We start from the raw sequence: 117,077 nt of genomic DNA on the forward strand, positions 1-117,077 counted from the left end.
GCTGGTTCCTATGGATGTGAAGTCTACTTGGCCTGGGGTTCTACTTGTCACCGATACTGTGTTGAGACCGGTTCTGAAGGGTGATTGGAAGAAAAGATGGTGGTGCCTGTAGAACTCCACTTAGGTCTGCAAAGTACCGGCCTAGCTATCTCAAAGATTCTCTTACGATTTCTCAGTCTGATCCTATCTGGAGAGTGCTGTTCCCTGCCAGTACCTCACCATTGCTTCTCTCCTTTTGCAACCCCTCCAGGGACCTGCTGCTGCCTGAGTCCGTTTTGGCATAGGTTGGGACAGGGGTGCGTCTGAGTGCGACCTGGGCCCGGGGAACCCACCTCCCTCAGACGTGGGCGGTGCCAGGCCAGGCTGGTAGGAAGACACAAAAGGAATGGTGGGAAGGGAGGGCCTGGGTTCACAACTCCCCTCCCCCATAGCCCTGGATACAGAATCCCATCATGGCCTTTGGGGGCCTTGGTCTGGAGTCTGGGTTTCCCACTTGCCAGGGGCGTGATGTCTCTGGTGAGGCTTTGATGAGAGCTGGGCGCTCCGCCTCGGGTACCCTGCAAGGCTGTGAACGAGAAGCCCTTTAGAAGCCCCGCCCCTTCCTGCTGTTCGCGGTTTGGTTTTTCTTCCTTAGCTCTGGACCAAGAACACGTTCAGACGTTCCCAAGGGCCCCTTAGCCGCTCAAGGTCTTGGGTCTCCGACGCGCCCCGTCTGCACACAGGGGCGCATCCCCGGCGGCGTGCGTAATCGCGGCTTCCTGCCCGCGCCGCCAGCCGCCCCTGACCTTTCCAGCCGGGCAGCCCGGGCTCACGGCCCAGTTCTCTCCGAGCCCGCTGGTGACGTGAGCCGCCTCCCCGGCACTGGCCGCTTAGGTGCCAAGGGGCTTCCGGAAGACTCCGTCTTCCTGAGTTGGGTGTGAGGACAGCCCGGTTTTCCAGTTCTTCTTCCTGGTTGGTTTCAAGAAACCAGCCTCAACGCCCTGAACAAGAAGAGAAACCAAAAGTGCCGGCCTGGTTCCCACAAGTCGGCCTCCTTTCTGCCCTCCTGATGGTCTGTCTCCGGGGGCTGGCGCCCCCATCAGCTGACTGCTGCATGACCTGCAGCCTGTGGGCTACCCTAAGAGTAGGTGGTGAAGTGTAGGTGTTTCCCGTGGGCCGACCTTCTCCCTTTGGAGTTTGTTCCAGCTGTCAGGCCAGGGAGGCCCACACACCCAGGTGTGACTCAGCTTGGGGCCAGCCTGGATTGCCCTGTTGCTTCAACCTGGGGCCATGAGTCCATTTCAGGGAGCTGGAGCCAGTGGGCAGCTGTAAGCAGCAGCCCCCCAAGGTAGTGGTGGGCAGGAGGGCGACTCTAGCCTTCCTGTGTCAATCCTGCCTGCACACCCCTCAGCACTGATTCCTCCTCCACTGGGCCTCACCTACTGCTCCATCAGCACCTCCCCTGGAAGCCCTGCCCCAGCGGGCTGCCTCCCACTTCCTCCAGGCCAGCTTGATGGCAGGTGTCCTCCCCACCCATCCAGCTGGGCCCTGGGGTCTGCACGTCCTGGCCCATGTGTCCCTACCCGCCCATCACTGTCTCCGTGTCCTCTGGCCGCCCTCCGCGGACAAGGCTGCTTGGTCTGTGGGAGGTATGGGAGGTGGTCTGATGTCCACTCAGGCGGTCTCAACGACGGCAGCTGTTCACCATAACGGGAAGAGAGGCCTGGCTGGGGGTGGAGGAACTGGGGCCACAACCGCATCCCAGGCACTGGAGACTAAGCTGTGAATTAAACAGAGTCCCCCACCACAGGGACCCTTACCTTCCAGGAGGGTGAGTGGCAACAGACAGGCCAAATGCATAAATTCCAAGAAGAAAATGAGGGTGGGGAAGAGAGGTGGTCAGGGCAGGCCAGGGGTGACATTTGAGAAAAGGGCTCCAGGCAGAGGAGTCATACCCCTGGGGGGAAGAGTGTTCCCAGCCTGTGCAAAGGTCCTGTGCCAGGCGGTGACAGGAGCAGACTGAGAGGGCAGGAAGTGGGGCAGGCGCAGGCTCTGAGTGACAGAGGAAGCCACAGAGGGTTCCAGAACAGACTGAGGCAAGCGTGGAAGCCAAGAGACCAGGGGAAGCAGTGCTGGGGTGGGGGTGGGGTCAGCCCACAGGAGAGGCCACAGAGGTGGCGGGGGAAGGGGCCAGACTGGGTTGTTCTGCAAGCTCAGGATGCTGGGGTGGGAGCTTTCTGAAGACTAGAAGGGGGACATGGTCAAATCAGTTTCTGAAGGACATGAAGCCTCTGGTCAGGACTTTTCTGGAAGTCTAGTGCTTAAGCCTGCCTTCCAATGCATGGGGTGCAGGTTTGATCCCTGGTCAGGAAGCTAAGATTCCACATGCCTCTGGGCCACAAAACCAAAACATAAAACAGAAACAAGACTGTCCAAATTCAATTAAGACTTTAAAAATGGTCCATATCACAAAAGTCTTAAAAAAAAAAAAAAAAAAGAAGAAGCCTCTGACCTCGGGAAGAGAGCAGGGAGCAGTAAACACAAAGCCCCTGAGACTGTGGGGCCTGCTCAGGGAGGGAAGTGAGGACGGACAGACCCCGGGGCTTGGTCCCAGGAACGGCCGAGCAGGGCCCAGGCAGCGCCCATGTGCAAACACAGAGAGCGTGAGCCAGCCACCCCAGCACACACGCTGGGAGGTGTAACCCCACTGGGCCTCAGACATACAGCCAGTGCTCCATACTTGCTTTTATTTATTTATTTTTTTTTCCATACTTGCTTTTAAAAAAAAATTTTTGTTTTTTCATACTGGGAATTAACTCGTGCCCCCTGCAATGGAAGCGCAGAGTCTTAACCGCTGGACCTCTGGGGAAGTCTCTCATTCCTACTTGAAAACACAGGAGAAGCGCCTCACTGAGCACCTGTGGAATGTCTGAAACCTCAACTGGGACCCTCTTTATCTCCATAAGCTGTGGGGGGCAGCGTGACTGACTGGCCAGGGGGGACCCGGGCAGTGGTGCCACGCCACAGGGAGGGGCCAGGCTACTGTCCTCTGTGCCCCGGAGGCCGACACCAGATGCCTGGCCCCAGGTCCGAAAGCTGTCACCTTACAGGCCCTGGGTCCTGCCCTGAGACCCCCCTCCTGGTCTGGGCCCAGCCACCCAGGGATGACTCATCCCCACTCCGCCCCCGCTGGAACCAGGCACCAAAATAGTCACCCAGCTCACTCTTGGGAGTGGCCGTGGAAATATTTCAGGGCTGCATTCAGTGCCTAAAAATACTTGGGGAATACAGGCACGCATCTCTCCTCCCTCAGTCCCTTCTCTGTTCCTTGGAAAACCATCCCTATAAGCACCCCCGGGGCCCGTCCCTCCATGCTACACACCTCCAGCAGGTTATGCCTCTCTGGCCAGCAGGACTGCGGGAGGTCCCCAAGTGCCCACATCCCTGTCAAGTGTGGTGAGGTGGCCTTGCTTCCTCCCTGTTGCCATGGAGAGACTCCACAAGGTTCCCCAGAACTCTCTGGAAGGGCAAAGCCTTTTCCACAACCCTTAGACGTCTCGATTCCTGGAGAGGGAGGCCAGGGTGCAGCAACATTGATCAGGGAGATCTTCATTACTCAGCAGTTTTCCTTCAAAATTAGAAAATGGATCTTGCTGTTTGTGTTCATGAGACTGCTGGAAGCAGGCTCCTAGGACAGGGCCCCCAGCTGGATCCAATCCTGTTGCCTCCCCTGCCCACTTGTTTTGGGACCCCACATAGGTTATTGGTCCTTCTCCCTCCCCCAGGGAGCAGGCTGTCCCCCTCCAATGCACCCAAATATCTTTGATATCATCCTAACCACTCAGTCTCCCGGGCATACCCCATCCTAACCACCAAGCCCCCTGACCTTTCTTGTGGCCCCAGGAAAGTGAGGGGAATGATTCGAGTTGGAATGTGGCTTGGCCCACTGGGATCTAATCCGCTTCTCTATCCCCTGAAGCCTCCAGCTAGAGGGAATAGCAGGTGCAAAGGCCCTGGGGAAGGCGCATGCTGGGTGTCTTGGAGACACAGCAAGTTGAGCATTATTGCCTAAAGTCCACACTTGATGACTCAGAAGGTAAAGAGTCTCCCTGCAATGCAAGAGACCTGGGTTCAATCCCTTGAATTGGGAAGATCCCCTGGAGAAGGAAATGGCAACCCACTCCAGTATGCTTGCCTGGGACATCCCATGGACAGAGGAGCTTGGTGGGCTATAGTCCACGAGGTTGCAAAAAGTCGGACACGACCAAGCAGCTAACACAGAGACAGTTTTTACCTAAAATGCTTTAAAAACAATTGAAGTAACATTCAGTAACATAAAATCAACCTCTTTAAAGTGAGCAATTCAGGGACTTCCCTGGTGGTCCAGTGACTAAGACTCTGGGCTCCCAGTGCAGGGGGCCAGGGTTCCATCCCTGGTCAGGGGGACTAGATCCTACTTGCCTCAACCAAAGATCCTGCATGGCACATCTAAGATGTGGCACAGCCAAATTAAAAACAACAACAAAAAAAGGGAGCAATTCAGCGGTATTTAGTACATTCACGATGTTGTGTAACCACCACCTGTACCTAGTTCCAGAACATCACCCCAGAAAGAAGCCTCACACCCATTTCCTCCTCCTCAGCCCCTGACAACCACTAATCTGCTTGCCTGTTTATGAACTGACCTGTTCTGGACATTTCACATAAACGGAACCACATCCTACGCGGCCTTTGGCATCTGGCTTCTTTCACTCAGCATAGGATTTTTAAGGTTCACACATGTTGCGGTGTGTATCAGTGCTTCATTCCTCTCTTTGGCTGAATAATATGTCATATGACTGGATACATTGTTTATCCTTCATGAGCTCCTGGACTGTTGGTTGAGTGTTTACTCTGTGTTTACACCAAAGGAACAACAGGCCATCTCTTAGGTCTATATACTCTGAAGATGGGGGGAGAGAGAGATAATCAGGAAACTAAGAATTAAACAAGACGGATACTGGGTGAAGACCCTAAGGGTCTTCCAGGCAGAGAGAGCAGCATGTGCAAAGGCCCCGAGGTGGGAATGAGCTGATGTACTGGAGGAAAGGCACAAAGGCTGGTGTGGGCTAGAGCAGGATAAGTAAAGAGGGAGGTGGGCACAGCTGTGAAGCCTGAGGGGTGTGGGGAAGGGGCTGGGCTGGACTTTGAGATGGAGAGACAGAGAGAGAGACTGACAGCAGAAGGGAGAAAAGAGGGTCTCAGCATCTTGAGGCCTGGGCCCAAGTGGCCAAGGGTCTTCACCAGCATCCTCTCAGCCCAAACCCTTCACTGATACTCTGACTGCATGAGCAAGAACTAACTGCCCAGTGCTGAGAGAACAGTGTGGTCACACAGGAAGTGGTCCATGAACGTTAGGTGGCTGAATGAACAGAGGGATGGATGGATAGGTGGGTGGATGGATGGATGGCCAGACAGATGGACAGGATGACAGGTGGATGGAGGGAGGAAGAGCTGGTACCCAGTCACTGCAGTGAGAACATGATCTCCCACCTGCTAGTAGGTGATTGGATGGGGGTTGTGGAGGAGCTTAACCAGCTGCCAGAGGGCCTCACCCACCCTTCTCTAGTCTCAGAAGATGAGTGGAGTGGAGGCTGAAGGGTGGGGGTTGGGCAGGGTGCCTTGCGTGCAGAGGCGGCCGCCGGGTACCAGATGCCGCTACCTGCCTCTGCCTCTGAGTCAGCATCACCATGGCAACGCGGGCCCTGCCGGATGCTCCTCGGGGCACATCCCCCATCACTGCAGCCACCGTCACTGCCACCTCCTCACAGGGGGCTGGAGCAGAGGGGCAGCTATTTTTAACCAGGTTGCGGGCAGAGCTCAAAGACCCCGATGCCCACCTTCTCCCATCTGTCAGCCTCTCTGTCTCTTAAGTCACCCCCTCCCTGCAGAGCTTGCAGCCAAACATGGGGTGAGGGGGCTGAGTGAGGGGCCCAGTGGGGTTGGGGAGCCAGCCGAGGGAAAGTCTTCAGGCTCAGCTAGATAGGGGGGCTGCAGAGTGTTTCGTGGGCACTAGTGAGGGAACATCATGGGCAAAGGTTAGGTGGCTGGATGGCAGCAGTGGGCAGAGAGCTAGGGGGTGACAGGGAGATGGGCTGAGCAGGGAGCCACAGGGCATGTGAAGAGGCCAGGGGGGCACTCACAGAGAGCAGAAGATGGACCCCTGTGACCCTGGGCTGCCTCTATACCCACTGTCTCCCCTGCATCCTCTGGAACATGGGCACTGGTGGGGAAACGGAGGCAGGGAGGGTAGTCACAGGCTCTACCTGAGCTGGCAAGGACTCCACCTACCCCCACCTCAGCAGCTGACAACAGGGATGCCCCTGTGATTCGCCCCTGCCCTTACCTCCCCCCATCTCCCCTTTGCTCACCCCACTCCAGCCTCTTCCTTGATTGTCTTCCAACACATCCTATATCCCTACTTCAGGGCCTTTGCACCTGCTAACCCAGCGTTTAGGAACATCCTTCCCTGGTGCCTCCTTGCAGAGGTCATGGGCCCTCTGTATTCCCTACTCCCCTCCTCCTGGTGAGATTTATTCACAGCCCTTGCCAGATACTATATTACCTATGTTTTCAGATATTCCCACCCCAAGAATGCGGGCCCCTCTCAGAGTGTCGGTCTATCCAACGATGGCAGTAGCCAGTGAGCCGAGGGAAGGGGAAGCCAGGCAGTGAAATGCCAGTGTCTGGGTCCTCTCCACCTGACCCAAAGTTGCAGGGCCAGGCTGGGGACTTGGGAGCGAGAGCTACAGCTCCCTGGGTGGTTCAGGCCACAAAGCACTGTCAGAGGTCACTGAGCAGTGGGTGAGCCAGGCCGCGGCCAGAAGCCAGCATCAGGGATCTTGCCCTGTGAGCCTCCAGGGTAGCTGAGACCTCCAGCTCGCAAGGTGGCCTCCTGAATCCCTTGTCACCACACATACTGAGCACCGCTAGGGCCACCATGTCCTCACTAGCTCCAACTGGGCTGCCCTCTGACACTCACTTCAGATAGTATCTTCTTTGTACAGATTTATAATGTCACCTTCTCATCATGTCAAGACGGAAGACTGGTTCCAATCCCCAGCCAAGAACCAAGCATCCCAGTGAAAACTGGCTTGATTTTCTAACAATCAAGTGTCTCTTGCTGTGTCTTCTGCCTTCTATAACTGGTCTGTCTTCCCACCTCCTTTCTCTCTGGTCTCTGTCTCCACCAGACTTTGCCTCCTTCCCTCTCCTGCTGTCTTCCTCCATCTCTGCCTTTCTCCCTTTGTTTATTTCACAGTCACTATAATTCCTTTCCCCCTCCCAACTATTTGTCTGCTCCAGCCCTCCTGTTAGGAGGCCATGAAGAATCTGCCTTGTCCAGAATCTTGGGGCCAGCCCCTAAGCCTTTACTGATCCATTCATCAGTTTTTCCTGGTGGCTCAGTGATAAAGAACCCGCCTGCCAATGCAAGAGACTCGGGTTCCATCCCGGGATGGGAAAAAGATCCCCTAGAGAAGGAAAGGGCAACTCACTCTAGCATTCTTGCCTGGGAAATCCCATGGACAGAGGAGCCTGGGGTCGCAAGAGTCAGACGTGACTTGGCGACTAAACAACAGCAACCCATTCATCAGATGGGCTTGTCCTGGGGCCCGAAGTTCTGGACGCAGGGGAGTTTGGCAGCAGACATTCTCCCTCCTTCCCTGGCAGTAACAGCGCTCCAGGGCCCGGCATGGAAGGGGTTAAGGCGTGCGGTCCTCCCTTCCCCAGCCCTGCATTTAATTAGCGGCCCCGCGGGGAGGCCAAGCCTGCCCGGGGGTGGCGGGGCGATGGGAAGGAGGAGGGGAGGAGGGGGGAGAAGTGGAAGGGAGGAAGAGGACGGAGGGAGAGGGACCAGAGAGGGCTGGAGGTAAGGAGGGGGGCCGGGAGCCAGTGGGGGATTCGAATCTCGCCTGGCTAGAGTCCCCAACTCGTACCTCTGGGCTCTCGGTTCCCCTCCCCGCCCCTTGGGGTGGGAATCCCCTTCCAACCCCCTCCCTAAGGCCGAGCGGGCACTCGCAGTAAATGTCAGCTCTCTCCCATTGTCGGGTGGAGAAAACTGAGGACCACGTTGAAGCGGCGACTACGTACGGCAACGCTCGGGGCCGCCCAGCGAGTGTTTAGGCGCTTTTGTCCGCGTGCTGGAGAACGAAACTAAAATACCAGTCCGTGCCAGCCCGGCCACCCCGGGCGGGGGGCCGGAGGCGGGGGGAGTCCCGGTCTGGATGAGGGTGACCAGGGGGACTGGGGCGGGCTGGGGCCGAGGGGCGGGCGCCCGGAGCCCAGAGACCCGCGGCGCTTCCAGGCAGGCCACGCCCCTTCTCGTGCCTCAGTTGCCCGGTCCTTTTGCAAGGCGTGGGGGAAACTGCGGGGGCAGGCCTCCCCCCCACCAACCACACCCACAGTCTCCCGAGTGGCGGGGGCGCGGGCCGGGCGGCCGGAGCACCCGCGTCTACGCCGCTCCTCCTGGCCTTGACGTCGGTTCTGACGCCACCCACCCCCACGCCACACAGTCCGGTCGCCGCGCCGGGTTAACTCTTGCGCTGCCGCCCGCTGCGCCGAACCCCCCCACCCCCCAACCCCGCCGTAACCTTTCTCTACCCGATCCCCGCCAGAGGCGGGGCCAGGCTGCGGGGACCGACGTGAGATAGGTTTTGGGCAGCGCAGCCGCGAGGCGAGCCGAAGAGGCCCCAACGGGATCAGGTCTTTGCCTGCGCCGCGGAATGCGCCTCCCTCCTCCCTCCAAGTCCGTGTTTACTGCGACATCGCTCCCTCCGGCCCGGCCCTGACCCTTCCAAGGCTGGGCGTGTCCTTGTCCGGCTGGGTTTTCCCGCCCCGGGCCGGGGGTGGGGGTGGGGAATGGATAGGGTGGGGGGCTCGTCAGGCCCGGGACAGGGACCTCTCACCCAGCAATTCACTATTTCAAAGTCGAGCTTCTTACCCCCGTATTTAACATGAGAACCGTCAAAGCCTAGAGAACTTATGTTACCGGGGTTGGGTATGGGGATGGCGGGGCGTGCAACCCTAGCCTAGTCCCAGCTCTGGCAGCCCTCCTTGGCCCCCACCCCTGTGTGTGTGCGGGGATGGGGGGCCCTCTATTCCTGCTGCGGGGGAGGGAACCCTGCAGGCCCCGCCCTGCCCCAGGGGAAGTGAGAATGGGGGGCCCTCCCCCCGCATCCTCACCACTTCCTCCCTGGGAGAGGCGGCGGCGGCGGCGGGGCCTGGGGGGAGGGGTAGGAGGAGACGGGCGAGGGGGTTCGGAAGAACGTCCTCAGGTTCAGAGGAAGGGTCGTCCTGCCCCCTCGCCCATTAAGGGCAGGACTGGCGTTAATACGTACCCCATATGTAGGCCCTCGCCCCCAATCTGCTCCTTCCTTGGGGCCTCTTCCTAAGCGATGCGGACCCCGCCTGCTCCTCCCCACCCTGGGGGCCCCCACCGCCTCCTCCCTGCTACCTCACCCCCCGTTCGATCTACTCCCCTACAGGGGCCAGGATCCTGTAGAGCTGCCGACGTGGTGCCTTACCCCAAGGGCCCGCAGCCCCAAGTCCAGCCTCATCTCCCCGAGATGCCCAGCTCCCCGAGATTCACCTGGATTCCAGTCTTCCTCCAAAGTCTGGGCCTATGCTTTGCTCAGAGCCTCGATTTATTTATGTGAAAAACGGACAGGCGTCCCTCTTCGGGTGCTTCTGTGGGGCTTTTAAAGAACAATGTCAGGAGTGGGTTTCCCATCTTGGCCTCCTGGAAGCATCTGCTCATTACTTCACTAAGTTATACACTTATCCATTTAATTATTTGTTACTGTATTCATTGATTCCCAACTTCCCTGGTGGCTCAGATGGTAAAGAAGCCGCCTGGCATGCGAGAGACCTGGGTTCGACCCCTGGGTTGGGAAGATCCCCAGGGGCAGGGAATGGCTACCCACTCCAGTATTCTTGCCTGGAGAATTCCAAGGACGGGAGCCTGGTGGGTTACAGTCCATGGGGTCACAGAGTCAGACACGACTGACATCCCCCCACCCCCACCCAGGTAGTATGGGAAGGATGTCAGGGTCCCACAGTATTGTGGGTGGGGCAGCCCCAAGGTCTTTAGGCAGAAATGAGAGCTTAACCAATTTGAAGCCTCCTCAGAGAGACCCCTGGTGACGCATACCCAAGAGGCTTCTGCCTGCCACTGCCATCTGTCTCCCCTGCCCCCCAAACAGCTCAGTACCTCGAAGGACCTTGGGAGGATTCTGGCTGATGCAGGCAATCCCGACACATATTATAGTAGGTGCTTATCACCCAGGCTGGACACATTATTGAGCTCCTACTGTGTGCTGACCCCCCTCTTGGAGACTGGAGTGCTCTGTGGGTCCCTGCGGCCCTTCCTGCCCTGTGAACACACATGCCTGTCCTCTTGGTTTGGGGCTTCCCAGCCTTTAACATTTTTTGGATACTGGAAATTTGGGGTCTGGAATCGACCCAGAGGGTCCCCGAGGAGGGAATGCCTGAGTTTTGCTCTCATTTCTTCGTTTTTCAGTTTCCTTCTATTTATGGCAAGAGAAACTGGTTTTCCATTCCTGGTGGTGACTCGAAGCTTCCCTTTTGAAATGTATTTACCGAAGTAAAAGCTGAAAAGGGGTCGACTTAAAGGAAAAATAAATGGTGACACTGACCTAAGGTGGGCTTCTCTGTTATGGGGGTGGTTTCCCATCCGCCCTGAGATTCCAGTCAGCTTAGAGGTGGTAAGGGAAGGCCCTAAACCCTCCCCCAGCACACAGGCCTTGGCATACAGCAGGTGTTCAGTAGACGGTGGTAGATGAGTGATGATGCTTCAACTTGGCCAAAATCAAAAATCAACTTCTGAGGTTGGTCTTGTGACATCTGACCCTTAAATCTGTTTCTCCAGTGTCCACCTGTGAGTACACTGGACCTGGCCTGTGTATACAGCAAGTGTACGCACCTAGGCCTGTACTATGTGCTTAGTTTTGTCCAACTCTTAGTGACCCCATGGACTGTAGCCCGCCAGACTCCTCTGTCCATGGAATTTTCCAGGCAAGAATACTGGAGCAGGTTGCCATTTCCTACTCCAGGGGGATCTTCCCCACCCAGGGATCTAACCGGAATCTCTTTCTGTCTCCTGCATTGGCAGGTGGATTCTTTACACTTGAGCCACCTGGGAACCTGGGCATGGGTATTCAGCAAATGTACAGACAATGTGCACTGGGTGAATGCAGGAGGCCTTCCTGTCCTGGGAGGGTGGGGGTCAGCGTGGCCTAAGTTATTTTCTTCTTGTCCCGTAGTCCTTCTGGGCTCACTTGGTATGGTCAATCAATCACCATATATTGGACTTATTGGCTCTTCTGGGAGCCTAGGAATGTCACAGTCTCAGGGAACAGTCAACAGGGTCGCCGGTCGTAAAGCAGGCTCTGCCCGGTGTCATTCTGGTGCTGAAGGGGGCTGGCGGCGCATCAGTTTCCTCTCCTGTAAAATGGTCTTGTGAGACTGGAAACAGCCAGAGGGCTGGGGCTGGGCCCTCACCGGGAGACCGGGAGACCGGGAGACCGGACAAACACCTGCACTGGAGGAGGGAGGTGACTGCTGTTCCCGCTCCAGGCGAGGGCGGAAGCGGGGCTGGAGGGGAGGGGCCGGCGCCTGCGCCAGTAACCCGATCCTCTGGAATGCGCCGGGGCCAGACGCGCCCCCAGCCCGAGCCTGGCGCCCTTCCCCCGGCCGATCCCGGGGTTCTGTCACTGGGGACGATCTCCGCAAGCTCCACCCCACCGGCCCTTGGGTCCTAAGCGCCGGGGACTCTGTAGGCAGGAGCCCCACCCGCCCCACGGGGTCCCGAGCACCCGGGCACCGTCCTTGGCGAGACCCTCTGCCCCAGGACCCCTTCGCTTCATTACTTTCGGCTTCCTCCTCAACTCTCTTTGGGGCTTTGTGTTTTATTAAGTAGATTTTAGGTCTCGATCTTCAAATAAAAACTAAACATTAAATCGAATTGTAGGTTCCTTTAAACAAGAGAACAATCTCTTTGCGCTGGGGAGAGGCCAGAGCCGGGAGATTTGAAAACTGGTGAGGGGGCCCTTACGATCAGCCAGCCTCCCTTTGGAAGCCTAGGGTGGGGATGGGGCTTCAACTTTGGCTTTGTGACCCAGGGCAGGTCACACATCCTCTCTGGACCCTGCTGGGGGTGGGTGGGATAATCCCCAAGACTTAAGACGCTGCAGGGAGAATAAACAGGAAAATGAAGAGTCCCAGCCTAGCCCTTTTACTGTCTAGTCCCTCAATTCCATCTGCCACTTCTGCCCTTGAGACGGGCTCTCAGCGGTGTCCAAATCTTAGCGACCCCGTTCCCTATCCTTTACCACTTCCCAAACTTCAAATAGCACCTGGGTTTCAGTGGAAGCACATTCCCCGCCACCCTTACCTTCTCTCCCTCTGGCTTCCCCTGGCTCAGTGAATCCGGCCTCACTTCTCTCTCTACCCTGCACGGATGTGGCCAGCAGGTTTCTGCCCCTGGACCTTTGCACTTGCTGCTTTCCCTGGGACACTGCCCTCAAATGAATTATCTCATGATTGGCTCCAGCTCCTCCTGAATTCAGCATCATCTCCTAGGGTGACCCTCCCGTAGTACTCAACTCTAAAACCACTTCCCCTGCATCCTGCAGGAAGGAGGTACCATTTATTCTCCTTGAAGCTGTGCTTGCCAGGTTCCTACCTCAGACTGTGTGCCTGAGTGGTTGCTGGTGTTTGTGTCATTCATGTGTCCCCCCCATCTCTAGGCTCACAGTAAGTGCTCAGTCAATGTATGTGGAATGAATGAATGGGAGATAGCCCATGTTCACTGCCTGGGACTGGTTGATGGATTTCAGGCCCCCTTAGACCTGCCTGAGGAGCCCCCAGTCTGGGAAGACTAAGCTGGAAACAGCTGCGCCCCAGCTCTGGGGGGGTCAACCCCTGGCCCAAATGGAGGATCAGGACTGGGGTGTCCCAGAGGGAAAAGGGAGAGGATGAGGAAGGACATTGGGTCACAAGAAATGGCAAGTCACAGCACAGGAACCTAATGGGGTAGGTATTAGAGAATAGGGATAGCAGAGGCTGCCAAGGGCAGCCAAGACAGGTCTTCCCCATCTAGCCCCAAGGACCCTTCTGGGGTAGAGTAAATTAGACACAGAGAGTGGGCAGGGCTCAGTCAGATGGAAGGGTCTAGGGAAATCCCTGTAGGCATGGTAATGGAAGACTTCTTGGAGGAGGGGACACTGGAGGTGGGTTTTGAAGGATGAGTAGGAGTTTGCCAAGAGGCTAAGGAAAGGCAGTTCAGGCTGAGGGCACTCCAAAGAACTGCAGTTAAGTTTGGCCAAATGATAATAAAACGATTACAGAAAACATTTATTGAGCTCTTACTATTTGTTCAAATACTTCCAATAGAAGTCACAATACTCATCAAGTAGGTGGGATTATTTGCTCCATTTTCATAAGCAGTAAATACAATCAGAGAGGTAATACGCCTTGGCCTTCCTTTGCCTCCATTTTCCAAAGCCTGTCTGCTGGTCACCCTTTCAACTCTGGCTAGCCCTGCCTGCAGCTCACCAGACCATTCTTACCTATCAAAGTCAAGGCCCAAGGTCAGGGGGGAGCCTCCTAAGGCTGCCCACTCACCCTCCTGCCTTGGGGAGAAGCATGACCCCACCTCCTTCAATCTAGCCCCACTGCATAGTCCAGAGAAGGGTCCTAGGGCAGGGCGGGTTACAGGCTAGGGGCTGCATCCCCTTCATTTAGGGGTCCCTTTGGCCAGACTGGGACCCGAGAGGACACGACTGGGGGATACAGAAACCCACATGCCTGGAAACACATATACATACACACGCATACATACACATGGGTACACATGCAAGGATTCACACAAGCACAAACACCCACTCCTGTGTGTGAACACACCTGGGTACACTGACCCATACATGAACACATACAGGCACATGTAGGCACAGACAGACATGTGTGGGTACACAGACACACAGCCATACCCCCACCTCTCCACCAGCCAGGCCAGGCCTCTTGCTCATGGTGACAGCCTCCCTCAAGGCCTTCTTGCTCCACAGCCCAGTTAGGGGCACGGCCTGGTGAGGAAGGGAAACAGAAGACCAGGTGTTCATGTCCACAGGCCAGTCAGACAAACTGAGGCCAGAAAGTGCCACAGCAACCCACCGGTCCTCTCCTTTAACACTGGCTAAATGACACCCCACTCCAGTATTCTTGCCTGGAAAATCCCATGGACAGAGAAGCCTGGTAGGCTACAGGCCATGAGGTCCCAAAGAGTCGGACACGACCGAGCGATTTCACTTTCATTATTGGATGCTAGGCCCCATGCTGGAAGCTGGAGACCCAGCAGGCCCAAGATAGCCTGCCCTGCTGGGACTTATGGTCCGCCCTAGCGTAGTGGATGGTTCCAGGTATAATGGAAACAAGGTGAGTGGGAGGGGCCTCTCTGAGGACCAGCCATAGGCACTGGGGGAAGGGAGCCAGCTCCTGTTAAGGCCCTGAGGGCAGCAAGGAGTTGGGAAGATAAAGCTCAGACCGGGTGAGAGGGTGTCACCGGAAAGAACAAAGGAATGTATGGGCCCTCCACCAACTGGTGATGGACTGGGCGCCATCCAGTGTGTGATGAGAGCCATGGAGGGGTTCTGTGCAGGGTTCCTAGGTCGGACCCAGATGTCCCAAGGATCTCTTGGGAGTGTGGTGAAGGGCCCCTCCCACCTCCGTCATATTCCCATCCCCAGCCAGTCTTTATGGAGGCCCATTAAGCCTGACCTGACAATCATAGTAGTAATTAACAGGTAATAATTACCAACTGGGATTCCTGACTTAACAGCCGAGTCCGGGAGCCACCGGAGTACCCACAGGAGGCTCTGGCTGACGCAGGGGTAAAAATGTAAGCCGCTGCCCAGGGGCACGGACGCCCGAATTCTACTGGATGGATAAGAGCTCAGGCTTGGTCACGCTCTGGCCTCGAGGGCAGGTCACTCCACCTCGCAGAACCTCAATTTCCCCTCTGTAAAGTCAGGAAGTCGGGACTCCCGCGATTTAGACCCCACCCTATGAAAAGTAGCAGGAGCAAAGCATTTCCAACAACTTCTGGCTGGAGCCCCCTCTTCCCTCCCCAGTCTTTCTGGGGCAAACACACCGGGGTGGGGGTGAGCTGGAAACAGACCTGGCCCACACCAGCGGCGAGCCGCCGGGCACAGATCCCTTAGGCCCGCACAATGCTCAGTCTGAGGCGCGATAAAGGAGACACAGCATAGTGAAGCGGGAGGCGCCAGGGAGTTATTTATCCATCCAGAGCCCCATCCCCCTCCGGTCCCCGGAGGCCGGCACCGCCCCCGTCCCGCCCGGGGCCCCACGCGCGGACGTGGGGCGGGGCCTCTGAGAGGGCGGGCGCCGGGTGGCCGGGCCCATCACGCCACCCGGGACGTGCCTTGGCGGGAGGCGGCGCTGGGGGCATTGGTCGTACACAGCACTCCAGGGGCGGAGTGACCAGGCCCGGTGCTCGGCCCGCCCCCATGACGTCAACCCACAAGGCAGCGCGCTGTTGTGTCGTTTACCGCGCGTCACCCGGACAACGGCAGTCGGTGGGGGATGAGGGGGGTGTTATTGACTTGGCCCCACCCCATCATGCAAATGAGAGACGTCACTCGTGCCCAATGGCGAGCGGGGACGGTGAGCTCATCGCGCCGGGCCGAGGCTATAAGGGGGCGCACGGGTTGCGCGGCGCAGGAGCCGCCGCCAGCGGAGGGCCGGGCGCAGCGGCCGCGGCCGGGGCGGGCGCAGGGCCGAGCGGACGGGGGGGGCGCGGGCCCCCGGGCGGCCGCGGCCACTCCCCCCCCGGGCCGGCGCGGCGGGGGAGGCGGAGGATGGAAACACCCTTCTACGGCGATGAGGCGCTGAGCGGCCTGGGCGGCGGCGGCAGTAGCAGTGGCGGCGGTGGCAGCTTCGCGTCCCCGGGTCGTCTGTTCCCCGGGGCGCCCCCGACGGCGGCGGCCGGCAGCATGATGAAGAAGGACGCGCTGACGCTGAGCTTAAGTGAACAGGTGGCGGCAGCGCTTAAGCCCGCGGCCGCGCCGCCCCCGGGCCCCTTGCGCACCGACGGCGCCCCGGGCACGGCGCCCCCCGACGGTCTGCTTGCCTCGCCCGACTTGGGGCTGCTCAAGCTCGCCTCGCCCGAGCTCGAGCGCCTCATCATCCAGTCCAACGGGCTGGTTACCACCACGCCGACGAGCACGCAGTTCCTCTATCCCAAGGTGGCGGCCAGCGAGGAGCAGGAGTTCGCCGAGGGCTTCGTCAAGGCCCTAGAGGACTTACACAAGCAAAACCAGCTGGGCGCGGGCGCGGCCTCCGCTGCAGCCGCCGCCGGGGGACCTTCGGGCACGGCTGCGGGCGCCGCGCCTCCCAGCGAGTTGGCCCCAGCGGCGGCCACGCCCGAGGCGCCCGTCTACGCGAACCTGAGCAGCTACGCGGGCGGCACCGGGAGTGCTGGGGGTGCTGCGACGGTCGCCTTCACCGCGGAGCCCGTGCCCTTCCCACCGCCGCCACCCCCAGGCACGTTGGGGCCGCCGCGCCTGGCCGCTCTCAAGGATGAACCGCAGACGGTGCCCGACGTGCCGAGCTTCGGCGAGAGCCCGCCGCTGTCGCCTATCGACATGGACACGCAAGAGCGCATTAAGGCAGAGCGCAAGCGTCTGCGCAACCGCATCGCTGCCTCCAAGTGCCGCAAGCGCAAGCTGGAGCGCATCTCGCGCCTCGAGGAGAAAGTGAAGACGCTCAAGAGCCAGAACACGGAGCTGGCGTCCACGGCGAGCCTGCTGCGCGAGCAGGTGGCGCAGCTCAAGCAGAAGGTCCTCAGCCACGTCAACAGCGGCTGCCAGCTGCTGCCCCAGCACCAGGTGCCCGCGTACTGAGCCCGCGCACGGGGCGCATGCGCGGCCCCTTCCCAGAGAGGCGGGCTCGCGTGGGGGGGGGCGTGGGCGCCCCGGACTCGGAGAGGGCGCGGCCCCGGGGACCCCCCCCCCAGGGTGCCAGGACGCGAAGAGGGCGCCTCAGACTCGACAAGCTGGACCCCCTGCTCCCGGGGGGGTGAGCGCATGACCTCCCCTGCCCCGCTCTTGCGCTGCCTTTCTCCCGGGCGCGCGGTCACCCGGTGTTGCACAAACCCGCGCGTCCTGGCCGCCCCTTTGTACACACCGCCGCCGAAGGAGGCTCCGAGGGGGCGCAGCCTCAAGCCCTGCGCTTCCTTTTTCTTTTACCCCCTTTTTTTTTTTGACTTTGGAAGAGAGAAGAACAGAGTGTTCGATTCTGCCCTATTTATGTTTCTACTTGGGAACAAACGTTGGTTGTGTGTGTGTGTGTTCTCCTGTGTTGGTTTTTTAAGGAAATGGGAAGAAGAAAAAAAAAAAAAAAAAAACCTCTCTCCTCCCCTTTCCTCGCTCTCGCTTCCCCTCCCCTTCCATCCCTCCGACACCCCCTCCTCCCGCCCTTTTTCCTCTATTTGTTTTTTTGTTTTGTTTTGCTACGAGTCCACATTCCTGTTTGTAATCCTTGGTTCGCCCGGTGTTCTGTTTTCAGTAAAGTCTCGTTAACGCCAGCTCGGCTCTTCGCCTCCTCCTTCTCTTGCAGGGGCCTGACGGGGTGGGCGGGGCCTGGCCGGGTCCCATCCCCTCCTGCCTCCTTCACCTCCTCCCTCCGCCCCTGCTCGGAGGAGGCCGGACTCGGCGTCCGGGAAGAGCCTGTGCATCTGGCGCTCAGCGAGCGCCATCTAGGCGGCCCTGGGCGCCGGGCCGACTCTGGTCGGCTTGGGTGGGGGACGTTGGGATTTGCAACCTGCCTTTGGAAATAGCCAGCCCACGGGTGTCCTCTTTGCGTAGGAGGGGCTGCGAGAGGGAAGCGGGGGGCAACTCCAGCCCGAGACTGAGTGAAAGGCAGAAACTTGAACTTGCCGGGCTGCTCTCTGCTTGTCTCTAAGATGGGCAGAGCAATCGTAAACTTGTCCCATGAAGTTGTGAGGATTAAGAGAGTCTGTTTACAGAGCAGGTCTTGGCTTACAGGTGGTGCTCAATCTAAGCTTGTGGTATTTGTTGTATGGGAAACCTGAATCAGGACCAGAAGAAAGGCTGTCTTCCTCCAGGCCTGGGGTGTGGGTAGGTTCTGTGGGACCTCCCTGTTAGAGCACTAACTTGAAATCCAGGATTTTTCAAGTACTTTCTGAAACACCCCTCCCTCAACATCCTATTCTCCCGTTTTGAAGAAACTAAGGTTCAGAGAGGTTGAGTAGGACTGGCTTGAGGTCACAGCCTTTTTAGGAGCCTGTGCCGGGATGTATGGGCCTTGGACCTCTCATCTTCAGAGCCTTGACTTCCAGGTTCCCCTCTTCCCCTGCCTCCTCTGGCCTTTCCTATTGTGGGGGCAAAAAAACCCAGACCTTGGGCTTCTGCCTCACTTGGGGCCCCCAGGGACTTGAGCTTTGGTGGCCAAGGACACAGGGCAAGTGAGTTTTGAACTCCAATTGTGTACCCAACCCTGCTAGGGAAGGTGGGCAGTCATGCCTGTTTTACAGATGAGGAAACAGGTACAGAGAAGGAAGGCCTTGTACCCACAGCCTCCATTGGCCCTCAAAAGAGAGGGGCCTCCACCTACGAGTTCATTTCTCCTCCAGGTCACCCTGGCTGCCCACTTTTCAAGGCTTCGAGAGCTGCTTTGGGGTTTGTTTTTTAACCATGTGACCTCTCCTTGGTACCACCTTCAGGCAGACGTTTCAGGAGAGGGGCCTGGAGTGAGAAGAGGGCTGATAACTGAGCTTGGGGTGTCCACACAGAGGAGACCAAGAAGAACCATGCTTGGGGGGCAGAGCTTCACTCTTCAGGAGACTTGGGCCCCAGCCTAAATGCCAGGGTGCCACTGCAAGCCTCAGCCACGTTCCCTCCCTGCTCTGGCCTTCACGTCCCGTGCTGTGAAAAAGGATGTGTTTCCTGTGTCCAGGTAACAACATGTCTCAGGTCAGAAGTTGGAAGTGCTCAGGAGACAAACAGTAGAGAAAGAGGAGTCAGGCGAGGTGCGCCCTGTGCAGCCCCAAATCTAGAGAGAAGGGGGGACCCCAGGGAGGTTACAAGATCTGAGATGCTTTTACTCACAGCACTTCTGACATCAAATGCATGTTTGTTTTATTTTCCCCCACACCAAGCAGTTCTCCAACTGGGTATCCTACAGTTTTCTACTGGAGTTAGAAGAGACTGCACAGGTGAAGGGTTCAAGACTGCCCCACTTCAGATACCGATCAGTCCTAGATTACTGCCTATACTCCTTTATTTTTTAATTAAAAAAAAAAGTACCTATTTATTTATTTTTGGCCTCGCCGAGCATGCTAACCATGATTTGAACCTGTGCCCCCTGCAGTGGAAGTGCAGCATCCTAACCACCGGAGCGCTAAGAGGTTCTCTGCCCCTTATACTTCTTAACGACTGATTATACACCCGAGAGTTTCCACTACCCATTCCTCAGGTTCAGTAATTTGCTAAAACAGCTCACAGACTCACTATTTCCAGTTGATTATAAAGAAAACAACTCAGGGACAAGCACATGGAAGAGACGCGCAGGGCAAGGTATGGGTACCTCTCTAGGTACCTCATCTTCTGAGCATCCCATGTGTTCACCAATGGGATGAAATCACTGGCATTTGGGGATTAACTCAAAATCCAGCCATCTCCCCTCCCAGGAGGTCTGGGAAGTTGGGGCTGAAATTTACAATCACCTAGTCACGCCTTCCCTGGAGTAGGAAATGGCAACCCATTCCAGTATTCTTGCCTGAAGAATCCCACGGACAGAGGAGCCAGTGGGCTAAGGTCCACGAGGTTGCAAAGAGTAGGACACTAAGTGACTTCGCGCAGCACAATCATACCTTGGTCTTTTTGGAGACCAGCCCCCATTCTGAAGCTATTTAAGTGCCTTGGGCCACTGCTTTTCTTATTAGCATACAAAAAACACATCACTCCGGAGTTCACCAAAGTTTTAGAAGCTGTGTGCTAAAAACCAAGGACAAAGATCAGATATATCTTGGAACTTATCTGGTGGTCCAATGGATAAAGGCTCCACGCTCACAGGGCTGGGAACCCAGGTTGGTTCCCTGGTCAGGGAGCTAGATTCCACATGTGAGAACTAAAAGTTTGCATGCTGCAACTACGACCCTGCACAGCTTGCTAAATGGCAGCACGGGGGCCTTTACCGCCCTTGAAGGAGCCTTGGGGCTTGGTGTAAGGCCAATCTTTTCACTGGAATGTGCCAGGAAGGGCTTTTTGGAAACCACAGATCTGACACCTACTTGATACTTTTCTAAAAAAAAAAAAGGCTTTGACTGCACTTGGCCCTGGGCAGGTGTCTCTTTCCAGGCTCCACCTCCCACCCAAACTGTTGCCTTTCCTTCTGGCCTCAGGGCCTTTGCACAGCTGCATAGCCTGATATACCTCTTCCTTCAGCCACACAGCTCATCTCCACCTTACAGCCTCTGCTGCAGGTGCCCTTATGGGGCTCCATTGGTGCTCTGTGCTGCTTCTATTATTGCCCTGATCACCCTGGATTTGTGTTTGGCTCTCTTAGGGCCTAGATAGGCGCTATCCTGGTGACTGCTGAAACAAAAGAGCTAAGTTTTGTCTAATTGCCATGTCCCTGGTTTTGCCCAGAACCACACCCACAGTGTGGAAAACACAGGGTCTTTGCAGAGGAAGGCTGAGCATCCCTGATGGCCTCTTGCTTGGATGTCCCCCCCCAGCCCTGCAGGCTCCCCAGGGAGGCCAGCCAGAGGCCTGTGGGCCAGGCTGTGTGGCTTTGGCAGGACTTTGCTGAGCTGAGGCCAAAGTGTATGTCAGCCGGGACCCAGCCAGCAATGATTCACACCAGGCCTTGGCCCAGCCCCAGGAGGTGACTGGGGACGGTGGCCTCACTTCCCCTTCCAGGACTGTGGCTCAGGGTCAGTGCCCACTTCTGCCAAGCAGTGGTAAGTTCCCAAGGGGCCCTGGATCTGGCTCTACCCTAAGGAGCCCCCATCCTCAACAGCGGGAGCCCAGCGCCTGTGCTCCTCTGCTTTAAACCCTCTCGTGGCTTCCCTGCACCATCTCAACAAAACCAAAGCTGCTATCCTCCTCTCTGAAGCCCCCCCTATACAGTCGCCCTCGCTACCCTCCTCTCCCTCCCTCAAGGGCTTTAGCCTCCTCCCTGTTCTCCATGGGTTTCCCAGGTGGCTCAGACAGTAAAGGATTCCTGCAGTGCGGGAGACCTGGGTTTGACCCTTGAGTCGGGAAGATCCCCTGGAGTAGGAAATGGCAACCCACTCCAGTATTCTTGCATGGAGAATTTCATGGATAGAGGAGCCTGGTGGGCTACAGTCCAGGGGTGTGGCAGAGTCTAACAAAACCGAGCACTAACGTTTTCACCATGTTCCCTGAACGTGACCAGCTTGCTCTCACCTCAGGGCCTTTGCATGCGCCCTGCCATCCATCTGGATGCTGCTCTCACAGCAGGCCTCCAGTCAACTCATTCTCTCTCTCCGTGGGGTTCAGCCCATCCTACCCCCTCTTTGGTTTGTGAAACATTTCCTTCTGAATCCAGTGGGCAAGAAATGTCACAGCCGTCAGCAATTTCTGGCTTCTAAATGTAAATGAGGGCTCCCCAAAGGGAACAACATCCCTGCGATCCAGCGGCTGCCCCCCATGGTGATTGCTGAGGAGCTGGGTGGTGGGAGGTTGAGGGGGAATGCAAGAAGCAGCCATTGGCCACACCTGCCACCCCTTACGGTGAACAAGGAAACAGGACTTGGCCCCAGATGGCTGAGGTGCACAGGAAAGAAATTATTTCAGTGAGCCCAGAGGCTTACATCTCGTACACAGTGCACTAAATTCTTTAACTTGATACCTGATTTTTCTTACCTCACAATCATCTTTGATGTTCTGACTACATGCTCCCTTTGTTGCAAACTTGTATATAGCCTGACACCCCCTCCCGCCTCCTTGGAGCAGTTTTCTCAGCGCTACTGAGAAGCTGGCTCCCGGGGCTCGGTGTCATTAACATTCCTACCAAATAGAACAATTCTCTATTTACAGGTTGTGACTATTTTTTAGTCGACAGGTTCCTTCCTAACAGTTTCACACCCCTAAATTATTTGAGTTGTTTGTGTCCCCAGCACAAAGGTCCCAGCACAGAGTGGGTGTTCAGCAAATGCCCAAGGGATGAGAGAGGCTGAGGTCATCTCTGGACTCATGAAGGGGAGAATTTGGGGTCCCCTCTGTGCTCAGAGCCCTAACTTTTCTATTTGGGATGGGCAGGCAAGATGTAGCAACCACCATACCCTTCAGCCCTGACCTGGGTCCCGCCCCTCCCCCATCCCACTGAGTCAGCCTTCTAGAACCCCCTCCCATCAGGAACTGGTGGGGATTGGCCGGAATCTGGCTGAGTCACAAAGCCACCCACCAGCACCCCAAGGCTGGCCATTCGGGCTGGTGGGTCCAGCTTCAAGGGCAGGTGAGTGAGGCTGGTGGTGGGCTGGGTAAGGGTGGGTACGTGGAGACCTGGTCATTCTTCCGGGGCCCCCAGGGCCTTCAGGGTCCTCCTGGGCCTTCCAGGCTGCTCTGAGAGGTGGGACAGCCCCACAGCCCCTCACAGCAAAGGTGCAAGGGGCCCCCAAAGCCCTGATGGTGAGTTTGTCTGCCTCGGGGACCCAGCCTGGAGAGCCTATCACATTTTCTTAGGAACCTGGGAAGGTGGTCTTTGCTCATGTGACATTAAATGGAGACCCAGAGGGGTTTACTCAAAATTGCCCAACTGGCCACTCAGCTCATGTGTCTGCGGCTCTTACTCCTTCTTCTCATTTCCTGACATCCTGTTTCTGTCCCCGTGTCCTTCCTCTGTCTCTCATTCTGATTGAGTTTATGGAACAGGCAGAATCATGTGGTTGAGGAAACCTCAGAACCTGAGATGGGCCAATTCAGATCCTGAAGTTGCCGTCTCCAAGTTCTGAATGCTGGGCCACATTCATCCATCCATCTGTCGATCCATCCATGTATCCATCCTTCCATTCATTCTTCCATTTATCCATAAACCTCTCTGTTTAAAAAAATATTTATTTGGCTGTGCTGGGTCTTAATAACTCAAGACCTTTGATCTTCCTTGTGGCATGCAGGATCTTTAGATGAGGCATGCACACTCATAGTTGGGGCATGTGAGATCTAGTTTCCCAAACAGGGGTCAATCCCTGGGCCTCTGCATTGGGAGCACAGAGTCTCAGTCACTGGACCACCAGGGAAGTGTCCCCATAAATACATCTTGGGCACCTACTATATGTTCTGTCCTAGGCACTGGGACTCAGAAGCAGGCAAAGGGTCCTACCTGGTGGTCAGCTCACAGTCTAATGGGGGAGGCAAATAAGAAACAATATAAAGAAGTGAGACATGGTATGTCGGCTTCTCTGGACCTCAGTTTCCTCCTCTGTGACATGAGACAGTGACTGTACGGACCCCCGGGAACCAGCCTCAGGCCAGTTTGCTGTTACGAGTCAGTTCCCACTGATGCCCATTGTGCCTGGGCCTGGCCCATCTTGGGGCCAGATATTCAGATCATCGCACAAGTGAAGTCAAAATGTCTAATGCGAAAGGAGGTGGTGCTTGGGTCTTTGAAAAGAAATTGATTGTGATCATCTTTGTCTTAAGGTATTTAGTCCATTACCATATCAGTGATTAATATGATTGAATTTAAATATACCATTTTACTAGTTTTCTTTCTGTGGTCTCTGAATTTTATCCCTCCATCCCCTGCTTCTGCCTTTTTTTCTAAAAAAAATTATTATTTGAATCATTTTTAGAATTCTATTTTAAATTCTACTGCCTTTTTTTTTTTTTTTTTCCTTTTTAGGGGCTGCTCAAGGAATTGTAATCCTTAACAAACATCGTTAAGTCATACTGAATTAGAGTTACTATTGTTCTACTTCATCTAAAATGTAAAAATCTTCCAACTGTATAGGTCCTTTTACCCTCAACATTGTTGTTTATTCTCTATTTTTCATGTGAAATCCAGCTACATAGATTATAGATGCCACAAGACCATGTGTTAATCTTTGCTTATACTGCCATATGTGTTTTTTTAAAAGATGAAAATAATAGTCTTTCCTATTTATGTGGGTATCTATCATCCCTTATGTATTCTTCATTTCTCCCCAGATATGTCTCCCTCAAATATAATTCTCCTTCAACTTGAAGAAGTTTCTTAGCATTTCTTATAACGCAGATGTACAGGCGACAAATTCTTTTAGTTTTACCTGAAAATGTCTTTAACTTTATTCCCAAAGGACATTTTCCCTAGGTATAGAATTATCAGTTGGCAGTATTTGCTATTGTTGTTCATTCAGCTCTTTAATTATGTGCATGTCAATCCTCAATCTATTACCTCTCGCCACCAAATGTACCTTTCACTTTGTACCTTATCTGTAATAAACAAAGGAGTTCCTTTATTGTCTCAAGTGAGGTAATATTAATCTTTCTTAGTAGAGGTTGCTGGTAAGACGTTGCAGGGTGGGTCAGTAGTAGAAGTGTGAAGATTCCTGGTGAATCTGCCTCACTCCTGAGATTTTGCTGGCTTGGCCTGGTGAAGACCTTTCTGTAGCCTTCTTGTCATCAGAGCCCCCATGGTACCCCACACACTCTGCAGACCTTCTGCCTCCACCAGCAACTGGATTCCCAATATGTGTTCACATCCCCAGTTACTGATCACCTGTTCCCCCATCTGCACTTCTGGGGGAGGGTGCTTTTGCTTGCTTGGAAACTCCAGACCTTTTTCAGTCTGGTCAAACCAGCTGGTATCTCTGCTGTCTGGTGAGTCATACCACATCTTCTCCAAGGAAGTCTGAATTTCTTCCCAATTTGCCCTTCTTTGGAGATATAGCTCAACCCTAGGAAACCACATTAGAGTTTCTTTTTACCTTATAGTTACTGTTTCATTGTCATAAACAGTACTTTACATTAAACTTCCTTCATTTAATCTATGGTTGGTTTTGATCTCCTGATTGGGCCCAGACTTGCTTCAAAGTGGCTCCACTGTCTTCCGGCTTCCATAGTTTCGGATGAGAAGTTGGCTGAATCATGGCTCCACTGAATGTTATCTGTTTTTCTGTGACAGAATTCAAGATCTGATCTTGGCTCTTCAGGATGTTGACTGTGTTGAGCCCAGGTGTGTTTCTTTGTGCTTATCTTGTTTAGGGTTTTCTGAGCTTTTTAAACCTATACATTTTTTGTCAACAAATTTTTGGCCACTATTTCTTTACATATTTTTATACCCTCCTCCTTTTTTCTGGGACCCCAGTTACATTTATTTGATATTGTCCCATAGGTCCCTACGGCTTGCTGTATGGCCCATTCTTTACCCCTTCTGTGTTCTTCAAATTGGATAATTTCTGTCTATTTTCAAACTCACTGACTCTTCTGTCATCTGCACTCTGCGTTTTAGCCCATCCAGATACTTTCTGAATTCCAGATATTTTATATTTTTAATTTTAGGATTCCCACCTGGTTATTTTCTAATATCTTCATTTTTCTGTTTATCTACTGAGATCCTCCACCTCTATTCCTTATGAGCATGTTTTCCTATTAAGTATAATTATAATAACTACTCTAAAACCCTTGTCTGATAATTACAAGAACTGGGCCCCTTGGGGTCACACTCCACTGATAAACTTTTCTCATGAGAATGTTTTATTTTTTTTAGTTTATTCAAATTTCTTGTTATTTTGGATTATATCCTAGACATTGCAAATGTTAAGTTGCAGACACTCTGGGTGCTGTCATAGTCTTCCAAAAGTATGGGTATTTTTGTTTTAGCAGGATGGTAACTTGGACTCTTTACCACATGCATTGCAAACTTTTTTCCCAGTCTCTTGTACTTTGGCCTTATTTATGGCATCATTAGTCATACACTTTTTTTTCTTTATGATGTCAAACATGTTTATCTTTTTCAAAGCTTTTGGGTTTCCTGTTTAGTTTCATAAGAGCTCACTGACTTATACACACATAATACTAAATGTTCTTATAATTTTTCAATCCATCTGAATTTTTTAGAATATGGTATGAGGTAGAGGTCCAAGCATATGTTCTTGCAGATAGATTGCCTTGTACCATTTATTTAAACACAGAATTTCCCTCTCTTGAATTGAAATACATTATATCATTGGTATTTTGGTACATTGGTATTAATTTCTGGTTTCATTTTTCTGTCCCACTGGTTTATTTTTCTTGTCATGTATGTGAACCATAGTGTGATTATGATGGCTTTTAAGTCTATACATCTGGCTAGTCAAATTCTCTTATTACTGTTATCTTTTATGATCTTTTTGGCTTCTCTCACTTACTCTTCCATCTGAACACTGAAATTATTCCATTTCCAAAAAACTCCACATTGAGATTCTAATTGGACATGAATTATAGTCTGTGAATTGTGACATTGTGTAAGAATTGTTATAAGAATTCTTTCTTCCTCCTAACGTGGTGGTACATCAGGTGCTAGGGTGCCTGTAATTTGTAACTTGCATTTTTCATTTAATGTATGCTCTGATTATTTGCTTGTCTCATTACATATTCCTCAAAATCACTTAAGAGTATTTTGGCCTCTATATGGTGATGCAGAGAAAAAAGCCTCCAAGAGATCTTTTGTCCATTTTCCTAGCCTTCACGTAACTCCTTTGGCTTTTGTGTAATATTTGTTCCTGTGAATTGTATAGTTTTGGACATCACTATGAATTTTTTTCTCATTTCCATTTGTAGCTCTTTTTTTTGTATGCAGTCATGTGCCTTAGGAACGATGGGAATATATATATATATATACACATACACGTGTTCTGTATGTGTATACATATATGCTTTTAAAAAATAGAATCTCTTGGGTCTTCCAAGTTGACAATTCCTGCTAAGCTCTCTTTTCAAACATTTACACTGCTTGTTCAAGTCCTTGTTATCTTGCTTTTGCTGTAATTACCAAAAATAGTGATACCCACAGCAAGGGTGGGCAGCATCTCTCTCCTTCCTTTACCAAAAATGACTTCAGAATTTCAGTTTTAAAATGGCATTTGTTGTGGTTTTGTGGTTAGACTTACCATTTTTATGTACTATCATCTATTTTTAAAAATATTTATTATAAATAGCTGTGGATTTGGGAAAATGCTTTGGGGGCACTATTTGGAAAACCATATGACTATCTTTTAAATTCCTAGATGTGATGAATTACCTTGTGAATTTAAAGATACTAAACTATTGTTACATCTTTAGAATAAATCCTACTTGGGTATAGTATTATTCTTCTGATAACTGGTCTTTTTTTTTAGAGTATTTGCATCATATCTGTTGGTGAGAGCTAGATTTTGGTAATGTTTTTCTTTTTTCTTCTTTTTTAAAAAGGAAATTACAAAGTTTTCCTTTTCCTTTTTTTATGGGAACTGGTGGCTCAGACAGTAAAGCATATACCTGCAATGCGGAAGACCCTGGTTCAATCCCTGAGTTGGGAAGATCCCCTGGAGAAGGAAATGGCAACCCACTCCAGTACTCTTGCCTGTAAAATTCCATGGATGGAGGAGCCTGGTGGGCCACAGTCCACGGGGTTGCAAAGAGTTGGTCACGACGGAGCGACTTAACTCTCTTTCTTTCTTTTTTTATGAGTTGGTTTGTTTTTGAGTTAGTTTTCTTTTTTAAAAAAAGTTTCCCCCAAGTTTTATTGAAATATAACTGACATACAGCACTGTATAAATTTAAGGTGTATGGTATAATGACTTGCATACATCATGAAATAATGATCACAAGAAGGTTAGTGAACGTTGGGACTTCCCTGGTGGTCCAGCAGTTAAGTCTCTGAGCTCCCAATGCAGGGGATGCTGACTTGATCTCTGGTTATAGTTCAGTTGGTAAAGAATATGCCTGCAATGCAGGAGACCCCGGTTCGATTCATGGGTTGGGAAGATATGCTGGAGAAGGGAAAGGCTACCCACTCCAGTATCCTGGCCTGGAGAATTCCATGGACTGTATAGAACACGGGGTTGCAAAGATTTGGACACGACTGAGTGACTTTCACTTTCACTTGGGGAATTAATCCCACATGCTGCAAGTCATGGCCTTAAATAAATAAATAAGTATATAAAAGAAAAAAATGTTTAGTGAACATCCATCATCTCATATAGATACAAAATAAAAGAAAAAGAAAATTATTTTCCCTTGGGATGATAACTCAGAATCCATCATGTTGTACATTACATCCCTAATATTTATTTATCTTATAGCTGGAAGTATGTACCTTTTGACTGGATTCATCCACTTCCCCCTCTCCCTACCCCACTCCCTCTGATCTCTCTTCCTATGAGTTTATTTGTTTTGTTTTGTTTTTGGCTTTACCACAAGGCATGTGGGATTTTAGTTTCCCGACAAGGGATTGAACCCGAGATCCCTACAGTGGAAGTGTGGAGTCTTAACCACTGGACCACCAGAGAAGTGCATGTTTGTTTGTTTTTGAAGTGTAATTGACACACAGTGTTAAGTTAGTTACTGGTTTACAACTTAGTGATCTGATGTTTCTATGCATTAAACAATAAACACCATGTGGTAACACTGTTTTAAAATATTCCATCATTCTTTCTATGTTTGAGTGAAGGAGTGAAGGAGGCCAGGTTCCCACATCATATCCTTCTGCCACCTTGACTAAGAGGCCAAATTCTAATTTTTTAAGTGAAATTTTGTTTATTAAAGTACCCCCTGAGCCTACTCCTTACACACACACACACGCACACACACACACACACAATCACTTGTCAATTTAATGTTTATCCTTTCAGATTTTTTTATGCCTATTTCAGTGTGTGTGTGTGTGTTGTGTGTGTTTTATATGGGCTATTTTTTTTAAAGTCAAGTCCTGGGACCTCCCCAGTGGTCCAGTGGTTAAGAATCCACCTTCCAACGCAGGGGATGTGGGTTTGGTCCTGATAGGGGAACTGAGATCCCATATGCCATGGGGGTGGCTAAGGCTGCATACTGCAGCTACTTAGCCCACATGCCGTAAGGAGAGAAGAGCCTGCCTGCCACTACTAAGACCTGATGCAGCCAAACACATGAATAAAAGAAAAAAAAAGTCAAGTCCTATGGTGCTTGTTGTTTGTGACTTGCATTTTTCATTTAAGGTATGCTCTCATTATTTGCTTATCTCTTTATGTATTCCTCATCATCACTTAGGAGTATTTTGGCCTCTATATGAAGGTGATGCAAAGAGAAAAGCCAGGCCATATTTTCACAATCCAAAGAAACCTACGTGACTGGCCTCCCAAGCCCCCTCATGTCCCCTCTCAGTCACCTCATTTCTGTATTTTATTTTTTGGCTGTGATGGGTCTTCCTTGCTACACACTGGCTTTCTCTAGTTGCCGTGAGCGGGGGCTACTCTTTGTTGTGATGCGAGGACTCATTGGGGCAGCTCCTCTTGTGGAGCACAGGCTCTAAGTGTGTGGGCTTCAGTAGTTGCAACATATGGGCCCCGTAGTTGCGGCACACAGGCTTAGCTGCACCTTGGCATGTGGGATCTTCCTGGACCAGGGATCAAACCAGTGCCCCTTACCTTTCAAGGTGGATTTGTAACCACTGGATCACCAGGGGAGGCCCTGTCCAGACTTTTAATAGCAGAGTTTAATTTCTTCTCTTCTCTTTTGTATGTCCTATAACTGGAGTAACCAATTTGTCTTCTTTTATGTTCAGTTTCTTTCACTCAAAACAATGTATGTGAGATTCCTCTATACTGTTGACTGCATTCTCACTGACATGTCAAATAGGATCCATTGATTTATAAATAGGTCAATATTTTTAATTCTACTCATTTATATTAATATATTGATAGATATGCAGTTGACTTACTCATTATTCTGTTGATGGACATTTGGATGGTTTCTGGTTTGGGGTGAGTATAGACACTTGAACCTCCTGAGTATATTCATCTGAGTGGAATTGATGAGTTGTCTTCAAGATATGGATCCAAGTGGTTGTAACCTGTTCACCTTTTAAATTTTACCTATTCTTGTGGATCTGGACACCATTTCTTTTTTTTAAACCCTTTCTTTTCTTTTTAAAAAATATTATTTGGCTGTGCCATATTTTAGTTGCAGAATGCAGGATCTTCAGTCTTCACTGAGTCATGAGAAATTTTAGTTGTGTCTTGTGGGATCTAGTTCCCTGACCAGGGGTCGAACCTGGGCCTCCTGCATTTAAGCCACCTCCTGCTGATAAGCATTGTTGTTTTCGGTTTTGACTCTCATAAACAATACAATGATTAACATCCTTGAGCACCCTTCTTTATGCACTTGTTAACTGACCCCCTAGCAATCACCTTTTTAGTTATTTCCAGTTTTTGTTTTTTTTTTCAGGTGCAAAATAACACTAGATACATATCAAATCTATAACCAAATGGACCTACAAGATAACACAGGGAACTATGCTCAATATCTTGTAATAACCTATAATGAAAGAGAATGTAAAAAAAGAATATATATGTGCCTTCCTTCATGGTCCAGCGGCTAAGACTCCAAGCTCCCAGTGCAGAGGATCTGGGTTGAATCCCTAGTCAGGGAACTAGATCCCATATGCCCCAGCTAAAGTTCCCACGTGCCGCAGATAAGACCTGGTGCAGCTAAATAAATAAAATAGCACAAATAAATATTTTAGAAGTAATATAGATGTGTATATATAACTGAATCACTTTGCTATATACCTGAAACTAATACAACATTGTAAATCAACTATATTTCAATAAAAAAAATTTTTTAAAGGAATAAACTTCCTTGCACATTCATTTTTTGGACTTAAAATTCTTTGTTTTTGGTGTTTCATTGTTAATCCAAAGACGTGAACATGGGGGATATTCACTGACAGTTATAGCCAAAAATGCCAATTTTTTAAAAAGGATTTATTTATTTATCTGGATGCACTAAGACTTAGTTGTGGCATGTGGGGTCTAGTCCCCTGGCCAGGGACCGAACCCAGGTCCCCTCCACTGGACATGAGAATTAGTCACTACATTAGCTACTAAACCACCAGGGAAGTCACACAAAATGCCAATTTTCCCCCATGCCCCCCAGGTTCCAAAATGCCAATTTTTGATGGTGGCTTTACCCTACTCTTTGACCTGATGGGTATTTCTCTAGTTTTACCTCTGAATAAGTGAACTTTGCAATAAAAAAAAGGTTTTGTTTTTTAAATAGAATTTAGGTTTTTTTTGTTTGTTTGTTTTAACATGTCTTCACTCTGGTCTTAGGGACAGAGTCAGCCCAGGGCAGTGTTGCTGCACGTTGCGTGGGATGAAGGGCTGAAGGCTGCTGCTTCTTGCAAGCTGGCTTCCGAGATTGCACCTTCTTCTCCTGCTCCTCCTCCAACTCTATGATCTTCCAAGGTATGAAGTCTGTGGTTCCAGCCAGAAGGGGGGACTCCTGTAAAGTAAGTGTCTTATGCTCCAGGGCTGCCTGAGTGAATACTCTGCACTGGGGTACTTCTGAAATCTAGTCACCTCTTCATTTTTTCCTCTACCCATCCTTCCATCTGTCATTGATCTATCCATCACCTATGTTATCCCCCATCTATTCACTGATCCATCCAGTCATTCATCAATCCACCCCCTTTTCATTGATCTCTTTACCAATTCATTTACCTTTCTTCATTCACTCATTTATCTACTCATATTTCATCTATTCACCTTCCCACTCAACTATCCTCCCTCCCTCCATCTATCCAATTATCCTGCTACGCACACATACATCCATTTATCTGTTTACCCTCTCATCCATCCATCCATGTATCCATTTCCTTATTTACTGATCTGTTTGCCAATTCATTCATCAACTTCATTTACTCACCCGTTTTCAACCCAAACTCTTTTATCCGTTCCTCTAATCCATCCAATATTCATTCGTCCACTAATTTATCCATTCAGGAGTTAGTCATCCATCTATCCATCCAACCTTCAGTCTGCTCACCTACTCATTTATAGCCAAGCTAGCCACTCAGAACATCTACCTTTTCACAACTGGGAACCCAGGCCCTGTGACCGAGATGGGGCCACAGAAATGAGTCGGGCTCGGTTCCTACCATCTAAGAATTCAGAATACCATCAGTCAGTGGGAAAAAGCAAATAACACCAAGCATACAGACACAGGCAGGATATTTCCAAAACAGTACGATCAGTGCTGTCCTTATAGTATATTCCAGATACAGAGGAAAGTTGTGGAGCAGGTGGGTGGTCAGGCATTCAGGTGAGAACGTGCCCTGGGTGCTGACGTCGGAGTAGCCGCAGGATGATGTGGCCTGGGGATGAAAGGCCACCCGGGCATGTGACTGGGAAGGAGTCCCTGCCAAGGAGAGGAGGAAGGTGGCAAGATGCCAGGAACCAGAACATGTAGTTTCTGGGGGGTGAGTACCTGCCCCAGCCAGGAGGCCTCCTGCCTGCACCACACTGCTCCCTGACCACCTCCCTGCTGCCCCCACAGGCAGAGCTGACCCGCCTAGGAACCACGACAATGCAGCAAGTGACACAGCTACAGGTGTCCCCCAGCGGGCAGAGCTCCTATCAGTCCATCCCCAACTTCCAAGATAGAGTGGGGACACCGTGTTCACAGCTACAGATGTTGCCCAGCGGGCAGAGCTCCCACCAGCCCGATCCCAGTCTCCAAGACAAACCGGGAACACTGCGTCCACAGCCCCAGCGTGAACCACCCGCCTCCAAGGAGACCCTTCTGGAACAGCCTGACAAGGACAAGACAGTGGCTCGTCGTATCCCTCGCCTCCGGGCTGTGGTGGAGAGCCAGGCCTTCAGGAACGTCCTGGTGGATGAAATGGACATGATGCTGTCCCGTGCAGCCACCCTCATTCAAGCCAATTGGAGGGGGTACCGCCTCCGGCAGAAGCTCATCTCCCAGATGATGGCAGCTAAGGCCATCCAGGAGGCCTGGCGACGCTTCAACACCAGGCGCCTCCTCCGGTCTGGCAAGACGATGGAGAAAAAAGCGAAGGTGGAGGAGGGGGACATCCCTTACCACCCGCCCCAGCAGGTGCGGTTCCAGCATCCCGAAGAGGGCAAGTCCCTGCTGGCCCAGCCCACCATGGTGAGCAAGGAGACCCAGTTCCCTTCCTCCGACAGCCTGGCCACCTATACCCACCAGCTGGCCCTGCTGCAGTCCCAGGGCATGTCACCGCCTGGGACGTGCTCTGTCGGAGGCCCCAGCGTCACCTTCCTGCCGCACCAGACAGTCGCCATCAAACTTCCGTGTCCCGTGAGTCTCGAGGCCAAGTGCCGCCCATGCCTGATGACAAGAACCGTCAGAAGCACCTGCCTTGTCCAAGTGGAAGGGGACACAATGAAGACCAAGCAAATAACTGCCAGAGCCAATAAGGCGGGAGCCATGGGGCCACCATCTGGAAGGTGCGCCCAGGCAGTTCAAGGACAATTCAAGACCCAAACCCAGGCCCCCATGGAAGCAGAGGTCCTCAAAATGCTATCCCAGACAGGCCCAGCGCCTGTGATAACCAAGACCCTCTCCCAGCCAGGGCCCACTTTGACCATGACCAGGACTCCCTTCCAGATGTACCCGGCGGCCACGATAACCAAGACTTCGCCCCAGGCTTGCCCAGTGCCCATGGTAACAATAGCCAAGACCCCACCCCAGATGTACCTGGCAGCTGCAATGACCAAGATCCCCCCGCAGACGTGCCCAGCAGCCCCCATGACCAAGACTGCGGCCCAGATGTCCCCAGCGGCCACCATGAACAAGACTGCCCTCCAGTCGTGCCTGGCAGCCATGATGAACAAGACCCTATCCCAGCCATGCCCAGTGCCAGCGGTCACAATAACCAAGGCCCCACCCCAGGTGTACCCCCCAGCCCCAGTGGCCAAGATCCCACCTCAGACGTGCCCGCCAGCCACAGCGACCAAGACCCCACTCCAGTCATGCCTGGCGGCCATGATGAGTAAGATCCAACCCCAGCCGTGCCCAGGGCCCATGATAACCATCACCAAAACCCCACCCCAGCCCTGCCCAGTGACCCAAGGGACCAAGACCCCAGCCCCCATGCGACCAACAGCCTCCATGACCAACACTCCACCCCAGACGAGACCGCCAGCCACTTTGACGAAGGTCCCACCCCAGCTCTGCCTACTGGCCTCGATGATCAAGTCTCCAACTCAGACACGGCCTGCGGCCACAGCAACCAAAGTCTCACCCCAGGCGTGTGCAGGGCCCTTGCTGACCAAGATCCCACCCCAGACGCGCCCAGCAGCCATGGGGACCAAGGCCCCACTGCAGACGTGTCAGTTGGCCACAGTGACCAAGACCCCATCTCATCAGATGCTCCAAGGAGCCTCGGTGGCCAAAACGGCTCCTCCCCAGACGCGCCTGGCGGCCATGATCAACAAGACTCCCGCTCAGTTACGCTCAGTGGCCACCATCCTCAGAACCCTGTGCCTGCCCCCTTCAGCAGCTGGAAACCTCAAGCCTCCGTTTTCAGCAGCGGCGACAGCTGGGATTTCCGACACCTCATCCCACACGTGTCTAAGTGGACCAAAGGCCAGGGCCACGGTGAACGCGAGACAGGCGACAGGGGTTGTCAAGGTCTCGTCCCGCTCCTACTTGACAGAGGGGAAAGTGAAATGCTTTCCCCCATCGCATCCGGGGGCTGGGGCTCCTAAGCCTGCAGCCAGGCCTCCTTTGGAAGGCGAGAAAATCAAGGCCTTCTCCCAGAAGCAAGTGAAAACGGAAACCATGTCTGACACCAGTATGGCCATGGAAATGCCCGGGGATCTGACCTGGGCAAAAGTGGCCAACGGCAGGAACAAGCGGGCACAGTTGAGGACGGACGTCTTGAAGGTTCAATCCCAGCTGTATGGGCCTGCTAGAACAGCTGGGCCGCCGCTGAGCACATGTCTGCCTCAAGCGCAGCTGGCCCCTTGTTCAACCACAGGCTTGCCCCAGGCCCAGCTGCTGGCCGAGCTGACTAAGGCCCTGCCCCAGGAGCATGTGTCTGCCAAACTGACCAAGGCCCGGGGCCCAGGACACCCAGCGGCCCAAGCCCCCGCAGCCGTGGCCCAGCCACACCTGAGTGAGTGTCTGTCCAAGATGCCGTCCCAGGCACACCTGCCCGCCAAGCTGGTGAAGGCGCAGTCCCAGGCACAGCTGACCACAGCAGTGATCAAGGTACAGTCCCAAGGGCATCTCCCCACCGGATTGACGAAGACGCAGTCCCAGGCCCAGCTGGTCACAGACACAGCTAAGAGCCTCTACGCGGCCCACCAGGCTGCTGAACTCAGCAGCAAGACACAGTCGCAGCCACTCCTGGCAGGCTTCAAGGCTTCCACCCAGCCCTGCCAGCACATCGGCGCTCTGCCCCGAGCCAAGCCAGAAGACAGACTGACCCAGCTCCCATCCTACAGCTACGTGCAAGGCAAGGCCACCCTGGGCCTGCGCCAGGGGGCCTCTGAGACCCAGAACATGCTGGTGCCTCTGCTGGCCTCTGCTGGCCACACCACGTGCAACGCTGAATCCTGGGGGGACAGTGGGGCTGCCCGGGCCCAGCCGTCAACCACCGGCGCACCCCCGCCCAGCCAGGAGGAGCTAGCGGCCTCCCAACTAGCCTCCCTGTGTGCTGAGCTGGCCGCCATGCTGGGCTCCCAGGAGGACCTCCGCGCCCTGCTGGCCAAAGCCCTCTCCCAGGGGGAAGTGAGGGCGGCCCTGAACCAGGCTCTGTCCAAAGAAGTCTTGGGAGCCACGATGGCCAAGGCCTTGCCCCAGGGCATCCTGGGCACGGTGCTGGTGAAGGCGCTCTCCTGGGGCGAGCTGGGCACCAGCCTATCCCGCGCACTGTCCCGGGGTGAGCTCACTAAGGCCATTCAGAGCAGACTGGCGGATGTGCTTAGCAAGGCCCTGACGGAGGAGGAGCGCGCCACCTTGAGCCAGGCCCTGTGTCAGGGTGAGCTGGGTGCAGTCCTCAGCCAATCTCTCTCTCAGGCGGCCCTGAGGTCTGGAGTCGGCCTCCCCAAGGCTGCCTCAAAAACGGTGGGAAGCGGGATGACTGTGATGCCGGCCCCGGTGGAGGTGGACTGCAGGGGGAGCCTGTCGGCCACGTGGGGGCCCACCTTGGGCCCCATGAGACTACAGCCCAGCAAGGTTAGGGTTCCTTGGGGTGGGGCCTGGGAGGGTTTTGTCACAGGCTGGCCCTTGGGGCTCTTGGAAGAGAGGGGGGATGGGGCCATGCTCGGGGGGTCACCCTGCTCATCGGTGGTCTCTGTAGGTAACTCCTTGATTGCTAGGGTGATCACCATTCACCAGTATCCCCCTATTTCTGCCCCGGGTCCCACTCTGTCATGGGAGACGGGACCCAGCAGAAGCCTCTTACATCTGTACCTGACCCCTAAGGTCTGTGAGCAAAGAGTGTGCCTACACCCCAGGGCGAGGGAATTGGCATCAGCTCTCGGCCCCATGGTGAGTGATGTGGACCCCAACTTGCCCAACATGCCCCACCAGCAGCCATCCTCCAGTCTGTGGCAACCACTCCTTGCCAATGGCGTGGGCCCGAGCACCAGCCGGCCGTCACTGGCCACTGGCAGCTCAACCACAAGCGCCCACAGTCCACACGAGGTCAGCAGGGTGGCCCCACATGCAAGGGCATCTCCAGGGGAGGGTAGGTTATCCCCGGGCCAGCTTTCCAGCACCGCCGGTCGTGGGAGGGGCACCCACTCCCATAGCTGTGCCGCCAGCTATGGGGGGCCTGTTTGCTGGTGTCAGCCCTCGGGGATCAGCAGGGTACCCCCCTGTGTGGGCCAACCCCAAGGGGCCAAAGTTCCGAAACAGCTACCTGTGGTCCCCAAGGAGACCATGCAGAGAACCCAGTCCCCGAATCATAAACGAGCCTTCAAGGGCCCTAGGCAGATGACCAAAGAGGCGACCCCAATTCAACCACAGGCCGCCACAGTGAGCAAAGCACAACCGCATGCCTCCAAGGCCTGCGTCCTAACCCCAGGTCCCTGGCCCAGCCCCATGGCTCCTGGTCGTTGCTGGGCACCCAAGCAACGGGATCAGGTGGATCCCAGTCTGTTCAAAGCCTCCCCAGGCAATAAGCTGACACCCACCCTTTCCCGAACAACCATCCCCGGGAAGGAGAAGAATCAAACACGGGGTAGCCTTTCCAGGGCACATGGCCCACAGGAGCGGATAACTGGCCGTATACTTAGTGAACTGCTGGCCAATATGCCACAAGGTCCAGACAATGACCTGTCCAGAAGCTTCTCCCAGGGCTCCACAGACTACGGCCTAGATATGAGCAATTCCCAGAGCTCACTGCGCAGCTGCAGCTCACTCAGCCTTTCCACCACGTCTATGGCCAGCGTGGCCCCTGTTGGCGTGGTGGGGGAGGAGCCCTGGGAAGCCAGCCTGGACAGGGACTTTCATCTAGATGCTCTCCTCTCCGCAGAGGCCTTGGAGAGGTCCCAGGGGCCCAGGAATGTGGAAGAGACTGAGGGAGCAGGTCACAGGCACCTGGCCCCAAGCCTCCATGACCAGTCTTCTGCAGACTCAGAACGGACCCCCATTCTCCATCATAGCTCAGTGGCCAGTCGCATGACGTTGAGTGTCCACTGGGACTCAGAGGATGAGGAAGACATGTCCTCAGATCAGAGTTCCATGAATCTGAAGGAGAGTTTGTCCCAGGCACCCTTTGGGACTGGGTTGACCAGAAGTTTGTCGTTGAGTAATGTGTTCCCTACTGTCTATCAGGAACCATCTGTGGCTGGTAGGCTGACCTCATGCCTATCTCAGCCTACAGTAGCCAGTAAGGTGGCCCCAAATCCAGGCCAGCTTTCTATGGCTAGTAGAATGACCAGCAGCCTATCTGAGCCATCGGTGGCCAATAAGCTGACTCCCAGCTTAGGCCAGATGTCCAGGACCAAGAGGGTGTCCCTCAGCCTAGGCCAGCCACTGATGGTTGGTGGGGTGGGTCCCAGCTTTTCACAGCCATTGATGGCCTGCAGACTGGCCCTGAGCCTAGCCCAGCCATCTGTGACCAGTGGGGTGACCCCCACACTTGCCCAGCCACCTGTGACCAGTGGGATGGCCTCCAGCCTCACCCAGCCACCTGTGACCAGTGGGGTGGCCCCCAGCCTCGCCCAGCCACCTGTGACCACTAGGATGATCCCCAGCCTTGCCCAGCCAGCTATGACTACTAGGGTGGCCCCTAGCCTAGCCCAGCCACCTGTGACCATCAGGGTGATCCCCAGCTTTGCACAGCCAACTCTGACTACTAGGGTGGCCCCTAGCCTATCTCAGCCACCTGTGACCAGTGGTGGTGTGGCCCCCAGCTTAGCCCAGACATCTATGACTGGTGGGGTTGTCCGCAGCCTAGGCCAGGCATCCAAGGTTTCTGGGGTAGAGCCCAGTCTAGCCCAGTCACCTATGACCACTGGGGTGGCCCCTAGCCTAAGTCAGCCATCTTTGACCTTTGGAATATCCCCCTGCCAAACCCAGCCATCTTTTACCAGTGGGATGGCTCCTAGCCTAGGCCAGCCTTCTATGACTTGTGTGGTGGCCCCCCGCCTAGCCCAGCCGTCTGTGGCCACCAGGGGGACCCCCAGCCTGGCCCAGCTACCTGTGATCAGCGGTGCAGGTTGTGCTAGGAGTCAGCCGAGTTGGGCCCCTAGGGTGAGTCCAAATTCACCATCACCGAGGGTGAATGCAGGGGCTCCCAGTCAGCGTCATTCATCGCTTGCCATTGAAGTCACCTCGTGTGCACCATATTCATCAGTGGCTAGTGGCATGGGCCAGGGTCTGAGCCAGCCAGCCGTGTCTGCTAGGGTGGACCCACGTCAAGATCCTCTGCCGGTTAGAGGGGTGGCCTTGCATCCCCAGGCCCCTGAGTTCAGCGAGGTGGCCCTGGGCTTTCATCAGCTGCCTGGGATCGGTGGGAGGCACCCAAGAGAAACTGAACAACCTGCTGTCATCGATTCAGCTCCAAACCTCTACCAGGTACCTGTGGCCAGTGAGGAGGACTCTTGTCTAGGCCAGGAAGCCAGTGTGTCTCTGTTCAAGGGCATGTCTGTGAGCAGATCCCAGGGTGCCATAGCCTCCGACACGCTCCCAGGTATGTCTCGGGGGACTCTGGCTACTGGCATGTTCCTAAGTATGTCTCAGGTGTCCCCTGGCAGATCAGGGAGTGTGGGCCAGAGGAGTGTGGCTAGCGCTCTGGGCCCAAGCCAGTCTCAGATGAGCAGGGGCGTGGCTCCCGTGACATCCCATGCCTCTGTGGCTGCTGCCCCTTTGACTCGTGAATCGGCCTCAAGGGTGGCTCCTCGCCTCTCTCAGGCTTCAGTGTCCGGTAGACTGGATATGAGTTCGTCTAAGTTTTCCGTGACCAGTGTGGGCCCCAGCATATCTCAGGTCAGTGTGGATCTTCCAATATCTCTGGACCACCGATGTCCTTCTGTGTCCACAACCTCCAGCAGTTACCAACAAGCTGATGTTATCAGCCAGGAGCCTGCAATGGGCATACCCAGTGCTGTGGTGCCAGGTTCTATGGCAGGTAGGATGACCACAACTGTGGCCCCAGGTTCTATAGCTGGTGGCATGGCCCCTAGTCTTCCCCCAGGGTCCATGATCAGAGGAGTGGGCCAGAGCCTTCCTCCAGGGCCAATATTGAGTTGTGTGGCCCCCAGCATTCCACCAGGTTATGTGGTCAATGGTGTGGTCCATACTCTTCCCCCAGGGTCTGTGATCAGTGGTGTGGGCCTGAGCCTTCCCCCAGGGTCCGTGATCAGTGGTTTGGGCCTGGGCCTCCCCGCAGGGTCCGTGATCAGTGGCGTGGGCCTGGGCCTTCCCCCAGGGTCTGTGATTGGTGGCGTGGGCCTGGGCCTTCCCCCAGGGTCTGTGATTGGTGGCGTGGGCCAGGGCCTTCCCCCAGGGTCTGTGATCGGTGGCGTGGGCCAGGGCCTTGCCCCGGGGTCTGTGATCGGTGGCGTGTGCCAGAGCCTTCCCCTGGGGTCTGTGATCGGTGGTGTGGGCCAAGGCCTTCCCCCGGGGTCTGTGATTGGTGGCGTGGGCCAGGGCCTTCCCCCAGGGTCTGTGATCGGTGGTGTGGGCCAGGGCCTTCCCCCAGGGTCTGTGAATGGTGGCATGGGCCAGGGCCTTCCCCCAGGGTCTGTGACTGGTGGCATGGGCCAGGGCCTTCCCCAGGGGTCTGTGATTGGTGGCATGGGCCAGGGCCTTGCTCTAGATCCCATGACCAGCACTGTAGCCCAGGGCCTTCCTCCAGGGTCTGGGGCAATTGGCATGGCCAGAACTGTGCCTATGAGTTCTGTGGCGACTTCAGTGTCCCCCAGTCTGATTGCAGCCTCTGGCACTGGTGGGGAGAAGCCAGGTCTCACGGTGAAACCGTCAGCTAGTCTGACTGCTCCGGACCTGCTCTCAGATTCAGTGGCAGGTGCAGTAGACTCCAGAATCCCTCCTTGTCCTGTGAATTCCAGTGTGGACACAGCATCGATGCCTGGGGGACTGAGTCAGAACCTAGTTCTGGAGTCCATGGCTAGTACAGCCAGCCCACCCTCCACGGTCGGAGGCGCGGCCCTGAGCCTTCCCCAGGGGTCCCTGCTGATTGGGATCTCTCCTCGTCCATACCATGGGGGCCTGGCAGGGGAAGGGTCCACAACCACCTTGCAGGCATCCCGCCCCCCTGGCCTGGCTCCAGCTCCTCTCCAGGAAGCTCCTGGCACGACCGGCGGAGTATACCAAATGCCTTCGGTTCTGCAAAGAGCCTCACAGTTGAACCAGGCTCTTGGGGTGACGACGGCATTTGAGACCATAGATCCCAGGACTGTGATGAGGCCAGAGGACCCAGACAGGGCTCCTCCCCAGAGGCCCATATCCAGGCAGGGGTCTGAAGTCCTTGAGGCAACCCCATGGATATACCATAGTCCCCTGGCAATGGACGTTGACTACAACCAAGGAGTCCCTGTAGAGAATGAGGCTCTTCCCAAAGACCAGAGGCCGCTATTGGAGGAGGTAGCTCCCGCCCAAGCTAAGTCAATGCCCAGCGGTGTGGCCTCTGTCCTTCCCCAGTCCCCGAGTCTTGCCGAGCCCTTCACGGTCAGTAGTGGCGCCCCAACCCTGCAGCAGAGGTCAGTGACCAATTTGGTGGCCCCTGGTTCCCACATTGTGGCTGCTAGCCCCAATGTGCAGACGGTGCCCATCAAGGGCACTGGGGCCCCACTGGCTCACCGGCAGATGCCAAGCTCTCACACTGCACTCCGGAGCCCCTCGGCTTATCAAAAGGCTCTGGTGGCTCATATAATGCCGCGGAGCCCCTCGATGACTCACGTGTCCCATGGGGTCACGGCTTCTACTGGAGGCTCAGGGTCACCCAAGCTGACCCGTGACAATACTGCGGCCACCAGCTTGCACCCAAGGTCTGTGGCTCAGACGGGGACCCTACACACTTCCCGGAGGTTACAGCCACGTGTTTCACCTCATCCACCCCTGATTAGAAAGATGATGTATAGTGGTTTCCAGAAGGAAGCCATTCCCAGCCCACTCCAGAAGACAGCGGCTGGAGGTCAGATTCAGAGTGGCCGTGGGCTCCTTCACCCTAGAACATCCTTCAGGTCCATGCATGCTATTTCTGTACCAGAAAAGCCAGACAATTCTGCAGCTGGGACTGTGCCCTCTGGTCAGAAGCAGCATGATGCCCCCAAGTCCTCGCAGAAATTTCTTAAACACTCCCTGGGTGCACCGCCAGCCTTAACACCAATAATCCACACTAATGAGCTGGCACACCACATGGCCAACTCTAAGCAGAGCCTGGGGATTCGGAGGGTGTCTCTGGGTTATGAGTCTTCACCGAGGGGTTCTCAGCGGCCCCTTTTTAGGCAGGAGTCGCGGCAAGAGTCTCCAATTTCCCTTAGCTTCATGGCTCCTGCGGAGAGTCTCGGGGCATCTGAGACTCCCACTGACATTCTTGGAACTTCTGTGACTCCTGCTGAGAGTCTCAGGGCATCCCTGACTCCGGCAGACAGTCTTGGGGTGTCCCTAACTCCAGCAGACAGTCTCGGGGCATCCCTGACTCCAGCTGAGAGTCTCGGGGCATCCCTGACTCTAGCAGACAGTCCTGGGGCATCCCTGACTCCAGCTGACCATCTCGGGGTGTCCCTGACTCCAGCTGACAGTCTTGGGGCATCCCTGACTCCAGCTGACAGTCTTGGGGTGTCCCTGACTCCAGCTGACAGTCTCGGGGTGTCCCTGACTCCAGCTGACAGTCTCGGGGCATCCCTGACTCCAGCAGACAGTCTTGGGGCGTCTCTGACTCCGGCTGACAGTCTCGGAGCATCCCTGACTCCAGATGACCATCTTGGGGCATCCCTGACTCCAGCAGACAGTCTTGGGGTGTCTCTGACTCCTGTAGATAGTCTCGGGGCATCCCTGACTCCAGATGACCATCTTGGGGCATTCCTGACTCCAGCTGACAGTCTCGGGGCATCCCTGACTCCAGCTGACCATCTCGGGGCATCCCTGACTCCAGCTGACAGTCTCGGGGCGTCCCTGACTCCAGCTGACAGTCTCGGGGCGTCCCTGACTCCAGCTGACCATCTTGGGGCATCCTTGACTCCAGCTGACAGTCTCGGGGCGTCCCTGACTCCAGCTGACCATCTCGGGGCATCCTTGACTCCAGCTGACAGTCTCGGGGCGTCCCTGACTCCAGCTGACAGTCTCGGGGCGTCCCTGACTCCAGCTGACAGTCTCGGGGCATCCCTGACTCCCGCTGTACTTCAGGGCCCGGAGGACACTGCCATGTCTGGTGGCCAAGCGTGGAACTCTACCATCCCCAGCGTAGCGGTTGGGCCCAGGGGCAGCACCGTGGCCGCTGGCGGTGCTTGGGAGCCAGCCAGGGGCACTGTGCCGTGGGACGTCGTGGGCAGCAAGGCAGCGGTGGACCCCAGACAGCCGAGGGAGTTGGTGGCATCGGTGCAGGCTGTAGAGAAGATAATCATCCACGCGGTGGTCATTATCCAGGCATGTGCACGTGGCTTCCTGGTGCGCCGTACCATCAAGGTGTGGCACCAGTGGGCCATCATCATCCAGGCGGCCTGGCGTGGCTACCGTGTGCGGCGGGACCTGGCCCGCCTCTGCCGAGCTGCCACCATCATCCAGGCTGCGTGGCGAGGCTTCGTCATTCGCCAGAGCCGCACCCAGCACATGCTGCTCCAGAATGTGTGGGCTGAGACCGGCAGTGGGGCCAGGACGATGTCTGACCACCGCTGCTTCCAGTCCTGCCAGCCACACGTCTGTGCTCTCTGCCAGTCACTGACCTCCGGACTAGGAAGCCCACCCAGCGTGGTGATGCTCGTGGGTTCCAGCCCCCGCACATGCCACACGTGCGGCCACACACTGCCCACTCGGGTGGTGCATGGCACGGGCCGGGGTGCTGCCAGCCAGGCCGGCGTGCCACGGGGCTGCCTGACCCAGTCAACCGCCCGGAGCCTTCGGCGACCCCATCAGACCAAGGCGGCCATGGTCATCCAGTCTGCCTGGAGGGGCTTCGTTGTGCGTCGTCGGCTGAAGCAGCAACAGGAAGCAGCCAAGATGCTTCAGGCCACCTGGCGCGGCCACAGCGCCCGGGCCTCCCTGACCACGGACGCGCTCTTGGGGCCAGCGGCGTGGGACAACTCGCGGCACACGCAGTGGCCAGGCGTCTAGGACCTCGGCTTACCGGTGGGGGGACGTCAGGGGAGGGGCCACATGGCTCTCTGGGTTTCATGAATAAAGCCCTCCACAGCCTGGGTCTTGGCCTCCTGTGCTGTGTGGGCATCTTGGGCATGGTGTGGGGTGGAAATCTGGGGGACCTAGAACATCCTGGACCGGAGGGGTCCAAAACTTTCAACCACGCCGTTGGCACCTGGGGTCTGTGCCTGGAATCGGGACCCTAAGCCTTCCGCAGAGGTCAGCGCTGCCAGCCTGGACTCACATGTGCCATGGTATTCATCCAGGGTGAGCAGGGCAGCATCCAGTCAGTTGGGGATGGAAGCACTCCAGCCAGAAGCCATTGTCGGGGGGCCTGACTTGGAATGGCCACCATGAGGCCCTTGATCCTAGAAAATTCTAGAGGCTTCCAGCCACATCCTGACTTGGGGGGGGGATGCTGGGCCAGCCCTCAAGGGGCCCTGGTCTCGGTGAGAGAGAGCTGGAGGCAGGTGGGATCAGGGACACAGCAGAGGGAGGGCCTGGGGGCAGCCAGAGGGGGCAGCCTGGCCAAGTGGGGAGGAATGGGGGTGAAAGCATGTGCTTGGGAAAGACGCAGAGGGGCAACAGGGTGGTGGTGGCTTCCGTGGAAACCAGAAGGGGCAAGGGCGTCCTGCAGAGACGTGTGTGCAAGCTGAGTCACTCGAGTCGTGTCCGACACTGTGACCCCACGGGCCACCAGGCTCCTCTGTCCGTGGGATTCTCCAGGCGAGAATACTGGAGTGGGTTGCCATGCCCTCCTCCAGAGGATCTTCCCCACCCAGGGATCGAACCTGCAGTCTCTTGCGTCTCCTGCACTGGCAGGCGGGTTCTGTACCACTAGTGCCACTTGGGAAGTCCCCTGAGGGGACAGGCAGAGCGGAAGGCGTTCGGGTCATGAACCAAGAGGGTTTGTTAGGAGAGGTGGAGGGGTCCAGAGGGGGGTAAGTCAGGAATATCTCCCCTGGTGAACAGCGGCCCTCAGATGCCCTGCGTCCGGAGGCCCCGCCTCCGCCTCGGCCCTGAACCGTGCCGCGCGCCGACAGCAGGGGGCGCGCAGCTGTAAACAGCGGGCACCTGGCCACACACCTGTGCGGAGCCGTCTTTCCCCCTCTCCTCACGCAAGAATGGGGAGCTCCCAGCCGCCGCCACCGCCGCTTCTATTGCTGGCTCTGCTGCTGCTGCTGCTGCAAGCTTCTGATAGGAATTCCTCTGTTCTCGCGAGCAGCTCTACAGGTAAGAACAGGTAAGATCCGGCTTCCAGGAAGCTGGAGGGGGAAATGGCCTCGCCGCACACCTGGTGTGTGGACACCTCCCTCGGGTCACACTGGTCTGCCACCGCCCACCCCCCCACCCGCCCCAGAGCTGTGGCTCCTCCTAGAAGCAAGAACAGCCGAGCACCAGCCCCTCCACCCCCACCCCTCACCCCAGTCCTGAGGGTGCCAGGTCCACCACCCCAGCATTACATGAACCAGCGACAGGCTGGTGAATGCCTCCTACCCAATTTGAGGTTCCATTCCTAATCTCAATTTCTCTTAGCCAGCCCCCAAAGGGAGAAGGGACCGTGGGGATGCGGGCGGGAGAAGGGCTTACTTCCTGGTCACTGAACACCTATGGCTCCAAGGGGGAGGTTCTTGGCCCCTGACTTAATTTCTTTCTGTTTCCCTATAAGACAACTCCCGGGGTGGAGAAGAGTTGAATTTCTCGCATCCATGGCCCCCATCCTATCCATCCCATCAAGCCTCTGACCAGCGTCCCAGCCCCAAACCTGGAATATCAGAGTGGAGGCCACCACAAATGAGACTCTCGTAGCAGACAAAAGCTTTACTCAGAAGGACCACATAGCTCAGGAAACTGAGGCTCAGACAAGCCAAATTTCCCAACCTGTGCCAGACCCAGATTAAACCAACTGACTTGACTCATGCCAGCCTCCTGGTCTAGGAGTCCCTGGGCAGAGCAAAGTCCTGGCACGATGCATAGACTCAGCCCCATTTTACCTTCTGGTCGACTCTCCAGCAGCTCACGAGTACCCTCTCTGTGCCAGGCACTCAGCAGAGCTGATGTCCTCCACAACCTCCTCTTTCCAGTTTTCCTTAGTTTGCTTTAGAAGCACAACTCCTCAGAGGTCTTGGGGTCCACTGTGGCCTCCGAGTCATCTTCATTTCAGCTGAAATCTCCTGTCATCTGGATTCCTTCTCAAAGAATGGTAGGAGACAGTTTGAGGCTGGACTCTTAGTCCTTGACTCCTTGGAGGTTTTGTTTTGTTTTTTAATTTGTTTTTAATCGAAGGATAATTGCTTTACAATATTGGTTTCATTTCTGCCATACATCAACATGAATCAGCCATAGGTGTACACATGTCCCCTCCCTCTTGAACCTTCCTCCCACCTCCCGTGCTTTCCCACCCCTCTAGGTTGTTAGAGCCCTGGTCTGAGTTCCCTGAGTCATATAGCAAATTTCCGTGGGCTGTCTGCTTTACATGTGGTAGCGTATGTGCTTCCATGCTACGCTCCCCTGGAGATCACTGAAGAGCCTTCTTACTTCCCAGTCACTGTGGGCCAGACACTGTACCATTCCGAGCGTCAGTTCCCCAGCTGTAAAATGAGGATAAAGTCAGGCCAGTATACCATGTCTCCTCCTAGACTCATCTGTCATCCCCTTAGGAACTGGGAAACTGGGTAGAGAAACGGGGTCTGCATGTGGACCCAGCCTCCTCCTGGAGCCAGGGCCGGGTGCTGTTTCCTCCTTTGTGCTGCTTAGGGTGAGGCAAGCCCAAAGACCCACCCAGGGCAGAGTGGACTGGGTGCGGCAAGATGTGGTTGATGAATGAACGTGCAATCAGTTGAGTTTACCAGCAGCCTGCAACTGGGAAGGGAGTAATTGTGGGAGTTGGCCCATGAACTCTTTACCCGCCCTCAGCCTGGGCCCTGGGCTTGAAGGCAGGGAGCAGCTAGAACAGGTAGCAGAGGTTACAGAGCCTTGTTGCTCAGTCGTGTCCGACTCTTTCTGACCCCATGAACGGCAGCACGCCAGGCTTTCCCGTCCTTCACTTTCTCCTGGAGTTTGCTCAAACTCATGTCCATTGAGCCAGTGATGTCATCCAACCATCTCATCTTCTGTCGTCCCCTTCTCCTCCCGCCTTCAATCTTTCCCAATATCAGGGTCTTTTCCAATGAATCAGCTCTTGGCATCAGGTGGCCAAAGTATTGGAGCTTCAGCTACGGCATCAATCCTTCCAGTGAATATCTGCTGGCTGTTCTTAGCGCTCAGGCCTCAGTGCCCCCGTTAAAACCTTGAGTTTAGCCATGGGGACCTTCCAGGTACCTGGGAAAGGAAATTAGGGTCGATACTCTCTGGGAGCTCAGAGGTGGATCTCTGCTGCCCAGCATCACTGAGTATCAGACCTGCGTGAGCTCTCAGAGACTCTGACTTTCTGTGATGTCCATTTTACATATGAGGAAACTGAGTCCCAGACGGGTTGAAAGAGTTGCCCAGCATGCTGCTGGGTTGGCAGCCGTTCCCTATATCCAGAAGAGTTCTAGAGCCCTGAAGCAAGAGTCGGGGGCAGGGAAGGTCCACCCCAGACTGAAATGCTGGCTGTGGGAGCTCAGATGAGGAACTTCAGACATCAACACCTCAGTTTCCCACTGAGCACTCCCACTGTGCACTAATCCCTCCAAGTCTCCCTAAGTGGTGGGTGTTGTCTGCTGGCATAATAGGGAAAGAGGCACCCGGCGGGTTGGGGGCGTAGGGCCAGGGTTGTATACCTTTGTTCCTAATCATCTCCTTCCTATACCCCAATGGTGTTTTCTTTCCAGATACTACAACTGCAGAGACAGAGAGCCTGCCTTCCGTATCTCTGACTTCTCCCTTCAGCTACAGCTCCTCTACTGTTGGGGAAACCCAGACCAGCTTAGAGAACCCAGGGCCAGGCTCCACAGCCCATCCCAACAGCCCTAGTTCAGAGCCCACAACCTCCCCCAGCCCCTCAGATTCAGGGGCAGCCTCCACCACCCAGCCCACCTCCTCCCAGCCAGAGCCAGACACCCACCCTAGCCCTGGCTCCCCCAGTTCAGAGCACACCGTCGCCTCCCCGTCCAGCGCCCTGAGCTCTATCTCCTTGGCCACCCTGCCTTGGAGTTCCACTCACCCCAACCCCAGCATGCTGCCTTCCTCTGTGTCCATGGCCACCACTGACCAGACATCCGAGACATCTGGTTATGGTGAGTATTGGGCCATCTGGGTCTGTAGGGGGATGGAAAGATTGAAGGCAGGAGAGAAGGGGACAATAGAAGACGAGCTGGTTGGATGGCATCACCGCTCCAATGGACATGAGTTTGAGCAAGCGCTGGGAGCTGGCGAGGGACAGGGAAGCCTGGAGTGCTGCAGTCTGTGGGGTTGCAAAGAGTGGGACACGGCTGAGCGACCGAACAGCAAGGGGGATGGTTGGGGGTACCAAGCTGCAGTTCTGGGATTGGCCACCAGGGGGAAACACAGTCCTGAGAATGTGCCGGGAGGGGCCTCTTCCCCACCCGACCCCCCCACCTCCTCCCATCACCTAAGCCTCTTCAGACCTTCATTCCAAGCACATTTTATTAAGCATCTATTGTGGGTCAAGTCCTGTGGGAAAGGGTTATGTTGGAAGATTATAAGATTATAATTATAAGATTAGGTTATAAGTAAATTTGTTTATAAAAGAACAAAGTAGAGCAGGATAAAGGGTCGAAATGTGAATGCAAAGGATTTGAAATTTTAAAAGACTACTTGGCAGAGGTCTTAGTTTGAAGGAGGTGGAGGAGGGAACCATGCTGGTACTAGAGGGAAACAGGACAGGCAGTGAGCACAGCCCGGGCAAAGGCCCCAGGGTAGGACTGTTCCTGGGGCATCTCAGGTGCAACCAAGGGAAAGTGAGGTGGCCTAAACGGGGTGAGTGGGGTACTAGTTGGGGTGGTGAGGGTGGGGAATTTGCAGAGTGTGGTTACACAGGGTCCCTGGGGTCCAACAGAGGCCAGGCATTTTTCAGAGGGTCTAGAAAAATCTATCATTCAAAATAATATGTTGTTTCCAAAACGTGCAAAGAAGAGTGCAAACATGAAGTATAATAATGTTTTGCTATAAATTTAGTAACATTTTGCTATAAATAAAAACATTTTTCTTAAAGTCACAGGATATAAAACCATCTTTACAAAGTGTCAAATTTTGCACATATCCTCAGAAAGTCACTGCATTTGGGAACTGAATTTTAGGTTGAATTTTTTTTTTTTTTTTCACTTTGCAAGAACTCCCAGAAATGGCCAGCAATGGAGTGGGAACACAGCAAACAAAACAAATGCCTTGTAGACAAATATATTCAAAAGAAAAGAAAGAGAAAAACAAAAATAAAAGGGTAAAAAAATGTGCTTGAAAAGATAGTTACAGCAGCTACTGGAGAGGGAAGGAAGCATTGCTTCCTGAGGAGGGACTTAAAGGCCCTGAGGGGCTTCCCTGGTTAAGACTCTATACTTCCACTGCAGGAGATGTGGGTTCGACTCTGGGAACTAAGATCCCACTTGCCTCGTGGCACAGTAAAAAAAAAGGCGCTGGGGCCCTGGTGTGTCTCAGAAGCGTTCGGCGCCGTGGCTGACTTGGGGCTCCTCCTTCAGCCCCAGGTGATGCTGGGGCCCCCAAGTTGCACCGGAACCCTGGCGTGGTGGTGGCCGTGTGTCTGCTGGTGTCTGTTTTGCTCATCGGCTGTGTGATCGCTGCAGTGAGGCGCTGTCACAGCGGGGTGTCCGAGTTCCAGAAGCTGGATGAGGTATCCATGGTGGGGGAAGGCTGGACTGGGGTGGGGGTGCCCTCTCAAGCAGGGCAGGCCCCTGCTGCAGAGACTGCTGGTACCTGAACACCCGCTCGTTTGCGTTCCTCCTTCAGGGGCTTGTGAGCCGAAGGTCGTCTTCTGCCCATCGCACACTGCCGTGATCTTCGATCTTTGAAGCTGAAGGGGAGGGACTGGGATGAGGTGGGGGCATCTGGCGAGGGGCAAAGCTTGTGGGAATAAAGCCCCTATCATTCCTCTGAGGCATCTTGAGTCATGGATTGTTTTAGAGTGTCTACTATGTGCTGGGGTCACAGCGGGGACTGTTTCTCCACCCTTATGGAGTCCACAGTCTCAAGAGGGAAGACTGACAGCAACCAGGTAATCAAGTGATGTAATTTCAGATGGCTGAGGCCACGCAGTGGGGCTGCAGCTGGGTCCCAGGGTCCTGTGTGTCCGGGTTTGCTGAGAGGGCAGGGAGGTCTCTCTGGAAGGTGGTACTGTTTTCCCTGGCCATACTGTGCAGCTTGTGGGGTCTTAGTTCCCCAACCAGGGATTGAACCCAGGCCCTCAGGAGTGAGAGCATGGAGTTCCTAACCATTGGGCAACCAAGGAGTTCCCTGGAAGGTGATATTTGTGCCAGGACGTGAAAGAGATAAAGGGGCCGCTGTGGGGAACGCCAGGGAAGGCATGCCTGGGAGCAGGCACGGCAAGTGCAAAAGGCCCTGTGGTAGGTGGGAAAAACTCGGGGTGTTTGGGAAACACGGAGATGAGCAAGGTCAGAGTTGGGTGAGGGAGGGATACGTGGAGCACCAGGTGGGCTGTGGGAAGGAGCATGAGTTTTAGCCAGAACACCGTGGGGGCATTTCCAGGCAGCAAGTGCCAGAACCCAACTTCAGGTCTTTAGGAGGGCAGATCAGCGCGGGGAGAGGCTCTGCAGGAGGCAGGGGCAGCCTGTGCAAAGGCTTGGAGACTGGACAGGGCCAGAAGCGGGCAGAGAACAGGGAGTCAAAACATTCCCCACCCCCCTGCCCCAGTCTTGTGGTCCAGTGGTTAAGAAACTGCCTCCCAGTACAGGGGATGTGGGTTCGGTTCCTGGCTGGGGAACTAAGATCCCACATTCCAGGGGGCAGCTAGGCCCTCATGTGGCAACTACTGAGCCTGCACATCACAACTAAGGCCTGACACAGCAAACATAAATAAGCAGTTAAGAAAACAGCCACCCCACCCCCCCAATCCCTCCATCATCTCAGTCCCCGTTCCCCAGGTCTGAGCCGGGGCATCCATTCTCTTCCCTCTCATTCTCAGGAGGCAAAGCTGAGTTCAGGGCGGGGCAGGCCTGGGGCTCGGGCCCCCCGTGGTTATGGGCTTTTCCTTCTAAGGGGACCTTCCAGGATTCTCTAGCAGCTTGGGACATGGAGGCTTCAGGCTGGGTCTTGGCCATGTCCCTTGGCCGCGGTTCAGGTCTGGAGCTGCCCGCTCAGGGCTGGGTTTACCGTGCAGTGAAAATGGGTGGTCAGCGAGGCTGGGGGTCAAGGTCACCCAGTACATGGAGGTGAAGCCTGCCCCGGGGAGGGTCACGCTCTGACAATTCTTGGAGGCAGAGGGGACAGCAGGGCCTCCTGGGCAGGCGGCGGGCCTGGTGAAACATTAACTTGTGGCAGCTTGGGGGGTGGCCTTTCCCCTGGCCACAGCACCCTGTCACCCCACAGCCCCTCCTGGAAGCCCCCAGATCCTGCTGCAGCCCCAGCCCCCACTGTCTGTGAAGTGGGTGGTAACCAGAGGGCCAGAGGTCATCAATCTGCTGGGGCAGCAGAGCGTGACAAGTAACTTTCCCAGAGCCTCCAGGGACTCCCTGAAAGCCCTCATGTTCCTGAAGCCATTCCTCATGGGCTCTGCTGTGAAGCCCGCGTCCCAGACCCCAGGGACTGAGATAAATAAAATCCTCCCATCCTTTTCTTTTTGGAGAACAGTTGCTTTACATGTCATGCTAGTTTCCACTGTACAATGAAGCGAATCAGTTTTATGTACACATATATCCGCTTAGGGCTTCCCTGGTGGCTCAGATGGTAAAGAGTCTGCCTTCAGTGCGGGAGACCTGGGTTCAATCCCTGGGTCGGGAAGAACCGCTGAAGAAGGAAATGGTATCCTCTTAAGAGGGTGGCAAAGCATGAATTGGTTGGATAACATCTCTGACTCTATGGACATGAATTTGAGCAAATTCCAGGAGATGGTGAAGGACAGGGAAGCCTGGCGTGCTGCAGTCACTGGGCTCACAAAGAATCAGACACGCCTCAGTGACTGAACAACAAATACATACCTCCCGTCCCTAGGGGAACTCCCTCCCACTCTGCCTCGCCACCCCTCACAGAGCACCAAGCCGACCCCCTGTGCGTTACAGCATCTTCCCGCTGATTACCTGTTTAACACATGGTAATGTGTATATGTCAACCCTAATCTCCTAATCCGCCCCACCTTCCCCAAATCCTCCATTCTGACCTCAAAACTGCGCTTCCCTCTGCCTCTCTGTCTCCCTTCTCTCTTTCTCTGTCTCCATCTTTCTCTTTCCCACTCTCTCTGGGTCTGTCCTCTTCTCTCTCTGTCTCTCTCCCTCTCTCATAAGCAAACACAAGAACAACAATTTAACGCCTGCCCACTCCGGGCTCACCCCACCCCCCTGTCTCCCGCCACAAACACAGATGTTCAACACTCCTGTCCACTCTGTCTCACACCATCTCCGTGGCACTTTCACACCTTCCTGGTCTCCCTGCCCGCCACTTCCGGCCAGGTCCTGAGGGTAGCACGTGGGTGTGGGTGTGTCCTGCTCAGGGCTGGCGCTCGGACAGTCAAGGGGCTCCACCAGGGGCGGGGACCCCGGGCTGCCTCTTGGGCAGGCTTAGTCCTCCCTGCCCCCACTTCCTGCTGGGTCACAGTGAGCTCAGACCTACCCAGGCCTCTCAGAGCTTGTGTGAGTTTGAGGGGTTCCCAAGTGGTGGGCTGGGGTCCCTGAACTGTCCAGAGCTGGGCTGGGAGATAAATGGACAGCCCGTGGGGCCGGGGGACTTCTTCCTGAGGCTCCTGATGCTCCAAGGCTGCTGACTCTGGGAGGGAGTCGGGAGGGGCTTGGGGAGTACGTGTGGGTGCCAGACCCGCTGCCCCTGGACAGAGGCCCCTGAGGAAGGCCGGCGGCTTTCCCTCACTGGTGCCAGAGGCCTGGCCCAGGCTTCCGTGATTGAGTGTCTGCCAGGAGAGGGTGCAGGGTGTGGGAGTGGGCTCCCTGTCTAGGGGAGTCTCGCAGGGGAATAGCTGGGCTCCCGGAGCCCAGAGATCTCACGTTCATCTCTCCAGGTTCAAAGACACCTCAGGCTTCCATGAGGCAGAGCAGAACGGTGCCCTCCTTCTCGCTAAGCAAGGTGAGCAGTAGCGGTGGGGCTGTGACTGAAGTGGGTGGTCTTGTTTGTGCCGTGGGGGCCGGGGTCCCAGTACTTAGGAACACCCAGAGCAGCCTGAAGACCCGCTTGCAGGTGAGGAGACCGAAACCATGAGAGGCTGCGAGGAGGCTGCTTGCTCCAAGGACCCAGCCCCCGGCTGCAGCCATTGCTTTAGGGGCAGGGGACCAGTGGAGGGGCCTGAGGGGAGGGAAGGCAGTAAGCAGGGTCCCCTTGGGTCTGGATACAAGGTTTTGCCCAAAGAAAGGGGGTCTGGGTGTCCTCTGTCCAGGGTGAGGAGAGTGTGAAGCCTCTTGCACTTCCTTTTTTTACAGGGCAGGGAAACTGAGGCAGGAGTAAAAGACAGTAGTGAGTGAGGAACTGGGGAGGGGCTGGGCTTGAATCCCAGGCTGATGTCCGAGCGGCTGGTAAGCTCTCTGGGACACCCACACCCTGTGAGCATGTGTGCTAAATCGCCTCAGTCGTGTCCACCTCTGTGCGACCCCATGGACAGTAGCCTGCCAGGCTCCTCAGTCCATGGGATTCTCCAGGCCGGAGTCCTAGAGTGGGTTGCCATGCCCTCCTCCAGGGGATCTTCATATTCCAGGGGAATCTTCCTGACCCAGGAATTGAACCTGTGTCTTTACATCTCCTGCAATGGCAGGTGGGTTCTTTACCACCACCTGGGAAGCCCCTGGGACTCTATATGTGCTTGTGTTTAAAATTTTTAAAAAGGCTAAAATTGTGTGGCTGGAGAGAAGTCAGTATGAGGTGGTCCCAGCAGCAGGCAAGGTCCCACATACGTTACCTTTCTTAGCCACGCCCCAGCTGCTAGCAGCGGGAGGAGAAAGATAAAGGGGGCGCCAGCTTACAGACGAGAAAACTGAGGCACAGAGAGGTTCTCTCTCCCTTAAGCTGAGTGACCGAGCGAGTTTGAACCTGAGTCTTCAGGACCCTTTTCTGCACTCTGAACCCCTGTCAACTGAGATGAATCCCCAACTGCTCCAACGGCCCAGGACACTCCCTGGCTGCCCTCTCTACTGTGGTGTGTGATCAGACAGCCCTGGTGAACTCCAGCAGCTGGCTCCCTCTCCAAATTGCACCTTCCTTCTCTTTAAAGTGGGGATCTTTGACATTCCCTGAAACCGTCTTTTATAGAATCAGGCATTCCACTTGCACGTGGAGTGCCTCCTGCCCTGGGCCTGGGGACGTAGAGACTCACAGGCTGGGCAGACAGACCTTAAACCAAGAAAAAGGATAATCTCCGAAGGTGGGTGAATGTGAGTGAGGCTTCCCAGATTGGGCAGGGAGGGCTTCTCTGAGGAGGTTACCTTTGAGTTGAAGAATGGATGTAAAGAAGGAGCCAGCCACGGGGAGAGCTGGGGGCAGGGCATTTCCTACAGAGGGCACAGCCTGTGCAAAGGCCCTGAGGCAGGTTTAAGGGAGCAGCCGCGACAAGGCTGATGGTGCTGGGGCAGGTAGAGTGAGGGGAGAAGGAGGAAGGTGAGAGGCAGTAGTGGGCAGGGCATGTGGGGCCTCTGGGGCCGTGGTGAGGGGTGTGGGTTGTGATCTAGGGGTGCTGGGAGCCACAGGAGGGTCAGGAGTAGGCAAGGAACAGATTGGAGGCTAGTCTTAGAGGCAAGACTGGCAGCCAGAGCTAGGGCATATCAGGATTCAGAGACAAGAGACATGCACAAACCAGGCCAGCTTCTCAGCCTCTCTGCAATCTCTTCCCCACCCCCACCCACCCCCACTTCCTCCGCTAGGCCTTCTGGCCCCACTCCAGCCTCTCAATGAGGAAAGCAATTAGTCTGGAGTGGCCGGTTGATTAATCTGGAGCCGAGAGGCCCAGAGGACCCTCCCCTCCCCCACCTGCAGCTCTGAGCGTTCCACCCTCCCGCCACCCTCACCCTACCCTCAGCTGGATGAGGGGGAAGCGGTCGGGCTGGATCCTGGGAGTCGGAGCTTTGCTGAAGGACCAGCCCCCCCACCCACTGCAGGGCTACCGGCTGCTCCCTACAGGGCCTGGCTTGTCTATTTCACCCCCAAACAAGCCATCTCCCCACCCCAACGAGCCCAGATCCAAACTTCAAGCTGCCTCCTCTGGTTTCTCCTGGGAGTCATGTGACGCCCAAATGGAACCTAAGTTCACCAGCTCTTTGGTGCTTCCTCCCAGACCTTCCCCATCTAGGTCGTGGATGCCCCACCCACCCAGAGAACTGTGTGACTAGTCACCCATTGAAATCATGAGTTATCTTTGAATCCCCTTGAACAGCCTATAGCTATGGCCTGCCTCTCAATCACCAAAACATGTCCCAAATCCACTCATGGGCCCCAGGCTGGTGCATGTACCCCCCACCCCCAGATGCTGCCCCAGCCTCTATGCTCCCCCAATGGTCCCTGCTCCCTGGCAGGCACAGAGGCTCCTTAAAATCATAAAGGGAGGGACTTCCCTGGTAGTTCAGTGGATAAGACTCTGAGTTCTTAATTCAGGGGGTCCAGGTTCAATCCATGGTCAGGGAACTAGATCCCAAATGTCACAACTGAGACCTGGCTCAGCCTAAATAAATAAATAAAATATGTGTTTTTTAAAAACTCGTAAAGCAAGTGATGTGTCTTGAGAGCTCCCAATCCATACCCAGAAGCAACACCCAAGTCATCACCCCACCCCTGAGGCCCTACATCAATTTCCCACCAACTTACCTCCTCTCACTCCATTCCCGCCTCCCCTCACTGTTCATCTAACCTGCCAGCTTGATCCCACCTCAGGGCCTTTGCATGTTCTGTTCCCTCTGCCTGGTATGCTACTTCCCTAGCTCTCCCCTGGCCAGCTCCTTTTCGTCTTTCCAGTCTCAGCTCGAAGTCCTCTCCTCAAAAGACCCTCAATTACATCTGAACAACACTAATGGCCCCTCCCCAATCACACTCCCAGTCCCTGCCGTGGTTTCCTTTTCTTCCTAGCACCATAAAACTGTCTTTTTGTATTCAGTGAAGAAACAAATGAACATAAATGTGGGCAAGTGATTTTTCCATCTGGAAATCAGTTTCCTGAAGAAGAGGCAGCTGACGTCTCCATGGGCCCCCCATCCTGGGAGGAGCCCACTGTTTCCATGCTCCCCACCTTCAGCTTTCCCTGCACATCCTCCAGCTGCCAGGCATCTTCCCTGGGGAACCCAGGATGGAACACTTTGGTTTCTGCACTAGAATTCAGATGCCCCTGGGAGAGAGGGATGACGTGTGTGTGTGGGAACAGTCAGGTGTTCCACATCCTAGGAGGATCAGATTCGTGCAAAGAGCTGAAGGGAGAGTGGGGAGTTGAGCCGCCCCCAGCTGCATGACCCTCAGCAGTGTATTTCCTCTCTGAGCTTTAACATTCTCCTCTGGGACATGAGAATAAGAGGGACCACCTCACAAGGAAGGAAGTGAACCTAGGAGAGGTTCAACTGATGTCCCCTTCTCCTACCTTCTTCCCCATCCCCCTTTGCCCTGGCTCTGGCCCAGTTTAGCTCTCTGGTCTTGGCCTTCAGGGCTTCCCCAGTGGCTCAGTGGTAAGTAAAGAATCTTTTTGCAATGCATGGGCCACAGGAGATGCTGGTTCGATCCCTGGGTTGGGAAGATCCCCTGGAGAAGGAAATGACAACCCGTTCCAGTATTCTTGCCTGGAGAATCCCATGGACAGAGAAGCCTGGTGGGATACAGTCCATAGGGTTGCAAAGAGTTGGACACAAGACTCAAGTGACTTAGTATGCACGCACACTTGGATCTCAGTTTCCCTATCTGAATATTGAGTCTGATGGTGGGGACACACTCACTTGTGTGGTGCAGGGACAGAGCAGGAGGAGGCTGGTTCTGAGCTCTGCCTGCCTCTCCCAAGTTCTCATCTGTGCCTTTGGCTCCTACCCCTATCCCCATGGCCATGGGTTCCAGTTTTGATGCTACTTCCTGGGGTCAGCACTGCAGACAGTTCCCAGCCTATGGCTGGCATATGCCTGCTGGACAATTCTGTTTACCCAGAGCACGTTTGCAAACACTATCTCATTTAATTTTTGCTGTTCAGTCCTTCCAACAAGAAACCTCAGAATCCAGAATCTCATCTCCACCATTTCCTTACCACCTGCAACCTTGGGCAAGTTACTTAACCTCTGAGCCTCAGTTTTCTTGTTTGTACAATGAGGATAATTGTACAAAATGGTCTCATTGTGTTCTTGTGAGCTGATCCATGAGGGATCCTTAGAACACCACGTATGTGGAATGAGTGTGTAAGAAAGAGTAGCTATTGGTACTGTCATTATTCACTTGTTTATCTACTGCATGTTTTACCTTTATATTTTAGTAATAATAAGACATGCTAGAATACCATTACAGAGCATATTGTTATAATAAACAGTGATATATATATATTAATGGTATAAACAATAAATATGCTGTATATGAACTGATTGATAAAAAATATTTTTTCAGTGCCTACTGTGGGCCAGGCACTATTCATATCCTGCAAGGTTTGAGATTCACATCCCCATTTCATTGGTGGGGTAACTGAGGCTGAGAGAAGGAAATTCACTGAGGGAAAAAGAAGGACTGAGATACAACTCTCTGCATCAGTCCAGGAATCTGGACTGACAGAATGTCAGTTCCTGGAAGAATGTTTTCTGGAAGAAACAGAATGTGCAAAGTCTTGGAGTCCAGGGGATCAGGTGCATGAGCTGAACATAGATCAGTGTGGCTGGAAGGTGGAAGGGGAGCCTGGAGAGATGGGCAGGGGCTTGACCACACAAGACCTGGTGAAGATATCTCAGAGGTTTCTTGTCCCCAGGGTTCCAGAGAGCTCCCATGCCTGGGAACTTGCTCATGTTTTGCTGCTGTCTCCCCAGCCAGTCCGGGAGCTGGCTGATTCTGGCTTGGCCCCCATGAGTCCTTTTGGCAATGGTATCATCCGGATATGCTTCTCAGGGACCCCATTGCTGCCACCAGTGTCAAGCCGCCTCAGGACCACTGCAGATGTGGAGCCCAGAGCCTGTGTGGTGTTCAGCATCGAAGCTGGAGTGAACTAACAAAGCCACGGCCTGGCCCCAGGCAGGTCAGGAGGCTTGTGGGGATCAAGGGGGGCTGTCCCAGGAGAAAGAGAGTGCCTTATCTAGCTGGATCTTTCTTTAACTTGTTCAACAAGCATTATTAAGCACCTACTGTGTGCCAGACCTCATACTGGGAATATAGCCATGGGCATATAGGTGTTCACAGGATGATGGTGGAGATAGACTCATGCTAACTGGAGAGATCAGGGTGATAAGGGAGCCCAGAGGAGGCTTCCAACCCAGCACTGTGGAGGGATGGGGAGGGGATGAGGAAGGAATGCTAGGAAGAAGTGGTATCTAAGCTTAGCCTAAAAGATGAAGAGAGGTCAGCCAGGAGGAGTATAGAGAGTGGTGGTCTAGTTGCTAAGTCATATCCCACTCTTGCAGCTCCATGGACTGTACCACGTCAGGCTCCTCTGTACATGGGATGTTCCAGGTAAAAATACTGGAGTGGGTTGCCATTTCCTTCTCTAGGGGATCTTCCCAACCCGGGGATTAAACCCAGGTCTCCTTCATTGCAAGCAGATTCTTTACCGACTGAGCCAGAAGTGTGTGCCAATCAGAAGAAACAGGATGTATGGAGTCTTGGACTCAAGAGGATCAGCTGCATGAGTTGAACATAGACCAGTGTGGCTGGAAGATAGGAGGGGAGCCTGGAGAGCTGGGCAGGGGCTTGACCACACAAGATCTCATGGGGTATAAGGGGGAGAAATGGGTGGGTTTTCAAGGGAGTGAGTTGATCAGATTGGCATTTAAAAAAAATTCCCTGTGGCTACTGTAGGGAGCACTGTCAAGAGCAGAAGTGAAAATAACGGAAGTCCAATTAAAACACCTTGGCAGTTCTAGGCAGTAGATAGTGGTGCCTGGACCAGGGTGGGAGCTCTTGGCTGGAGAGAAATGGGCAGATCCAGAAATTATTTATAAAACAGACACACCAGGCTTTGGTGGGTAGAGAGAGGGGGTCTGGTGTGGACAGCCCTAGTCTTTGACCCTTCACATGTGACACTCCTTTTCATCCTTGTAACAAAGCCAAGAGATGGGAGCACTGTCATTATCCCCATTTTCTGGAACAGAAACAGCTTTGGGGAGGGAAAGCAAGAGCCAGCCAGTGCCAGAACCCACATCCCCCACCAGTGGACCAAGTTGTCTCCCACTATCAGCTTTGGAGGCCAGGGGACTGAGCCAGATGTAATGGACAGAGAGGAGCAATTTGTTTGGCACCACCCAGCAAGACATGGTAGTATTGTAGCTGGGGCTCATTCTGTCTGATTCCCCAGTACAAGCATTTTCCATTTTTCCTACTCGAGGACACAACTAGGCTAGATGATAGACAGTCTTCATGGGAAATATCCTTGAGATGTCCTTGTGAGCTCTCTGAAAAGACCAGAGCTCTTCCTACCCCCAAATCTGTTGCACCAAATGGTCCCAAATACCTCTCTGCCTCAGCCCACACCCACCCTCTTACACCTGCTCTTGTCCATGTCTACTTCTGTTAACTGTGATAGAAAATATGCTCGTCCTCCCTTTGCCACTTCCCAGAAAATTACCCCTGAGATTAGAGTGCCTGGTGGGCAGGGCCTTGAGTTTCTAGAACTAGGGGAGGGAGGGGCAGGCCTGAGATTTGAGAGCAGGAATTGTGGCTGTAAGGAGGGGCCCAGGGCGTCAAGGGGCAAATGAGATCCTGCCATTTCCGCTGAGGGTCTGGGCGTCAGTGTGGTTATAAAAGAGTGCCCCTCTCTACCCACCCCAGCCAGAGGCAGCTTCTTGTGTGTGCACCCCAGGCATTGGAGCACCCTTCCATAGCCCTTCCCCATTTCTCTTTACTTCTCCGATTCCTGCCCAGCATGTATGGGGCTTTTAAGATCCCAAAGAGATCAGAGACCTCTGAAGACCAGAGCCCTTGATTCTGCTTCCAGACACCTCTTTGCTACAGTCACAGGGGAAGGCTGAAGACCCACTACTGCTTTCAGCATTTCCTGGCCCATCAACACCCTGGTCTGGAGGTCTTCCTGAAACCCTGTCTGTCTTCCTGCACCGCCTTCAGAACCGACAGGTCGCGGACAGCTCCTCTCTGTCTCTGCCATTCGGAGCTGCTGAATCTACTACACTTTCAGCATCAGGAGTAGGATCAATGCTTCGGTGCTGGGGGTTTCCAGAGACTCTGATTCCCTGCTCTCTGTTTGGCTGAAAACGGAAGGACAATTTCTGTCTTCACTCCAAGTCCATGTCTTGAACCTATTTCATTCAGCTCTAGAGGGGACGGCAGACCATTCTTGGCGCAGGGGTCCTCCCCAGCCTCTTTCTCCAACCCCCACCCTCAAGTTCTTGTTGCCCTGCGATCTATCCTTCAGCACCACCTCAGTGAGGACAGCTCCTCGGGATCAGCCCCACCTCGAGCCCCTGTTGCTACCTTTTCCTGCCTCAGCACCTTCAGCGTGGACAGCTCCTCGCTGTCGTCTCCACTCTTGGCTCTGGCCGGGACTTCGGCTCAGACGCTCTCGCCTCCCGGGGACGGCTCTCGCGCCCTGCTCTCCGCTCGCTCCCCAGTTCTGGCGCATGGAGACCGCGAGGGTCCAAGAAGGGCTAGAGGCATCCCGCGAGTTGAACCGCGCTCGCAGCCGCCAAGGCATAGCCAGGGCCCCGAAGCACCTGTGGCGGCAGCCCCGGCGCCCCATCCGCATCCAGCAGCGCTTCCACTCAGACCCGGACAAGTCTGTGGGCCGCAGGGAGCGGGACTTGAGCCTGCGGCCGGCCCTCGAGAAGTCGCGGCGCTCCTGGCCCACCTCCTTCCGCAGGCGGTAGGTGGGCGGGGGCAGGGCCCTCCCGCGGAGCGGGGGAGGGCGCGCAGGGCCTGGCGGGAGCAGGGGAGGGTCTTTGCTTTTCCAGCCTGGTGGCTGCGCCCGGTGCTTTAGAGGAAAAGGCTGTTTTACGCGGGGGTGGAGCTGGGGGGCGGTGGTGTCCTGAATGCTTACGGTGTGTGTGACCCCGTGATGCTGCAGCCGAGGATGTGTGGGTCTGAGCAGTTGCGAATCAATGTGTGCTCCGAGCTGTTGTCCACAGCTGGCTGGGTCTCTGGGGGGCGGGGTGTGTTCGGCTGTGTGCATATACCAGCTAATTATGCGCTTGTATACCAGTTATGTGCCTGCTTGAGTGTTTCCCCTTGTGTCCGTGTGTGTTAGCGTCTGGGTGTGTCCTCGCTGTGATCCAGTTGGGTGTCCAAGGGTCCTCCAGACCCTGGATTGTCCTCGGGTGTTTGTGGGGTTCGTGGTCACAGAAAACATTTTAGGGGAGCTTGGGCTAGATATACTAGAGGGCCAGGGTCAGCTGTCTGCTGTGCTGGGGGGGGGAGGAGCCTCCTCTGTTGCATATCCTGCCACACACATACACACACACACTCCCCCGTGCGCGCGCGCACACACACACACACACATCCCCTGCTGTCAGAGGGAAGCCTCTTGGGGAGCCTGAGCACAGGATGTTTCTTCCAATGTGAGAATGAGGAGGAGAAGAGGGGAGCAGAGGTGTGTAGGGGGCTGCTCCTGATTCATATAAACTGAGAGAGGGGGCAGAATTAGACAAAGGCAGAAGGGAAGCACAGAGAAACAGGGGCCTTGGGGGGCCAGAGAGGTCTCAGCACCACCAAGGAGCAGGGTCCGGGAGTCCCAGGCCCTACTTGGATGGGTGTGTGTGTATGTGTGTAAGTGTGTGTGCTTACACCTGTCAGACTCTTTGCAACCCCCTGGACTACATGTGGCCACCAGGCTCCTCTGTCCGTGGGATTTCATAGGCAAGAATACGGGAGCGAGTTGCCGTTTCCTCCTCCAGGGGATCTTCCTGACCCAGGGATTGAACCTGCGTCTCCTGTATCTCCTACATTGGCAGGCTGATTCTTTACTACTGTGCCATTTGGGAAGCCCTTGAATGGGAGGGGGAGCTAAATCAGGCCAGACCTAGAGCTCTGGGTTTGAGGCCAGGCTAGGTGACCTTGAATGAGTCATTTTCTTCTCTAGCATGCGTGCTTACTCGTTCAGTCATATCTGATTCTTTGTGTCCCTATGGACTGTAGCCTGCCAGGCTCCTCTGTCCATGGAATTTTTCAGGCAAGAGTACTGGAGTGGGTTACCATTTCCTCCTCCAGGGGATCTTCCCAAACCAGTGATCAAACCCATGTCTCCTGTGTCTCCTGCTTTGCAGGCGGATTCCTTACCTGCTGAGCTACTGGGGAAGCCCTTCCTCTCTGGGCTTTTCTCCTATTATTAATACTTTGGTCCACGGACCTCCCAGGGCTACTGACTTCTTGGTCAACAAGCCTGGCCTAACACCGCAGGCTGGCCCTCCAGCAGCCTTGGTTGGTGTTTGGGGCAGCTGGGCCCACAGCCCACAGGGTTGGCACTTCCCCAGGTGACCCAGCAGGGCCCTTGCCCCCACCCTCCAACCCCTCAGTTCCTCCTCCCCTCCCTCCCGGTGACTCACGATTTTCCATCTTCCAGAGAGAACAAACAGAAACTAGGTTTGGGCCCCTCTGGGGGGAGAACCCCGCGGCCCTGGAAGGCAGGAGTGGTGGGCTGTGTTCCTGTGAGTGTGTGTGTCCTGCCTGCGCGTATATGTCCACGCATGGTGGGAGAGGCTCAGCCCTGGGGAAGCTGGGTTCACGGCCGGTGCTCCGCGCGCTTCCAAGCGAGCGGTGGTGCTCCCTGAGTCTCGCTGTCATCACTGAAACGTAAACACAAAAACTCACAGGTTCTCAATTTTGTCAAGCACATTCTGTGCCAGAGCATAGCCCTCAGCTGTGGCTCGCCTCCCCACCACCCCAGGTGGGTCACATAAGTCTGGGAGGGTCTGAGTATCTTGCTCAGCAAACGTTTATTTAGCAGCTATTGTGTGCCACACCCTGGGCTGGGGACACAGCCCAAGGGCAAGTAGGTGCTCACAGGCTAATGGTAGAGGCAGACATACCAGCTGGAGACCATACAGGGTGATCTATACTGTGATGGAATGAGATCAGGGTGCCATAGGGCCCAGAGGAGGCTTCTGACCCAGCAGCTGGGGCCAGGAGGTGAGGAAGGACTGCTTGGAAGAAGTGACATCTAAGCTTAGCCTGAAGGATAAAGTGAAGTCCGCTGAGGAGTGTAGGGAAGGGTATGCCAAGGAGAAGGAACAGAAAGTGCAGAGCCTCAGACTCAAGAAGATCAGATGTGTGAGGAGCCGAACACAGATCAATGTGGCTGGAGGGTGGGAGGGGAGGTTCTCTAATCATTTCTCAAGCATCTACTGAGTACCTACTAAGTGCTGGCCACGGAGGGCGCAATGGGGAACGAGGCAGACCTGGTCCTTCCCTCATGGGGCTGCTGGGTGAAAGTGAAAGTCGCTCAGTCGTGTCCGGCTCTTTGCAACACCATGGACTGTAGCCCGCAGGCTCCTCTGTCTGTGGGATTCTCCAGGCAAGAATACTGGAGTGGGTAGCCGTTCCCTTCCCCAGGGGATCCTCCCAACCCAGGGATTGAACACAGATCTCCTGCATTGCAGGCAGATTCTTTACTGGCTGAACCACCAGGGAAGCCCAAGAAAACTGGAGTGGGGAGCCTATCCCTTCTTAGGGGGATCTTCCTGACCCAGGAATTGAACCAGGGCCTCCAGCATTGCAGGTGGATTCTTTACCAGCTGAGCTACCTGGGAAGCTTTGGTGAGTGAGGCAGACACAGATCAAATGATCAGGACATTATATAGGAAAGTGTACCAATAAGAGGAGGGTGCTCTGAAGATATTCATTTATTTAGCTGGTCAGGGAGGGCTTCTTGCAGAGGGCAGTTCTTCAACTGTGACCTAAAAAACAAAAAAAGTTAGCAGGGGAAGAGGCTTCTGGCGAGGGCATGGGATAGGAATGAGCCTGATGCTTCCAAAAAAACAGCAAGGAGTGGGAGATGATGAGCCTGGAGCAGAGTGAGCCAAGAGGAGGAGGCTGGGGAGAAGACAGGCAGGGGTTAGGCTACACAAAGCCTCCAGGGAGGTGTGGATTCAGAAGTGAGGACAATGGGGAGCCACGGGAGGATCTGGAGCAGAGGACAGTGAGATCTCACCCCTGTGAGCACCTGCACGTGGGACTCAGCCTCCACTCTCCTCTCGCTCTAGATTCTTCAGGGAGACTTGGGCCAGTCATCTCTCCTCCCCAGACCCAGGTGTATTTGTTCGGAAAACGGGGTAACAGCACCCACCTCCTGTCTCACTGGGGCCACCTAGTGGCAGAGGAGATAAGCGCTTGCCCAAGGGAGAGGCTCGCTCAAATAGGGGAAATGGAGACATTGATGTGTTAAGGGCGCTAGAGACTGCAGGTCACTTCCCTAGGTCACAGAGCGTACAGAGACAGAGTTAGGGTGAGACAAAGTCATGTCAGCACTTCCTTTGGCCTCTGCCCTCCCGGGTGAAGTTTGGAGTCCCCCAGGGTCAGGCAGGCCAGGCTTTGAATGCTGAGTCTTGGCTCTGCAGCTGTTTCTCCACCCAAAAAGCAACTGATAACAGTAAAAGCATTGCTGTTAAAACTGGTCATAAAATATTTAAAGTTGAATCTATTAATGAAACATTAACACTAAAATTATCAATAAAGCATTTAATGTCAGAGTAGCATCTGGGACTACACAGGGGATGGTGCTCAGTTCAGTTCAGTTGCTCAGCCGTGTCCAACTCTTTGCGACCCCATGGACTGCAGCACGTGAGGGTTCCCTGTCCATCACCAAGTCCCGGAGCTCACTCAAACTCAGGGGATGGAGCTAGTTAAGCATTAAGTTGGGAGAGGCTGGGGAGCCTGCCAACCCAGGCTTGAGTGACTTCAGGCAGTAAGCACCCTTCTCTGTGCCTCAATTTCCCCATCCACAAAATGAGAATACTAGCCCCCACTTTATAGAGCTGCTCTGAAAATCAAATGACTTTTACAAGCACAGCCCTTGGCTCAGCACCAGAAGAGCAAGAAATGCTCAGTTATACCCATGTGTTTAGTCTTCACCTTCTATTCTGTGACTTCAAGAAAGGGACTGAATCTCTCTGTGCCTCAGTGTCTCCTTGGGGCCACGAGAGCATCCTGAGCCCCTCCCACAGGGCTGGGGGTGGTGTCAAGCCGCCTTGGCCCAACCCCAGTCTCTCCACTAGGCTGAGCCCGGCGGCCTTTATCCCCTGGGGACCAGCTATAATTAGGTCCAGTCACAGCAGCTACAGATGGTATTTTTGTCTTGGGGACAGAGAGTCTGATTCCCACCAGGTGTCCGGTTGCAGGGCCCTGGGGACAGAAGGGGGTTCCTGGCCAGACCCTTAAGACTCCCTGTCCTCCTGGGCCCCAGCAGGACACCTCTGTGAGGCTCCAGTTTCTCATCTAAACAAGAGGGACCACAGTATGATTGAGATGTCAGGGGAGGGTCAGGGTCTCCCCACTGAAGCATGATCTCCTGAAATAATATCTCACATCCCCCCAGGACTGCCAGAAACCTGGGTGGCATTTGTCTGGGGACCCCCAAACTGGTGAAGTGCCCTGGAGCAAGGCTCAGGCGGAGGGTTGCTATCACACAAGCCCAGAGCTCCTGTGGGGACTCGGCTAGCAGGCCCCTCCTCCTTGCACTTGGGGACTGCTGTCACCAGCAGGTGGGTGTTCTGGGTCTCACCTCCAAGCATTCTCACCTCCAAGCACCTCCAAGACACTCTGAGACTTGGTTTCGTTTTCTGAAGAATGAGGCAGGACCACCTGACCCCAGCAATCTGAGGGTAGGCCAGTTAGTACAGACTCTTGAATGCCCCCTATCCCCAACACTAGGGGCGAAGCTTCCCTTTTCAGGGGTCCTTCCTGGGGTGGGCTATGGCAGCTGAAGCTTCACAGGGCGGAAGGCTTGGCAGGAGTAGAGTGCGGATGTTTGTCCAGTGGAGACAGCAGGAGAGGGGAAAGGATCCAGAGACAGGGCCTGGAGAACGTCAGAGCAGGTGGAGGTCACGTGGGGCTTGTGGAGGGGGACAGAAAGACAGGGAGGAGACTTGCAGTGAAGACTTGAGTCTGTTTCCACCTTTCTCCAAGCCTCAGTTTCCCCAACCCGACAAAAGACTCAAGGATTGTAGTTTCTGAGCAGGCTCTTGGTGGCCCTGGCCTCAGTTTCTCCATCTGGAAAATGGGTAGAGGGGATTGAAAGTATTGTGTGGGATCTGGGCAGCCCCTTGGCATACTCAGAGACTCCCTAATAATGGAGGGCACTTCCTTCTCCGACTTCCGTATCTCTCTTTTCAGCCCAGCAAGCTGCACCTCTGGGGTACATGCTGACAGAGGGAAGTGGTCTAAGATGCGGTTTCTGGGCTCCCCCAAAGAAGGGAAGCAGAGAGCCCCATCTAGTTCAGTGCCTCAGTTTCCCCATGTGTCCCCGTGGGGGCGTCTCTGAGCGGGTCCCGCCGCGAAGGCGGGGCGGGTGCGCCTTGGGTTCGCTCCCCGCCGGGCCCCGCCCCCGCGGCTGTCCAGAAAAGGTCCCGCGCAGCCAGTGCTGCGTCCAGCCTCCACGCGATCTTGGCGATGCAGGGTACCCCTGCTCCCGCCCCGGCCCCTGGGCCCAGCTCCCCTCGGGGCTCCCCGCGCGGCTCCCCCGGGCTCTTCAGGAAGCTGCTGGTGAACCAGAGCATCCGCCTGCAGCGGCGCTTCACCTTGGCCCATCCGCTGTGGTGAGGCGAGACAGGGCCTCGCAGGGGTCATCGGAACCGCCGGGCTGGAGGTGGGAAGGGCAGAGTCAAGGACAGTGGGAGCCAGGTTGGAGGGTCAGGGCATAAAAGCTCTGCTCCTTTGCCCTTTTCTCGGGGTTATGTCTCTGCCCCTGCTCTATCTCTGTCTCTTTTAGTTGATGACTGCCTGTCTCTCTCCATCTGTTTCCCTCCACCCACCGCCTGGATACATGCCCAGGGGACCAGCCGTCTGTCCCTTTCCAGCTGCGTGGCCTGGAGCAGAACGGGCCGAGGCTCACGTCTCCTTCTGACCCTTGCCAACCCGGGGCGGGCGGGCTGAACGTCCAGGCAGTGAAGGGATGAGGGTCACTCCCCGCCTTGGTCTGCGCCGGCCATCCGCCCCAGTGCCAACACCAGGGTGGCCTGGCGGCCTCACACTAAGCCTTCGGTGTCCTCGGGGGAAGACGTGATTTGATGGAGGCCTTTGAGGCAGGGAGCTCGCGATGTAAGCGGGCTTGTTGCATGTCCCAGGCTGAAAGCTGACAGGCGCGGAGAGCCACTTCTGCGCAGCTCCACTTCGTTGCCCCCTTCAAAGACTCGTCCGACCGCTTTGGGTTTAAATTCCGGCCCTTGAAGAAGTCACTGTAACATCGTGGGTTGCGGGGCAAAAGCTGGGGTTGGAGGTGGGGCTGGTGGGCGCAGACTGGGTCTGGTACCAGGCGCTTGGTTCGCGCGGCTTTAGCACTCAACTTGGTAACTTGGCACCTGGAGGCTCAGAGACCAAAGGTCCCTTCTCCAAGGTCACACGGCCAGTGACAGCTGGTGGTGGTGGGGAGCAGTCATGACGGTGGTCCTTGATGGCACCATTTCAGGCCAGAGTGGGGTTCCGGGTTCGGGAGAACCCCCCCACCCCCACCCCCCGCCAGGTGGTGCACCAGCCGCCCGCGAAGAGGGGTCCCAGTCGAGGGCTTGGGAATGAGTACAAAAGCGTCGAGAACGTCAGCGGTGAGGCTGGAGGAGGGCGAGTCTCTCCGAAGCCTCTGTGCCTCAGTTTACCTGGGTAACCGATGGATGGACGCGCCGTTCCCACAGTCGGTGCGACTTTCTCCCCGCCGCCCGCGTCATGGAACCACGGCTTGACCCCGCCGCTCTTGGCTAAGTTTAGAGCACAAAGATAAACAGAGTCGTCCGCAGCGAGAAAACCCCGGCTCAGCCCTAACTCTCCGCACTCGCTTTTGGATTCGAACCCAGCACCCTGTGACCTCTCCTGGCCTCAGTTTCCCTATTTATCCACAGTTGCGCCTTTTCCAGAACCTTTGGAGAGAGGAGAGGGAGGGGTAGGTGGTATCCATTCCCGGGCCTCCCCCTCGGATCGCAGGTTTAGGGTATCCACCGCCAGCAGCCCGCCCCCAAGAGTCTCCGCCAGTCACTCAGCCTGCTCCAACGCCGGGGAAGCGCAAGGAAGCCCCGCCCCTCCGGGTGACGTCACGAGGCGGGAATTCAGAAGCTCTGGAAGTAGGGACTTCAGCGAGAGCCCAACTCTAACCGACTGAGAGCGATCGGACACAGCCGAACACCCGAATGAGGCCGGACTAAGCCGAATGTGCCCGACGTGGCTTGAGCGCCACCCCGACTTGCTCGAAAACCTCGTGCAGCCGGACACAGCCGAACATGCCCGAAAGCTTCCGAACATACCCGAGTGCAGTCGATAGCCAAATTCGGCCGAACTCAACCGACCGAACTCAGCCGGAAGAGGCCCAATCCCGTAAGCCCAGATCCTTGGGCTTCCCGGTGGCTCAGACGGTAAAGAATCCGCCCGCAATGCGGGAGACCCGGGTTCGGTCCCTGGGTTGGGAAGACGCACTAGAGGAGAGCATGGCATCCCATTCTAGTATTTGCCTGGAGAATCCCATGAGCAGAGGAGGCTGGCAGGCTACAGCCCATGGACTCGCAAAAAGTCGGACACGACTGAGCGACTAAACGCAGCAAAGCACACTGAAGTCAGAGGGAAGAGGCCCAGTTCTGTATGACCAGACCCAACGGCCGTTCAGACCGTTCAGGCCGAATTCCTGACCCCCAAGTCGGTCTGAACCGAATTCCCTGCTCAGAGTCTTCCTTAAGGCAGGCGCCGATCCCAGCCCGTGGACTTGGACGGGATGGCCTGGCAGGGGACCAGGTGGACACTGGCCCTTGGCTAGGAGTCCTGTGTCTAGGGGCGTCCCCCAGGGTCTTCTGTCTCCGCCTCTCCTGCCTGCTCCCTTCTCTGTGACCCACTTGCAGCCCCTCTCTCCTTGTCTCACACTTCTGTTCTAGCCCCGCGCCCCCTGCCATTCTTTCTCTGACCTCTGACTCCAAGGGGGAGAGGCCTAGATAGCCTTCACTTCGCCAGAGTGTGGCTGGAGAGAGAGATGGGGCTGAGAGATAGGGGGTGGGGTTGAGGATTGCCTTGAACAGGGGAGGACCGTGCCCTGGGTAAAGGGCACAGCCTGTGCAAAGGCCTGGAGGAAGAAGAGAACAGACAAAGCATTCAGGCCAAAAATAAAGCTGAGGCTGGGGCTGAGTGAGCTGAAGGCCGGGTTGATGAGATGGGGGCGGCGCTATACTATGGTTTAGGGTGAGGGCCTGGAGCTGGGTAAGGGACGGTGGTCCAGGGCATAGCCAAGGAGAGCTGAGGGCGGGGCTCTCCTGGCTGTGGGGCACCTTCCAGTGTGCCCCATCTAGGCAAAACCCAGGTGCGCTCCTGAGAGGAAAGCCCAGGAAGTCATTTCCGGTCCCCACGAATTTACCCTTAGTAATCTGGGTAGGTTACGGGCGCCCTGTCGCCTTCCTCAGCTGTTCGGTTGTAACTCCCTAAAAGTGCCCTGGGGATGAAGTCTGCATTCGTGCTAAGTTGCTTGAGTTGTGTTCTACTCTTGGCGACCCTGTGGACTGTAGCCCACCAGGCTCCTCTGTCCTCTGTCCATGGGATGCTCCATACCGGAGTGGGTTGCCGTGTCCTACCCAAAGGGATCTTCCCAACCCAGGGACCAAACCCGTCTCCTGCACTGGCAGGTGGGTTCTTTACCACTAGTGCCACTTGGGAAGCCTGGATGTAGTCTCCGATACCCATATTGTAAACGGAGTGGTTGATATCCACAGGAAAGCTGTGACCCATGCTCACACAGCCACCTGGAGACAGATCCAAAACTCACGTGCTGGAGTCCAGATTAGTCCCCGTGGAAAAGACTCGGGTTCAGAGGCAGAGATGGAGGCGTGAGGGGCACTGTGTCCCTTAGTGCGGGTATGACTGTAGGACAGACGGACAAGCTGCAGGCTACTCCTGCCCTGCCCCGGGGAGGACATGAGAAAATGGATTTAGACTAGGATGTGGCATCCATGTGCCAGGACTCTCGGCTCTGACTATGTCTCCCTTGCCTTCAGCTTGGACCTGGAAAATGGGCTCGCGTGTGGTAGAAGCATCCTGGACCCTCAGGCCGGATCTGGCTTTGGCCGGATCGCCCAGGCGCCTGCGCAGCACAATCAGAGGCGAGAGTCCTTCCTCTACCGCTCGGACAGTGATCACGAACTCTCATCCAAAACCGTGTCTCGGAACTCCTCCGTGGCCAGCGACCTGTGAGTTTGAGCCTGGTGGGATAACACCCCTTCCTACTTTCTTCTTTCCTTTATTCCTCCGTTTCACACACCTCCTTCAGGTGACCATTTGCGCTGGGCTTTGAAGTATAGATAGCAGTTTGCCAGGCAACTAACTCACTTACTCAACTGAGCAGGACAATGCTATCCCACGATCCCTTGTGCTTGACTCCAGGTTGGGGTTGGGTGGTAATCCAGAAACATTAAAGTCAATTAACAGCAACCCCAAAAACTCCTTGATTTGAGCTTCCTCAGTTCAGTTCAGTTCAGTTGCTCAGTCGTGTCCGACTCTTTGCCACCCCATGAATCACAGCACGCCAGGCCTCCCTGTCCATCCTGGACAGGGAGTTTACTCAAACTCATGCCCATCGAGTCGGTGATGCCATCCAGCCATCTCATCCTCTGTCGTCCCCTTCTCCTCCTGCCCCCAATCCCTCCCAGTATCAGGGTCTTTTCCAATGAGTCAACTCTTCGCATGAGGTGGCCAAAGTATTGGAGTTTCAGCTTCAGCATCAGTCCTTCCAATGAACACCCAGGTCTGATCTCCTTCAGGATGGACTGGTTGGATTTCCTTGCAGTCCAAGGGACTCTCAAGAGTCTTTTCCAACACCATAGTTCAAAAGCATCAATTTTTCAGTGCTCAGCTTTCTTCACAGTCCAACTCTCACATCCATACATGACCACTAGTAGCCATCATTTCCTGCATCTACTGAGACCCCTGTTGTCCCTGGTACTCAGATTCTCCATTTGTGAGATGGGGTAAAGTGAGTGACTGGTCAGAGGGGCTATGGTGGCCTTCAGAGAAGCGTCGGCTGAGGGGAGACCAGGGACTTCCAGGAAGACATTCCAAGGACGGGCTCAGCTGAGGGCACAGTGTGGGTAAAAGCTGGAAGATGGGGAAGTTTGGGAGGGCTCCTCCTGACCGCCCTTCCATGTCCTGTCTCCCCGCAGACACGGAGAAGACCTGATTGTGACGCCCTTTGCCCAGGTGAGTGCCCACCTCTTCCTTCCGTCGTGTGCCAAGCAGGCAGAGCCGACCCCTCCTTTCCAACGCTGACCATCCCTCTCCCGGCAGGTCCTAGCCAGTCTGCGGACAGTTCGGAGCAACGTCGCGGCCCTTGCCCACTTGCAAGATCACTGGGCAGTCAAGTACGCAGGGGGCGGGGCGGGGCGGGGCCTGGCAAAGAGGGGCGGGTTCAAAAGACAAGGTGGGCCAAGCAGAGTTGGGCGTGGGCGGAAGGGGCGCAGCTGGCAACTCGCCGGGGCGGGCAGGGGGAGTACCGTATGAGGGGGCGGGGCCTGGAGGTCTTGGGGGCGGGCCCTCTGGGTGGGGCGGACCACTCCTGAGTCTACTGTACTGCAGGCAGGCGTGCGTCTGTAACACCCCACCTGGCAGCCAACCCCCTCCACCAACAGGTAATGTGCCTACTCCTATCCCCTCCTTCCACTGTGGGACAGCTGCGAACTTCCTCTCTATGGTGACCTCTCCAGTCCATGAATCTTTAAGCTGTGCTAATTCTAAGCCCTCTTCCCCCAAACACCCTTGGGGATGGAGAGAGCCCGGGGTCCTGAGTGGCCTCATTAGGAAGAGCTGCAGGGTCCAGATGCAGAGACGGGGGCAGGAGGGGCGCGGGGTTCCCGAGTCGGGGGTGGGGCAGACCCCTGATCAACTTGGCCCCCAGAAGACACTGGGCAGAAGCTGGCTTTGGAGACACTGGACGAGCTGGACTGGTGTCTGGATCAGCTGGAGACATTGCAGACGCGGCACTCAGTGGGGGAGATGGCCTCCAACAAGGTGAGGGAGGCCAGATCACTGCGACCCCTTGCCTCTGTCCGCAGGGCCCCATCATCACTGTCCTCATCTTCCCCTGCAGTTCAAGCGGATGCTGAACCGGGAGCTGAGTCACCTGTCTGAAACCAGCCGCTCAGGGAACCAAGTGTCTGAGTACATATCCCAAACCTTCCTGGGTGAGCTACGGTGGGTTATTGCCTAGGCCAGATTGCAGAGATAGGAAGAGGGAAGAGAAAGAAAGGCTTCTACTACAGAGCTCAACTGAGGAAGATAGAACCAGACACGGACACCTCCAGCCCTGTGGGGTAAAGCTGGACCAAAAGGAGGAACAGGAGGATCTTCCAGGAGGAGGGGGACATTAAAGTTAGGGTTTTGAAGCGTGAGTAGAAGTTTGCCAAGGAGGCGCTAGCAGGAACCATGCAGCTGGGTCTCCAGTTTGGGAGATGGAAAGGACATTTGGCTTTCCAGAAAAAATGCTAAGCTCCAGATGCCCAGAGGCCATGTCCAGCAGAAGGGGTTACTGAGATCAACCTTAAACAGAGGGGAAGGGTAGCTACAGGTCAGACAGGACTTTACTCTGAGATTACTTTGATTCAGGTAAAAAGGCAATAAGCTGATCTCAAGTCTTGGCAAGGTCCAGTACCTGAGGCCAAGCAGACTAATGCTAGCAGGTGAACTGACTTTTCTGAGTCCTACCCTGCCCCACCTACAGAGCAGCAGACTGAGGTGGAGTTACCCAGGGCGACCCCTGCAGAGCCCCCGAAGCCCGTGTCCCAGATCAGCAGCCTGCGTGGACTTCCCCACAGTTCCAGTCTTTCCACAGCCACTGTCCCACGCTTTGGGGTCCAGACAGATCAGGAGGGGCAGCTGGCCAAGGTGGGTTTCCAGTGGGGATGCTGAAACCCAGGTTTGAGTGCTTGCTCTGTGTGGATACCCTATTTTGGGCCTCAGTTTGCCCACCTGTATACTGACCAGGTGGGGCTCATGGGAGGACCTGAGGCCTGGGAGGGGGGTCGAGGCTCCAGAGTCTGTGGAAGTTGGGCTGGAGTTAAGCTCCAGTCCTCCACATTTTAGGAACTGGAAGACACCAACAAGTGGGGGCTTGATGTGTTCAAGGTGGCAGAGCTCAGCGGGAACCGGCCTCTCACAGCGATCATGTTCAGCATCTTTCAGGTACCTTCCCTGCCCGCGGCTTCTGATACCCTGCGTCTCCTTCACTTCTTCCTACCTCAGGACCTCAGGGGACACATAATCCTCAAATCCTCCCTAACATGTCTGAATGGGGTCATTTGAGTAGGGGCATTGAAGGATGGATAGGAGTTCATTAGGTTTAACATTTCATTGCTGACTATCAGCAAAACTCAGCCTTAGGCCAGGCCTGAAAAGACGCAGCCTGGAGGGAATAACTGTGTGGTCAGAGATGAGAAAGAGGGGAAGGACAGAGACCAAGGGAAATCAGAGGGAAAGCAGGCAAGGCATCCTGGAAGAGGGGGCGCTTGAGAGACGGCTAGGGATTCAGAAGGAGAGAAGGCATAGGAATAGCGTGTGCTGCCACCCAGAGGCCGAGGCCCTGACTAGGGGCCTGTGATGGACCAGGAACGGGACCTGCTCAAGACATTTCAGATCCCAGCAGACACGCTTGCCACCTACCTGCTGATGCTGGAGGGTCACTACCACAACGATGTGGCCTACCACAACAGCCTACATGCTGCTGATGTGGCCCAGTCCACGCACGTGCTGCTGGCCACACCTGCGCTTGAGGTAGGCCCCGGGGCTGCAGGCGCCTCTGGTGGGTGCAGGGCACAGAGACCCTGTCCCTCACCGCTCATGCTCCATGCCCACTCAGGCCGTGTTCACAGACCTGGAAGTCCTGGCTGCCATCTTTGCAAGTGCCATCCATGACGTGGACCATCCGGGGGTCTCCAATCAGTTTCTCATTAACACCAGTGAGTTAGGGAGCTGGGCCCTGCCACCACCTGTCAATCAAGTGATGTTAGGTGGCCCCATCCCTGCTCTGAGTCTCCCTGTTTGTGAAACAGCTGCCACAATCTTCCCTCCCTTAGGTGCTCAGAGCAGGCCTAGATATACAGCAGATACCTGATAAATGAGAGAATAATAAATATGGCAGAGCTGATGTGAGCCCACTGAGATTTAAAGTTTAGGATCCTTTAGGAGGTGTAAGCAATGGTTAGGTACCTCATATATGTTGATACATCCCTGGAGAGGTGGAAATAAAGAGTGGAGCCCTGACTCAGTAGTTCATTCAACCAGCACTCAGCACTCTCTCCTGCCATGCCGAGTCTCCAAGGAGTCACCAGTCTCAAGGAGGCAGAGCTGAACATAGATGCCCCCAGCCCTGAGGAACCAGGTCAGGGCCATGGGGAGAGAAAGGGTCCTAGAAGGCTTCCTAGAGGAAGGGGGCATTAAAGTTGGGGCTTCAATGCATGAGTAGGAGTTTGCCAAGACTTTACAGAACCAGCCTTTGGGTGGAGTGTGTTGGGTGTGTGGGTCTTGAGACTCTCCACCTCCCCCACAGACTCAGAGCTTGCACTTATGTACAATGATGCCTCCGTGCTGGAGAACCACCACCTGGCTGTGGGCTTCAAGCTGCTGCAAGCAGAGAACTGTGACATCTTTCAGAACCTCAGCACCAAGCAGCGGCTGAGTCTGCGCAGGATGGTCATTGACATAGTGAGATCACAGTGATGGATGGGAGGGTGATTTTGGCATGGCTGGGGGTTCGGTTGGATGAGGGCATCTCCCTATTCTGAGCCTGAGCTTCCTGGTTTTGTAAAATGAGACAATGACTGTCCAAGCCTTGGGTGGGACTGATGGCCCTTGGTTAGGCTAATCAAGTCTTGGATGCAATTCATGTGCAAACTATGTGGAAACTCTTTCTTTCTGGAAAATTCTTTCTTTCCCAGAAACTTTTCTTTCTGGGATTTCAGGTGCAACTTTATCTGCATTTGCTATTTTTCAAGTTGGGAGACACCAATACGTCTGTGATCTTATGCCTCAAGTCATTTAACTAGCATTTATTGAGCATCTACTGTGTGCTGGCCCTTTGCCAGTGACCATTAGAATTCTTATCTTCATGAGACTTACACTCTGTGGGGGAGATGGACACACAGGCATAGCCATGATGGGGGACCTGTAGACAGACCCTGTGACAGAGAGGTGTTCAGGGTGGGAGGACTTCCCCAAGAGGGAACAATGAAGCCAGGGCCTGCAGAGTGCAGGGGATCATGAGATGGGGAGGAGTGTTTCCAGCAGAGGGAATAGCATGTGGGGAGGGCTCAGAGGAAACCAAGGCTCCAAGTGAAGAAGAACTAAAAGTTTGGTAAGGGAGAGTGGGAGCTTTGGGCAGTAGGCACCCCCAGCAGAAGCATCATTTGGGCCAGATGGGAGGTTTGGGGAGAAGATTTGAGACTTCTTTCTGATCCTCAGAGAAACCCGTGGGTCATTCCTGGGCTGGGCCTGTAGGGGTACAGCTAAGTAATTTTTAAACAATCATGTTCAAGGCAGAACTTTCTTTCTAATGGCTGAAAACAGCCCTCCCAGCCACGCAGCAGCCACAGAGAAGTTTGGGGAGTACCAAGGACACCTGTGACTCCCACAGCCCTCTGGATAAATCCCCCGCACCCCCCTGAGGCCCTCCCCACTCTTATCACCCTCACTTGCTCCTCTGTTGCTCCGGCACTCATTTGTTCCAGGCACAGCTGTCTCCTCTGTGTAGCCTCAGGGCCTTTGCACTGGCTGTGTCATCAGTGGGGTCTCTCTACTGCCCTCAGGCACACTCATCTCAGCCCCCAGGTTTAATCTCCTTCCTCCATTCCCTGTCCCACGTGTGGGATGCACCCCACAAGTCCAGCAACCTTGGAGAAAGGACTATTGACTCAGCCTCTTTGTGAGCTGGTTTTGCAACAAATCTCGTTACATGCCCCCATTTCTCAGGTGAGGACACTGAGGCTCAGAAGGTTGAAGAACCAAGTGGGTCCAGCATCTGCGAGGTGGGGAATGGGGATGGGGCAGGCATTATCTTCATATCTGTCATCTTCCCTCGCCTGCCCCCAGGTGCTGGCCACGGACATGTCCAAACACATGAACCTCCTGGCTGACCTCAAGACCATGGTGGAGACCAAGAAGGTGACAAGTCTTGGAGTCTTGCTGCTAGACAACTACTCTGACCGCATCCAGGTGTGTGGCTGGGCAGCCCTGGGCTGATTTCCACAGCTCTCCTTTAGCTCCATGTATGAAGTGCCGACTGAATGCCCAACTTGAAGAAACAGAGGCACCTGTGGTCATGTGCCTTTGTCTTAGCCACCTCTTCCCCTCCCTGGCCTCAGCTTCCCCACCTGTAAGATGGGTGTGTCCATGGCACCAGCCTCTTTAGGGCAGGTACCAGGCCTGGGGGTGGCCTGGCCTGAGCCCTCCCGAGCCTCGATCTCACTAGGTCTTGCAAAGCCTGGTGCACTGTGCTGACCTCAGCAACCCCACCAAGCCGCTACCACTCTACCGCCAGTGGACAGACCGTATCATGGCCGAGTTCTTCCAGCAGGGCGACTCTGAACGGGAATCAGGCCTGGACATCAGCCCCATGTGTGACAAGCACACAGCTTCAGTGGAGAAGTCCCAGGTCTGAGAGTGACTGATTCGAGCTGGTGGGCACTGGGGAGAGGGGAGAGAAAGGAGTGGCCGAGCTGACCCTATGATTCTTGGCTCGACCCCAGACTGGCAAATGAGGCAGTGTGGCCTAAGGGTCTGCACTGGCCTGGGTCTGATGTGTCCCGGGATATATTCCCTCTGGGATGCTTTAAGAGAGATCTGCACTTGCTCGTGGAGTTTGGAAATGCTTGTTCTGGGTGACGTGGAGTATTTTAGAAGGGGTCCCAGTCTGAGGGCACATTCATCAGCTCTGAGGAGTCGGGAGTCAGGGCTAAGGTGGGTGGAAAGACTTAGGTGTTGGGGAAGCCTAGAAGGGGCAGGGGAGGCGTCCTAGAGGAGGGGTTTTTTGAAGAGGGTTTTGAAGGATGAATAGGAGTTTGGAAATGGCATTCCAGGCAGAGGGGAACAACCTGGGCAAAGGCCTGCCTGGACTGAGTTTAGGTTCCACAGTGATGCACCATTCAGCAACCTCTACCCCCTCAACTTTGCATTACCCACAGGTGGGTTTCATTGACTATATTGCCCATCCACTGTGGGAGACATGGGCTGACCTGGTACACCCAGATGCACAGGACCTGCTGGACACTCTGGAGGACAACCGCGAGTGGTACCAGAGCAAGATCCCACGCAGCCCTGAGGACCCCACCAGCCCCAAGCAGGGTAGCCCTGACAGATTTCAGTTTCAGCTCACTCTGGAGGAGGCAGAAGAAGAGGAGGAAGAAGAGGAGAAAGCATTGGATGGGGAGGCCTCAAAGTCACCTGACACTGAGCTCCTACCCTCTGAGGCCAGCCCAGACCCTGGAGCTAGCCCAGACCCTGGGGCCCCACACCTGGATTACCAGAGGACTGTGGGCAAGCCCTGCATGGACCATGAGGGCAATGTAATGGCTGAGCCTTTGGGCACCTAATGGCCCCTGGTGGGTGGGTGGATTTTCCAGGAAGAGGTCCCAGGTGGCCCCACTTTGCCTCCCAGGGAGACAACTGGGCTTTTTGCTACAGGCAGGTCTCAGGGTTGAATTGGAGGCATCTGGCTGGGGTCCACTCTGACCCTGGGATCGGCTGAGAGAGCTCTCCAAGGAGCTGGGCTGGAGGAGGGGCAGCTTCTTCCAGGGCTCTTGAGTTCTCCCTCCTGGACTTCCACCCCTGGTGTAGAAAGTGTCTGCCAGGCACCTTTGTCCATCTTGCCCAGTGGTCACTCTTGAGCCACTCCATCACTTTATTCTTTCATGCTTTATCAGATATTTACTGGGCACGTACTGTGTGCCAGGCCTGTGCCTGTTCTGTGCCTCTGGGGTACCTCTGCACAAGGAGATGGGGAATCAGTCTCGAGGAGATGACCCCTCCCTTAGACACCTCCCCTAAGTCTACCAGTCAGTTCACTGAAAGACAACGAGAATTTGGATGGGGGAGTTCTCAGCACCAAACTTCATCTGGACCCAATCCTGGCTCTGGAGTTCTGGTGGTGATGGGGGGGTGATGGTAGGGGCCAAAAAAGAGAGGGATCTGTGTCAGGAACTGTCTCTGAACGTTGATTTAGCCTTCACTGCTTGTGCACTGGCCGTTGCTTTAAGTTGCTGTGGTTTCTGTCTTCAGGTCTAAGGATGCTGGTTCTCCCTGGCCCCAGGGCCTCCGGCTGGCTCCCTCATACTCTCTCCCTTTTCTAGCACAGTAACAAAAGCACAGAATTCTCCCCCAAGGAAGGTCCTCTCCATCTTCTGATTCTGAGGCTGTCTAGACCCCCCATAGGGAAAAGGAGGCCTCTGACACTTTCTCGTGAGTCATCACCCCTGCTGGGCCTCAGTTCCCCCTCTACTTGGGTAAATTGTGGTTGGAGGGTGATGTGTGTGACCTCCCTGAAATATCTTAGAAATATGGGGCATTTGCTTGGATTAAAATAAACTTTATCGCACAGAATTAGTACCGTGCCGGTTTCACGAATGGGGAAACGAGCGGAGGGTCTGTCCCGTGGTCTCAGGGCTCAAGGCCATGCTGCTTGCTGGACTCCAGACGTTAGCCAGCGGCGCCCCCTGGTGGCAGGAGGCGCAGAGGGGAGGCGGGGAGAATTCTGGGCTCCTCGCCTTGCGGGAAGTCCCTCCGCGCCCGGCTAGGTGGAGTTCATCCTGACGGTTGCGGGCCTGGCGCGGAGCAGGTGAGGTGGCTCTGTGCTCAAGTCTCAGATTCAATTTTCACTTCCGGAGTCCTCAGTATCCCCCATCCCCCCCACCCCGCTACCCTCCCTCCCTGCGTGTCTGAAGATTTATACATGACAGAAGTCATTACAGAGCAGCCTCTGGCTTCAAAAACAGATGGCTTCATTCCTAAATAATTTCATTAATAATTCCATTCCATTGATAATTCATTGTCATCACAATTAATCATCTAACTTCACCGAGGGAGAATTAAAGGGCATCTGGATCATGAACTTGGTACATTTCCTTCCAGGCTTTTAAAAGGCAGAGATTTATGGGATTTTTATTTATAATTTTTTTTATCCTTCCCCCTTTATTTGCAAGTAATACATGGTCACTGTAGAGAATTTGCAAATAATGGAAACATGTAAGGATGAAAATAAAATTCTGCTGTAACCTCACCCCTAGATCATCTGCCTTCAGCATTTCACCTTATTTCTGTTTTTTTCTCTCCCTCATTCATGAGAACATTGATATGTTCTCCTTCAATTTGGGCCACAGCTATTCCTCCGTCTCCTCACTGTGAACACTATGCATGCTGGCTTTTCATACCCCAAGCACAATGCCACTTCAGGCCCATTGCACATGCTGTGCCCGCCACCTGGAATACTTCTGTGCCTCATCCTCACCCTTTGGGTCTCAGCGCAGCATCCCCTCCTCCAGGAAGTCCTTCCTGACTCTCCCCCTCCCACTCCAGGCTGGCAATAGTAGAAACTCTCTGGGACTCTTTGCTTTGTTTCTACAACTCTCTCCAGACTGACATCTTCAGACTCCCCCAGAGACTGACTTTGACAACTTCAACAAATCTTTTAACCTTTCTGAGCCTTTGTCATTTCACAGGTAGAATGGGCTTGCTTTGTGCATGTGTGTGTGCTAAGTCGCTTCAGTCATATCCGACTCTTTGTGACCCTGTGGACTGTAGCCCTCCAGGCTCCTCTGTCCATGGGATTCTCCAGGCAAGAATACGGGAGAGGGTTGCCATGCCGTCCTCCAGGGGGTCTTCTCGACCCAGGGATTGAACTGCATCTGTTATGTCTCTTGCAGTAGCAGGAGGGTTCTTTACCACTAGTGCCCTTTTTATTCTTTCCATTTCACAGAAGTAGGACCTGAAGCTCACAGAGAGAGGGAGGAAGTCACTCGCATGCTCCAGGTCCCCCATTTTCTCCTGTTTAGGGTCTTTCCTGAGGGATACACTCTTTGCCTTTGTGGCCCACCCTAGACCCAAAGGGAAAGAAGTTCTTTAGGGCCCCTGGGAACTTTCAGGCCTTGACTCTAGGACCTGTTTGCCCTCTGTTTAGGAGGAAAATATTGCCTGGCCCCCCTTACAGAGCTGAAGAGGGGCTGTCCCTTGAGCTTATTTAGTGAGTTCCAGCCTCAAGGCCTTTGCACTTGCTGTTCCCTCTGTCCAGAGCACTGTTCCCCCACTTCTCCCAGTGGCCAGCTCCTTTTCCTCCTTCAGATTCCTGCTCAAATGTCACTTCCTTGAAGAGGCCTTCCCTAACCTCAGTGGCCAAAGTCACCCTCCCTTCAATCATTCATTGAGTCATTGATTCATTCATATCATACCATCACAGGGTGCCTACTGTGTCTACAGGTGTAGGTGCTAAGACACCGATCCCTGACTCTCAGAGCTCACAGCTGGCTATTGAATAAATGAGTTTGCATGACATTTCTGATGGGGATGTGTCAGGAAGGAGAAATACATGACATGATAGGAAGTGACGGGCTGAATCAGAGCTTCCAGAGGGAGGTGGGTGTTTTTTGGAGACCTGAAGATGATGAGAGAGCCAGGGAAACAGCTTAGGCAGAGGAAACAGCAGGTGCAAAGGCCCTGAGGCAAGATTGCATCTGGAACCTAAAAGATGGAGTGACTCACCAGAGGAGAAAGATGAGTTAGTGGGAAGGTAGTGGGGTGGGATCTGAGAGGGTTTGGAGCCCTTCTACCCTACCTACCCCCCCCCGCCCCCCCCCTCCCCCCCGGCCCCTGCTATGTCTCCCTGGCTCATAGGACATCTCGCCTTAAGTCTGTAGCTCCCACCTCCAATTCAACCATCCCTAACTCCAGATCCTTTTGCTGATTCTTAACAATAAAGTCCTTCCATTAGTTTTACTTTTTTTTTTTTTTTTCTCATTAGTTTTACTTTTAAATACCAAATACCTTGGGGCAGAAGCTGGTACACGTTGTTGTGAGCTTTTACCCTTTGGGGGAAAAATAAGTGGGTATTGCCGACTGCCGCCCAAACATGCATCTGGGAGGTCAGGGAGCCTAGCAAACTCGCATGCCTTCACCTCCACCAGGGCAACGCCTGGAGCCCCCCATTCCCCACCCCAAAGCGGGAACTCAACTGCTGGTCTTCCAGTGGGGAGAGTTGGAGGTGGATTTATATTTATATTTTAAAAATTTTCCCAATTCGCCGCAGTTAGTTTGTGATACTTTTATAGTCCGAGTGAGGAGGAGGGACAAAGATGTTATCCTTTGGAAAAAATAGATTTCCCAACTGCAGGGAGAGCAGGAGGGACTTCTCCGCACTTCCGGGGCGCTGGGGGCGGGGGGCGGCCTCCAGGCGCTAAGTTATTCTGGTCTCTAGGCGCCTCTGCAGCTGGTGAGCTTTTTATAAACAGGACCAGCCCCGCCCCTCGTCTCCAGAGGAGGAATAAGGGAGATCAGAATTTTCCTGGGGCCACACGCCCCCTGCCGGGTGTGGAGACCGGAGATGGGGCGGACGGTAGCGCCCTGGAATGGAGGCCGAGGTCTCATTCTTCCGCGCCACCCCCTACTCTGACTTTTTCACATCAGGATCGTTGGGGGATGACGGGTCATCTTGGACCCCAGAGTCTCCATCTCTGAGTCTCTTTTTGCCAGGATGGTGGAGGGAGGACTCTCCATCCCCGTCGTTTAGCTCAGGAGTCCGGCAGGAGGACAGCATCTCCCACCCCACCCCACCCCACTTCTTTATTGCAGGGTCTTTGAACCTCGCTGTTTCCTACGTTTTTGTTTTTTTTTTAACCGCAGACTTTGCGAGATTAGGGGACAGGCTGTTTTCCTGCCCTACTTCCGCAATTTGAATTTTTCTTCGAATTTTTCTCTGGAAAATGGGGCGCAGGAAGGAGAGGGGTTCCCGGAGAGTCCCTCAGCAACCCCCTTTTCCGGAAATCGGTGGCGGAGGGTGGCTCTCTTGATCCCGATTTCTCTTTTCTTCATCTCAGAAACAGGGTGGAGCATCTACTAGCCCGACCCCCTTCAGGGGTCTTGAGTGTGTTAGTCGCTCAATCGTGTCCAGTTCTTTGCGACTCCGTGGACTATAGCCCTCCAGGCTCCTCTGTCCATGGAATTATCCAGGCAAGAATACTGGAATGGGTAGCCATTCTCTTCTCCAGAGGATCTTCCCAACCCAGGGATCGAACCCAGATCTCCCGCATTGCAGTCAGATTTTTTACCGTCTGAGCCACCAGGGTACATATCAGAAATGAGACGGGGTCTATCTTGATCCCTATTTCCCCTATTTCTTTTATACTTACTTTGAACCCCGTAAATAGGAGATATGGAGTATTTTCTCGAACCTCACTTCCTCTTTCCTGAAATTGGGAATAGGGGGAGTTTGATGAGCGGTCACAGCACCTTGGACTGAACGGGGACCCCCTGAGTCTAAGACCTGGGGTGCGTGGGGGCAGGGAAGGGGAACGCCCCCAGAAGACTGAGGCTCTGTTGAGCCCTCAACCTCTGGGCCCTTCGACCGCCCGGAAACCACCATTGGACAGGAGGAGGGGGGTGGCAATCTTTGTTTGGTTACTTACCCCGTCGCTCGAGCACTTAAGCCAGTGAGAAGGCGCTGCGAAGCCCCGCCTCCCTTATAACGAAGAGAGGCGGAGCCAGCAAGCGATTCCGCCCCTCCTGCACCGCTTCTGCTAGCTACTGGATGCGCTCTCTGGGCCCCGCCCCATTCTCGCGTCAATCTGCGCAAGAGCCCCGCCCCTCCCGGCTCTGCCTGCGACAGTAGACCATATCTCCACCCCTGGCTCCGCCCTAGAATGGCATCACGGCCGTATCTGCGTGTGAGGCCCCGCCCCGCCCTTTGCAGGACGTCACCGAGGACTGCAGGGGCCTCAGCCGCTGCCGCCGCCTCCGCTGCAGCGCAGCCCCACATCAGCACACCGTGGGCCCCGTCACCGCCACTGCCAAGAAAGTCGCCGCCGCTAGGGTCGCCACAGCATCAGTGCAGAACAAGGTGAGCTCCCAGGCCTCCAGGTGAGCTTCCGCGCCGAGCACCTACATAACCTTCATTTGACTGATGGTCTGGTTGGGATAGGGGACGAAGTTGGCCGGCCTTAAATGAGACAGAAGGATGAGGCGGTCGCAAGCCTGGGGAGGGGGAGGGCCTCGGCTCCCTCTACCTGCCCTGTCCTCACCCCCCACCCCCATCCCTCCTCCCCCGGCTCTGCGGTGGAGGGGGATGGGAGATGAGGCGAGTGCTTTGCGGGAAGCTGTGCGCGCGGGAGGCTCAGTGCGTGCGCGTGCGCGTGGAGTGCACACGCGTGTGCGCGCCCGCCTGTGCAAGAGGGTCTGTGTGTACCCTTGCTTGTTTACCAGGATATGCTCGTGCATACCTTGGGGATCCTGACCCAAGACTGTGAGTGTTACAGGCATGTGGAGGCAGACGCGTGGACTGCGCGTGTGCGTGCACAACAGTGTGCCTATGTGCACAGAGATGTGTGCCCGTGTGGGTGACGTGTACTGGGCTGCATGGGTGGAGGACGCATTGCGCACGGGTGGGTTTGCACATTTGTATATACATGTTGGCGTGCAGATAGGTGTCTGGCTCTTTCCCTTGCACCGAGCGTGTCCCAGTGTGTGCCCTGCTGTGTGCACGTGAGCGTGTGCACGCCCCGTGCCTATCACGTGATATAGCTGTCACAGCTCGAGCTCTCCCAGCCTGGGAGTCTGGCAAAAGAACGGCAGAGACGCGTCCCCGCGGTACCGTACACGCGTGTGCACGTGCGCCCGCTCAGTTCTGAGGAACATGAATGATTGATGGGGGGCGGGGCCGGCCGCAGTTAGTCACCTCTCCTGGCGCTGCTGTAGGGCTTAGGTTACAACCGGGCCCGGGGGCGCAGGCCTGCTGGAGGGGGCTGCAAGGTGTCTCCATCCCCTTCGCGCTGAGCTCCTTCCCCGGAACCTCGGGCCTTTCAAGGTCACGGCCCGCCCTCTGCGGTGGGGCGCACCGTTAGTACTGGGGCTGCTGATGGGATAAGAGTAATCTCCGTTTCTCGCTGGAAGCTCTCTAGCCTGAGCCTGGGCGTTTGGGGACAGAGGGGGATCCCTCACCTTCGCCTACGCCCCGCACCCCCAGATGGCATCCGCCACAGACGCTCGCTATGGGCAGAAGGAATCTTCGGACCAGAACTTCGACTACATGTTCAAAATCCTCATCATCGGAAACAGCAGCGTGGGCAAGACATCTTTCCTCTTCCGCTACGCAGACGACTCCTTCACGCCTGCCTTTGTCAGCACTGTAGGCATCGACTTCAAGGTCAAGACCATCTACCGAAACGATAAGAGGATCAAGCTGCAGATCTGGGTGGGTCCAGCTGGGGGGCCTTCTGGCTCCATCATTCTCCCTCCCGGGGACAGCAGCCCCAGTTCTGCCTATTTCTTTCCTGTCTAGATTCACTCATTACACACTGGGCATTTATGAGGCGCTTACTGTGTACCAAGGGCTAGAGGCACAGAAGAGAGTGTCCCCTTTCCCTTCTCCCTCCAGTGCTCCCCAGGGGTGGGGAAGGGGTAAACGCTGGGTCCTGTCCTACCCCTGACATCATCAGATGCATCACCTGCTGAGTGCCTCGGTTTCCCCATATTCAAGTTCCCCCACGAGTGTCTGGATGAGGTTTCAGAGGTCCAACCTCATTCCCTGGGCCAAGAGCAGGCTCCTCCACCAGGGTCTTCTGGCCACCTCCCTCAGCACCTCTGAGTCCTAAAGGAGTCTGATAAATCCCAAGCCAGAGCTGGTTGTTCCCTGCCCACAGTCCTTCCATGGCTCCCACCTCACTCTTGGTAACGCCTGCAACCTTCCCCTGGCTGAGGAGACCCTGCCACCTGGTCAGCCCCTGTTGATAGCTCATCTCATCTGTCTCCCTCCATCTCCACCTCAGCCTCTTCGTTGTTCCTCAAATGTACCAGACCCAGTCCCACTTAAGGGCACTTGCCTAGACTTTCCTTCCCCTGACCCTCATATGACTCCCTCCCTCATCCTTCAAATTTTTAAATTGTCCCCCAACCCACACTGCCCATCCTTGCCTGGTTTTTTTCTCTTCTCCTGTCTCATTACTTTCTGACAATACATTTCCGTGATCTGAGGATACATTTTCTTTCTTGTCATGGGTTGATTCTCTGTTTCCTGCACAGAGCCGTCAGTTTCAAAAGGGCAGTGATTTTGGCCCATTTTGTGTGTCCTCAGTGCCCAGCACGCACAGGTCCATGTGTGTCAAATGGATGAAGGAATGATGCTGTAGGTACCTTGGGATCACTGATACTGCATTCCCTGGGACAGGCAGCTGAATCACCCTTCCTGACCCACTGTGCCTCTGGGCAAGCCCCTGCTCCTCTGAGCCTCAAGGGGGCTGGACTCCACCATCTCAGAGTTCATTCCCATGCTGAGGAACTTACATGTATCTCCTCTCTGACACCCCACCTCTTCTTCCCAGGACACAGCAGGGCAAGAGCGGTACCGGACCATCACGACAGCCTACTACCGCGGCGCCATGGGCTTCATCCTCATGTACGACATCACCAATGAGGAGTCCTTCAATGCGGTGCAGGACTGGTACGTGTGCCCCCACCTGCCCTCTTCTGAGCCAGGCTTCGTGCAAAGCCTGGGGTACAGGCTGAGATGGGAGAGTCCCAGCCCCTTGGCAGAAATGTAAATAACAATATTGGGGTCCCAGCTATGCTATCAATCTATAATCATTAAAACAATGTGGCATCAGCTCAAAATAATGTGAAAGAAAGATTTTAGGTAGGAAAATGAAACTATAAACATAAAAGGAAAAAAAAAAGTCTGGGAGGGACAGAAAATATAAAGATAGCTTGCAAGTTTTGAAGGTATAAACATTTACATTTTCTGCTGAGAGTAATGATAACTTTTGAGAAACTGTTTGAATTTGTTCAAGAGGGAGAATTCTCCTCTGGGGGTCGGGGGATCTTTCAAGACTTCTTGAAAGAGGGACTCTCAAGTTCATGAACTGTGGGAGCAGGCCCCTGCAGAGAGAAGTGTTTCTGGTAGGACAAAGGCAGGAGGAGAGACTGAGCCTGCCTTCCTCAAGAATTAATGGGACAGGATTTCCCTGGTGGTTCAGTGGGCTTCCCTGGTGGTTCAGACGATAAAGAATCTGCCTGCAATGCAGGAGACCCAGGTTCCATCCCTGGGTTGGGAAGATCCCCTGGAGAAGGGAATGGCTACCTACTCCAGTATTTTTGCCTGGAGAATTCCATGGACAGAGTAGCCTGGTAGGCTGCAGTCCATGGGGTCACTAAGAGTCAGACATGACTAAGCGACTAACACTTTCATTTTCCAGTGGCTAAGACTTTGCACTCCCAGGGCAGGGGGCCCAGGTTCCATCCCTGGTCAGGGAACTAGATCCCACATCCCGCAAGGAAGATCAAAGATCCTGGGTGCCGCAGCTAAGACCTATCACAGCCGAAGAAATAAATATTAAGAGTAGAGAATTAATGGGGGTGGGGGGCTTGAGTAGGATGAGTGACAAGGAGATGGGGGAGGGTGGTGGTGCTCAAATTCTCCAAGCCCTAACCTTCCTCTGTCACCACCTCCTCCAGGTCAACCCAGATCAAGACCTACTCATGGGACAATGCCCAGGTGCTGCTGGTAGGGAACAAGTGTGACATGGAGGACGAGCGGGTCGTGTCGTCGGAACGTGGTCGACAACTGGCAGACCACCTGGGTGAGTACCCAGTGACGCTGGACATCACAGGCCAGGAAAGGGACACTGAGGCCCTGAAAGGGGAAGACACACACCCAAGGTCTCACAGCTAAGCCACAATGCGACCTGGACTTGAATCCCGATAATTCATACTCTGTGCGAGCTGGCCTTTGATCCAGGGGCCATTTCAGGTGGGTCTTGAGGGATGTTTAGGAGTTCACTCTGCAAGAAGTTAATGATTCATTCTGACACTGTCACTGTGCAGACTAGTGCTGGGTGTTGCTGGGCCCCTGAGAGGCCTCCAGATTTGTGAGAGAGGGAGGGATCTGGGCTGGCGGAACAAGCAAGGAGCCAGGCTCTGCCTGGAATAGGTAAGGCTTCCTGAAAGTGGGGCATTGGAACTGGTATTTGAAGAAAAAGGGTGATCTTTCAGACAGAAGAAACAGCATGACCAGATGTGGGAAAGATCTTTTTGGCAAACAGTTTTACATGACTGGAAAATGGGGATCACTTGGAGGAAATATGGTTGGTCATGCAGGACCTGAACTACACACTGGGGTGTCAGACTCTTCAGAGGGCAGTAGGAAGCCATGGAGTGTGTGTGAGCAGGAAAGGCCTGGATCTGTGTCAGATGCTGCCAGGACCAGGGCTGGGCCGGAGGGTGGGAGCAGGGAATTAACCCATCACCCTATTTATTATCGTAGCTATTTATTTACTGGAGATGTCCCCCAGGGGCTTGGGCATCCCCTTGTTCCGTGCAGGGCCTCTGGGGACAATGAGAAGAGGAGGGTTTTAGGGTGAAGAAAGGAGTCTAGGAAATAAAGGCTGACTCAGCCCACTGTTGCTTCGCCATGGGACTTGTCCATGCCTTTAACATGCATCTGGCACTGGGAAACTCCAGGTGTTACCTGTCCTCAGGAAAGTGTGTCTGGGCGTGGGGGGTCCAGTGTCCTCACCCCTCCCTTCCCCGACCACAGGGTTCGAGTTCTTTGAGGCAAGCGCCAAGGACAACATTAATGTCAAACAGACCTTTGAGCGCCTTGTGGATGTCATCTGCGAGAAGATGTCTGAGTCATTGGACACAGCCGATCCTGCAGTCACGGGCGCCAAGCAGGGCCCACAGCTCACGGATCAGCAGGCGCCTCCGCATCAGGACTGCGCCTGCTGAGCGCTGCCCTGCCCCGCCCCATCCTGGCCCCGCCCCTGCCCGCCCCCTGGGCCTGAGCCGGGGGCCCCTACCGGCTGTGGGCGTGAGTCCCCTGCCCCGATTTAGCCCATCACCCTATTTATTATCGTAGCTATTTATTTATTTATTGGAGATGTCCCCCAGGGGCTTGGGCACCCCCCTCCTCCACGTCCCACCCTGTACATACAGCCTTGTTCTCGCTCTGCAGTGGCGTGTCGTGGCCCCGTGAACTCACCGCTCACTCTTCCCTCCAGACCCCACCTTTTTATAAATTCACCCCCATCAACAGTTATCAGTTTTGAAGAGGGGGCCAGATGACACCCCAGGGCAGGCTGGTCAGGTGATGGGAGGTAGCCAGCCTCCTGGCTGTGGCATGGTGGGTCCAGGCGGCTGCAGGCATCTCAACGTGGACCACTGGGTGGGTCAGAGCCAGGAAATGGCCCACCTGGCTCTTGGCCCCCAAGGTTGTACCTTTTATGGGAGCAGGGTGGGGGGGCTGCTGCAGACATGCACCACCCTGGGATACCACTCCCCACCAGACCTGTTCTGACGTCATGAGTGTCAAACATGCCCCCCAGCCCCCCAGGAGATGTCATGACAACACTACACACACCCAATAAAGTGAATGGATGACACAATGTCCCTATGAGCGCCAGCCTGATAATGCTGGCTCTGTACATCCACAATATTTTCAATTACCAAGAGAATTTAATGGTACTTCCACAGTCCGTGACTAGAGGATGAGACTGGAGGCTCCGAATTCTGGGGCCCGGCTCCAAAGGGATGGGTGATATCCCCCACCTTGGTCCCAGCGCCCAGCCTACAGTAGTGTTGAGGGCTTGGTGCTAGCTGGCTGGCTGAGACCCAGAGCTGAGGATGGCCCATCATGAGTCAATTGAAGCTGTCCCAGAAAGGCTGAGGTACAACTGTCCATCTTCATGGTTGTGTTCCAGAGGGAGGAACTGAGGCCTGGCAGTGGGCTTGGCAGGGGCAGCCCAAGCAGATGCCCAGGAGTCAGGGTGTGGCTAGGACTTGGCCTAGGAGTCAGTTCCCCTTCCTGCCCAGGTGGCTGGTTGGCGGAGGCTCAGTTAGTCTTGCCTTGCTGTCTGGCATCTGGGGGCTCAGTCTGCATGGTGCCCAGGGCCACACAGCCTGGGGGTGTCAGGGGGCCTGGGATCTGACCGCACAAGAGAATCTGGTTACATGTGCTGTTCATCCCCCTAGGCACCCCACTGAACCCTCCTCGCTAGACAGATGCGGGCTTGGTCCTCACCTCGTTGGTGATCAGCAACCTGCCCACCCACCACGGGGTGCAGGCAGACTGTCACCGGCACAGGCAGCCCTCACCCTGAAGGGTAGCTGTACTGACATTTGGGGCTCTCACATGTGCCCCTCCCCCCACCAGAAGCCCCCTGGGTGCCCACTGCACTCACCCGGTATTTCAGGTAGGAGAGGTAGGTGTCCCACCCTAGCGTCAGGCCGTTGATGTAGGTGACTCGGAACTGGGGGGGCACGAATAGGAAATTCACCAGCTGCGCAGCAGGCCATACGCACCAGTCAGCCTATGGGGAGGGGCGGAATGTAGTGAGGGGCGGAGCCAGGAGGGACTTGGGTGGGGCCTGAAAGGAGGGTCCGAAGCAAGATGAAAGCAAGCGGGTGGAGGTGAAGGGATAGGCGGGGCCTGGGCAGGCATGCCCACCTTGTAGAATTCCCAGAACTTGTCCCGCAGCTCCTGACAGCTGTCGTCCAGGGTCTGGCCCTCCAGGCAGCCAAGGCCTAGGAAGGAAACCAAGAAATGAGAGTGTCAGGCGCTGGGGAGTATGGAGTACAGTGGTAAAGCAGGTAGGGTAGGACCCCTGAGGAACACAGCTTCCCCGATGGCTCAGCAGGTGAAGAATCCACCTGCAGTGTAGGAGACACAGGAGACTCCGGTTTGATCCCTGGGTCAGGAAGATCCCCTGGAGGAGGAAATGGAAACCCACTCCAGTATTGCTTGAAAAATACCATGGGGAGGAGCCTTTTAGACTACAGTCTACAGGGTCGCAAAGAGTCGGACACAACTGAGCGACTAACCACCACCCCAGGCAGCGGAACAATGTCCCAAGCAGAGGAACCGGCACATTTAAAGGCCTTGCAGTGGGAAGTGGGGCACAGCAGGGAGGCTGAAACGGGTAAACAAGAAGTGAGAGGTCTGTCCTGTATACACTCGTACCCTGCGGGGTGGTGACACACCCTTGCTGAGGCGGTTTTATTACAAGTCCTGTACCTTCCTTTACCTTTACAGATAATGAAATGAAACTGACCCTGGGTGGCAAGGAATGAACAGCTCTCCAGAGCCAAGGGTTAGGATGATTGTGCCCAGTCAACCTCAGTCTCGCCTCCCCTTCCTCCAGCCTCAGGGCCTTTGCACCAGCTGTCCTCCCCCTCCGCCCCACCCCCACTCCCGGCACGCTGGCTCCTTCTTCATGTCTCATCTCAGCATCTTCTCCTTGGAGAAGTTCTCCCAACCATCATCCAGGGCAGCCCCATCAGACACTGTCTTCATCCTTCCTACACGTAGCACCACTGTCTGTGATTCTGCCATTCACACCTGACTCCACTGGGTCTGTCCTGTCACCACTGTACCCCAGCCTCCAGTCCCGGGCCACCCACACAGGAGGTACATCGATAACACATCTCCACATTCTGGACACAAAACTGGCTCTACCCCCTCGACCCCCCGATCCAGGAGGGACCAAGCCCAAGGTCACAGAACTCCTTACCCAAGAAGTACCAGACGCCAAGCATAGGAGAGGCCACCAGTTGGTCAATGAGGACCTTCTTGAGGACGTTTGGGAGGCCAGGGAAGCCGGATGCAGGGAGCAGGCGGTCCAGCCAGAGATACCAATAGTGCAGGAAGGGGCCCATGCTACAGCCGACAGCAAACATGCTCACTGTGGACGGTCCAAGAGTTAAGGGGGGCACGTTAGGCCAGCAACCGTCCCCCACCAATCCACTCCCTCCCTGGCTAAGACCTGGGTAAGCCGGACAACCCCCCAGGGCCGAACCAAATATTCTTTCATTATCAGCTCCACCGCCAGGTACCATTCCAAGAGGTGCTTTTGCATCTTCTTCCCTCATTCCCTCACTACCCTATCAAAGGGTACTACCATCGCCCCGCTTTCCGAAGGAGGAAACAGAGGCACAGCTGATAGGGAAGTGTGGGACCAGGGTGCGACCCAAGGCTGGCTGGCAGCCAGACGCTGTGCCTTTGACTACCCCGGGTGCAGCATATCCTGCTCAATGCTAAGTCTGTCAGTGCAAGAGAGAGGGTAGCAGATCAGGGGGTGGGCGAGGACCTGGCCGTCAGGACGGCAGCGGACAGACACCCTACGTATTGGAGATGAGATGAAGACTCGAGGGGGAAGGGATGCGGAGAACGGGGAGGGGGTGTCTAGGGTGCACGCTGAGGTCAAGGGTCTTGCCAGGAACTGAGGTCACGGGACATGGTCACGGAGCTCAGGTCCGGTTCACAGGTCTCCGGATCTGAAGTTGGGGGGCAAAGAGCTCCTGGGGTGAAAAGCCAGCAGCACCGGTCCCCTTACCTGAGCGCCGTGGGTCGAACTTCTGGCCGGGCCGGGCGCGAATCTCCCAGGACTGGCGCGCCCCATCCCCGGCCGCCATGAGAACGCCGCATCCCAGGGTGTTAGTGACGAGCAAGGCACGACCTTGGAACAGGGGCTGACCGGCAGCCCAAAGGCCGCGCAGCCAGCGCCAGCCGCCGGACGGCATCGTCCGCCGGACACAGGAACCGGCACAGCGGGCCGCCCCGCCCATGCCGGCCAATCCCAAGTCGCCGCCGAGTCCCGGTTACCCGCCCCGCGCGGTGGTACCCAATCGAACACTGCCTTCGTGATTTGTATGCCCGCCCCAAATCGCTCCAGTCAATCGCCGACTGCTTCGAAGCCTCACACCTCCTTCTGCGCCTTACGAACCAATCACACAAGGCTTCGGGTCACACCGCGCAGGCCAATTACTGTCGTTCCACCCTTGTTTCCCCGCCCCTTTCTGCTCTGGCCTGTGGGTAGCCGTCGTCATACTCTTATTTGACCGCCAACTTCACTGACCAATCACTGACTTGAGGCTGGAAAAATCACACACTGTTGTCCTGCCTCCCGCGTTGAGATGGCCAATCTACGGCAGTTACCGAGTTCTCCCGTGTAAATTGCCCTCCAGATTTCCAGATTCTCCGGCAATTCCTCAAAAGTGATGGCTACCGGGGCGGAAATCCAATCCCGCAGAGATTCGGGGACGTGGAGGCGGGGCTCCAGTTCTGCTGCGCGCTCAGGCTGCCGGGATCAGTTCTGCTGCGCGCGCAGGCTGTGGGGATTGCTGTCTGGACGTTGACCTTGGTCCTGACTACTGCTGGGCGTCTGACTTAAGTTCCACAATTATACTACTTAAAACGCTACGCACTGTTCTGGGCACATGACACGCTTTAAGAAATTTGACAGCAACTTTGCGTTGCTGCAGTGATAATTATATCACCATATTACCTCCTATGTTCCTGTAGGGGAAAACCTGAGTTTCAGTGGAAATCTGCATTACTTATAGGAGCAGGGTGTCTGGAGCCTGCGGGCCGAATTCTGTCGCCACCTGTTTTGGTGAGGTTCAAGAGCTAAGAATTTCCTTAATTTTTTTGATTGGTCGATGAAAAAAATCCAGGTACTGTTCTGGGACGAGTGAGAATTGTATGAAATTCCGATTTTCGAATCCCTAAATAAAGATACATTGGAACACAGTCATGCCCATTTGTTTTTTTTAATTGTCTACTCTCAACTACAATGAGTAGTTGCAACAAAGATTATATGGTCTACAAAAACTAAACTGTTTTACTCTTTACAAAAGAAATGTTTTTGTTTTGTTTTGTTTGCTCTTTGTTAGAGGACACTCTTCAGTTTTTTATTTTGATTCTATGAGAGATAATTTATAAACCCTGTGGTTATAACTGAGAACACCAAAAAGTAATTCTTACTTATAGAAATGCAAATGAATTCTGCCAAGCAAAGAGACTCTCACCCCATTTTTTTTTTTTTGCTTTTATTTGTGCGTTCATTTTACACTTCCTGTTCTGTCTCTTTTTTGGAACTTCTCTGAAATGGTTTTAATGCCTGACAAGTTCCCTTTATTAATAACGAGTTAACAGTAGTTTCTAACACATGCTTATTTTTATATCTGTATGAGAGGTGTGATTTTAACTTTTTGGGAAAGATGATCCTTCAAACACTTCCTATTGCTGTCAAGTACCTCATTCTGGTATTCCAGGCTCCAGATTTTACTGCATTTTGGTGGAAAACCTTCAGAATGGTTTAAAGAGGGGAAAAAGTCAAGTTATGATTCACAAAACAGAGTCAGAAAACTTTATCCACGGGAAAGTACATTTCATGGTAGCTGAAGCCCTGGCAACTCCAAATAAGTAAGAGAATTTTGCTGTTTCTCTATTTTTGTCATTTCTGTTTTCCTTCCTCTAAATATGATTTTGATGCCTTTGAAACAGGAGGGAAGGAGGCACAGCACAACCTTTGAAAGAATGACATAGCCCAAGGATACAACATAAACTGATTAGAACCAAATGGGTTCAAGATGGTGGACAAGACAACTTCTACTGGACCTTGAGCCTCAGTATATGCTCACTATAGTGAGCAAGCTAAGAGACACAGCCACAAGCACCATGACAGTTCTAAGGCAAACCAAAGATCAGAACGTGGGCAGTGGCCCAATTCCTAGAAATTTCTGCCCACTTCCCCAAAATAGTTGAAATAACCCTCCTGTTTATTAGTTTATGAAATCACCCAACCCATAAAAGCTAACCACAGTACACTTGAGGCCGAACTCACCTTCTGCATCCCACACTCTTGTCGGCAGAGTGTTCCTCACTCTTGCCTTCTGAGACGGCCTACAGTCTGTCTGTGGAGTGTTTCTCTCTGGGTAGAGCCACTTCTTACCTATCACTTTGTCTCTCACTGACTTCTTTCTGCAATAAGACATCAAGAACCTGACCTTCATTAGGTCCCGAAACCAGGCACTGTGGGTTTTGGTTGGGTCTGTGTCCCAGCCCCTTGGGTTTAAGTCCCAAGCAGGATTTTGGCTGAGTTCAAGTCCTGGCACATAGGTTCAAGTCTCAGTCTGAAGTGAATGGTTTTAGCTGGCAACCACAAAGGGACAGTGAAAAGGTAAGAAGAGGTTTAGAGTTAGGCCTTGGTCCTATAGAGGCCCTTGGGAAACCATGAGCCAAGTATATGGGAGAGGACCTTTTACGGTTGTCTGCTCATTTCCCCACCCCGCCCCCAACTCTAATTCTAGGTTTATTCAACACAATTACTTTACTCTACACAACAAAATACTAACACAACATTATCTCAAATGCTAATGACTAGTGAAAGTCGCTCAGTCGTGTTGACTCTTTGGGACTCCAGGCCAGAATACTGGAGTGGGTAGCCTTTCCCTTCTCCAGGGGATCTTCCCAACCCAGGGATCAAACCCAGGTCTCCTGCATTGCAGGCAGATTCTTTATCAGCTGAGCCACAAAGGAATCTCAAATACTACAAAGTTACAAAACTCAAAACCGAGAATTTATAGTACGATAAAGCCACCGGGGCTTTCCTGGTGGCTCAAAGAGTAAAGAATCTACCTGCAATGTAGGTGAAGTGGATTCAATCCTTGGGTCAGGAATTTCCCCTGGAGAAGGGAATGGCTTCCCAACTCCAGCATTCTTGCCTGGAGAATGCCATGGATAGAAGAGCCTGGTGGGCTACAGTCCATGAGATTGCAAAGAGTCAGATGCAACTGAGCGACTAAAATGCACACACGTATAATAAACATCAAAAAAAGCAATGGACACGTTGCCAAGGTAACCTTCACCACTGCCATGAATACCAACACAATGAGGGTTTCAGTGATGATCTAGATTTAAACTCATAGTTTCAGAGAGGGTGGAAACGTGTGTGTGCGCGAACACACACGGGCACATCCACACATGCACATGAGTACATGGGAAAAGAACTCTTGGGGCAGATAACATCTGCTCACTTTTAACCTGGTGGGTAAAATCCATATGCTTTTGCACATCTGTGAAATATTTCCTGCTGTCGGGCAAGAAATGCCACAGCTATCCGATATTCTGAATTTCTGAGCCGTGTGGACAAGGGCAAGTTCCCTATACAAAGAACTTGAGGATGTCACAGTCATCATGACTACAACCCTTCAGTGTGACCTAAGGGAATTCAAGAAGAGAAGAATACTGCTTTAAAAATGCAGAATGCTGGCCCCAGATAGCTGAGATACATATGAAAGGATTGACGTCAATAATCCCAGACTCTTGCATCTTTCCTTACATAGAACTCTAAATTCCTTAACTTGATATCTGGTTTTCCTTATTTAACAATAATCTTTGATGATCAGGCTGCTTGCCCCCATTGTTGCAAACTTGTAAATAGCCTGACTCCCTCTCCTGCCTGCTTGGAGCAGTTTTACAGGGCTACTGAGATACTATCTCTTGGGCTTGGAGTTCTTAACATTTCCACAAAATAAAATAACTCTCTACTTTCAGGCTGTGACTGTTTTTCTTAGTCTACACATCCAACAGCCGGTGTAGGACAGAATTGTTAATATCTGCACTCTTCTCCTTGACTCTTAGGTTGTTCTCCTACGGTCTTGCTTTCTTGTTCACTCCTGCCCCCTTCTTTTTTCCTTCTGTTAACCCCAGAACACCTGTGTGACCGCCAAGGTGGACTGTTTTTGCTTTAGCTCCTCTCCCTCTGACCCTTACAAGTGCTGACTCTTTGTTGTTGTCCTTCAGCTGTTCAGTCATGTCCGACTCTTTGCCAACCCATGGATTGCAGTACGCTAGGCTTCCCTGTCCTTCACCATCTCCCGGAGTCTGCTTGTTGTAGCCACGCGTTCCGGGAAACAAACTCACTCAGAAGGACAATACAGAAAGTGGAGTGCAGTTTATTACACCAGCAGGCCCAAGGCAGAGTCTCCTCTTAGCCAAGGACCCCGCCCAGTTTTTGTGAAAACTTTATATACCCTATGTGTACCTGCCCAAACCCACCTCCCCAGATTCCCTGAAACTAGACTGAACAAAGGAAAAAGAAAGATACAATCAAAGTTAACCTGTGATTCATATGCCTTAAGCCTAGGTAGTTAACAGTGGACAGTTATCAATAGGCCTGTGGTCATACCCCAATAAGCATAATAGAATGTATGATTCTATTCGGTTACAGAGATGATTAGGGTATTCTTCTAGGCGATGGAGAGCCCTGGGGCTCTTCCTTCCAGGGGCATGGTTTTCAGTTGGTATGTCATTTCCATAGATACTGGGCATAGAGCTCAAAGTCCACAGTCCGGCCCGAGATGGAGTCCTGCTTTCAAGACAGAGCCTGTTCCGTTTCCTCCTTCATGCTCAGACTCATGTCCGTTTTGTTGATGATGTCATCCAACCACCTCATCCGCTGTTGCCCCCTTTTCCTCCTGTCCTCAATCTTTCCCAGCATCAGTCTTTTCCAATGAGTCAGCTCTTTGCATGAGGTGGCCAAAGTATTGGAGCTTCAGCTTCAGCATAGTCCTTCCAATGAGTATTCAGGGTTGATCTCCTTTAGGATTTACTGGTTTGATCTCCTTGCTGTCCAAGGAATTCTCAAGAGTCTTCTCCAGCATCACCGTTCGAAAGCATCAATTCTTCGGGGCTCAGCTTTATTTATGGTTTCAACTCTCACATCCATACACTGCTGGAGAAACCGTAACTTTGACTCGCTATAACTTTGTGTAGTCTCTGCTTTTTAATATGCTGTCTAGGTTTGTCATAATTTTTCTTCCAAGGAACAAGTGTCTTTTAGTTTAGTGACTGTAATCACTGTCTGCAGTGATTTTGAAGCCCAAGAAAATAAAGTCTGTCACTGTTTTCATATTTTCCCTGTCTATTTGCCATGAAGTGTTGGGACTGGATGCCATGATCTTTGTTTTCTGAAAGTTGAGTTTTGTGGCAGCTTTTTCACTCTCTTCTTTCACCTTTGTCAAGAGGCTCTTTAGTTCCTCTTCACTTTTTGCCCTAAGGGTGGTGTCATCTGCATATCTGAGGTTATTGATATTTCTCCCAGCAATTTTGATTCCAGCTTGAGCTTCATCCTGCTGGCATTTCACATTATGTACTCTGCATATAAGTTAAATAAGCAAGGTGACAGTATACAGCCTTGACATACTCCTTTCCCAGTTTGGAACCAGTCCATTGTTTCATGTCCAGTTCTAACCGTTGCTTCTTGACCTGCCTACAGGTTTCTCAAGAGGCAGGTCAGGTGGTCTGGAATTCCCATCTCTTTAATTTCCACAGTTTGTTGTGATCCACATAGTCAAAGGCTTTCACATAGTCAATGAAGCAGAAGTAGATGTTTTTCTGGAATTCCCTTGTGTTTCTACAATACAGTGGATGTTGGCAATTTGATCTCTGGTTCCTCTGCCTTTTCTAAATCCAACTTGAACATATGGAAGTTCTTGGTTCACATACTGTTGAAGCCTAACTTGAAGGATTTTGAGCACTACTTTGCCAGCCTGTGAAATGAGTCCAATTGTGCAGTAGTTTGAACATTCTTTGGCATTGGAATGAAAACTGACCTTTTCCAGTCCTGTGGCCACTGCTGAGTTCTCCAAATTTGCTGGCATATTGAGTGCAGCACTTTCACAGCATCATCTTTCAGGATTTGAAATAGCTCAACTGGAATTCCATCACCTCCACTAGCTTTGTTCGTAGTGATGCTTCCTAAGGCCCACTTGACTTGCATTCCAGGATGTTTGGCTCTAGGTGAGTGATCACACCATCATGGTTATCCAGGTCATTAAGACCTTTTTGCTGTGTACAGTTTTGCTGTGTATTCTTGCCACCTCTTCTACTTCTGTTAGGTCTGAGGTTGGAAATAGATGAGCTCCCATTCGGACATTACCGTCAGCCAGCCTCCTCCTTGCATTTCCTGAGGCAACAGACAGGTGGACTCAAGTTGAGGAATTTACAGCCAGCCTCCTGTTTGCTCTCTGAAATGGAACTAACCACAGAAACACAGTCAATAGCCAGTCTTTGTCTCTTGTAAACATCTCATGGGAATAATCATGGCAAGGACAAAGAGAGGGATGAGAAAACCCCTCACAGTAAAGGATAAGGGAGGTGCTACACCTGTGCAGAAAGGCTCTTTGGAGTCAAAAGTCAGAGGATAATTCCAAACCATATTGCGTCTTGCTCCTCCCAGAAACTCTCACTTGGAGATCCATCTTGGCTAGGGTGTGCCTGAGCACCCCAGGGGAGGGTCTTGAGACAAATTAACCAGGGAGGGGATAGAGCAAGACAATTGGCCTGAGTGAAGACAAAGATCTGGAGGACTGCCCCCTTATATACCATTTTAACTTCCCAAAGCCTCAACTCTCTGAGCTCGTCTGTGTGACTTACCGCATATAATTTTCTTTTCAATAAACTTTTTACTTTACGCTTTACCTTCTTCCTCCTTGCCTGAATTCATTCTTGACTAGGGAGGAAAGGACTAGGGATGCTAGTCCTAGCTGCTCGCCCTTGTGGTCCGGTGGTTAAGACTCCAGATTTGGGAAACTAAAACCTTGCTTCCAGGTACACCTTGCTTCTGCTTGCCTCAAACTGCTGTTTACTGCTGCACAAGTCCAAAATCAGATCCATATCATTTCTGTCCTTTATTCTCCTCATCTTTGCATGAAATGTTCCTTTGGTATCTCTAATTTTCTTGAAGAGATCTCTAGCCTTTCCCATTCTCTTGTTTTCCTCTATTTCTTTACATTGATCGCTGAGGAAGGCTTTCTAATCTCTCCTTGCTTTTCTTTGGAACTCTGCATTCAGATGGGTATATAATTCATTTTCTCCTTTGCCTCTCACTTCTCTGCTTTTCTCAGCTCTTTGTAAGGCCTCCTCAGACAAGTATTTGCCTTGTTGCATTTCTTTTTCTTGGATTATTTTGGTCAAACCGCCTCCTGAACAATGTCACAAACCTCCATCCACAGTTCTTCAGGAGTTCTCTCTATCAGATCTAATCCCTTGAATCTATTTGCCACTTCCCCTGTATAATCCTAAGGGATTTGATTTAGGTCATACCTGAATGATCTGGTGGTTTTCTCTACTTTCTTCAATTTAAGTCTGAATTTTTTTGATAAGGAGTTCATGATCTGACAAACAGTCAGCTCTCAGTCTTGTTTTTGCTGATGGTATAGAGCTTCTCCATCTTTGGCTGCAAAGAATATAATCAATCTGATTTCAGTATTGACCATCTGGTGATGCCCATGTGTACAGTCTTCTCTTGTGTTGTTGGAAGAGGGTGTTTGCTATGACCAGTGTGTTCTCTTGGCAAAACTCTGTTAGCCTTAGCCCTGCTTCATTCTGTACTCCAAGGCCAAATTTGCCTGTTACTCCAGGTGTTTCTTGAGTTCCTACTTTTGCATTTCAGTCCCCTATGATGAAAAGGACATCTTTTTTTTCATATTAGTTCTAGAAGTTCTTGTAGGTCCTCACAGAACCGTTCAGCTTCTGGTTGGGGCATAGACTTGGATTACTGTGGTATTGAATGGTTTGCCTTGGAAACGAACCGTGTTCATTCTGGCATTTTTGAGTGCATCCAAGTACTGCATTTTGGACTCTTGTTGACTGTGAGGGCTACTCCATTTCTTCTAAGGGATTCTTGCCCACAGTAGTAGATATAATGGTATCTGAATTAAATTAAATGGATCCCTGAGTTACAATACTATATTGCTGTTAGATTTATGTTGTAAAAAGAAACCTAAATGGAGTGAGCTTCTGTACATTCAAATTTTCATAGCCTTGTGTTTAGACGATGAGACCCAAAAGGAATTTAAGACATGTGTAGCTCACGGGGAGAATTCTAGTAAGGACATGGAAGACATTTTAATTTACCCGATGCGGCCATGCAAGCAAAGAGGAGCTACTCCCTGCCTTCTGGGAGTGGCTGTTGCCCCAGAAGAAGCCAACCATACCAGCAGCCCCTGTGGCTCCGACAGAGGCCTCCCCTCAGACAGGAGACCCTCCTCCAGCCAAGGCTTTTGGCCGAAGGGAAGACACAGCTGGGGATGAAAAGAGGCCCCACCCACATTCAGGAACCTCTTCTTTGTACTCTGGGTTACCCACGGGGCCATCCTCAGTTCAGCGAGCACTCGCAGCCGTTTGCGTTACCCACCAACTGCCCCTACGGTTTTGCCTCTCAGAGTTCCTGATGGAAATCAAGGAAGAATAAGAGCCCATGTACCTTCTCAATGTCTGATCTAAAGATGGAGGAAAAAAAAAAAGGAAAAAAAAAATAATAATAAAGATGGAGGAAGACAAGTTGGCAAGTCTTTCTGAGGACACTGGACTTTTTAACACAGGGGTTTACCCGACTACTGAGATCTTTTGATCTCACCTGGGAAGACTTAACAGATCTTACTGTCCCACCACCACAACAGTGAAGCCAGGAGTACTGGTGGCCGGAGCCCATGAGGACCAGCAGGCAGCCCAACCCAACAGGGAAGTGCAGAGCACCAGTGGGAATGGAGCTGTCCTTCGGGCAGTGAAAGGGAAGGGCACTCAGCCGCGTCCGACTCTTTGCAACCCCATGGACTACACAGTCCATGGAATTCTCCAGGCCAGAATGCTGAAGTGGGTAGCCTTTTCCACCTCCAGGGGATCTTCCCTGCTCAGGGATCAAACCCAAGTCTCCTGCTTTGCAGGTGGATTTCTTACCAGCTGAGCCACAGAGGAAGCCCTAAGAGCCACAGTGAAATTACCAGATGAATTCTTTTGATAGATGGGATCATATGATTAACTGTTTAATAGAGGGTATGAAGAAACAGTAAAGCCTGTCAATTATGAAAAGGTGAAAGAGGTCCCACAGGGAGAGAATGAAAATCCTGCAGTCTTCCAAAGGAGATTAGTGGAGGCTTTGAGGAAGTATGCAAACATGGATCCTTCTTCCTCTGAGGGACAATACCTTTCGGTTCAGTTCAGTTCAGTCGCTCAGTCGTGTCTGACTCTTTGCGACCCCATGAATCGCAGCACACCAGGCCTCCCTGTCCATCACCAACTCTCGGAGATTACTCAAACTCATGCCCATTGAGTCGGTGATGCCATCCAGCCATCTCATCCTCTGTCATCCCTTTCTCCTCCTGCCCCCAATCCCTCCCAGCATCAGGGTCTTTTCCAATGAGTCAACTCTTCGCATGAGGTGGCCAAAGTATAGGAGTTTCAGCTTCAGCATCACTCCTTCCAATGAACACCCAGGACTCATCTCCTTTAGGATGGACTGGTTGGATCTCCTTGCAGTCCAAGGGACTCTCAAGAGTCTTCTCCAACACCACAGATCAAAAGCATTAATTATTTGGCGCTCAGCTTTCTTCACCGTTCAACTCTCACATCCATACATGACCACTAGAAAAATCATAGCCTTGATCAGGCGGAACTTTGTTGCCAAAGTAATGACTCTGCTTTTTAATATGCTGTCTAGATTGGTCATAACTTTCCTTCCAAGGAGCAAGCGTCTTTTAATGTCATGGCTGCAATCACCATCTGCAGTGATTTTGGACCCCCAAAAAATAAAGTCTGACTACACTGTTTCCCCATCTATTTCCCATGAAGTGATTTCATAGCCAAGTCTCCCCCAAATATCAGATACATGTGAAATGAAATATTTCCTGCCATGTCAGTGGGGAAGAAATGTTACAGCTATCTGAGAGACCGTATCCCCTCCCCCCCAAAAATGCGAATTTCTGAGCCACTCCGGCAAATAGCAACCATAAATTTCTGAGTCACGTGGACAAGAGGCACCATTCCCTACATGAGAAACTTAAGGATGTCACAGTCATCAGTGATTACAGCCCTCTGGTGTGACCTAAGGGATTTCAAACAGAGAAGAATACTGCTGTAAAAATGCTGGATGCTGGCCCCAGATAACTGAGATACATTTCAAGACTTCAGTGACTCCAGACTCTTTTATCTTCTCATACATAGAACACTAAATTCCTTAACTTGATATCAGGTTTTCCTTACTTAACAAAAATCCTTGATGTTCAGACTGTCTGCCTCCTTTGTTGCAAACTTATAATAAATAGGCTGATTCTCTCTTCTGCTTGCTTGGAGCAGTTTTCCAGGGCTATTGAGATACTGTCTCCCGGGCTTGGAATCCTTAACATTCTCACCAAATAAAATTTGTTGTTGTTCAGTTGCTAAGTCATGTCTGACTCTTTGTGACCCCATGGACTGCAGCACACCAGGCTTCCCTGTCCTTTGCTATCTCCCTGAGTTTTCTCAGACTCATGTCCATTGAGTCGGTGATGCCATCCAACCATCTCATCCTCTGTTGTCCCCTTTTCCTCCTGCACTCAATCTTACCCAGCATCAGGGTCTTTTCCAGTGAGTCGGCTCTTAGCATCATGTGGCCAAAGTATTGGAGCTTCAGCTTCAACATCAGTACTTCCAATGAATATTCAGGGTTGATTTCCTTTAGGATTGACTGGTTTGATCTTGCTGTCCAAGGGACTCTCAAGAGTACTGTCCAGCACCACAGTTTGAAATCATCAATTCTTTGGCGTTCAGGCTTATTTATGGTCCAACTCTCATATCCATACATGACTACTGGAAAAACCATAGCTTTGACTAGACAGGCTTTTGTAGCCAAAGTGACATCTGCGTTTTTAATATGCTGTCTAGGTTTGTGTAGCTTTTCTTCCAAGTAGTAAGGATCTTTTAATTTCATGGCTACAGTCATCATCTGCAGTGATTTTGGAGTCCAAGAAAATAAAGTCTGTCACTGTTTCCATTATTTCCCCATCTATTTGCCAAGAAGTGATGGGACCAGATGCCATGATCTTTGTTTTCTGAAAGTTGAGTTTTAAGCCAGCTTTTACACTCTCTTCTTTCACCTTCATCAAGAGGCTCTTTAGTTCCTCTTTGCTTTCTGCCATTAAGGTGGTTCAGTTCAGTTCAGTTCAGTCGCTTAGTCATGTCCGACTCTTTGTGACCCCATGGACTGCAGCATGCCAGGCTTCCCTGTTCATCACCAACTCCCGGAGTTTGCTCAAACTCATGTCCATCAAGTCAGTGATGCCATCCAACCATCTCATCCTCTGTCGTCCCCTTCTCCACCTGCCTTCAATCTTTCCCAGCATCAGGGTCTTTTCCAATGAGTCAGTTCTTCACATCAGGTGACCAAAGTATTGGAGTTTCAGCTTCAACATCAGTCCTTCCAATGAATGTTAGGAACTGATTTCCTTTAGGATGGACTGGTTGGATCTCCTTGCAGTCCAAGGGACTCTCAAGAGTCTTCTCCAACACTACAGTTCAAAAGCACCAATTCTTCAGTGCTCAGCTTTCTTTATAGTCCACCTCTCACATCCACACATGACTAGTAGAAAAACCATAGCTCTGACTAGATGGACCTTTGTTGGCAAAGTAACGTCTCTGCTTTTTAATATGCTGTTTAGGTTGGTTATAGCTTTTCTTCCAAGGAGCAAGTGTTTTTTAATTTCATGGCTGCAGTCACCATATGCAGTAATTTTGGAGCCCAGAAAATTAAAATCTCTCACTATTTCCATTGTTTCCTTATTTATTTGCCATGAAATGAAGGGACCAGTTGTCATGGTCTTCGTTTTTTGAATGTTGAATTTTAAGCCAGCTTTTTCACTCTTCTCTTTCACTTTCATCAAGAAGCTCTTCAGTTCCTCTTCACTTTCTGCCATAAGGGTAGTGTCATCTGCTTATTTGAGGTTATTGATATTTCTCCTGGCAATCTTTATTCCAGCTTGTGCTTCTTCCAGTCTGGCGTTTCTCATGATGTACTCTGCATATAAGTTAAATAAGCAGGGTGACAATATACATCCTTTCCCAATTTGGAACCAGTCTCTTTCCCCATGTCCAGTTCTAACTGTTGCTTCTTGACCTGCATACAGGTTTCTCAGGAGGCAGTTCAGGTGGTCTGGAATTTCCATCTCTTTCAGAATTTTCCACAGCTTGTTGTGATCAACACAGTCAAGGGATTTGGCAAAGTCAATAAAGCAAAAATACATGTTCTTCTGGAACTCTCTTGCTTTTTCGATGATCCAGTGGATGTTGGCAATTTGATCTCTGGTTCCTCTGCCTTTTCTAAATCCAGCTTGAACATCTGGAAGTTCATGGTTCACATACTGTTGAAGCCTGGCTTGGAGAATTTTGAGCACTACTTTTATAGAATGTGAGATGAGTGCAGTTGTGAGGTAGTCTGAACATTCTCTGGCATTGCCTTTGGGATTAGAATGAAAACTGACCTTTTCCAGTCCTGTGGCCACTGCTGAGTTTTCCAAATTTGCTGGCATATTGAGTGCAGCACTTTCACAGCATCATCTTTTAGGATTTGAAATAGCTCAACTGGAATTCCATCACCTCCACTAGCTTTGTTCATAGTGATGCTTCCTAAGGGCCACTTGACTTCACATTCCAGGATGTCTGGCTCTAGGTGAGTGATCACAACATCGTGATTATCTGGGTCATGAAGATCTTTGTTCTATCGTTCTTCTGTGTATTCTTACCACCTCTTCTTAATATCTTCTGCTTCTGTTAGGTCCATACCATTTCTGTCCTTTATAGAACCCATCTTTGCATGATATGTTCCCTTGGTATCTCTAATTTTCTTGTAGAGATCTCTAGTCTTTCCCATTCTATTGTTTTCCTGTTTCTTTTCATTGATCACTGAGGAAGGCTTTCTAATCTCTCCTTGCTTTTCTTTGCAACTCTGCATTCAGATGGGTATATCTTTCCTTTTCTCCTTTGCCTTTTGCTTCTCTTCTTTTCTCAGATATTTGTAAGGCCTCCTCAGACAACTATTTGTCTTGTTGCATTTCTTTTTCTTGGATGATTTTGGTCAAACCGCCTCCTGAACAATGTCACAAACCTCCGTCCACAGTTCTTCAGGAGTTCTCTCTATTAGATCTAATCCCTTGAATCTATTTGTCACTTCCCCTGTATAATCCTAAGGGATTTGATTTAGGTCATACCTGAATGATCTAGTGGTTTTCCCTACTTTCTTCAATTTAAGTCTGAATTTTTCGATAAGGAGTTCATGATCTGAGCCACAGTCAGCTCCCGGTCTTGTTTTTGCTGACGGTATAGAGCTTCTCCATCTTTGGCTGCAAAGAATATAATCAATCTGATTTCAGTATTGACCATCTGGTGATGCCCATGTGTAGAGCCTTCTCCTGTGTTGTTGGAAGAGGGCGTTTGCTATGACCAGTGTGTTCTCTTGGCAAAACTCTATTAGCCTTTGCCCTGCTTCATTCTGTACTCCAAGGCCAAATTTGCCTGTTACTCCAGGTGTTTCTTGAGTTCCTACTTTTGCATTTCAGTCCCCTATAATGAAAAGGACATCTTTTTTTCCATATTAGTTCTAGAAGGTCTTGTAGGTCTTCATAGAACTGTTCAACTTCACCTTCTTCAGTGCAACTGGTTGGGGCATAGACTTGGATTACTGTGATACTGAATGGTTTGCCTTGGAAACGAACAGAGATCATTCTGTCGTTTCTGAGATTGCATCCAAGTACTGCATTTTGGACTGTTTTGTTGACTATGACGGCTACTCCATTTCTCCTAAGTGGTTCTTGCCCACAGTAGTAGATATAATGGTCATCTGAGTTAAATTCACCCACTCCAGTCCAATTTAATTCACTGATTCTTGAAATGTCGATGTTCACTCTTGCCATCTGCTTGACCACTTCTAATTTACCTTGATTCATGGACCTAACATTCCAGGTTCCTATGCAATATTGCTCTTTACAGCATCAGACTTTACTTCCGTCACCAGTCACATCCACAGCTGGGTGTTGTTTTCGCTTTGACTCTGCCTCTTCATTCTTTCTGTAGTTATTTCTCCACTCTTCTCCAGTAGCATATTTGCACCTACCGAACTGGGGAGGTCATCTTTCCGTGTCATATCTTTTTGCCTTTTCATACCGTTCATACTCTTCATTGAGGTGGTGTCATTGCATATCTGAGGTTGTTGATATTTTTCCCGGCAATCTGATTCCAGCTTGTGTGATTCATCCAATGCAGCATTTCTCATGATGTACTCTGCATATAAGTTAAATAAGAAGGGTGACAATATATAGCCTTGACATAGTGCTTTCCTAATTTGGAACAAGTCCATTGTCCCATGTCTAGTTCTGTTGCCTCTTGACCTGCATACAGGTTTCTCAGGAGGCAGGTAAAGTGATCTGGTATTCTCATAACTCTCTACTTTCAAGTTGTAACTAGTTTTTTAGTCAACACAGAAAATGCAAAAAGCAGCTGCTGGTCTTCAGACTCCAATGAGTGGTCATTACTCCAATTGCCTTATTTAGTTTTCAATAACAGGGATATGGCCACAAAGGCTGAAGGAGCCCAGAGAAATATGTATAAGGCCCAAATGATTGCAGTGGCTTTGTCTGCTCAGAGTCGACCAACTGGGAGACTGCTTTTTCTGGGCCAATCTGGCCCTGGCAGACCACTAGGTCCATGAGTACCCAAACAAGGAAGGTGTATTCTATGTGGACAAAAGGGACACTGGAGGGAAGATTGTGATCAACGAGCTCTTTGCACAGAGGTGGGGCATTGGCAGATGGATTCCCCAGAGGCCAGCGAGTGAGGTGGGGAGGCCCTCCGCCCTAGTTGGTTTCACAGTGGTGGGTCAGAAGACTTACCAGTCGGAAGCTAAAAGGGGCTCTGCCTAGAGATACTATCTACATAACTAGTCTCAGGTGGTTATTGATGTGGCAGGCTACTTGATAGAATTTCTTGTAGACAACCTTCTCGATCTCAACCCAAAGGATTGGAAAATTTAGCAATCATAAGGAATATGTAATGAGGTTGTCAAGGAAGAAACAGGGTCACACTTTCCCGGAGCCCCTTTTATGCAATGTCAATGACCAGCTGCTCTTACATTCCTTTCAACTTGTGCCTTATTGTCCCATTCCTTTGATGGGAAGAGATTTATTAACTAAGTTAGGTTCATTCTGTTTCTCAAGGGGCGAGGGAACCACCCTTATCGCCAAATGGTTCTAACAGAAAGCAGAAAGCAACAGACTGAATCTGAAGTTGAGATAGAAGCCTTAGTAGACCCTGGCATGTGGAGTATCGAAGATCCAGGCCTGGCCGACGATATCCAGCCCGTGGTTATTAAACAAGAGCCTCAAGAAATGACTGCTGTTCACTGTAGGGGACCTCAGTCTCAGGTTCCCAGGTCTGAGACTGGAAAGGGAAATCACCACGCTGACCAAGAAGCAAAGAAAGCAGCGTGCATACAAACAGATAAAATAAAAGCAGTTTTACACATCCCAGGCTTGATAGAGGAAATGCCACAACCCTGTTACATGAAGGAAGAAGACTGGGCTAAAAATAGGGGATTAATAAGTCAACAGATATGGTATATGTTAGATGAAAAGATTATGATCCCACAAACTCAGTGATGGAAAGTAATCAAGGCTTTAACCTGAAACCATCCATGATGGACGTGAAGCTCTTTGGAATTTACTGCAAAGACAGAATATTGTGCTTTTAGTCCAGATAACTCTGCTAATGTATCTCAATTACTGAGTCACATTGCACAAAAAATAGAGGCTGTAAATGACCCTCTCCAGATTTAAGAACTATTTTGGGAAAATGGTTCAAGTCCCCAAGATCATGGCTAAAATTTCGGAACAGGAACTGTGATGCCTCTGTGTTTGCTTGTGTGTTCATGTGTCTGTGTGTGTTATAGACATATAATACAGTACTGCCAAAAGTTAATTCATAAAACGGCTCTACCTGATTGACTTAGAGGAAGTTAAACACATATAAATATTCAGAAATACAAAATAATCTGGCCAGAATAGATTTCAGGTTCATGTTATCTGGAAAATATTCAGGGTAAAACTGATATCTGATATTGAAGGTGGCTTAAACTTGTTGGATGATTAATACAGACATGTCTTTAGAGTCATCAATGTTAAGTATAATGCTTCTGTTGTATCTAGGTTTACTAGATCTAATTATATCTATTGAACATTTGTCAGCAAGAAAAGTAACTCAACATGGAAACAAAAACTTTTAAGGCAAATCAGATATGTGTTTTTAGTTAAAAAAAAAAAAAAAAAGGTGTGAAGAATGAAAAGATACTGACAAGAATTATGCATGATCAGGATTTTCTAAGACTGGATTAAATTTAGTTGGGTAAATGGATTTTGTTGGGAATGGGCTAAGATAAGACTAGGTTTGGATTCTCCCTCCGAAATAGTCTTGAAATGCTGCTTTTCATAACAGATTGTGTGAGTTTCTCGGCCTTTAATTGATTTGTATTTGCTTGTGAGATCTTTTGTAACTTTGGTTAAGGAATAAGTGTTGTCTCACAGTGACCTATAGTCTGATTTGACAAGTTTTAAAACTTTTTGACCAAAAAAACAAAACTTTTTGACAAACGCCTGGAATACCAAATTTTAATTAATTTTAATTAAAGTTCTGATTTCCAGCTTTAGAGGGTCCCTGAGATATCTCAAAGAGATATATTTAACACACACATACTTTGTATGTTATGTTAAATATTATTGTAATGTAATGCAATGTAAATGGTTATTGTAACCAAGATTTTTTTATCAGTTACACTGTATGCTGTGTGCTTAAGTCGCTCAGTCGTGTCCAACTCTCTGCGACCACATGGACTGTAGCCCGCCAGGTTCCTCTGTCCATGGGATTCTCCAGGCAAGAATACTGGAGAGGGTTGCCATGCCCTTCTCCAGGGGATCTTCCCAACCCAGGGATCGAACCCAGGTCTCTCACATTGCAGGCGGATTCTTTACAATTACACTGTAATCAGATATTTAACCATGGCTTTTAAGTCTTTTGTCATTTATAGATATTTTTGTACTCTGGTGCTGTTACAAAAAGTGCTTCATCACCCAGAAGATTCTTAAGAAAGCTAAGGAAGTATTTGCTGCAGCAAATACTAATTGAGACCCTGTTACGTTAGCGCTTATCCAGTCCTTGTTCTCTCCACCCATTTAACCTACAGATGTCTGTTCTCCCTCTCTTTCTTGCTTAACTGCACTCTGAAAATGATAGCTACACTTGATGTTTATCCTCCCAAGACAACACTCTGTAACCCTCCTTTCCTCTGGGAGCATTCTTCATTCCAGAAAGAATGTTACAGGGGGATGACCTCTAGGGCCACCAGAACCTGTCTTGGAATCACATGATGCCAGTCCTCGTGATCTCAGTGGCCCCAGGAGGAGGAGAATATAAGACCACAGCAACTCTGATACTTCTCTTCAGCCTTATTTCCCATCCTAAAACTCTAAGGCCTCTTCTAACATCCCAGGAGGTGGGGCATGGTCTTGAAAGCATTAGCTTGCTGTGGTCCCCCTTTGCCTTGCAAAGTAATAAACCTACTCCTTTCTACTTCTTGAAAACTCTTGTCTCCATATTCGTATTCAGCATCGGTGAACAGAGCCCGGGTTTTATTGCGACACAGTGACATCAGTCTACATGAAGACGCTGGCTATGTGGGGGTTCTAGTCCATACGGATTAAAACAAGGAGCTGTCCTGAACCGGGGCCCCTAGGTCAGGTATCTGGAGATTTTTACTTGCTAACAGGAGGGTCCGCACCCCTGTTCAGCCTTGAAGCAGTTACAGAAGATACGACCATTGTCCTTCTGCTTCTCATAAGAATATGGGAGTACAATCTCTGAGGGAAAAACGAAACAGGATGGGAGGAGACAGGGCACAGTCTTTGAAAGAATGACAAAGCCCAAGGACACAACATAAACCGATAAGAACCAAATGGGTTCAAGATGGTGGACAAGCCAACTTCCACGAGACCTCGAGCCTCAGTATACGCTCACTGTAACACATCAACAAGCTAAGAGACGCACTCGCACACGCCATGAAAGTTCCAAGGCTGACCATCAAATATCAAAACGTAGCAGCCCAAGTCCTGGAAATCTCTGCCCCTTCCCAAATAGTTGGAATAATCCTGCTCGTTAACTTATGTAATTACCCAGCCCATAAAAGCTTACCACACCACGTTTTGAGGAGGCCACACTCTGCCTCCGCGACAGCCCACACGCTTGTCAGTGGAATGTGTTTCTTTCTAAATAAATCCACTTCTTACCTATCATTTTGTCTCTCACTGAATTCTTTCTGCGATGAGACATCAAGAACCTGAGCTTTTTCAGGTCCTGAAACCGGGTGTTGTGATCTCAGTTGGAAGACTGGGTTTTGGCTGTGTTCCAGTCCCAGCCCCATGGGTTCAAGTCCCAATCTGAGCTGAAAGTGAAGTGAAAGTGAAAGTCGTCGCTCTTTGTGACCCCATGGACTATATAGCCTGCCAGGGTCCTCTGTCCATGGAATTCTCCAGGCCAGAATACTGGAGTGGGTAAGCCGTTCCCTTTTCCAGGGAACCCAGAGATCAAACCCTGGTCTCCCACATTACAGGTGGATTCCTTACCATCTGAACCACAAGAGAAGACCGCAGTCTGAGCTGATGGATGACATCGTTGGCAGGGCTTCCCAGGTGACGCCAGTGGTAACGAACCCATCTGCCAGTGCAGGAGACACCAGAGACATGGGTTCAATCCCCGGGTGGGGAAGATCCCCTGGAGGAGGGCGTGGCAACCCACTCCAGCATTCTTGCCTGGAGAACCCCATAAACAGAGGAGCTTAGCGGGCTACAGTCCATAGGGTCTCAAAGAGTCGGACACGACTGAAACGACTTAGCATGCACACACACGATGTCATCAGGGATTGGGAATTTGGCTTTATCTGAGCAGTTGGCATGCCCTGTCAATGGATTACTGATTTCTGGTTGAAAAGAAATGGAACATCCATTAAGGATTTAGTGGCCAGGGACCAGCCAGGGACTTCTTTGACCATTCAGTGGTTAAGATTCTGTACTTCCACTCCAGAGGGGTCGGGTATGATCCCTGGTCAGGGAACTAAGAACCCACATGGTGTGGACAAAGTTTTTTTTTAAAGATTAAAATGTCAAAAGAATTTAGCACCCATCAGGAGGAAGAGCTTTTGATGTCTGGACCAGTGATTTTGGGTGTTTCTGTTGAAAGAATTCAGAACATGCCACCCCTCTCCCCACCAATATGCTACTCTAGCAGATTGATTATTTTGAGTTCAAGGCATTAGTATAACAGCAAGATGCAAAAAGGGCTCTGGGAATTTCCTTTCCCTTCCTGAAATCAAGAAATAAACTTCCCACGGGAAAGTTTTCTTCCCTGAACTGGAAGAAACCTTTCATCCTCAGAGACAGAGTCAGATTTTTCTCAGAAGATTTTTTTCCGTGAGGAAAATCCATACCAACAGGTCTTTTGAAATAACTTACCTTCCTTGTCTCCCCAGGTATTTCAATAGCTTTTCTGTAGCTGTTCCTCTGTTCCGCCTAGTATATAACAAGCCTTTTGGTCTTCATTTTCTTTTTTGGCAAAGATTCCCACATACACATAAATACATTTTGTGGCTTTTCCCCCTGTTAAGCTGTCTTGTATGTCAGTTTCAGCTGGAGACATAGAAGATGGAGGAAAATTCTACATCCACGATGGTTCTGGAGACAAGAACGGGCTAGCATTGGCAGGGATGCAACTGACTTCTGGGTCTGCAACTTAGAGATCCAAGGACCAGACTGGAGCAGAAGCTAGAATTCTTACCATGTCTGTCTCCCTAATTGCTGTCTGTGGTACCTCGCAGAGAGAGGATGCTAAACGATTTTTCCTTATCCTTTTCTTTCTGGGTGGATTGGCCGGAGAAAAGCATTTGTAAGGATTAGTTCTTTGGGTAGTTAACTCTTGTGAACTGTTTTCCTTTTTTTGGCCGTGCTGTAAGGAAAGCAGGATCTTAGTTCTTTGACCATGAATGGAACCTGTGCCCCTGGCAGCGGAAGCTCTGAGTCCTAACCACTGGATCACGAGGAAATTCCCAGAACTCTTGTAAATTTTGTGTGGGGTACTCACTGGTTGACCCCTTCCCTCCCAGGGACAGCTATTTCCTCTTTGTCTCCTTTTGGGTGCTGAGAGCTTGGCTTGGCTTTCTGTCTGCCAGGACATGCCGGCATGTTTGGTCCTGAGTGTCAGACCCTCAGGTGAGAACCTTGAGGATATGCTGATGGCCACACACAAAGGTATATTGCACCCCATTTGTGGCTAGGGTCCTACCGACCACTGGGCCCTGTTGCCAGCCTCTGAGGGAAATTGTCTAAGTCTTTCTCTCTTTTGGTCATCTTTGAGATAGGGTCTGGATCTTGAAAGGGCTTCCCAGGTGACACTGGGAGTAAAGAAGCCACCTGCCAATGCAGGAAACATCAGAGATGTGGGTTCGATCCCTGGGTCGGGAAGATCCCCTGGAGGAGGGCATGGCAATGCACTCCAGTATTCTTGCCTAGAGAATCCCCTGGACAGAGGAGCCTGGTGGGCTACAGTCCGTGGGTCCCAAAGAGCTGGACAAGACTGAAGTGATTTAGTGTACTTGCTGGATTTGAGAGGGCGCCATTTTTTGTACTCTTTGGGAAAATCTCATGCATTCATGAGAGGGCTTCTCTGGTGGCTCAGATGGGAAAGAATCTGCTTGAAATGTGGGAGACCTGAGTTTCAGCCCGTGTGGAGAAGATTCCCTGGAGAAAGGAATAGCTACCCATTACAGTATTCTGGCCTGGAGAATTCCATTGGTTGAGAAGCCTGGTGGCGTTACAGCCCATGGGGTCACAAAGAGTCAGACATGACTGAGTGATTAACACTTTCACTTTACTTCATGCACCGTGGTTTAGTCACAGTAGACTGACTGATTTTGAATCACTTGAAATAAGTGCGCTTTTGGTTTAAAAAAAGTAGAAAAAAAATGAGTTCAATACTCGGGAAAATTTACTGTTTATCTGAGCTGAAATCAGATATTGAAAGGATTTTTTTTTTTTTAAAGCAAGTCTATGGCTTATTTGGAGAAATTGGCTTAATTGGAGATATATTCAGAGTCTGATTGGAAGGATAATCAAGACCTTCTTTCCTAAGCTAAAATGGAATTATATATCAGAGGGCTATTTGGAAACACACCCGCAAGCAAAAAAGTTTTAAAAGCCTTTTTTCAAGGGCTTCCCTCGTGGCTCAATGGTAAAGAATCCCTCTGACAACTCAGGAGACATGAGTTGAATCCTTGGTTGAGGAAGATCCCACCTGCCTTGGAGCAACTAAGCCCATGTCCACCACTTCTCCACAGTGAGAAGCCTGCGAGTCTACTAGAGAATCACCTCGAGAACAGCCACCCCTCTCGGCAACTAGAGAGAAGCCCTTGCAGCAACGCAGATTCAGCATGGCCATAAGGAAATCAATAAAATTACTTCAATAAAGCCTTCTTCACAAATATTAGTAAACTTGTTCCATCTGCCAGAAACACAATTTGCATCCAACTGTTTTTTCTTAAATAATGAGTTTAAAATTCTTGTACCTGCTTCATGGCTAAACTTTAAAAATAAAAGCTACAAATTCTGTTTGCTTCTGTCTCTCCGATTGTTTGTCTGTCTATCTATGTTACATGTATGTAATATTTTTCTACCTCTAGGAAGTATTGCTACAAATTAACTTGTAAAAGAGCTCTATTTAGTTGGCTTAGAAAAAGGTACTTACATCAATTGATTAGTCAAACAAATTTAGTTGTCTCGGCTAAATGTTTAAGATTTTAAAACCATAAACTCAACTTAAGGACAAAACAGATGATAAAAGTGAGTTGCTTGACATATATCAGCAGTAAATTTTAAAATAACAGAAGTCTGGACTTCCCTGGTGGCGCAGTGAAGAAGAATCCGCCTGCCAGTGCAGGGGACATGGGTTCGATCCCTGGTCCGGGAAGATCCTCTTGCTGGGGAGCAACTCAGCCTGTGTGCCACAGTGCTCTAAGAGCCTGTGATCTGCAGCAAGAGAAGCCGCCACAATCAGAAACCCGGCCCTGCAGCGAAGAGTAGCCCCAACTCACCACACCTAGAGAAAGCCCGCGCCCAGCAACGAGGATCCTGCAGATCCAAAGGTAATCCATCAATTAAAAAATAATATAAAGGAAGTCATTTATTTAACTTTTTACATTCTTTGCTTCTGTGATTTTTGACACTTGCCTGATTTATTGACAAGAAAAACAGCATAAGGTCTTGGCTAGCTATTTAACGACTCATGAAAATTTCACAAGTATAATTGTTAGAAAACAAGTAATACATATAAATGAGATATACATTTATAAGTGAGCTTTTCAGCAATAATTATGTGTTACAAAATGTGTACTTAAAAATAGCTTCCAGACGGAGAAGGCAATGGCACCCCACTCCAGTACTCTTGCCTGGAAAATCCCACGGACGGAGGAGCCTGATAGGCTGCAGTCCATGGGGTCTCTAAGAGTCAGACACCACTGAGCGACTTCACTTTCACTTTTCACTTTCACGCACTGGAGAAGGAAATGGCAACCCACTCCAGTGTTCTTGCCTGGAGAATCCCAGGGACGGCGGAGCCTGGTGGGCTGCTGTCTATGGGGTCGCACAGAGTTGGACACGACTGAAGTGACTTAGCAGCAGCAGCTTGTGGAAAAACCCAAATGAACTTTGCAGTCTACCCAACATATTAGTTTCATGTATACAAAATAGTGATTCAATATTGTTATAGGTTATATACTCCATTTAAAGTTATTACAAAATAATGGCTATTATTTCCCTGCACAGTAAAATCCTGAACTGCTTTTAAAGTAAAAAATACATAATCTTTTGCATATTAAAAAAAATAGCTTCCAGAATCATTATGGAAACTTGAAACCTTGGAGTTACACTAAGTTAAGAAATGATGGATATTCTTTGAATATCTAGATCATTTTCAAATAAGGGAAAATACTACAATATTAATTACTAAACAGAAGCTTATCTCCTTGGCTTCTTAATTTTTACAGAGGCACTAATGATGTTTAGATTACTAATGTGTCCTTTGCCACTTCAAAAAATTGTATTATAAGGAAGCATATGTCTCTACAAAATATTAAATGATATATTTTGTGAGTCTACTGAAGAATACTGGGATAGACATTAGTATAAATGTTGGTATGGCCACAGACAGTTTACAATTGCTTGCTTCCTAGTTTTCATTGGAAATTAGAGTTACTAATTACTAAACAGTCCATGGAAAGCTCCAGGCCAGAACACTGGAGTGGGTAGCCTATCCCTTCTCCAGCGGATCTTCCTGACCCAGGAATTGAACTGGGGTCTCCTGCGTTGCAGGCGGATTCTCTACCAGCTGAGCCACCACAGAAGCCCATAATCAAGGTAAGCAAAAAAAAAAAAGAAGAAGAAGACATGAGTTTGAGCAAATTCTGGTTGATAGCAAAGGGCAAGGAAGTTTGGTATGCTGAAGTCCAGGGGTCCCAAAGAGTCAGACGTGACTTAGTGACTAAATAACACAAAAAAGTAAATGGAACTACTAGGAATAATAAAGGCACAGAAATAACCTTGTATGTGAAATATGTAAGGAAAATAAGATGTGTTTTTGTTATGAGGTATGAAGGATCATTCTTTTTTAAAAATCTATTTGATTTTTGTCTGCTCTGGGTCTTCGTTGCTGCGCACACAGGCTCTGGGGCACGGGGCTTCAGCATTTGCGGTTCCCAGGCTCTGGAGTGCAGGTTCAGTAATTGTGGTTCAGGGGTTTTAGTTTCTCTGTGGCATGTGGAATCTTCCCTGACCGGGGATTGAACCCTCGTCCTCTACACTGGCAGGCTGATTCTGAAGTCTGAAGGATCGGGGAAGTATGTAGGCCCATTCTTAAGAAGGAAAAAGAACATTGATTCTATCCTTGTTTAAAAGTATTTAATGATTGTTTCAGAATACAAAAGAGGAAAATAAAAAAGAGGAAAACCTAAATGGATTTAGAAAGTGGAAGAGGAAGAAAGAAGAAATCTTATCTAGTGTGGTCAAACTGGTGAAAAATAAATGGATTACTACAAGACTTTTAACAATGAGCTTTGTTTTTTAAAATTTTTATTGAAATGTAGTTGATTTACAATGTTGCATTAGTTCAGATATATAGCAAAGTGATTCAGTTATACATATATATCCTCTATTCTTTTTTAGATTCTTTTTCACTGTGGGTTATTACAAGATATTGAGTATAGTTCCTTGTGCTATACAGTAGGGCCTTGTTAGTTATCTACAATGAGCTTTAATATCAACAGTGTGACTATGAAAAACACAAATTTGATTTTCTTTCTCTGCTAAAAGGACATTTTCTTGGATTACTGTAAAAGATTTTTCTTTACCTGTTAAGTAATCCATATTGAAAATGAAGATTCTATTTTTATCAAAATGTTGTCTTTATTGGATCTCTAATTAGGAAAACTGAGTCATCTCAAAGTTATAAGACCTGGAAAGTTTTCTTTTATTATGTAACTTACTGTATTTGTCTATAAGATCTTTTACTGTCACTTTGGTTAAACAGGTAACTAAGGATGGTTGCATAGTAATCTATGAACTTATTTAAACAAGTGTTCAAATCTTTGATGTTTTGGACAAGTTTCCCAAAATAAAATTCTAAATTTTACTTCTTCTACACTGTTTTCTCTTGAATCACAGCTGAACTTTATGAAGCTATAAACTCTGTCTGCATGCCCGGTGATGGTTTAGTCACTCAGTCCTTATCTGACTCTTTCAGATTCCATGGACTGTTGCCCGCCAGGCTCCTCTGTCCATGGGATTCTCCAGGCAAGAATACTGGAGTGGGTTGCCAGGCCTGCCTCCAGGGGATCTTCTCCACCCAGGGATTGAACTTTCATCTGCTTCCATCTCCTGCACTGCAGGCAGATTCTC

The 117,077-nt window shown here is 52.3% G+C and overlaps 6 protein-coding genes and 2 long non-coding RNA genes across 16 annotated transcripts; 5 read left to right on the forward strand and 3 right to left on the reverse strand.

Moving 5' to 3' along the window:
• Positions 1 to 2,553: 2,553 nt before the first annotated feature.
• LOC122699251 lies at positions 2,554 to 7,863 on the reverse strand. 2 transcript variants are annotated; one of them, XR_006342579.1, is made up of 3 exons: positions 7,515 to 7,863; positions 4,665 to 4,872; positions 2,554 to 3,607 (listed from the first exon to the last, which is right to left on the reverse strand). It is a non-coding gene; the product is annotated as an uncharacterized LOC122699251 (long non-coding RNA). The 2 variants fall into 2 exon arrangements; XR_006342578.1 differs by having other exon boundaries at positions 4,665 to 4,921.
• A 7,909-nt stretch (positions 7,864 to 15,772) lies between these two features.
• On the forward strand, positions 15,773 to 17,638 carry JUND (JunD proto-oncogene, AP-1 transcription factor subunit). Its single transcript, XM_043910949.1, has one exon. It carries the CDS (start codon positions 15,912 to 15,914, stop codon positions 16,953 to 16,955), a length of 1,044 nt encoding a protein of 347 aa, XP_043766884.1. The 5' UTR covers positions 15,773 to 15,911; the 3' UTR covers positions 16,956 to 17,638.
• An 11,437-nt stretch (positions 17,639 to 29,075) lies between these two features.
• IQCN (IQ motif containing N) lies at positions 29,076 to 43,891 on the forward strand. Its single transcript, XM_043910907.1, has 2 exons — positions 29,076 to 31,483; positions 32,574 to 43,891. Exon 2 carries the CDS (start codon positions 32,604 to 32,606, stop codon positions 43,806 to 43,808), a length of 11,205 nt encoding a protein of 3,734 aa, XP_043766842.1. The 5' UTR covers positions 29,076 to 31,483; positions 32,574 to 32,603; the 3' UTR covers positions 43,809 to 43,891.
• Positions 43,892 to 44,879: 988 nt separating this feature from the next.
• Positions 44,880 to 49,886, forward strand: LOC122699244 (cell wall protein RBR3-like). The gene is made up of 4 exons (XM_043910956.1): positions 44,880 to 45,065; positions 47,648 to 48,052; positions 49,472 to 49,623; positions 49,740 to 49,886. The coding sequence occupies exons 1-4, from the start codon at positions 44,957 to 44,959 to the stop codon at positions 49,785 to 49,787; spliced, it is 714 nt and encodes a 237-aa protein (XP_043766891.1). The 5' UTR covers positions 44,880 to 44,956; the 3' UTR covers positions 49,788 to 49,886.
• A 13,948-nt stretch (positions 49,887 to 63,834) lies between these two features.
• LOC122699250 lies at positions 63,835 to 68,527 on the reverse strand. 3 transcript variants are annotated; one of them, XR_006342576.1, is made up of 3 exons: positions 67,856 to 68,527; positions 65,770 to 66,257; positions 63,835 to 63,946 (listed from the first exon to the last, which is right to left on the reverse strand). It is a non-coding gene; the product is annotated as an uncharacterized LOC122699250 (long non-coding RNA). The 3 variants fall into 3 exon arrangements; XR_006342577.1 differs by having other exon boundaries at positions 63,850 to 63,946; positions 65,786 to 66,257; XR_006342575.1 differs by lacking the exon at positions 63,835 to 63,946 and having other exon boundaries at positions 64,471 to 66,257; positions 67,856 to 67,954; positions 68,114 to 68,527.
• On the forward strand, positions 66,417 to 78,105 carry PDE4C (phosphodiesterase 4C). 5 transcript variants are annotated; one of them, XM_043910924.1, is made up of 15 exons: positions 66,417 to 66,852; positions 70,220 to 70,411; positions 71,381 to 71,417; positions 71,505 to 71,578; positions 71,793 to 71,845; positions 72,112 to 72,224; positions 72,304 to 72,397; positions 72,934 to 73,097; positions 73,296 to 73,394; positions 73,818 to 73,982; positions 74,068 to 74,167; positions 74,758 to 74,912; positions 76,296 to 76,418; positions 76,675 to 76,857; positions 77,387 to 78,105. In XM_043910924.1, the coding sequence occupies exons 1-15, from the start codon at positions 66,503 to 66,505 to the stop codon at positions 77,792 to 77,794; spliced, it is 2,310 nt and encodes a 769-aa protein (XP_043766859.1). In that variant the 5' UTR covers positions 66,417 to 66,502; the 3' UTR covers positions 77,795 to 78,105. The 5 variants fall into 5 exon arrangements, with proteins under 5 accessions (XP_043766859.1, XP_043766860.1, XP_043766863.1 ...); XM_043910925.1 differs by having other exon boundaries at positions 72,115 to 72,224; XM_043910929.1 differs by having other exon boundaries at positions 66,488 to 66,802.
• Positions 78,106 to 83,092: 4,987 nt separating this feature from the next.
• On the forward strand, positions 83,093 to 88,845 carry RAB3A (RAB3A, member RAS oncogene family). Of its 2 annotated transcripts, none has more exons than XM_043910957.1 (5): positions 83,093 to 83,301; positions 84,424 to 84,651; positions 85,778 to 85,896; positions 86,907 to 87,031; positions 87,988 to 88,845. In XM_043910957.1, exons 2-5 carry the CDS (start codon positions 84,424 to 84,426, stop codon positions 88,176 to 88,178), a joined length of 663 nt encoding a protein of 220 aa, XP_043766892.1. In that variant the 5' UTR covers positions 83,093 to 83,301; the 3' UTR covers positions 88,179 to 88,845. The 2 variants fall into 2 exon arrangements, with proteins under 2 accessions (XP_043766892.1, XP_043766893.1); XM_043910958.1 differs by having other exon boundaries at positions 83,146 to 83,321.
• Positions 88,846 to 88,884: 39 nt separating this feature from the next.
• MPV17L2 (MPV17 mitochondrial inner membrane protein like 2) lies at positions 88,885 to 92,011 on the reverse strand. Its single transcript, XM_043910959.1, has 5 exons — positions 91,781 to 92,011; positions 90,959 to 91,129; positions 89,896 to 89,972; positions 89,630 to 89,758; positions 88,885 to 89,373 (listed from the first exon to the last, which is right to left on the reverse strand). The coding sequence occupies exons 1-5, from the start codon at positions 91,965 to 91,967 to the stop codon at positions 89,281 to 89,283; spliced, it is 657 nt and encodes a 218-aa protein (XP_043766894.1). The 5' UTR covers positions 91,968 to 92,011; the 3' UTR covers positions 88,885 to 89,280.
• Positions 92,012 to 117,077: the final 25,066 nt, after the last annotated feature.

Source organism: Cervus elaphus, chromosome 9 (genome assembly GCF_910594005.1).
Source record: "Cervus elaphus chromosome 9, mCerEla1.1, whole genome shotgun sequence".
In the NCBI taxonomy this organism is placed as follows: Eukaryota; Metazoa; Chordata; class Mammalia; order Artiodactyla; family Cervidae; genus Cervus; species Cervus elaphus.

What these genes read in the sequence shown, in the direction of transcription:
- JUND (XM_043910949.1), top strand. Translation starts at nt 15,912, where the DNA reads ATGGAAACACCCTTCTACGGCGATGAGGCGCTGAGCGGCCTGGGCGGC.
- IQCN (XM_043910907.1), top strand. Translation starts at nt 32,604, where the DNA reads ATGCAGCAAGTGACACAGCTACAGGTGTCCCCCAGCGGGCAGAGCTCC.
- LOC122699244 (XM_043910956.1), top strand. Translation starts at nt 44,957, where the DNA reads ATGGGGAGCTCCCAGCCGCCGCCACCGCCGCTTCTATTGCTGGCTCTG. An exon ending in TCTCGCGAGCAGCTCTACAG is followed by an intron (nt 45,066 to 47,647) that starts GTAAGAACAGGT and finishes TTTTCTTTCCAG; the next exon opens with ATACTACAACTGCAGAGACA. An exon ending in AGTTCCAGAAGCTGGATGAG is followed by an intron (nt 49,624 to 49,739) that starts GTATCCATGGTG and finishes TTCCTCCTTCAG; the next exon opens with GGGCTTGTGAGCCGAAGGTC.
- PDE4C (XM_043910924.1), top strand. Translation starts at nt 66,503, where the DNA reads ATGTGTCCCCGTGGGGGCGTCTCTGAGCGGGTCCCGCCGCGAAGGCGG. An exon ending in TCCTCCGTGGCCAGCGACCT is followed by an intron (nt 70,412 to 71,380) that starts GTGAGTTTGAGC and finishes GTCTCCCCGCAG; the next exon opens with ACACGGAGAAGACCTGATTG. An exon ending in TTGTGACGCCCTTTGCCCAG is followed by an intron (nt 71,418 to 71,504) that starts GTGAGTGCCCAC and finishes CTCTCCCGGCAG; the next exon opens with GTCCTAGCCAGTCTGCGGAC.
- RAB3A (XM_043910957.1), top strand. Translation starts at nt 84,424, where the DNA reads ATGGCATCCGCCACAGACGCTCGCTATGGGCAGAAGGAATCTTCGGAC. An exon ending in TTCAATGCGGTGCAGGACTG is followed by an intron (nt 85,897 to 86,906) that starts GTACGTGTGCCC and finishes CACCTCCTCCAG; the next exon opens with GTCAACCCAGATCAAGACCT. An exon ending in ACAACTGGCAGACCACCTGG is followed by an intron (nt 87,032 to 87,987) that starts GTGAGTACCCAG and finishes CCCCGACCACAG; the next exon opens with GGTTCGAGTTCTTTGAGGCA.
- MPV17L2 (XM_043910959.1), bottom strand. Translation starts at nt 91,967, where the DNA reads ATGCCGTCCGGCGGCTGGCGCTGGCTGCGCGGCCTTTGGGCTGCCGGT. An exon ending in TGGCGTCTGGTACTTCTTGG is followed by an intron (nt 89,973 to 90,958) that starts GTAAGGAGTTCT and finishes TTTCCTTCCTAG; the next exon opens with GCCTTGGCTGCCTGGAGGGC. An exon ending in AGTTCTGGGAATTCTACAAG is followed by an intron (nt 89,759 to 89,895) that starts GTGGGCATGCCT and finishes CCCTCCCCATAG; the next exon opens with GCTGACTGGTGCGTATGGCC.